Here is a 144179-nt window from a genome sequence, read left to right on the forward strand (position 1 = left end):
TATTGAAATAAAACATCACTTTATTAGAGATCATGTCGCCAAAAGAGACATTGAACTCAGGTACGTTGAATCTAAATCAAATTTAGCTGACATTTTTACCAAACCACTACCAGAATCTGAATTAAGTAATTCACAAAGACAACTAGGAATGTGCACAACAGACTATGACATTTATTATCATGCAAATTTTCAAGAAATATTTCAAATTCTAGGAAAATTATATTTTTCAAAACTCTCCTATTTCTCTAGTATTGCAAAAAATTATTTTAGCCTTAGCCTAGATTAAGCTCATAGAAAGCATGATACTATAGATCTAGATCTAGGTAACGAGCATCTCACAAACACACTAAGTCTACCTTAATTGTGTATTAAAAACATAAAATGGCGTGAGATGCGTAGGCCTCTTGCTTGAAGTTCAGATGCTTATATCAGTGTATCAACATAAGTCTGAACGAAAAATACAACAATACAGTGATCAAGTTAAGTAATCCTCCTTACCAAACAATAAGTTGGATCAAATCTTGCCTAACTTGACTAACCAAGTGAACACTACTATCCTTTGGTAGATAGCCAGTAACTAACGGTTAGGCATGCACTAACGATTCTGGTAATCGAATATTTATTTTTTGAGTTACATTATCAGATTAAGAGGGAGGATTTATTTAAAGTCTAAACATGATCTCACTATATATTTCTTTAAAACTTTTTTTTGCTTTGAATTTTTTTTTTTTTTAAAAAAGTACTTTCAAAATTAGCCTTACATAGTTATAGTTTTCAAAAGTACTTTGGATTTTTGAAAATTCAAAAAAAAATTTGACAAACTTACTTTGAAAAACTTCTCTTTAAAAAATATTTTTAGGATATTTTCAAATATTATTCTGTATAAAAAATTACTCTTAAAATGTTAGAAATTTTAAGAATTTCTTTATTATTTTTTATCTTAAAATTTTTATTTCCAATTACTTTGAAATTACTCTTAGATTTTTTGTTTAAATTGTGGCTTAGAAAATTTTGTTTAACATTGTTTTGCCAGAGTTATTTTGAATTTTTTTTAAAAGAAGGTTTTGCAAAGCTTTACTTCACAATTTTTTTAAAAAAACTCCTTAAAAGTTTGCTTTAAACTTTCCTTAAAAATAATACTGAGAAATTTCTCTTTAAACCCTCTTTTGAAAATCCTACTTAGAGAATTTTCTCTTAACTTTTCTGTCCCAATTCTTTAACCAGTCCTGCTTAGAAAAATTTAATCTTTGGAAATTAATTTGAAAAATAACTTTACAATATTTTTGAAAAGTTAGTACTTTTGAAACCTTACTTGCAAATTTTTTTTTTACTCCTCCCTTAAATAAAGCTAAGTTTTTAAGTTACAACCATCACTTTTCAATTCTTTTAAGTAGTTTCTTGACAAAGTAAGATTGCAAAATGTTGCTGCTCAAATTGTTACTTAGTTATTTATGCCTTATGCGTGTATTTTTTTTTTTGATGTATGCTAAAGGGGGAGGATAGTGGGTTAAGTTGGAAAATTAAACTCACTTTAAACATTTTATGGTTTATTGCTTTATTACATTTTTTTTCTAACTTTAACCAAGGTCGTCATTATATTAAAAAAGGGAAGATTATTGGTATAGGGTTGCACTAATAATCTATGTTTTGATATATGACAAATAGGTTAAAGTTAGATGAGTTGTGTGTCTAACCTTTTCTACCAAGTGTGCAGGAGTTGACTGGTTTGAAGGACCTAACACTAGGCTAAAATTTAGCTAGGTCCACGGGGCCCGATAGCTGGTAGAAAATCTAGTTAGGTTCGCGGGACCTGGTAGTTGGTATGAAGTCCAGATAGGTCGGTGGGGCTAGAATCTGGCAAGAAGTCCGGTTGGGTCCGCGAGACCTGACAATCAGCCGAAGTTTAGTTGGGTCTATGGACCTGACAACTGGCAGGAAAACCTGGTGGGTCAGAGGTAAGTCATGTAATAGAAAATGGTAAGTGAAGGTAAGCAACTAGAGGAGAGTTCCAGTGAGGACACGTTCCCCGTTGGGAACTATAGGCGTCGGTCCAGCTTAGGTTCATTTGAGAAATCTAAGATGAGACCTTGACTAAATCCTGGTATCAGGGAGACAGGATCTAATTACTACTCATAATCTACTATATTGTGCTAACTTGGTTTTGTAGGGTAAAATCTATTTTTTGATTGCCTAGACTAACCTTTTCTTGCAGGTGAAAGCTGTTGAAGAAAAGGGTCTGGTGTAACGCCCAAAAATTCTCAAACTTGCATTAGAATTATTCTATGATTTTTCTGGAATTTTTAGATATTTTTCCGGAATTTTCCGAGTAGCGGAAGTAGCAAAAATAATTAAAAGAATAAAATAGCTTAGGCGAGAATCGAACCCGAGACCTATGGTGTAAGGGATAATGCTAGTAACCGATGAACCCAGCAGGGCCGTGCTGAAAGGAAAGGGAGACGATTTAATTTATATTAGAGTTGGGCCGGAATTACCACTTAATATAAATAGAAGGTTTAAGTGGGGTTTGGGTTATTTCTTATTTTTGGGTTCGGCAACTTCTCAACCCTCACCACCGAAACCTCACCGCCGCCTCTCCCTCTCCTCTTTCTCTCGACGCCCCAGCCCCCAAGGTCCATAGGTTCATCTTCCGGCGACGACTTCAACACGAAAGAGGTTCTTCTCCGCGAGAGGAACGCAAAGACGTGAGCGGATCGTCGAGAAGGTCATCTCCACCGGAATTCGAGCGAATAGAATCGTAAGAAATTATGAACAGGAGGTAAGAAACCCCTCACCTGCAGTATAATAGCTTCCGTTTGAGTTTTTATGCTTTAGTTAGAATGTATGCAGATTTTTATCGATATCTAGGGTGTATTTAACTCTCTTCGAAGATTAGGGATTTAGATGAGCACCTCTAGATGGGCCGGGCATGTTTTCCCTCTTCAGATAGGAGGTTAGACGTTGTCGGGTGCCTAGAGGTGGTCACCCTAATAGGGAGAAGAGTTAGAGCATCCTAGGTGCTCGATTAAAGGTCTAGCTCAGTAATAGACAGTTTAATTAACTTATTAAATGCACTAGAAGCATTTAAAATAGCAAATTAGTTTTATTTCAACTTATGTAGGACTACAGTCCAATGGGTGGGCCCCCACAGTAGCCTCTAGGTTCAGACAACCTAGTTCTAGGTTCAGATAACCTAGATTCAGCAAAATAAGTATATAGCATTCAGTATTTTACTTTCAGCAGTGGCGCTGTACTGGATTAGATATCCACTGGGCTGGACTCCCATAGTCGTCCCTAGGTTTAGCTAACCTAGTAAACCCTACTAGATTCGGAACTTGCAATCTCGGGTTTAGATAAGGATACGCGCACAGCAAGTACAGTTGCCAGGGCCCCACAGCAGCATGTTTAGTATTTTCACTTATTATATGTATAGCTTTTCAAATTCACAACCAGTTATGTGAGATCAGCTTAGTTTCAGTTTCAACTTCAGTTTAGCTCTTCCTTGCTGATACATTGTGATAGCTTATGTTCAGTTCTTGATTGTTATGCTTGTATGATCACATGCCATGCCATGTTTAGCCTAGTCAGTATATTTCAAATAGCATGTTTTAAAAACCATATCTGCATCGTATGCATGTTTTTGTGAGGTAGATGGTTTCTTACTAAGCTTTTTAGCTTACAGATGCTACTTTTCTTATACTGCAGATACAGGTAAAAGAAAAGTGGACTAGTGGAGGCTGGAGGGCAATGCAGATCAAGATGTGTGTGGCAGGAACTGGAATAAAAGACTCCAAGGGATTTTAGCAAGTTTTACTTAAGCATCAGAACTTTACGGTGTTTTGTTATTTGCACTCTAGTTGTTAATCACTATGAATTAGTTAGCTATGCACTCCATTATGCTTAGAACCCTTCTCTTATGATGTGAGAATGTTAGTTTCCATTGTTAGAGTGTTTCCTAGCCTTGTTAGAATTGTTGTGTAGGTTTTGGCACGCCAAAGTGCTGATATCAGAGTTTCTGACACGAAATCAGAAACCTCTGATCGGTCGATAGACCGATCAGGGACCTGGTTTCTGCGAACAGAAACTTTCTGTTCGTATTCTGATCGATCCGTGGATCGATCAGGAGCTGGGGAAGCCTCTGATCGGTCGGTAGACCGATCAGGGAGCTGGTTTCGGCAGTTATAACTCTTTGTTCGCAGCTGGATCGTTCGGCAGATCGGTCCAGCCGCGAACAGAAAGAATCCCGATAGTTGGATCGCGAACAGCACACCACTGATCGGTCAGCTGACCGATCAGTGAGCCACTAGATCGGTCAGTCCGACCGATCAGTGAGGTCCTGGATCGGTCGGCAGACCGATCCAGGTGCGTACAGAAGCTCTAGTGAATCATGGATCGGTCAGTCGACCGATCCAAAGGTTCTCCCCCGTGCCAGTGTCATGGACCGGTCTTTTGGACCGATCAGAAGACTGGTAACAGTGGTAAATACCTTCCCTGGCGTGTGTACAATTATTAGGTACATGTAGAACATTCAGTTTCAGCGTTCCCAGCAATTAGATTAGCAAAATTTTAAATTAGATCAGTTTTCCGCATAGTATAGTTTAGCATTATTGTGACGATCGGCCTTACAGCCAGTACCCAGAAGGTGGGTCGTTACAGAGTGGTATCAGAGCAGTGTTCCATACTTCCTACACACACATCAGCATTGTACCTACAGCTTCCAAGTAAGAATACCTCTACTTTATTTACGCTCCTTGTTTGTTATTACAGTTCATGTTTTTATGCCTACTGCCTGTTGGTATGTGATAGTCTTTTAAACATGATATCATTAATTATATAACTGTGATAGTATTAGTTATACATATGTTCTCTATGTCTTTAGAAATGGCACGAGGACGCCCAGCTAGAAGGGCACTAGCTACTGAGCCCCAGCAAGAGGCAGGCAGTTCAGTGCCTCCTCCAGACCTTACAGCATTAGTGGCTCAGTTACAGCAGCAGCTAGCTGAACAGCAACAGGAAATAGCCACCTTAAAGGCTAATCAGCAGAATACCCCCACAGTCACCCCGGAACCGAATTTGACGACTCCGGTAGTCTTAGAGGTTCCACCAGCTCAGCCTACAGCACCAGCACCAGTACCAGCAGCTGAGCCAAGAAAGGAAGCCTATCTGATCCAGTGGCAGCGAGTCAAGCCAGAGAACTTCTCAGGCACTAGTGAACCATGGGATGCACAAGCCTGGTTCAAAACACTGGAGAGCACGATGGAGCTTCTGGACTGGCCAGAACACGAGAAGGTGAAGTGTGCCTCCTTCTGCCTGACAGGAGACGCACGCATGTGGTGGGAAAGGATCAGAACGAAGCGCCCAGTGAACCAGATGTTATGGGCTGACTTCGAGAAGGAGTTCTTCGAGGAGTTCTTTCACATACGGGTTACAAACCGCCACTACGACGAGTTCACTGAGTTTCGTCAGGGCAACCTTTCAGTTGAGGAAGCCGTGAAGAAATTCAACAGGTTGGCTCGTCTATGTCCAGAGCTAGTCAGCACAGAGAAGGAACGAATCCGGTTGATGCTCAAGATGCTGAGGCCAGAGATAGGCCACAAACCACAGAGGAGTTAGTGAGCAGTGCCTTGACCACAGAGCATTACCAGAACAGCATAAAGCAGCAGAAGCAAGTCTCCTCAGAGTCCAAAGGCCAAGGAAACCCTCACACTCAAAAACAGCAAGGCCACAGCTCTAACTGGAAAGGGAACTCCAACAGCAAGCGCAAATCAGGGAGTGACCCAAAAGGAGGACCATCTAGCAAGCAACCCAGTTATCCAAAGTATGCTACTTGTGGGAAATTCCACCCAGGGGTTTGTCGCAAGGGCACACGAGGATGCTTTGAATGTGGACAAGAAGGGCACATGGCCAAGCAGTGCCCGAACAAGACCGGTCTTCCTCAGCCACAGCAGATTCAGTATGCAGGCCAGCCAGCTCAGTTATATCAGATGCAGGCCGCTCTAGAAGGTCCACTTATCAGCCAGGGCAGGTTAGAAGCCCCTCCAGCTACGGCGAATGCGAGGATCTACTCACTCACCAGAGAGGACGTAACCAATGCCTCGACAGTTGTCACAGGTCAGATTAGCATTTTTCAGTATAGTGCTACTGTTCTATTTGATATTGGGGCAACCCATTCATATATAGCCAGGGTGTTCTCCGAAAAATTAGAAATACCTTCAGAGGTACTCAGCGGTCAGTTTTTGACGGCACTACCTTCAGGAGAGATCATGGCATCCATGCACTGGCTCAGAGCAGTGTCGATCATTATAGCAGACAGGGAACTCTTTTGTGATCTGATCCTGCTGGAAATGACTGACTACGACGTCATCCTTGGAATGGACTTCCTGATCAGATACGGTGCTTCCATAGAGTGCCGTAAACAGAAGGTCGTATTCCAACCCGAAGCAGAAACACAGTTCGAGTACATCGGAGAACCAAAGAGAAAAGCCAGAAAATTTCTCTCAGCTATGAAGGCACAGAAGTTGATGGATTCGGGTTGTACGGGGTACCTAGCACATGTAGTCAATACCAGCCAGGACAAGGACCAACAGCTAGCAGGGGTCCGAGTTGTATGTGACTACCCAGCAGTCTTCCCTGAGGAGTTACCAGGCCTAGCACCAGTCAGGGAGATTGAATTTGAGATAGAGCTCTTCCCCGGCACCAATCCTATTTCCAAAGCGCCATATCGCATGGCTCCAGCAGAGCTGAAGGAACTTCAGGAGCAACTACAGGAGCTGCTCGACAAGGGTTTCATACGCCCTAGTCACTCACCATGGGGAGCGCCTGTGTTGTTCGTGAAGAAGAAGGATGGAAGCATGCGACTGTGCATAGACTACAGATCACTGGACCAAGTCACAATCAAGAACAGGTATCCCCTTCCCAGAATCGATGACCTGTTCGACCAGCTGAAGGGAGCAGCAGTGTTCTCTAAGATAGATCTCAGATCAGGTTATCACCAGGTGAAGGTTAAAGAAGGGGATATACCCAAGATAGCATTCAGAACTAGATACGGGCACTACGAGTTCGTAGTCATGTCCTTTGGCGTGACCAATGCTCCAGCTACATTCATGGATCTCATGAACAGAGTGTTCAAGGAGTACCTAGATAAGTTTGTTATTGTGTTCATCGATGACATCCTTATCTACTCAGGAACTCAGGAAGAACACGCAGAGCACCTGAAACTAGTGTTGCAGACCCTTCAGCAGAACCAGCTATACGCCAAGTTCACGAAATGTGAATTTTGGCTAGATCAGGTGTCCTTCCTGGGTCACATCATCTCCAAGGATGGTATTATGGTAGATCCCAGCAAGATAGAAGCAGTAAGTAACTGGAAGAGACCTAAGAATGCCAGCGAAATCAGGAGCTTTCTAGGATTAGCAGGATACTACATAAAGTTTGTAGAGGACTTCTCCAGGATAGCCTCCCCACTGACAGCTCTTACCAGAAAGAACAGGAAATTTCAGTGGACAGAGGACTGTGAGAACAGCTTCAACGAGCTAAAAGGAAGATTGACCAGTGCTCCCATTTTGGCTCTACCAGACAACACCAGCAGCTTTGACATATATAGTGATGCCTCTAAGTTGGGACTAGGAGCAGTGCTAATGCAAAATGGCAAGGTGATCGCCTATGCCTCCATACAACTCAAAGATTATGAGAAGAATTACCCTACTCATGACCTTGAGCTTGCAGCAATAGTGTTCGCTCTCAAAATTTAGAGACATTACTTATATGGAGCTCAGTGCAGAGTGTATACAGATCATCAGAGTTTGAAGTACTTCTTCACTCAGAAGGATCTGAATATGCGACAGCGCAGATGGCTTGAGCTGGTCAAAGACTACGATATAGACATCCTCTACCATCCAGGGAAAGCCAATAAGGTAGCCGACGCACTTAGCAGAAAATCCAGTGCTACCTTATCTCTTACAGCCATGTCACCGCCCCTACAGAAGGAGATCGCAGATTTCAGTCTCGAACTCATCGTTGGACAGCTCTCTACTATGACCCTAGAGTCTACCTTGCTTGGTGATATTCAGTCAGCTCAGGAGCAGGACCCTGAAATTCAGAAAATCAAGCAAGGGCTAGCAGAATCAGAAAGTAGAGAATTCAGAGTGTCCGATAGCGGGGTGTTATACTTTAGTGACAGACTCTGTGTTCCAGATCAGGAGGAGCTACGGAGACAGATTTTAGATGAGGCTCACAAGACTCCCTATGCGATGCATCCAGGTTCCACTAAAATGTATCAAGACCTGAAGAAACATTTTTGGTGGCCCGGGATGAAGCGAGACATCGCCAGATATGTTAGCACCTGCCTCACCTGTCAGAGGGTCAAGGCAGAACATCAGCGACCAGGGGGAGTTCTGCAGCCTATACAGATTCCAGAGTGGAAGTGGGAGGATATCTCTATGGATTTCATAGTGGGACTGCCCAGAACCACGAATGGTTTTGACGCCATCTGGGTAATAGTCGACAGGTTGACTAAATCAGCCCACTTCTTAGCTATCAAGATATCCTACTCCATGGAGAAGCTAGCTCAGTTGTATCTCCAGGAGATCGTCAGACTACATGGAGTCCCACGAACCATCATTTCAGACAGAGACAGCAGATTCACGGTGTGTACAGTCAGCGTTGGGCACTAAGTTAAAGTTCAGCACAGCATTCCATCCTCAGACAGATGGTCAGACGGAGAGAGTAAACCAGGTACTCGAAGATATGCTCCGAGCGTGTGCCCTAGACTTCAAGGGAAGTTGGTGCAAATATCTGAGCTTAGCAGAATTTGCATACAACAACAGCTATCAGGCCACTATCGGCATGGCACCTTACGAGGCTCTCTATGGGCGGAGGTGTAGATCTCCAATCTGCTGGTATGAGAGTGGTGAACAGAAGGAACTAGAGCTTCAGACAGATCTAGTCGCAGATACCACAGCAGTCATACAGCAGATCCGCCAGAGGATAGAGACAGCTCAGAGCCGCCAGAAGATCTATGCTGATACGCGGCGCAGACCCTTAGAGTTTTCAATTGGGGATTCAGTGTTCCTCAGAGTGGCTCCCATGAAGGGAGTAATGCGTTTTGGGAAAAAGGGCAAGTTAAGTCCCAAATATGTGGGACCATATCTTATTAGCAGAAGAGTGGGCAAGGTAGCATATGAGCTAGAGCTACCCCAGGAAATGTCAGCTGTCCACAACGTATTTCATGTCTCTATACTGAAGAAGCATACCCCAGATGCCACCCAGGTGATTGAGCCCCAGTCGGTACAGATCCGCGAAGACCTCAGCTATGATAGTCGGCCTATTCAGATAATAGACCGAGCAGTTAAGAAATTGCGGAACAAGGAAGTACCATTAGTCAAAGTCATTTGGCACAGTCACACAGCAGAAGAGGCAACTTGGGAGACAGAAGCTAGCATGAGACAGAAGTACCCAGAATTGTTCTAAATTCGAGGATGAACTTTTTATAAGGTATGGGGGATTGTAACGCCCGAAAATTCTCAAACTTGCATTAGAATTATTCTATGATTTTTCTGGAATTTTTAGATATTTTTCCGGAATTTTCCGAGTAGCGGAAGTAGCAAAAATAATTAAAAGAATAAAATAGCTTAGGCGAGAATCGAACTCGAGACCTATGGTGTAAGGGATAATGCTAGTAACCGGTGAACCCAGCAGGGTCGTGCTGAAAGGAAAGGGAGACGATTTAATTTATATTAGAGTTGGGCCGGAATTACCACTTAATATAAATAGAAGGTTTAAGTGGGGTTTGGGTTATTTCTTATTTTTGGGTTCGGCAACTTCTCAACCCTCACCACCGAAACCTCACCGCCGCCTCTCCCTCTCCTCTTTCTCTCGACGCCCCAGCCCCCAAGGTCCATAGGTTCATCTTCCGGCGACGACTTCAACACGAAAGAGGTTCTTCTCCGCGAGAGGAACGCAAAGACGTGAGCGGATCGTCGAGAAGGTCATCTCCACCGGAATTCGAGCGAATAGAATCGTAAGAAATTATGAACAGGAGGTAAGAAACCCCTCACCTGCAGTATAATAGCTTCCGTTTGAGTTTTTATGCTTTAGTTAGAATGTATGCAGATTTTTATCGATATCTAGGGTGTATTTAACTCTCTTCGAAGATTAGGGATTTAGATGAGCACCTCTAGATGGGCCGGGCACGTTTTCCCTCTTCAGATAGGAGGTTAGACGTTGTTGGGTGCCTAGAGGTGGTTACCCTAATAGGGAGAAGAGTTAGAGCATCCTAGGTGCTCGATTAAAGGTCTAGCTCAGTAATAGACAGTTTAATTAACTTATTAAATGCACTAGAAGCATTTAAAACAGCAAATTAGTTTTATTTCAACTTATGTAGGACTACAGTCCAATGGGTGGGCCCCCACAGTAGCCTCTAGGTTCAGACAACATAGTTCTAAGTTCAGATAACCTAGATTCAGCAAAATAAGTATATAGCATTCAGTATTTTACTTTCAGCAGTGGCACTGTACTGGATTAGATATCCACTGGGCTGGACTCCCATAGTCGTCCCTAGGTTTAGCTAACCTAGTAAACCCTACTAGATTCGGAACTTGCAATCCCGGGTTTAGATAGGGATGCGCGCACAGCAAGTACAGTTGTCAGGGCCCCACAGCAGCATGTTTAGTATTTTCACTTATTATATGTATAGCTTTTCAAATTCACAACTAGTTATGTGAGATCAGCTTAGTTTCAGTTTCAGCTTCAGTTTAGCTCTTCCTTGTTGATACATTGTGATAGCTTATGTTCAGTTCTTGATTGCTATGCTTGTATGATCACATGCCATGCCATGTTTAGCCTAGTCAGTATATTTCAAATAGCATGTTTTAAAAACCATATCTGCATCGTATGCATGTTTTTGTGAGGTAGATGGTTTCTTACTAAGCTTTTTAGCTTACAGATGCTACTTTTCTTATACTGCAGATACAGGTAAAAGAAAAGTGGACTAGTGGAGGCTGGAGGGCAATGCAGATCAAGATGTGTGTGGCAGGAACTGGAATAAAAGACTCCAAGGAATTTTAGCAAGTTTTACTTAAGCATCAGAACTTTACGGTGTTTTGTTATTTGCACTCTAGTTGTTAATCACTATGAATTAGTTAGCTATGCACTCCATTATGCTTAGAACCCTTCTCTTATGATGTGAGAATGTTAGTTTCCATTGTTAGAGTGTTTCCTAGCCTTGTTAGAATTGTTGTGTAGGTTTTGGCACGCCAAAGTGCTGATATCAGAGTTTCTGACACGAAATCAGAAACCTCTGATCGGTCGATAGACCGATCAGGGACCTGGTTTCTGCGAACAGAAACTTTCTGTTCGTATTCTGATCGATCCGTGGATCGATCAGGAGCTGGGGAAGCCTCTGATCGGTCGGTAGACCGATCAGGGAGCTGGTTCCGGCAGTCATAACTCTTTGTTCGCAGCTGGATCGTTCGGCAGATCGGTCCAGCCGCGAACAGAAAGAATCCCGATAGTTGGATCGCGAATAGCACACCACTGATCGGTCAGCTGACCGATCAGTGAGCCACTGGATCGGTCAGTCCGACCGATCAGTGAGGTCCTGGATCGGTCGGCAGACCGATCCAGGTGCGTACAGAAGCTCTAGTGAATCATGGATCGGTCAGTCGACCGATCCAAAGGTTCTCCCCCATGCCAGTGTCATGGGCCGGTCCGTGGACCGATCAGAAGACTGGTAACAGTGGTAAATACCTTCCCTGGCGTGTGTACAATTATTAGGTACATGTAGAACATTCAGTTTCAGCGTTCCCAGCAATTAGATTAGCAAAATTTTAAATTAGATCAGTTTTCCGCACGGTATAGTTTAGCATTATTGTGACGATCGGCCTTACAGCCAGTACCCAGAAGGTGGGTCGTTACATATGGGCACCCAGACCAAGCTCGCTCGAGCGGACCACAAGAGCCCAAGCGATCCAGGTGCCTGAACTCGATCCAGGCGCCCGGAACCAAAAACTCATCCACAAGTTTACGTGGAGCGCGCCCATTGACCGAGCCACGTGGTCCAGGCGCCCGGAGGGGTTCCAGGCGCCCGGAATGGACCTATTTCAATGCCTTCGACCCAGAGCTTTAGAACAACAATCATGACAAGTTTTCTTCTTACTCAGTGCTCCAAAAAGGCTCCCGCAATACTACTACACTCCACCGACAACCGGCGACCAAGACTTTTCCATTTTATTGGTGTTGTTGGTAACTTTTATTTCCAGTTCTTGTACTTAACTCCTATAATATTTTGCAAATTGTTAGTAGATTTCCCAACGAAAACACTCGACGAGGGCGGGCCTTGGAGTAGGAGTCGTCAAAGGCTCCGAACCAAGTAAAACTCGGCTTATTAGCATTGGTTCCTTTTTTTCTTCCACTGCATACTTCGATTAATTCACTATCAATTTTCGATGATCACTATTCACCCCCCCCCTCCTCTAGCATTCCTTTCGATCCTACAAAACATAATTTCTTGAATCTTTCCCAATAATCGTAAAGAGTCTCCCCACAACTTGTTGAATTCCGCAAATGCTCTTCCTTATAGTTGTAGTTCTAGATACTGGAAAGTATTTCTGCAAAAATGTCCTCTTCATATCAATCTAACTTGCAATGAATCTGGCTAGAAGATAATATAACCACTCCTTCGTTGCTCCTGACAAGGAAAATGGGAAGGCTCTCAACTTGATATCCTTCTCTGAAATACCTTGAGGTTTCATGGTGGAGCAAACCATATGGAACTAATGCAAATTCCTATTAGGATCGTCTCCTGATAAACCTTGAAACTTAGGAAGTAAATGAATTAAACCTGATCTAAGCTCAAAATCCACTACCAGGTTTGGATAAATAATGCAAGAATACTTGTAGCTCATGTTAGGAGCTATAAGCTCCTTCATAGTCAAGTTGTTCTCTGCCATTGAAGTATCCAAGTCATGAGAACTACTTTCAGAAATTTTTGGTGTCCTCTCCTGAATCCAAAGAGCTCTAAAAGTCATCTCAATCTTTGGATCAAACTCAAATAGTCTTTCACATGAAGACTTGGTTATACACAAATTCAATGATTAGAATACAAGTAAATAGACAATAAGATCAAGAAAATGGAAACAAAGAAAAGATAAACCTATGCACAATCTAAAAAAAATACACAATATTCATTTCTCTGGCAATGACGCCAAAATTTGATAAGTCCAAATTGAGTGTCACGAGTGGACTTCAAATTAAAAATTTTATATTCAATGAACCCCTTAATTACATAATGATATTGTAATAAAGAGCCCAGGGTTGAATCTCTCGAGGAACCAACAATCGAATGTTTGTCTTAGACTTAGAACTATTTTGGGGATTTTCATCATAAAAATAGGGGTTGTTTGGTTTTTCGATTAAAACCTAGCAAATGAATAGCAAAATAAGTATAAAATTTACAATGAAACAAACAACATCTATCTACCCATTAATAGTGATCTTACAATGCATTGTCACTCTACGCTATGATTTCACCCTCAACGGAATTAAACTAAGGAATGAAATAGCAAAGCATTAAATGAAACATAATCTAGTAAATGAAAGACAATGCAAATAAAAGAAAGCTAATTGCAACCAAATAAATTCTGATCTAAAGCAAGAAATTAACCCTAATTGCAACTAAAAACTTAACATGGAACAACTAGCCTAAGCTACTCATTAACAAGAAACATAAGCTAATTGGAACTAAAGTAACAACTAAATTAATTAACAAGAATTGAAATACAACTAAGATTATGAATCAAACTAATCAAATGTAACAAGATCTATTCGGAAATTAATAAGAAATGTAGAATTAAAACTAAACAATCCACACTCAATCTCAACCATTTCACAAACCACACACTCTTGCCGTCACACAAGAGACTTAAATTGAAACCCTCAATTTCTAAAATCAAGGAAGAAGAAGAAGAAGAAGAAGAAGAAAACTTCTGAACTTGGAATCAATCTGAATCTTACAAACTCCACCAAAGAAACCCTCTTTGATGTTGAAATCAGATTTAAACCAAATCTGAAAATGTAGAAATTCTAGAATCTATGAATATGAGCTAATTTGAGAATAGCGGAGCTGCGAATGGTTGGAAGGATGTCGGGAACCACCAAAGAACCCTTTTGATGATCGTTGATGAAAGAAGCAGTGCCACTTTGCTTTCTTCATCGTTTCAAGCAAAATCGACGAAAATGACAGTGGAGCTCAGATTCCCATCAACCTCACTGTCAAGACCTCTCTGGCGAGATTCCAACTACAAAAATGTCGTCCAATAGTTGCCTTAAGCTTCTACAATGACCTCATAGCTTTAGAAGAAGGGAGGAAGGAGAATGGGGGTTGCGGATCGAAAATCTGCACGATGAACAGTAACACGAGCCATGTTCATCATGTAGAATTTTGGTTTTTATATCAAGGTTTGAACTGGAATTCAAAATGGATTTAGGTTGGGTTTTAGGGATTCGGTGAGAGAGTTTGACTTGGATTAAGCTCAAAAAGCAAGCTCATTTTGATGGGTTGGAATCAATTTGAACCTAGTAGGGTTCAAGTGAAGCATCTTCATTTGGTTCAATGAACCAAACTTCCTACAAGATAAAAATTATAATTATTAGATAAAATTACCTAAAATGTAAATAAAATGCATCAAAGTTCTAAATAGATCTTAACTCATAAAATATAGGATAAATCTAGAATTAATCATATGAGGAAATAAAAATAATATTCAATTTGAAAGCTAAAAGTATGCATCAAATGTTAATTATCACATGGTAGTCAAAAGTCAGGAGGAGATGATGGTCATGGTTAAAGACTATATGTCTAGGCAGTCTACTCCTCTAATCCCGTCTGACTTTACGCCGGTCGAACCCCAAGGCTCAGTCACCTCACTTCTCCTACGCATCATCCTAGTCTTACTCCCGACCGGCATCTTAACCGGTCGGACCCCTAGGGGGCAGTCCCCTCATTTCTCCTAGGCATCATCCCAATTTACTCCCGGTCAGTCTCTTAGCCGGTTGGACCCCCGGGACTCAATCCCCTCACTTCTCTTGGACGACATCCCAATCTTACTCATGGTCGGCCTCTTAGCCGATCAGACCCTCAAGGCTCAGGCCCCTCACTTCTCCTAGGCACCATACTCCCGGCCAACCTCTTAGCCGGCCGAACCCCAAGGGCTCAGTCCCCTCACTTCTCGTAGGCACTATCTCGGTCTTACTCCAGGTCGGCCTCTTAGCCGATCGGACCCCTAGGACTCAATTCTCTCACTTCTCTTGGGCACCATCCTAGCCTTACTCCCAGCTGGCCTCTTAGTTGGTCAAACCCTTGGGGGGCAACGCTGTTATAGAATCACAACAACTTGTCATAGAATAACAAAATTTCATCACAGAATATTCCAATACTCTGCTACATACGAACGATAAAACGTTCCTCTACCCAATAGAAGTTCATCACACATCTTCTTTCACCCAACACTTCCTTACATGTGATATTCTCTTATGCCTTATGATTGTAGAGGTTACAAAAGACGGTATAAAAAGGGAGATCTTCTCCGTTGACCAGGTACGTCCTAGACAGTAGTCTTACTTATGCGCACACCTTTATTGTTCTTCATCTTTTTCCACTCGACCTCTATTCTGACTTGAGCATCGGAGGACCTGCGTCAGGGACCTCTTCATTGATTCTCTCTCTAACGCTTCCAGGTGCTTGGTCTATGGTGTTTGTAGGGTCGTGGGTACCATCAGTCATCCTCTCTCCTAGGTCCCAGATCCCTCTCTTCGTCAACATTCTCGTCATCATCATCAGTACCCCCATCTGACCCAACTTCCGGATGGGATTAGTCGTCATCTTAGAGGCTCTTCTAGAATGGTCTCATACTCTCAAGAAGGGAATAAATCATAAGGAATATTAATCTTGGTGCAATGACTCTTTAAATGAAAAGATTAGACCTCTAGTGAGGTATTTTATATTTGTTAAAAATTAATCTCAAGACATTGGAACAACTAACAATGTAACTACGCCAGTAGTCCTTTTGTACTTTCATTTATGCTATTGAAGTCCTTGAACATCACCTATCGATTTTTTCCAAAATTTTTAGGTTGCCATCTAATTCTCGAACAAAACTATCTATTAAGTTGATAGAAGATATTTAGGGATATAAATGAACCAAACGATTCGCGAGCTATTCGGAGCTCGATTCGATAAAAAAATTCGTTCGAGTTCGTTCGTTTATCTTATCGAGCCGAGCTCGATTTCGAGTTCGACAGTTTTATCGAGCCGAGCTCGAGGTTAAGGATATTCGGCTCGTGAGCTCGCGAACATGTTCGTTTATAGACTTGCGAGCCAAAAAAACGAGCCTTGAACAGAGCTAAAAAACGAACTCTTAAACGAGTCAAAAAAATGAACTCTAAAACGAGCCTTAAAATGAGCCAAAAAACTAACTCTAAAATAAGCCAAAAACGAGCTCGAAACGAACCCGAAAACGAGCCCGAGCTCGCTTAACGAATTAGGCTCGTTAACTTTGATAATCGAGCTAATAACAAGCCCAGCTCGAACTGTTCACGAGCTTGATAATTCTAAAACGAACCGAGCTCGAGTCTTGTGATAAAAGTTCGATTCGAGCTTGAGCCGAGCTCGAGCCCGAATATAACTTAAACGAGCCGAGCTCAAGCCTAATACTATTCGACTTGGTTCGACTCATTTACATCCCTAAAGACATTAAATGTGCATGATAGCAGACAACAAAAATATTATTAAGATAATGTTTAATTAGAGGAAGGTGTATAGCCTATTAGTAACGTCTCGTACAGACGTAAGGTTAAAAAAACACTTGTTAGTTTGGGTTGTCCTTATATGTGGATTTATGTCAACAAACTAAGATACAACGAAAAAATATTAATACAGTCTTTTACCATCTACTCTACCACCTTCATTTTTAATTATTTATAAGACCGATAAAATAAATTAAATATTAATGAATAAATTTAATATTCAATTTGATAATAATTTAATTATATTTACTAGTGTGATCGTGCACACGCGTTGCGTGTGTAATATAATAATATATAAATTATTTGGGTCTTTGAAAATCTAAATTGTTTGGATTTTCTAGTGTCACCCTTATGAACCAAGAATTAATTATTTGGGTAAAATTCGTCAGACCCATGCAATAGTGACACTAGAGAATCCCAACAACAAATTACTATAACGGGCTTCCTTATGAAAAAAATTATTTTAATTTAATATTATACTTGTCTTAGTAAAAAACTAAGAAAAATATATTTTTTAACATCGTCGGCCTAAAATATTTATAGAAACTTCTTTGATCACAGTGTTGTCAATTCTAAGATATGAGATTAAAGATACTATATTTTTTTTATATAAAATAATCAGAGAAAATAAATCCAACGCTTCCATCCCTGATTTTCAAATAGCTCAAACCGATTGAAACTATCAAGCCCACTGGCCACTATAAGTATACCTGACAATGGTTTAGAATTGTCGGTTCAATGGTTCATGATAGATCGATCATTAACCTTAACCGCCCAAGATAGTTACGATTCACGATTCAAAACCACCGGTTCATGGTTCAGTTCACGATTCGCCATGATTCAATATTATCATATTAAAAAATTTAAAATTTATTTTTAAAAAGGACGTGTACTTATTTAAGTTGTCTACGTATCCCCCATTAGGGTATAGGAGAATCAAAGCTCACGTAGTTCTTTTACATTTTACCCTTTTATTTTAGGAAGTGTTGTTGTTACTCACTTTTATTTCCTGTTCTAGTTATACTCATTCCTTCTGTATCAAAATCTTCTAACTTCATCATTAGAAATTGGCATTCCTTGGATTCTTTTCTCGGTTATGGTCCAATCATCAAGTAATATTTCAGCTTCTAATGAGTCGAGAGATAAATTTGATCATCGTTCATCTAATATGTGTAGGATCGGAACTGCACCAACAAAATGTTGCCAGGCACTGAACGTTTGCTCCACATCAATAGTTGGCACTAGATAAGTTTAAATTTCTTTAGCGATCACGGAAAATAAGGAAAAGCTTTGAACCTTTTATAACCATCACTTTAGGATATCAAAATTTTCATTTTTTACTTCACTAAAATCCAAAAAAGTCGTAAAATAATTATCATGTTCCTGTGTGGAACTTGAGAATCCTTATGCACTATGTTTTTATAAGTTTTAAATTACTACTAGTAATTTGTTGTGTTTAATATTGGATTGTATTCTATATTTTACATAATATTAATTATAAATATTATATAAATAAATTCTAACATTATATATAATAATAGTTGGATCAGGAGGAAGTAGAATTTTTCATTGGATTAAAATATTATAATATAAAGTTAATATTTCTTATAAAACTTTTAATTTAAATCTAGAATCTAAAGTAAATATAATTAAATAGATTTCAGGAATAATATAAAAATATTTTTCTCATTTAATTTTTATAGCTAATATGTAAAAAAAATAAAGATTCATTATTAAGATGTTTATTTAAAATTTATACTATATTAGAAAATTTTTCTAAAATTAAATGAACAGTGGAATAATAAACACAAGTTATTTGGTTGCATCATTAAATACTTTTAAAATTTCATAAATATTATTATAAATATTCTACTATTGTAAAAATAAATATATACTAGTATTAGTATTCTGTGTAAAAAAATAAACATAATAATTCTTTATTCCATGAGCAGTATGTAATTCATTAAAACTTTACAAGTTAACTATCTTTTTTTTGGAGGTTCCAAGAGTTATCTATCTAATTGCAAGTTACACCCATATATAAATATGTTAACCAATGATCACTCAAAATATTGGAACATAAGGAAACTTTATTATTTAATTTATTAAATTTATCAATTAACTTCTTTTTTCGTTATTTTACTAATTTTTTAATTATACGAGTAAGTGTAGTCCTAGTAATATGTTTAGCACATTAATTAAGAGATTCTTTACAAAATCTTCAAATGTACATTTAGATCCACAATAAATTTAGCTAATGATTTTCTTATTTATTAGAATATAAAAATAAATCGGAATCCTTACTACCGTTAGTTGAAGGAAATCTAGATAATTGTGTTTGAGAACGATCGAGTACATATTCCATCGGGTGCTTCATTGCTTGGAATTTATAGGAAGCATTGCAGTGTTTACATTTTACACGCAATTCCTGATAGAAGAGTGACATTAAAATGTTTAATACAAATAAAAGATTTTAGAGTAGGAATTTGCTGACCTTAAAAGTAATTGTATCAATACTTCCTTATATTTTAAGTGTCAGAATCGAAAGGTGATCGGTCTCCTCATCGGTTGATTGAATGTTGAGGTCCTCGTACAGATTCACTATTTCCATTTCCCTTCGAGATGGAGATGATGAACTTCCACAACCTCCTTCCATTGTAGTTAAAAATTGGAAACGAAAGTGCGTAAAAATGCAGACTTGAAGTTGAAAACGTGTAGAGAATGCGAAATTGAAAATGAGAGTAGAGAATGTGTATGAGAATAACGAAATGAACTTTTTTATTTATAGAGTTTAGATACTAACAATCACTAAATCATAGTCATTAATAAAAAAAGTCAAATGATTTTAACGGTTGAAAAAAGTATCCAAAAAATATCTCCACCCCCTTCAATGGTTAGGAACCGACAATTCTAACAGCTAAAAATCGACGACTCCAACTGTCACAAAAAAAAAATGAAACCGATGGACCGAACCGACAGTTAACCGAAGGTCCGCCGATTTCATATCCGGGCCCGTAACTAGGTCAACAGACTGATTGCCCATTGACCCGGGTCGCTAGGCCGAACCCGAGCCAGACCCGAGGTCAGGTCTAACTGCAAGCAAACTTTCAAATATTCAATTGTGGATCAATTTATCAATCGATTACAATATTATTCAAATAAAAAAATATTATATTTTCAAATAAAAAGTTTATTGTTAACTTAGCAGAGGTTTTTTTAATCAAAGGCAATTATTTTCTTTTTTATACATTTATTTTTGCAATACATCATACAACTAGTACGATAAATTCTTCCCTAAGATTTTACATGGATGTATACCGGATTATCTTTTATATATTCACATTCCAATTTTAGTTTGATTACATGCAACAACCCTATAAGAAGATTGATGAACCGTCTTTGGAACATGATGGAACAATTACGCAAACGTCTAAAATTTAAATTACAACCGGCACATTACAAAGATTTTCCTCTAATAAAAGTGCTTTTCAATTTAATTTATCCTTACCACCGATAAAAAAATTTTATAAAATCAAACTAATCATAATTAATCAATTTGAAAAGTTAAATACTGAAGACTGATCAACTAATGATCAACAGTGATGAGTGCTCTCAATAATTATTTGATCTAAATAATAAACGAATTAGATTCCACTCATATGTGCGGATTCAAATCCATGACAATGAATTACTAAGACGACGACGGCATGAAAGCATGGTTCAACACTGGGAACCAACTATAGATTCATAGAGATCAAACTCAAACTAAAATAACATCAGCTTTTAAGCTAAATTAAAATTTTACCTATCCAAATCCTAAACATTAATTTGGTCCTTCAAACAAAGCCAATTGGCGAACTATAGAGATGGTTAGATTTCTCTTCAAGGCCTGAAGACTGTGATGAACTATTGAGGATTCTCACCTGTTCAGTAGATGTCTCCAACTTCATTTTGTGATCAAGATTCTGCAAGAACAAGATTTGAGCTGGAGAACAGACTGGTGCATGGTCTGATGGAAGCACCATTAGTTCATCTCAAGTGGAAGGCAATGACTAGTCCAACAAGATTTGGCAAATGGGGTTAGTAATATAGCAAATCAATCTAAACAAATTCTTAATCTAACTTCTCCAACTTAAGGCTCAATGAAGACTATTTGAACTAAAAATTATCCACCAAATTAATAATTCACCTCTAGAAACACCTCAACCGCATGCATCTTTTTTACAAGATAATTTTGCCAGCTCCAAAAGGTTATTAAATACTTCAGGACTGTCATTGGTTTGAGATAAATAGAAAATATTCCAGCTAGTCTACTCGAATAGGTCGACTCAGGTCTTCCAGCTAGTCTAGTCTTATCTCTTAGAATCAAACAATGTAAATTCATTTTAAAAATCAAATAGAACCATTTATTCCAGCAGAATTACGATGAATCGATATCCTGTGAATCAAATGAACCATAACAGAATTTACTAGAAAAGTATGAAGAAATCAAATTTGATTTCCCTGTAAGTGGACGGCATACTTTAAAGATCATATTGTTTTCACCATTTGCTACAATGATTGTTTCATCAATAAATCATTTACCACTAAACTAGGATTAAAAGAAACAAAATAATAAGTAGCAAGACAAGAACAAGAAAACCAACAAATAGGCATTTGTTCGGAGCAGATGCATATCCTAGAGCAGAACAACAGCAAGTTGCTATTTGATTTATGTTCAAGGGTCTTCTCAGAAACAAAAATCAAGCATTCACTAAAATATAAAAACTCAGGTTACCAGTCTAATATAACAACCAAATCTTATCCCCTACTATATGGATCCTTCTATGTCATTAGATTCTATTCTCTACTATATCATCATTTATATTTAAATAAATTTTATCTTATTTTATGATTGCTAACAAAATCTTTTTGGTCTTTTTTTTCTCGTTTGATATGTACATTTATTTTTGACATCACATAATTAGAGCATTTATTGATCGTTTAAGTATATGTCTGTACCATTATAAACGTATCTAATGTGATCCCAACTTTTTCTCTAATATTTTCATTTCTTATCTTAACCATCTTTCTAAGTCCGTACATCTACTTTAACATCTTCATTTCTACAACTTTCATCTTCCGCTCATATACTTGAATTATAACCTAACATTCAGATCCATATAACATAACATGTCTAACCGCCGTTTTATGAAAAAAAAAAATTAAGTCTTAGATGTACTTTACAATTACCAAGCGCATCTGACACTCTCCTCTATTTAAACCATACCACTTGTATTCTATATAAAACATCTCTCAATCTCCATCCTTTTGCAAAAATAATCTTAAATACATAAACTACAACTCATTATCTCCTATATTACTAAATTTAAATTTCATATATTCCGTCTTTCCTGTACTAAGTCTAAAACTCTCACTTTTAGCATTTACCGCCAAGATTCAAATTTAACATTTACTCATTCACATGTATCATCTACCAAAACAATATCATTTGTAAACAACATGCACCACAGTACTGTATCTTAGATATGCCTAGTAAATTCATCCATGATTGTAAAAAGATAAGACTTAGAACCTTATCTTTATAGGAAATGATTCAGTTAATCTGCCTAAAGTCTTCATTTTTGTCAATACATGCTCATACATATTCTTAATTAGTTCAATATATATTATGCTAATATTTGTTTCCTAGAATTCTCCATATAAATTTCCTTGAGATTATCATAAATTTTATCTAAATCGACGAATGCTATATGTAAGTCTTGCTTCTGTTCCTAATATTTTTCAATTAGTTGTCTAAGAAAATATATAACTTTTTATTATCGACCTTCCCGGCATAAATCCAAATTAATTTTTGATCACCGCAAGCCTCCTTTATTAGTCTTTTTTTATTACTCTTTCCAAAAAAATCTCTGATATAAGTTATCATTAATTTAATACCCAATACAATTTTACACATCTCCTTTATAATTATATAAGGGAACTAGAAATAACTAGAAATAACTGTAAGGCATTCAATATCTTATTTTTCTATGCACTTTCATACCTCCATCAGAATATCATCTGTTCCAACTATTTTTTATTTTACATCCCATTTAAAATTTGTTCTACTTCAAAATTTTAAATTCTATTGTAAAAATTTAAATTTCTAATGACAAATGAAAAATGTTTGTACCTACTGGGTATCACTGCTGTTACTTGTCATTGTTAAAGTCAATGTACCAGTATTACTTTGACTGTCTGGTTGTAAAACAACCCTAATCTGATAGAAACAGTACATGCAAGTGTCTAATGGGTGAATATAAACAACTGCACTCAGAAGATAGTCTGGCACAGGGAATCTTACAGATTATGCCATATCGAAAAAAACAAAATAGTTCGAAATGATAAACAGATATATACTGCATTAAAATTTTCATACTATAAAGCAAAACAAATTATTTCAAACACGTCCATTGCTAAATTGATGCATAAACGAGTTGGCACTTTGTTCAAAATGAACATGGAAATCAGAATTTTGAAAGAAAAAAAATGAAGATATTCACCTTAAGATAAATCTGACAATATATATATATATATATATATATATATAGTAAAATAAAGGACAAATGGAGATGTCTCACTGTGTATCAAACATTTTTAGCAAGCCTAATATTGCAAACACCAGATTCACAGCAAACCTACATCAACTCAATAGCGGTTTGCATGGCACAGCGAGTACCAGAAGTGTTAAGATAAAAGCTATTCAGACAAAGAAAGAAGGCCCGACACTATAGATCTAAATGATTAGGGAGAGGATTAGAAGTTCCAGATCCAAACAACAAAAAGATTACTTTTGGCAAGGATCCAATTAAAAAAGATAGTCACTCAAGATGTTAGAGTACCCAGAGGAGAAAAGGGATTTCAAATGGAAGGGTTTATGAGTAGACCAAAAAAATAAAGAACTTCCTGCCAGTTCAATACATTTTCAGCTGCATTAGAAAAAACAAGTTGACAAATTCCAGAATAAGGTGACACCATTGCCAAAGGAAAATGACAAATGAAAAAAAAAAAATATTGAATACAAACTCCAAGTTGTTCTACTCGCGCCTTTTCAAAGTCAAACATTCATTTCGCCTCTGTATATGCATGTATAGAGACATCCAATAAAACAACACTAGGCTTCTTAAATGAATGCCACAACTAATTCACTCCTAATATTAATCAACTCAAACAGCAAAACAGATGATGTATATAATCATTCTTTGTTTTATCAAATTCCATTCCAAATAACTTGCTATGAAGACTTAAGGGCTATGTATGTTATTAAGGAAAAGTCAAACAGCAATCGCTACAAGTGCAGCTGGTATTTCTCAGAGGGTCTGGAGCGTCGATGAAGTCACTGATGGAGATAGGGATTCTGATGAAGGTATCGTTCTGTGCTAATAGTATACCTGTCACATAGTCAATGGATCTAGCAGACAGATGACGTCTAAGCTGAAGGTGGAAGATATATATAGAGTCAAGCAGAGATGGCTAAAAATCCAAGAAATAAAAGTGCAGCATCAAAGAATATGGCTTTAGTAGGATAAGAGCAAAGCAACAATGAATCACAACACCAAAGCCTTTTTGAGTACCTAAGTAGATGGCAAAGCTCAGTTAGTGGATCTAAACTAAAGTTTGCTGTCTAGGTTCAAGAGCATTAAGGTAGCTCAATCGAGTGAAAATGCTTGACTGAGAAAACAAGCAATTTACTTAGGATAAAGCATGAAACCATTCAGAGAATTGTACTAAAAACATAACATGATTGTTTTTTAGAACCACATCTCCACAATATTTTATCTCCATGTTACTTGAGCTTCAGTTCAAATATCTCTACGTGTGTATCTAAGCAAGGTATAGACGAGACCAAACACCAAAGTTTTTTTTGGCAATACTAATACAAAGCATCATAGTATGCACGATATCAAGTGATAGTTCAACTAATGCAATTGGGGCACCAATATGCTGAAAATTGTAGCGAGAGCTGATTCAGCGGATAATTCCTTGTTAGCACAAAATGAGTACAAGCAGAGTGCAGCACTCAAGAACATTGCAAGTAAAATTTTGATAGGTATAGAAAATTTTGCTTTATTTCAAATTTTAAAAAAAATCAAAAAATGAATGTTCAAAGACGCAAACAAGCCTTATTGTAACCATATTTGTGTCATATGAGCATAGTCATCAATGAGAATAATTTAAAAAAAAAAACTAAAAACCACCATTGCTAGAGACAAGATTCCATTCCCAAATATCAGTGAATTAGAGCAAAGATAGGTATGCTCATGAGTATAAGAAGGAAAAAATACACAATAATGATCGCCAATTTCATATGTTTCACACCAATCATGGTTAGAGAAAGCAAAAGATTGAAAAACTCCTTTAGTTTAGACCATAGTTGTGAAAAGTATGTGCCTGGCTGTGCCTAGGCGCAAGGCGCAGCCAAGCGCGCCATTTGCACCCGGGTCACCAGGCGCAATACTTGAAAGAAGTGCACGCCTTTTGAGGGGTAAGGCGTGCTTATTTTCCTCACCTTATTGAAGTGAAAAAAAAAAATTAAAGCCCAACTCATACCTTTAATAACCTTTTAAATTAATTAGATGAGACACATTTTTCTAGCATGACTCTTCCTCTCTCCTAAAAAATGAACATCAACCTTTAATTAGGTTGCATGCATACTACATATTTAACCCTTCCTCTCCCCTAGAAAATAAACATTAACCTTTAATTAGGTTGCATGCATGCGACAAATTTTTCTTGCATGACTCTTACTCTCCCCTAAAAAATAAACATCAACCTCCCTTGCAAACTTAGTTCTCTTTGCATGACTCTTCAATATTTGAAGTTTATTTTTTCTTTAATTTGAAATTTGATTTTGATTACGAAGACAAACCATTTCAATATTTGAATGTCTGTAAAGTTTATATTTACATTATGGTTTAATAGTTTATGGATTATAACTTTGTTAATGAAATATGTTAGCAGAAATTTCCTATATATGTTTGAATTATATAAATTTATACCCAAAACACCTTACTTCTTCGTAAGGCGTGCGCCTCACCTTCCTCCTAGCGCCTCAGGCCCCATAGAACCTATGCGCTTTTGGATGCCTCACGCCTTAAATAACTATGGTTTAGACAATGAATATGTTTGCGACCACAACCACATCTCCATATCAATAAACTAATCCAGTAGCAAGAGGCAACTGGACTGAATTGGGGTTGGGTAGGCTATAGTTCCAGAAACACTCAAGTGAAGGAATTCAATATAGGTGATATTGTAGCATCACAAGTATGATCAAATGATATTGTGCTAATCATCAAAGCTTGGAAAAAGTTCAGCTGTTTCAACACTGTTTTGAGTAGAACTCTAGATCCAAGCAGATAGAAGATATAGCAAGTTCATTCCACTTGAGATAAACCATCAAGTTGTATAATAAAAATATCTAGATACATAATATATGCAAGAAAAAATGGCTCATAAAAATACATCTGCCACAAAGCATCTCATATCTCCTATAAGGTAGAGCGGAATGTTAGTAAAGTTGCTATAGTAGGTTCATATTGTTGATATGTCATGTATTCAGAAAATTTTTCCATTCTTCTGTTCAGATGTGGAGACACAAGATGGATATCCTTCTGATGAACCAATAGTAGCCTCGAATGCCCAAGCTTAGAGGAGATAATTGGAACTGTTTTGTTAAATATTGGTTCCAATGGCACAATAGATTTAAGATCATCAGTAGAGGAGAATACCTAAAGGATGCAAAATAAACAAAAAAGATTCAACCGTCCATGGTTTAGATGTGTATAGGGAACAAGAAGACAACCAGGAAGAAGAACAAAGGACTGACGCGATAATGTTCAGGATCAATGTTTTTTTTTAAATATGCTAATAAATATTATAATAAAGAGGATTTAATCTCAAACAAGGGAACAATCATACAATTGACTGGGAAGTTATTCCAGATCAATAGTATGTGAGAAATGGTCTCCTGGTTTTTGTTATTTAACATCTCAGCAAGGGGGCTAAGGTGATATCCAGGGAGAACCATTCTTATGGAGAGGTTCCTCATAACCAGAAACTTACAATAGATTACCAAGATCGGCGAATACAATACATCATGGTTCAAAATATCCTTCTGTGCGCGAAGTCCAGGCCCCAGCAAGAACGGCACAATTTTTGCACCAATTTGTGCCGACACTTGGAACACTTCTGCATGTATCATACCAAGCTAAAATGAATTTAGATGGTTTTTAAGCCTTTAATGCTCTTTCACTTAGTTTATTTACTTCTACATAAAACTAAAATAATTAGATAATCATCTTAATAAAACTAAATTAAAATTTGATTGTACCATACCAGTAGAACAGGTTTCAGCTACGTGTTGATTTTAATTCAAATGTTTAACTCATTGTGTTTTTATTTTTTAATAAGCGTATATCTTAGATAGTTAAATATTAAAAAACTCCTTTTTACTTCTGTGTATTTCAATCTTTAGTTTTCTCCACCTGTTTATTTGTTAAAAAATAATATTATAACGATTAGATAACTAATTAAATTAGAATTTTGAAGAAGCTATAAAAAGACAAACATAATTTGAATCCATCTTGACAAGTGTTGAACATGTCAATAAGTGTAGTGTGTTTGCACAGTAAGATGCTCATCAACACAAATAACATAGGGAGTGTTTGGGAGAGTTTTTGCTTATTTAAAAGTGATTCTTATAGAGATTATTTTGAAGTTAGTGAGAAGCTAAAGTATGAAGTGTTTGGAAATAGAAGCCAAAAGCTAACAGAAGGTAAAGTTGGAGTGTTCGATGAATAATTGCATTCAAGCTTAATTTTTAGTTAAATGACAACAATATCCTTAAACTATATAAATTAATCTCTTTTAATTATCTAAATATAATTTTGATACACTATTTGTTTATATAATTGTTATTATATTTTAAATACGATATCAAGATTATTATTGTTTATAATTAAAAAATATATAAAAATAATAAAAATAAAAAAATGATAAAATTTATATAAATACACAAAAAATATGTATAAAAATCTAGAAATACAAATTATATAAAAATATAAAATATTATTTAAAAATAAATATCGTAGAAGTGTGGTGGTAATTATGTCAAATAATAAATTTATTAAGGTCAGTAATGTTGTGGTAATTATGTAAAATGATAAATTTATTAAGGGCATAAATGTCAACTTTTAATTTTAGATCATAAAAAAAAGCAAGAAAAAGCATCAAATTCTTGCTTCCAGCTTTTGAGTAAAAGTTACAGAAGTTGACATTCACAAACACTCAAAAGTGCTTCCATGTAGCTAAAATCTAAGAAGCACTTAGTAGAAGCTCTACCAAACACTCCCATAGTCTCTCATTATCCCTAAAATGACTGAAGCTGCCTATGGCTGGCTAATTTAATTTTGAAGAAACAGGTGATGCAAATTAATACTACTGAATACTGATGTTTTCTAGCCATGCAAAATGCAAAGGCTAAGACAAGATAACACAAATACAAAGGGTGTTTAATCGATTATTAGGAAAAGAAGCCAACAAAAGGCAAAGCTTAAGGTGGAATTGTGTGACAAAAGCTACATAAATTAATGAGTTCCCATAACTATTCATCTATACATGAACAATAATGAGAAACCAATAACCAACAACCTGATTTAAATAAAGGGAGCTCAGACAACTGCTTCAACAAAGATTATGATAATAACACGTTTGGCAATTAAATTAAGAAAACTAGCATTTCAAATATCAATTCTTTAAGCTTTAATTGTATAGATACTACATTTTCTACTTAGCGGCAAGTGATTATGACTTTGGGTAGCATTTCTAAAATTCATGTTAGGTAGTAGATGTAAAACACCTTTCAATGGATTGATTAATTAAGTTCTTTTACAACCAATTAAATTCAAGGTTTGATAAGATAAAACAATTAACTATTTTTATGTAAATATCACATATGTTATATGTACCAGCATGTTCACTTGCAAAATGTAAATGTACTAAATGATAACCTAGCTGCATATTATGCTTTCTAAAACATTGGTACTTGCTAAATATATATTTTAGTGAACACAAACTAAGATCCATTAATCATTGAAAAAAGGATAAAGCGTATATATGCACACTCAAAATTTAAGGTATAAAATATCAGATTATAAACGACATAAAGGGCAATGACAATATCATGTAATTACCATAGTTTAGAACACAATTAAAAAACTATAAATTAAAATATTTCATATGTTGAAGGAACTACTTCAGCCAATTTTGAGTTATGACCCAACAAATTAGGATCAAATTTGCAAGCAAATCCAATTTCTATACCATATCAATTCCCACAATGAATCAGACACAATTTAATAATGGAAATTTTTAGACATAGATCATTTGAACTACACCAATACATGACAAGGAACATCACAAAAACAGTAGAAAAATAACTGGCATTTGTCAATACATTCCCATAATAGCTTAATCTCAAGAAGAAGCAAGTGAATAAAAAAATTATATGTAGTAGGTGAAAGGACCATCTTAGGGTGCATTGTCTCCACAAAAAGTTACAAGCTTTGCTGATGATATAACCTGAGTGTCTAAGCCCCATAAGCCATGTTAAGAGTAATAATACAAAAAACACACTCAAGTTATATCAATGATCCCCACAGGACACAGATTAATCTACATTAGAGAAGCAATGATCCATTGCAAAGGCGAAGATTCATAAGCCTAGCCAACAAAATTTTTACCTGATAGTCACAAACTTGTTAGTACCATGCTTCGCCCAGAAGGTCTTCAAGTCAATTGGGTTAGATAGATTATAACCTTCTCCAGCTAGCTTCTCCAGCACCTTCTTAAATGCACCCTGGCTCATTTTTCTACCAGCAATGCGCGCCCCTCTCCTCTTAGTGCTCATTGGAAGGGGATACATAGAAATACTGGTAGTGCAGCATGCTGATTGCCATCCTCCAATACCCCACTTGTAGCACGGTTGTTGCTTTCCAGTACAAGAACACACTGGAGTTGGAATTCTTGAGATATCAAAATCAATCCCATTAATAATCATGCTAGTGCTCTTCTTCCCAGTCTTTCCATGTGAAATGGAGCCATTAGCAACCCCATCTCTTGGTGCTGCGGCTTTCTTAGGCTTCTTTGGCTTTGGTGATTTCTGTGGACGACCCCTAGACCTCTTCTTCAAAGGAGGCTCATTTCCGTCAACTGGCTCCTCTTTCAACAAAGGCTTGTCCTCCTTGGGCTGTGGTTCCAAGTGCTGAAACATCTGGACATTGTTCACTATGGTGGGATCAGGGAGGACATTATAACTGGTATGCTGCTGATGGTTTGTAGTCAAAATGGGGAAGCTCTTGCTATTGTCATTGCTATAGTGTATCCATCCTTCCCTCACATAATCATTCTTTACATTGTCATTACTATGGTGAAACCATCCATCCCTCACAAAGTCCATTGGAAGTGATGGCTCTGGAAGACTGCAAAGCCTGTGAATAAATCCACCACTTGATACAACTGGCTTCACATCCCGTTCCACCAAAGAAGGCATGAGCCGCAATCCAAGATTTTCCTTCGATGGTGGGTCATAGTAGCCCCAATTCCGGATACCCAATCCACCATCGTCATCCATGGAAGCCTATGTTCTAAAAAAGCAATCAGTGTAAAGATCGCAACTTTTCTGCTGATATCGACCAACACTCAGACACATTGCTTCATCTCACCAATGCTCAATGCCATCAAGCCCCTTTCATTAAAACAAAAAAGAACAAGTGCATGAGGGATGCAGACAAAAACAGCAAAATAATGTTTTTTTAAACAAAAAAAAAACTCCAGAAAACAAGCATAAGAAACCCTCGGGACAGAGCCGATCGCCCGAGCAAAAAATAGTCTAAAAGCAGAATGAAATCCCAAAATAAACAAATCCCGGCAGCCCGCATTCGCAGCAAGGCCTGAACTTGCACGGTTTCAAGACGAGATCTTTACGACGCATGTGCTAAAAACAATATCCAAATCTCGCACCAAGGAAAAAACTTGCACTGCTGCTACAAAGAAAAAGAAGGGAAAAAAAAAGGAAAGAAAGAAAGTTTCCTCACTCGCCAAGCAGGGGGAGAGGACACCGAGATTTACCTTAGAGCTGAGAAGATGCAGAAAAGCGGAGCGAGTCTAGGGTTCACCGGCGCGTGAGGTGAAAAGGGGGCAAAATACACTTTCGATAAATGCAGCGAGCACAAATGTTTTCATCTGACAAGAAATGTTTGCTTGCTAATAAATGCAAGACTTTTATTTTGCATCCATAAAGAAAAATATATATATATATATATATATATATATATATATATATATATATATATATATATAATTACATCTCTGCTAGTCTGTTTTGACAAACCAGCTTTCTCTCGTCCTTATCCCTCTTTTGACTGTGTGCGATTTTTTTTTAATTATTAAAATTAATATCAAGGAAAATTTGTTATTGATCATCCAGATAAATCAAAAACATGTATATGATTATATGAATCCTGTTTTGTTTTCTAACTCCTCAGATTCAAAAACATGTATATGAATCCTGTTTTGTTTTTCTAACTCCTCAGATTTAACGTGTCTTAGTTGTGATTTAAATCTTAAGTAGGTCTCATTTTTTACCATTTCACATTACTCTCGAGAGGAATATCAAGGTAAAATATTACAATTCAACATAATTGTTAGACACATCAATATGACGGAGCAGACCAATCCATCGAAAATTCGTCATCAGATGGACCAAGATGAAAATTCGAGTTAGAAAATCTCTAATTCAATTCAACCAAAATGAATTGTGGATTAGACCGGTTAAGTTCATAAAAAAAATTAATATATATATATATATATATATATATATATATATATATATATATATATATAAAATTAAAAATTAAAAAATAAAAATTTAGATTTTAAATTAGACAAACAATATATATAGAAAAATTAAAAATTTTAAATTTAAATTAGACAGATTAACCCACAAAACTTCGGGCCGACCTAACTAGACTCGCAACTCACACCAATTGGTCTGTTTAAATCCACCAACATATTTAAATTGTTTAACAAGATAGATTAACCTAACAACCCAATCCAAATTAATAGCCCTATGTATATGTTAAAATTTTATTACAATATTACTTTAAAAAGAACCAGTTTAATTTCCCACACGTTTAAATTTTTTCATTCAAAATAAAACTGAACCAAAAATATTCAAATTTAATTTAAAATCAAAAATTAAAATTATATATATATATACACACACATACAAACGTTCCGCCCACTGCGGACCTGCCATCGTGGCAGGCTCGCGTCAATTTTTTTTACATATTATAATTTTTTCCTCCAGCCCTAATTTCTCTCGCCGATATTTCTCACCGCGACAACTCTCCTCGAAACCTTCCCTCGTCGTGCCCCTCGTGATTCTTCGTCGTCGCGCCTGAAGCTAGGGTTTTCACCCCTTCCTCCTTCGTCGCGACGCACCCACCGAAGAGGATACCTTCCTCCTTCCTCCTTCGTCGCGACGCACCCGCCGCGAGGAAAATCCACAGGCGCCTTCCCTCATCGTGCCCCTCGTGATTCTTCATCGTCGCGCCTGAAGCTAGGGTTTCTGCCCCTTCCTCCTTCGTCGCAACACACTCGTCGAAGAGGATAACCCACAAGCGCCTTCCTCCTACGTCGCGCCAAAGCTAGGGTTTCCTATCTGTTGTTACTTGATCGGTAAGCTTAAGCTAGGGTTTTTCCGCACCTCACTCCCCTTCATTTGTTCTCCTTGATGGTACACTCTATTGCTTTAGTACAGTACAATATCTGGTTATTTATACCTTTTGTAATGTACAATATCTTGAATATATGTTAGTTTGATATTGATTATACCTAATTTGATTTCTCATAGTTGAAAAACGAGAATTTTTCAACACTGCATGAAAAACCTCAAGCGGTGTGTTTAACTTAGAGGGCATCATATCTTTAGGGACTTACTAGTTTTTCAATGCAACAGAGATAGAGGTTATTTATTTCTTCTTATTCAATTTAGGAGTTTTCTCTATCAAATTGTTTGCAATTTTGACTTTATAAAAAATAAGCTATAGTTTTTATTTATTTAGCTACTTATCTATTGTCAAATGTAATGCGAGGACCCTCAGAAATGGAAGAAAATACAGTTGATGATCAAGAATTCATTCCCCAAGTTGCAGATGATAGAAAGCCAAAAATTGGAATGGAATTCTCATCACTAGAGGAGGCATATTCGTTCTATAATCAATATGCACGAGAAGCTGGATTTAGTTCAAGGATAAACACAAGCAAGAAAAATAAGATAAGAAATGAAGTGACGTAGAAACAAATTATTTGCTTTAAAGAGGGTCATACAGATCTAATGCGATGGAATAAACATGCAAAAGTTGATCATGTATCAAGGGAAAGAGCATGCGACGCAGTTAGAACGGACTGTAAGTCGAATATTGCAATTGTCAAGAAACAGGTCGGACCTAATTGGGTTGTCAGTAACTTTATAGAAACTCATAATCATCGACTCTTGACTTCATCAAAGATGCATTTGCTACGCTCACATCGTAATGCTTCAACAGCAAAGGAAACATTGATAAAATAGTTTTCAGATGTCAATGTACCAACTTGTCAACAAATGTGAATATTGAAGATAGAGTATAGAGGGCATGAGGGAGTCGATTGCACAGAAAGAGATATTATAAATTTTGAGAAAAATCTAAGAGATAAACAAAAGGTTATTGATGCTGAAACACTGATAGAATTTTTTACATCTAAGCAAGAGAAAAATTCAACTTTTTTCTTTGAGTATAAGATTGATTCAGATAATAGATTTAGTATGTATTTTTGGGTTGATCATGTATCAAGGAGGACATACAGTGTATTTGGTGATATAGTTGTATTTGATACGACATATAACACCAACAAATATAGCTTGATTTTGGCACCATTTGGAGAGGTTAATCATCATCATCAGACAATTCTTTTTGGTTGTGGGTTTCTTAGTTATGAGCAAACTGAATCTTTTGTTTGGTTGCTTTCAAAGTTCTCAGAAGTCATGCCTAAAGGTGCACTAAACATTATCATCACTGATTAGGATTCTGCTATGACAACAACAATTGCACAAGTTTTCCCTCAAACAGTACATCGATTTTATTTGTGGCACATATTGAAGAAATTTCCAGATAAATTAGACCCTTTAACTTTTCGAAACCACTATCACAGCATAAAGAACGTCATTGTAAATTCTACAACACCTGATGATTTTGAGAAGTCATGGGAAGAGACTATCAAGGATGTTAACTTAGAGAAAATTGATTGGTTATCTTTGATGTATGAATTGAGACACAGATGGGTGACGACATATTTTAGTCATGTATTTTTTGCAAGAATGTCAAGTAGCCAAAGATCTGAAGGCTCACATGCATTCTTCAAGAAATATGTCTTGAATAAGAACTCAATAATGGATTTTATCACATGTTTTAATAGAGCTTTGAGACATCAAAGACACAATGAGTTAGTTGCGGATCATATTGATATCAATGAGCATCTCAGGGTTAATACAACCTGGCTAATGGAACCTCAAATGGTTAAGTTGTACACAAAAAAGAAATGACTGGAGTTTCAAAGTGAAATGACCGAGAATCATAGTTATTATGTGCAACAGACATTTACAGGAGTTGCCTCAGCGATTTACCACGTGATGAAATTTCAAAGTTCTTCTACCTCAAAATCAAAAGTGCTCGCGCATGACAAATAAAGGGATTACATATTGTGTAGCTGCACAAAATTTGAATTTGAGGGCATTCCATGCAGACATATGTTAACTTTTTTTCGTATCAACCAAGTGTTTCATTTACCTAATATGTATATACTCAAACAATGGACAAAAAATGCAAAAGTTGCAGTAATATATATGCTTTAGGGGAGCAAAATGTCATTGATGATCTAGATTCAGAAAGGTATTTGATGTCGAGGCATTTGAGGTTATCCTATAAAGCTTCTGTGTTAGTTGATGATGCATCTTTGAGTAATGAAAGGACAACCTTCTTGGATGAACAATTCGATTGTATCTACAATAAAATTCAAGAGATCTCCATTAGTACAACATGTAGTGATAGAAGTCAAAGAAAAAAATTTATTGATGAGATCCTTGGTATTATTAATCCTTCTGTAGTAAGAACTAAGGGATGTGGGAAGAGATTAAAATCATCAAAGGAGAAATCTACATCAAATTCTAGGCTTTATCGTGGATGCGGACATCGAGGAGTATCACATGACAAGCGTACCTGTCCCAATTTGTAACAAGGGTTTATGTCGATATTTTTTTTCATTTTTATTATATTTGTTCATGCAAATAAATTTATTTTTATTATATTTTATATATGACAATGTGTAAATTATCAGATCAATTGAAGATAATAATCATATCAGTCTTGACGACACATATGAACTTGATTTAGGATCTATAGCGAGTACTATCAAAGTTTTAATTTGTTAAATTATAGTGGTTTATTGTTTATTGAGAAAATGAGATTAAAAAATTATTTTTATTGTTATAGGTTCTAGTAACATACGCTAGGATGTTGTAATTATCTATGGTTAGTATTCATCTATTTCCTTTATTTGTAAGTTTGATTGGTTTAATGCTTTTTTTTTTGTATTGAATGCATACTTCTAAAGAATCTGGTATAGAATGCATACTTCTAATGCATACTTTTTCAGAATGCATACTTTTTCAGGCTCTCTTTCGGAAGATTGTGGCTGCCTTGCTCGGGGTGGAAAACCTTGTTGGGACCGATATGCTCGCTAGAGGGGGTGAATAGCGTTTCGTCGCACTTGCGTCGGTTTGCTTCGTCTTGTTGTTGTGTAACGAAATACTCGAATACAAACACTCACAATGCTAACACCTAGGATTTACTTGGTATCCACTTCAAGAAGAGGTGACTAATCCAAGGATCCACACACGACATGCTCCTCCACTAATGAAAACCTCCTTCTCGGTCGCAGCCGGAGGTGGAGAAGCCTCGTACAAACTCACACACAACACAAACACAAATACAAGAAAAAACTCTAAGAATACAAGTGAAAACACCTTTCTTCTTACTACTTGTTGTTGCTTCTTGAACCTTGAAGATGCTCCTCAAGTGTCTTGAAGAACTAGCGTGAGTGCTGGAGAAATCGCTGTGAAAATCGCTGTAAGCTCGCAGGAGGAGATCGCAAAGATCTGGCGAAGAAAACGCTCCGCCCAGGCTATATACAGTACCTCCAATTGATTGAAATCAACTCCAATCGATTGTCACGTCAGCACCGCTTCATCGCAGTCGTCCATCACCTACATCATGCGCAACGGTCGAATCCCAATCGATCGGCCAATCGATTGGAACAGTCTGAATCGATCCACCAATCGATTCAGATGCTTTCTGTGTTCTCGCGATCGCGCGAGAACTCCCAGCTCTAATCGATCGACTGATCGATTGGAGATTCCCAATCGATAGCTCGATCGATTGGGAAGGCCTCTATGCTCATGACTCATGCTCCCAATCGATCGACCAATCGATTGGGTCATTTCTTCCTTCACAGCACACTCCAATCGATCGACTGATCGATTGGACCCTGGTTCAATCGATTTCCCAATCGATTGACCATCCTGGACTTGACTCAATCTCAAGTCCAAAGTCTCCAACCCACTCCCAGTCAACCGTGACATGTTGGGTCTCCATGCCTAGCATTTGGCCACACCCGACCAACCTTGAACTAGCCTTCTAGCCTCCTCCATCAGCCTCGCGCCCCTCGGATATCTCCTCATCCTTCATGCCTTACCTTCAGGAGCTTCCTTCGGCCTCATCCTAGTTGTCGGGTTTTCCTTGCCAAGTTACACTAGGACTTATCTTGCCAAGACCACATACTTGGACTTACACCCTTTTTCAAGATCGCACTTGGACTTTCCAATTGCCTGGCTCCTCACCAGGACTTTCTCCTTTGCCAAGATCACACTTGGACTTCCCAATTACCTGACTCCTCACCAGGACTTTTCCTTTGCCAAGATCACACTTGGACTTTCTCATGCCTAGCTCCACACTAGGACTTTCCCGTTGCCTGACTCTTCACCAGGACTTTCTCCTGTCTAGCTCCACACTAAGACTTTCCCGTTGCCTGGCTCCTCACCAGAACTTTCTCCTGCCTAGCTCCTCACTAGGACTTTCCCGTTGCCTAGCTCCTCACCAGGACTTTCCAAATACCTAACCTCCAGTTAAGACTTTCCCAGTCAAGTCTTCTGTCAACCTTGACCTACTTGACTTGTATTCTCATCAACCTGGTCAATCCTTTGACCATCTCCACAACCAGACGATTGCTTCAGCAATCTCCTTATATTGTCAAACATCAAAACTCAAATCCTGACTCAAGCTTGACTAAACTCAAGCTTAGTCAAACTGGTCAAACTTGACCTAGGGAAATTGTCCCAACAAACCTTTCTTCAGAAAAGCAAGATGACATTATCGATGTTAATTTAAGAGTAACCAATGCACACTCGTATCAAATCAATCACAATCTGGAGGCATTGTAACTATTTTGTTGTACCTTATTGCATTAATCAATTGAAGAAGCCATGGTTCTTGAGGAAAGGGTCATTTTTCTCTCAACAAGGCCAGATTATTTCTGGTTGTAGAAATCTATTATGCATCTTATTCAATTCCCATCTGTTGCTGGCATTAATTGATAACATGTATTTTATTTAGATGTAATTGAGTTATTTTATTTATTGAGATAATTGTTAGTACAATATCATGGTTATTAATTTTAGTGCTTGTGAGAGAGTTTATTCTGTGCAAGGTGGCATAGTGCTTGTGAGAGAGTTTATTATGTTTCCACATCTTCAGAAGAATATATGTTTAAATTGTCCGATCACTTATTGGATTGATGGTATCTTAATTTGGTCATAAGTGAAAATGGACATGCCAACGAATAAGGGCACTGTAACTGTTTTGTTATAGCATAAAAATTCAACGCCTTTTGCATTATATATTGACAGCATGTGCTGGAGCATGGAAAGCCTGATAAGCGTTCTGTGATTATTAAGCAATTAACTGGACAAATAGTACAGATGAGTCGGCAGAAATTTGCTTTAAATGTCATTGAAAAATGGTTGACTTTCGGTAGTCTTGAAGCACGACAACTTTTGGTGAGCGAGAAGTTGGGTTCGACTGATGAAAATGAGCCTCTCTAGGTTTGCTTCATCCATGCATTTCATCAAACTATCGTAATTGGATATATTGCCTTTGGTCTATTGTGTTTCCCTCTGAGCTTTTCTAATGATGCAGTTTAGCTGACACCCTCTTGAATTTAGAGTTTGGACTTTGGTTCATGCATTTAAATTCTGAGTGTTTATCTATTTAAGGTTTATCGTCTCGTTGAGAAAGGGAACCCAAGGATTGTTTCAAGAAATACTATCGTCTTGTCGTGAATTAACTCAGTTTCGTCAAATTAAATTCATTGCCACGACATTCTGGAATTGCTAGGACAGTGATACAGTTCGCATCACTGAAACCTGTTTGAATGTTTTCCCTATCTGCTCAATGGCAGGCCATGATGAAAGATCAATTTGGTAACTACGTTGTACAGAATGAAAACTTCATTCTCGATTCTACGAGAATTTTTATGAAAGCATTTCATTTGCTTCTCTTCCATGGAAGTTTCATTTTCCCAAAATGTATCCTAAATTTTGGCCTAATTCTTCTTCTGATGATCGATTCAACATCTGATCAAAAGGATATACCTTGGTTCTATTTCATCTCTTCAACAAGTTTAGTAATAAGCATAACACAAAACTAATATCCATCCATAAATTAAAAAAATATCGACATCATCCATAATTACATTTCTTTATCACATTACAACACTAGTACTACTTAACTAGGCCAACCAACAAACAAAACAAGTATATAGCCAAAAGAATTAAGTTTGCTATCACTAATATCCAGACCATAAGCGTTATATTCCAATTTCCCATATTATGTCCAGAATAAGCAATGTGTTCACTTCACACCCTTGACTCCACTCTTGCCAACATCCTAAAATGTATATCATTAGTGTCTTCATTTAGTCCAGTATCAAACCTCACCCACTTTAACCATCCATGATGCTTACATCTATAATATAGTCTTCCTGGGTTCTTGATCGATCTAGAGACTAGCACTAATGCTCTTAGTCCGCAGTCCCTGCATCACACAGTTTCATATTTGGTATGGTTGATGTTGTTGTTACTTGATGATGTCATTCATGCACAACCTAAAAAGTAAAATTTGACCAAATTAAGCTAAACAATAGCAATTTGCTTAAGGAATGAAAAATTACACAATTTTATGAAAAATTTGACCAATTTGCATTAAAATATCTAAATTTTATGACACACCATATTTTGTAATACCTAAATATCAATATTTGCAGTGAGACAAAATTAATCCAATTTACAAGAAATTAGATTAGATTACAGTGTTTAGAATATCTTTAATGAATCATATATCACTTAGGGTTTAATCAATATCTCACTAATAAATATTCAAGATATTGTACATTACAAAATGTATAAATTACCAGATGAAGGGTAGAAATCTTTGTAAGTCACAAATGATTGGAGAAAAGAAAACCAAGACAAGATGAAAGGCACAAATCTCTATAGGTCACAAATGATTGGAGAAAAGAAAACCAAGTAATAGAGTGTAACGTCGAGAAGAACAAATGAAGGGGAGTGAGGTGCGGAAAAACCCTAGCTTCAGCTTGTCGATCAAGTAACAACAGATAGGAACCCCTAGCTTTGGCGCAACGAAGGAGAAAGGCGCCTGTGGGTTATCCTCTTTGACGGGTGCGTCGCGACGAAGGAGGAAGGGGCGGAAACCCTAGCTTCAGGTGCGACGACGAAGAATCGCGAGGGGCACGACGAGGGAAGGCGCCTGTGGATTTTTCTCACGACGGGTGCGTCGCGATGAAGGAGGAAGGTATCCTCTTCGACGAGTGTGTCGCGACAAAGGAGGAAGGGGCGGAAACCCTAACTTCGAGCGCGACGACGAAGAATCGCGAGGGGCACGACTAGGGAAGGTTTTGAGGAGAGTCGTCGCGGCGAGAAACATCGACGAGAGAAATTAGGGCTGGGAAAAAAACTATAATATGTAAAAAAAAATTTGACACGGACTTGCCACGAGGGCAGGTCCGCACGAAACATTCCGCAACGGAATATTTCTATATGTGTGTATATATATATATATGATTTGATTCAATTCGAAATTGTTAACCACAAACCATAATCATAGTCAATTAAAATTAGTTCTAGTTACTTTCCCAAATGGTTTAAATTACTTCCAAAATTCAATATGAAAACCATATAAACATTGTAACATTAACATGTTCTTAATTCTTTTTTAAATTTCAATTAATTATATATTTTGTTCAATTATATATTGTATCATCATAGTTCTTTTCAAAATGAAGAGTGATACACTATTATCGAATTTACAAAACAATTTTGAGATATAAATTATCAAACAACAAACTAATTTACACAGTTTATAGGATATGATAGCAAAAGGAGCGAAGCACAAAAGGTCAATTACAACATAAACATCCAAATAAGACAAAGAAAGTTCGATATCCAAACGAGATACAATCACAATGGATCATTTGATACCATTAATTTACACATCGATCAACTGCAAAACCTAACCAAACCTTCCGATCGGTTAAGAATATGATTAGTCTTTGTGAACTCAGACTGCTGGATCATCAACTGCTGCTGTTGTTAGATTGTTTATTTTCGGATAAGCAGCCTTCTCATCCAGCTGATTCTGTGCCCATATCAGCATTTTCAGCAAGCTAGGAAGCTTTGGATCTGCCAAAAAAATGGAGTCTTGTTCACATCCAAGTCAAAATATGGTCGATCGTGGAGTCAAAATCCAAGTTAAATTTTCTAGGACTGAGAGACACGATATTGGTTCTCAGACAATGACAATGAATAAAGGAGTCCAAATTCTCATTTTAGAGATTCAACCATAGAATTGCCAGATACCAACATTCACACCATTTAGCCACAGGAGTACCTCAAGGAAATATAATGTTAATAGAATGGGTACACTAATCAGTAATACAGATGAAGTCGCAATTAATGCAAAAATTGCTAATTGGTAAGCAATAGTCATGTTTGTAATCCTCCAAGCTACCAACAAATTCACTATACCATTTAATCCCTCGCTTAGTCTATAATATGAAGAGCATACATCATGTGGGGGTTGGGCCATGAATTAATTGATCCTTTAGAACTTATTACCACTTGCTTTTATTCGGACATGGAGTTGAGGGTATCCTAATAGGCTCAACCATTATGGAGAGGGAGTGATGTATTGACTTCACAAGTAGAAATATTGGATCATGCATATACGAAAGTATAAATATATCATCGAAATATAGAGAAATATCTGGGGTCTTTCGTAGGATATTTAAGTGTATCACCTCATATAGTCATATGACATTTGTAGGAAGAAAATTGAAATGAACTCTGGGAGAGATGGCTGAGTTGTTAAAAATTTCCAATCTACACTTTCAATGCCTTCTGTTAAAAATAATCCTAATTAGATATTTCCAGGTTGAATTAGCATCTTTCTCAGATCATTCTGAACATTTTTTCTGCAGCTAAAATAAGTAGATCTAGACATTCTATCATACAGTTTACTTTTTGGGCTCTTAAATTGGACTTAGTTGTTAGTATATTGGGATATACCATTATTTCATAGGATAGCAGTTGGAAAACTGGAAATCAGAGTAAATACCACCAACCTTTATCATGACTTTGGCTAGTTAGTATGGCAGCATTAAGCTCACTTGCAGTTTTCAAGCGTTGTGAGGTGTCTAGAAGTTCTCCATAAGGACAATTTTTTACATCTTCAAACGCCAAGAGGGCAACTGTCTTCTCCAACTCCTCTAGAAAACTTTGCTGTGAAAACCAAAATACAGTTTACTTGAACATTTTTTGTTCCTAAGTAATTGCAACCAGTAAATAACAGGAAACAAAAAATCAGTCAAGATTTTACATAGGAAGCATAAAAATAAACAAGGGAAAAGTAAAGCAACTTCAGTAAGGTTCTGAGGAATGTATTCACATGAATTTTCCAATGAGAAGGCCAAATGAAAAACAGAAGAACAAGCTAATTTCCTCAGAGTTTCAGTATGAGTAGGTCAAGTGTAAAGACAATAAATTATATTTTACTAGAGGTGGCAATAAGAACAAGAGGATCTTTAATGAGGATAGATTTCTATATAAGAATGAAAGGAGCATACATTTTCTTCTCCTCTTGGAGCCAGCTCCTCCTGAGCAAACTCTAGAGCCTCTTCTACCTTTCCACTACGAATCAACTCAATCAATCTCTGTTGCTGTAGATGGAAATACAGTTGAGGATTGGTATCTAGAATCTGCAAAATGAAATATGCCAAGTTACGAAATAGTCATACATTACTGATAAAACAAGGTACAAAGAAAAACCATTTATCCTTTCCTAGTTGTCTATTTAAATTATGATATAAATACACAAATATGAACTAGTTTTGACTTTATCTCCAGATTGAGAGGACCACAGCATCACAATGATGAGTAGACAACAAAAATTCGTGCTAATCTTAAAGTACCGAAAACTCATAACTATAGTAATCCTGCTCCCAGAGAGCTTACTATTATCTTTAATGATCTTAAGTAAAATAAGAAAATTAAAGTTATGAAATTGATATCAGCTCAGCTACGCATCTCGGTGACAAGCAGTATTTTATAGAGTAATTATTCATAATGCAAAAATGAATAGCAAGTCTTGGTTCTCCTTGCACAGAAAGGTCTTAAAAATATAACATTAACAAGTCATGAGACCCAACTACTTGAAGTCGATTACACAGGATCTTTTTCTACTACCGAACTTTATGCGAGACTATATTACTAGTAATATCTTGATCCTTTAAATCACTTTTGTGTTTACCTGGATGAAAATAAGAGAAAAGAATAGGAATGGAATAAAATGATTCATTTGTCTTGTTTGATTGGAAGGAAATAGAGAAGTAGAAGGAATTCAATTTTATTCATTATTTTATTTTGAGAAGAAATAAAATTTTCACATCTCATAGGAATGTAAACACGAATATTTCTTCTCTCTAAATTCTAAGTAAAAAAGATAAATGAAATAAAGTGGAAATCAAATAATACAATTCGTTTTTTTTTCCTTTTTTCACTTAAACTATTGCATTTCCTGTCTATTTCCTCTCCTCCAAGTAAACACTATTAATAATGTCGAATAGAATCTTTTTTCGGTCTGTTTATCCTTACACGTCCCATGGTAATCAATTCAACCTACTTGATTGTAGAATATTAGTCACCTTGAACACATCAACATGGTCTTAATCTTGGTCTTATAGTAAAATTATCAAACGAGAAAATGATTTCAAGCGCTGAGCAATGTTAAGGACTAGAAACCCAAGTTTTCATTGAGTAGATTGCAAAAACTATCCAAAGATGTTGGTCTGAGTCACACTTAATTGATATATCCACCCAGAACAAGAAATCGCATCAGAGGAAAATAAATATTCAGCACTCCATAAGAATCGAAAGGAATGTGATTCCCACTAATTTGCACAATACTGTTTTTTTTGGATATTTAGCAAAGTGCACCATATATTATCAAGGGTGACACTCCTAAGATATAGATTAGGGCTACGCAAAGCTGATTTTTCAGTACATATCTAGTATACAACAGCTGTCTGACCAAATAACAAAAAACTAAATGCAAACTATCAGTTTCACATTTGTCCACTTTCTCTCTTTTAAGCATAAATAGACGCTAAAAAACACCTAAACGAAACGCAGTGACAAATTTTTGTCTTACCGTAGGGTTCAAATCATTAACTTTCTCGATAGCATCCTCGACGTTGCCAGATTGCAAGGCCTGCTTCACAGCCATGCGATCAGTTATTGTGGCGAGGTCAACGTCGGCTAATCGCTCATAAGGAAAAACAACCACACGATTGGCAATTACGATCAGAACAATGGAAAGCACAGAACAAACACAAAACGAAACGAGGAAAATAAAACAACTTTTTGAAGTAAAAGTGACAGGATACGCTCGGTGCCGGATTCAATGCGGAACTTCTCGGCGGCATCCACATAGCCTTCCGTTACGAGAAAGTTCATGACGAGCTTATTCATGTCCTCCTTCCTGATCTTCACATCCTTGAGCTTCCTCTCCCATTCCTCCCTCGTAATCACCTTCTTCGACATCGGCTGCGAGCGAACAGCACGGATTTAGTCACGGGTGGAAGGCGAGAAGAAACCCTAATCCGCTTCTGGGAGCGAGAAGAGTAAGAGAAAGGGGTAGACTACTGGGGCTTCGTTAGGTTAAAGCGGTAGGGAAGGCAGTAGAACTGATGGGACATCAGATCACCGGCTTACGGCGGCGCAGCTGACCCTATCGGCGGCGAGGAGGCGGATGCGGTGGCTGGCTAGACGAAAGTGGGCCCTCTTAGTTTGATTCCTTGTTCAATTATAGAATCTGACTTCCCTAGGCAATGAGAGTCGGTTAAACCCTGACATTATATCTAGCCACTTACTGTAGGTCCGAGCCCGAGCTCCAGGGCCAAAAACAAAAAAAAATACAATTAAACAATTAAATTTTATATCATTATATATTTAAATTTTTTTATAATAATAATAAACTTTTAAAAAATAAAGCATTGCACATAAAGATAGTGAATCAATCCACTAATTATCGAAACAATAAAATTGCATGAATTAGACAATATAAAATATCTCGAACCCTTGTCTCATAATTTGGAAGATCAACTACAAAAGCAAAACCTAAACTCATCCATTTGTTACTCCATATCCATTTGTAACTCCATAAATCATATGCACAATTATTGATAATCAAGTTAACTCTTTGAACCAATTAAGATTTGACCGATTTGATCTTAAAAAAAAAAATTCACCAATCACTAAATACTACGGACATATGATATGTCCTGCGAGAAATTGAAACCCTCGTTGCATGAAAACTTGTCCTACCTCTTACCATCGCACCATGTCTCGAGTAGGAAGTAATGTCTTTTTTTATAAAAAAAATCTAGGTATCTAACTTTTGGAACCAATTAATCTTCAAGATGACTAATTTAATCTTATAAAAATTTTCTACCGACTATCAAAATAAACCCAGAAGCACAGACAATTCATGACATGATGCACTAGTATCACAAATATTTTGAGAACCACGGATATAAAATGCCCAATATATAAATGGAACCCTCATGGCATGGAAAAATGTTCTCTTACCACCGAACCTAAGTAATATCTTTGTTGAATATAGAAACAGTTGAAATATCATAATCAAGAATATCAAGAGATCAACTATTGTGCTAATTCTTTTTTAATTCATTAAGAGTAGAAACATGGATATGTGTTCTTAGTTCTTACCGATACAAGTAGCCTTGCTACTTTGCGGCGAACAAATCACTTTAGTAGAGATAATAGTGAGTTCAATCGTTCATATGCCCCTCAACTTGGGAAGATCACATTAAATTCTAAGGCAAACTAAACACATCCTCGTAGTAATGGCAAACCATTGCAAAAAGATCGAAGGAACAAAGAAATGACAGACAAATCTATCCAACACTAAAATATTATGTTTTTGGAGAGGCCGCATTAAATTCTGAAGGTAAATCATATACACATCAAATACCTGTTAATGTCGACATATCCTACTACACCCACTATAGAAATAGCCAAGTGAACAAGATATAAACGATATGAACATTGAGATAAACAGGAGCATAATATTCACCATGTATCAACATCCATAAGAACATCTAAAAAAAAAAAAGAAGATAGTAACATGCATCAAGAATTGGTAAGACTAACTATTGTTTGAACAATAAAATAGAAGAGGAGCCATTATTCCTAGAATAGAATAAAACATTAATAAGAAAATGATTAAGGAAACATTGCTCAATGAAAATCACTTTTCTAATTTTATTTTTTAACCGAACATAGAAACATTTCCTAAGAATTCAAAAAGAATGGAGTAATTATTCCTATGAACCAAACAAACCAATGCTCATTGAATCTTATCATAAAATGGAAAAGGAATACACCAATTTAATACAAGGGCCAATAATGAAATTATTGATATACCTATAGAATGAGCGCACTTTCTGTTTGTCAAATGTTATATTACAACAACACTATTCTCCTATTATTACAACTGAATCAAGAATTTGGAAGGTGCATGTAGAAAATTGTAATTGGCACCGTACTAATCTTGTCAATTTGATAGCTACATAGAATCATCAACGGAACCATCCTGTATTTATCTAATCTAAGCCAAAATACCAAACATCTGGATAACTCTGAAATGGTGACTGACCTCCCTTGTTCTGTTTGTTGCCCAGTGCCAGCTTCTATTCTATTGCATGCAAGATTCAATTCTATCTTTCCCACTGTTCGTAGTATGTTAAGTTGATGCTATTAAAAGTCAGAATGATACAAGCAAACTAAGCTTGAGTGAGTAATCGAAGTGCGACAGAGAGGGCATTCAAGCTTTTCATTGCACCATTCCATTATGCAATTCCTACAATTGATATAGAACAATGTGAACCACCTGCTTATCAACCATCAAAATGTATAATTTTAGAGTAAATGAAGATTTAATTCTACATGAAGCTAACGGTGGAGACTGACAATTGATCATTGAAGACAGCCATGAAACATGACCGAACTAGTAAAAAAGTGATGTTCTTTCATCGGAGATGATATAAGTTTGCAAACAAGAAAACTAAGATCAACTTATCAAGGAATCATGTTCTCATGCAGTACACAGAAAAACTAAATGCTCATAAGAATTTTGGAAGGCCTTCCAAGAATGAGGCCATTAGACACCAAAAAGAAAGGGGGTGTGCAGGGTATAAAACAACAAAAGAAGGGTTAATTAAAAGTTTTGCTGAACATAGCAATCTATCTCCATCTGGTTCAAATGCTGTCCCAGAAGAAAACTACCATTAGGAAGTTTGAATCAGCTATGCCCTGTCATAGAAATCAGAACCAGAAAAAAAAATAGAGCAATACCAGCAGAAGACATGACCACAGGGTGTCGCTGTAGGATGTTGGCGTGAACCGAGGCAAAGGGTGCATTTACTTATGCCACCTGATGATTGAGGCTGAAAAAAGGAAACAAAGAACATTAATATCTGTTATTTCCATTACTTCCAAGGTGCAACCAGTGTGCACAAATGTTGTTAACCATAAAAATCTTATGACTCTTTTTTTTTACTAATTCAATTACATTGTATTTGACAAAAATACCTCTGAATGAGAAAAGGAATCAGTGATAACAAAAATACCTCTGAATGAGAAAAGGAATCAGTGATAGAACTTCCTTTACTAGCATCAATATCAGGGATCAGATTGCCATCTTCATTCAGAACAGGTAAATCTCTACCTGAAATCATCAATCCATAAATTAAACGGTGATACACAGTTGGACAGATGAATAGTTAAGAAGTTTAGCCCAATTGAACTACAAAACTAGCCTATCTAATCAATTAGTTGCGAGAGAAGATATTCCATAATGCACTAGCAGAATAACCCAGTAAGAAGCTGAAATAATGACAACAATTGCAAGAGAACAAAAGGAAAAAAATTGGACAAAAGTCAAAAAGGCACCCCTTTTTTTACTGAATCGTCCAAGGGACGCCCTATATTGATTTTTTATCAAAAGGACGCTCCACCCGGTAAAATGACACAATTGTCGTCCCTCATTATTATCCTATCTTCCACCTAAATCGGGAGCATTGTAGCAACTACAAAATTGTAATTGTAGTAGCTACGATTTTGTAGCTACTACAACATGGAATTTTTTTTTTAAGACTAAAATTAGTCGAAGGAATTTAAACAACATTTATTTTAGCCTGAAACCAAACTGTTACGAGTGGAAGTTGTAGATCTAGCTTCAATTTGATATATTATACGTCCCATGTTTTAACCCGAGTCAAAAGTTATGACATATGAAAGTTTAGGATTTAATATTCACGTTGTAGCAACTATGAAACCGTAGCTGCTACAACATGAATGTTAAACCCTAAACTTTGAGAAACCATAACTTTTGACTCAAGCTAAACCACAAAACACATAATATATCAAATCGAAGCTCGTTTAGAGATCTACAACTAATTACGGGGTGAAACCTGAAACGGCCCAGTTTCAAGCTAAAAAAACGTCATTTAGAACCTTTTTGAAAACTCCTAACAATTTTAATCTTAAATTATTGTTTTCAATGTTGTAGCAACTATGGAACCATAGCTGCTATAACCATGTAGCAGCTACGAAACCATAGCTGCTACAACGTGCCAATTTAGGTGGGAAAAAGTGCCAATTTAGGTGGGAAAAAATAGGAGAAATATAATAATGAGAATAAGTTACTATGTAGTAGAGGGTAGTGGGGTAATTGTACATGGGGTGGGGTGTCAAATTAAAATAGAACGACATCTTGATGATTCCAAAAAAAAAGGCGCCCTTTTGACTTTGCCCAAAAAAATTAACACCTTAGAAGTGTGATAGTTCGTCAGTATAAAGTTTTTTTTTTTTTTGATGAATCTAAACATTTTTTTTTTGGCCACGATGGTTTAGTTAACTACTCTAATATTGATTAAACTATTTCATCAAAATAGAATTACAACAAGCATCTATCATGTTTTAATATTTTAAAACATTACTCTCCTAGCTTACATTTGTGTCTTGTTAGTTAGGTTTGCAGAGGCCTTTTATGCCTAATATAAATGCTATTTCTTAAGTTTGTTATTGGTAGGCAGAAAATCTTTGTACAAAAAGATCCGTTAAAAAGATAAATATGAATCTCAAAAATCTTTTTGATCACATGATAGAACTAAATGGCAATTCAATATGCAGAATAAATTTCAATAGGTAAACATTCAACATTGTGTTCACGTGCACAATGAAAGTAGTTATGTGATTCCTGTAGAGATTTTCTGATAATAAATGCTCATGCATTCATAGTAGTCCCTTTCAACACACTACATTCATGATCAAAGCAGGTGTATGACCTTATCCAAGTTCCATTTTCTTCCTATATTTGTACTGATTTGTCCAATCATTGGCAATTTCCATTTGGAATTTGGAAACTAAGCTTTACAGATTTTGTTGATTCTATAATCCAATCAAGAGGAATGAGACCTACAGCTTATTGAACCTAGAAGATGTTGAATATGTTAAAAACAGAAGAATCACTTCCTCAGATTCCCCTGAACTTTTAACTCCATGGAGTTCAGGCATAAAATATGATACATTAACCTTTTTTCCCTCCTGTCAATTGAACCCTTTATGATTCTACACTGTTACAGACAATGCCATACCTTGCAAGAATAAAAAAATCAAAACAAGAAACACACAAGAACAAACAAAAAGAGAGAAGGGTAAAGCCAAGATGGTCTTGACCAGATGACTTTTCAGACAAACTAATCTGAAGTTTACCTGAAAATGATCCATGGGTTCTTGGTGATGGATGATGAACTGAACTTGTTATTGAAGATAAATTACTTCTCCGTAGTCCTTCAGCTCCAAGAATGCATAACTGGATTAGAAGGAATACACCCAAAATTTGATACCTGTAGAGGGCAGTAAAGTATAGTAGGTCCAAATAAAAAACTACAATTACACAGAAGGCCAACTACATATCAAAGAGAACAAAACACAGAAGAAAAAAATAGAAAAGTACTGAGCTATGATCAAATGTTATAATTAATGGTTCCATACCCGGGCCTTTGGTTTGATGGCTTCCCAATAAATACATAGCGGATACCTGATGCTCGTTTTGACACATGATAATACAAACCTGAAGAAAAAAATTGCAAAAACAAATAAGCCCTAGAAACAAAGGAAAATGATCCACAACTAAATTAGCAAATAACTATATCATGTCACATATATCGAGATAAAAGAATGATATTAAGATCTAATCAGTTTATAGTATAAAATTACCTTCAAAATAAAAGAACATTAGGTTGGTTCGAAGAGCCAACTGTAAAATCTCATGGGCAAGAGGAAGCACCTAAGAGCAAGATGTACAATTAATATGATTTTTTTTTTTTAATTAAGAGCTGAATCCTTCAACCAATAAGAACCAAAGCAGCATAAAATGCAATATTTTAGAAAATTTTGCTTCTGAAAGAACAGAAATCAATAAAGATACAGCAGATTCTTAGGAGAAATTATTGATATACCAGCGGCCATTTCTGAAGCACCCATAACCATAGGCCATGGATATTTTGTCTCAACTTTGATAAAATGGATGCATGTGTACTTGTTAAAGAAGAACTCCTGGGCACATCAAAACCATAAGCTTGGGTTGGATTGTTGTTCCCAAAAAACTCATTCGAGTTCAATTCTGCCAAAATAATACCACGAGCAGTCATCCTTGAGCTGTAGGATAGTTTTTCATCAGTGACATAAGTAGCCGACAAGACTAATAAGCAAATGCAATGGAAGAGAATTTCAAGACACCTGATTCTTTCTGCAAGATAAGGAATTGCAGTCTGGTAGATTACAAAAAGCATCCTTCTAGCTGGTGTAGGAGGCAAACCATAAGAACTTGCAACCTTGTCATTTGAAAAAAGCAAGTTTAGGAAAACATCCATTGTAATGCTACTACATGGCATTTCTATACGAACCAGTCATGCCCAATCCCAAGCCTGGATAAAAGAGGAGGATTGCGTTAAGTTATCGACCAACGTTAAAACTATGATAAATGTTCAATGAATAGATCTATTAAACTATTATGTTAATGCTAGGTTGTTCCCAGGAAGGAGCGCGTTGCAGGGTCCGACTATAACGTCTCAAAAAGAACCGCTACATCTCCAGAACTCAAGTGTAGTGCTAAATATGCAAGAATTTGTGTTACAGGATCCAACTGTAACGTATCGGCAAGAACCGTTACATCTTCATAAGAACTTGGGTATAGTGTTAAATAAGAACAAACATGATAGAAAAACTAATAGTCTAAGATTTGAAACATGGAATATAGGAACTCTCACTAGTAAATCAATGGAGGTAATAGATACGATGATTAGGAGAAGAATTAGTATTTTGTGTGTATAAGAGACAAAATGGATAGGTGAGAAATAGCGAACTCGGGTTTTAAGTTATGGTACACAGGAACAAGTAAAGCAAGAAATGGAGTAGGTGTTGTTGTAGATAGTTCGTTAAAGGATAAAGTTGTAGGAGTAATTAGAAAAGGGGATAAAATTATATCCCTTAAGATAATACTGGCAAAAGAAACTATAAACATAATTAGCGTATATGCACCGCAAGTAGGATTATATGAAGCTATTAAGTCAAAGTTTTCGGACGATTTAGATGAAGTATTACAAAATATTCCGTTAAATGAAATGATTTTAATAGGAGGTGATCTAAATGGACATGTCGGAATGAAAAATGAGGAATATAAGAAGGTACATGGAAGATATAGGTTTGGAACAAGAAATGAAGAAGGAAAATTTTCATTAGATTTTGCGATAGCATATGACCTTATATTAGCTAATACGTTTTTTAAGAAAAGAGAAAAGCACTTAGTCACATTCAAAAATGGGAATAATAAATCGCAAATTGACTTTCTTATGGTTAGGCAAAAGAATAGAAAGATTTGTAATGATTGCAAAGTCATCCTAGGAGAAAGCTTAACTACCCAACATAAATTAGTAGAGTTGGATATACGTCTCAAGCATAGTATCAATAGAAAGAAAATATATACGACTCATATAATTAAGTAGTGGAAGTTAAAAGATGGGAAGCAAAATATATTTAAGGAGAAGGTAGGAGTACAAGCATTAAGTTAAATATACGGTGACTCTAATACGACATGGGATAAGATGGTATCAACGTTGAAAATAGTAGCAAAGAGTGTACTCTGTGAGTTAAAAGGACATGCACTACTAAGTAAGGAATCTTGGTGGTGGAATGAGAAAGTACACGAGAAAGTGAAGGAAAAACGAACTTAAAAGGAATTATATATTTGTAAGAATAAGGAAAACTTAAAAAATATACAATAGCCAAGAAAGATACTAAGAAAGTAGCGAATGAAGTAAAGAATGAAACTTTTGAACAATTATATCAAAAATTGGATGCAAAAGAAGGGAAAGAGACATTTATAGAATAGCTAAAGTGAGAGAAAGGAAGGCAAGAGATCTTATCCAAATAAAATGTATTAAAAATTAATATAATAGGGTACTAGTAAACGATGGAGAAATAAAAGAGTGGTGGAAGAGGTATTTCATCAACTTTTTAATGAAGGTTTAAATGACCAACTTAACTTAGGTAATTTAAATAAGTCAAATGAGAGTAGAAATTTAAATTTTTATCGTAGAATTCAAACTTTAAAAGTAGAACAAGCTTTAAATGGGATGCATAATAAAAAAGTTGTTAAACCAAATGATATTCCGATAAAAGTATAAAAGTGCATAGGGAAACTAGATATTGAATGACTTATAAAATTATTTAACATAATATTGAAAATGAAAAAAATGTCTGATCAATAGAGGATAAGTACTCTAGCTTTCTTATATAAGAAGGAGAAAGGCGTATAAAATTATGTAAACTATAGGGGTATTAAATTAATAAGTCATACTATGAAACTTTGGGAAAAAAATAATAGAAAAAAACTAAGGAGACCACGGTGATTGAAAATCAATTTGGGTTATTGCTTGAAAGATCAACAATAGAAGCTATACATCTTCTTAAACAACTAATTGAAAAATATCAAAAGTAAAAACAAGATTTACACATGGTATTCATTGACTTAGAAAAAGCTTATGATAGAGCCCAAAGAGAAACTATATGGAGAATTCTAGAAAAGAGAAGTGTTAGCGTAATATATATTTAACTAATTAAGGATACATACGAGGATATAACGACCAGAGTAAAGATTTCAGGTGGAGTAACTGAAACATTTCCAATAAAGATAGGTTACATCGAGGATCAGCTCCAAGTCCTTATCTTTTTATACTAATTGTGGATGAACTCACTGCACACATTCAAAACATAGTACTGTGGTGCATGTTGTATGCAAATGATATTATTTTGATAGATGAAACACGTGAAAGAGTAAATGCTAAACTAGAATCTTGGCGGGAAAAATACTAGAAGGGAAATATTTTAGCCTTAGTAGAATAAAAACAGAATATATAGAATTTAAGTTTAATAATATTAGACGCAATGAAACAATTGTTACATAGAAGATGACGAGTTATCCGGAACCAAGAGGTTTAAATATTTATGATCATTTTTGTAAAACAATGAAGGAATTGAGAGAGATGGCTTAGAGAAGAGCATCAAGTGTTTCATGTGATCGTAAAATAGCTCTAAAACTTAAAGGAAAGTTCTACAAAACTGCAGTTAGACCTGCTATATTATATGGAGCTGAATGATGGGCTATGACTCGAACACATGAGCAGAAGATACGAGTTGTAAAGATGAGAATGTTAAGGTGGATGTGTGGACATACGAGGATCAGAGAGAAAATCGGAGTTGCATCTATTAAGGAAAAATTCCGAAAGACACGTTTAAGATGATACAAGCATGTACTTAGACGACTAATAAATGCTCCAGTTAGACGATGTGAAACTTTGACAAACACATATATAAACAAGAAAGAGGAAAACCAAAAAAGACTTGATTAGCAACAATAAAACAAGATAAAATTTATTTAAGTATAGATAATAATATATTAAAAGATAGAGTGTGTAAAAGGATCTATATAGCCGACCCCACCTAGTGGGATAAAGCTTGGTTATTGTTGTTGTAGTAGTATTTGAATGTCAAGTTGTTAGAGCTCAAGAGGGAGCGCAATCCAATCCAAATGCTAGGCACTTAGGTAGGGGTCCACCAGAATTAACCCAAACTATAAGAATTCTTATTCATAGACATGGGATTGATGTTAGAGTTTATCCTCTCATTCTAACTTTCTACTCTCTTTAGCATGCCCCCTCAAGCCTAACATCATTAGAAGTGATGAACTAACTCTGATACAATGTTAAAGTCCAAGAGTGATCTCAATCAAACAACAAATAATAAAGCACTTAGGTGAGGCCCTCCGTAGTATTTAAGGATATTATGAGAATCCTTGGTTGGAGATGTAGGATTGAGGGGTGGAGTTTTTTCTCTCCTTCTCACCTTCTACTCTCTTTAACACGAGAAATGACTGATAAGTGTATGCAAGGTCACCAACAAGGACCACAAGGAAATCAGCCAAGTAATGATATAAATATCAACAATGTACTAAACAATCCAAAAGAAAATAACATCTAATGTATCAAAGAAATTATTAACCTGGCAAATATCACAGTATTCTTCTCCCAAAGTCTGCTGTCCAGAACCAGTTGTCAATACGTAGTAAAGTGTCTGCCCTAATAGCTTTATCTGTAGAATATTGAGCAAATACAAGCAACTGAATATTTAACATAAACAAATGTACGTGGCACAAAAGAGCAGTGTTAAATAATGTAAAAAAACGAAAAGGATACAATGTTATCTTCCAAAGAAACACTTAATCATGTAGTTCAATGACTGATTCAAGCCTCGTGTCAGTATCCTGAGAATAAGAAAGAGGGGTTTGTTGCCCTATACAATCATATGTTGATCACTGATACTATTTCTTCAACACTAGAACCAACTCAATAATAATATCACACTTCTAGTTGGCTTGAGCATTTAAGGTGTTTAGCAGACTGCACGATTGTAAAATGATCAGATGCATTTTGGTAGCACTTATTTTTCTCTAAAAATGACACAATCGTATACAATAGAGGAAGTGAAGTTGAATCATATTAAAATCATTCACTCGATTCACACTACTCAAAGGGCATTGCTCACTGCCTGTTAGGAATCAAATGACTAATAGAGACATAACCACATCAAGCTTAGGAGAAGAACAAAAGAACTATCTTTTAGTAACGAGGCCTACCTCGCTTTGATATGCAACAGCAACCCTCGTGCCTAAACAGAAACAACCACACAAATGAGCATCGATAGGCTATATAATGAGCAAAATCGAACCATAATGAGAGGGGAGGAGAAATATGACCGAAGAGATGTCGGAAGGCGTCCCGGCAGGCATCATGGACGTACGCGGCGTAGTTGTCGTCCTTCTCGGCAGCGCGCATGATCTCCGGCTGCGCCGCTGGAGGGAACCGCCTTTCCCGCAACCCTTCCGTCGCCGGCCGGAAGCTCGGGCCGGCCTCTCCGCCGCCGCTCCTCTCCCCTCCCATGCCGCGCTTGCTCCTTGACCTTATGCTTGGCTTCAGATCGGCAAGAACAAACTAAAATGATAAGGGACTTCGATCAAATATAATTGATCGGACTGTCAAACACACTGTCAAACACATAGTTGTATAAATTAAACCGAACCGGATCATGAACCACTAGGTCGATTAATGGAACCGCATGCATAGTCGTACAACTAGAATGTGACCGGACCATATCTGATAACACCACGGGTAAACCGAGATGATAAGTGAGGGTATATTTATTATATGAGATCGAGGGATCAAATTATAAGAATATCGGAGTTTAAATTTTCGGACCCTATATAACTCATCCCATAATCATTTATCCTCTCGATTATCATGACCCTATATAACTTATCCCATAATCATTTATCCTCTCGATTATCATGATTTATTTTTCTCGTGATAATCTAGAATCGGGTGCGATAGAGATGCTGAGGGAGAGCGATTTACCACGTAACACCGCTATATAAATCTGCACCAATCTATGAGGGTAAAATGGACCTGCAAGATTAGTAGTACAACTTAAAGTGGACCGGATTTAAGCTCAATTAGTTGAACTTCACGCTCATAAATTAAGCTGGACCGGATCGTTGGTTCAGTAGTCTAATAGATTAATTAGTCGAACCTCATACTCATAGTTAAAATGATATGTTTATATAACCTTAAACTAGATATAACTAATCTAATTTTAGTTAAACTAATGATTGTACGGTTAAAATGCCATTTATACGATGTTAAATTTCAAATAATTGTTAAATGCATGATGCCCTTTATACTCGTAATAAACATATTCCATCATGTCACAACTGGCGTCATCAAACTCATCGCTACCGTTCATCAGACCGAAGTCGGACGGTTCCAATTAACGGAACTCATGACGCAGCCAGACCTTGTCATGAGCACATTAGTGAGAGACATAAATTTCCAGTGATCCACCATCATCATTCATGGAAAACTCCATGACCTTCAAGAAAAAGATCTAAATTTTCAATCAAAACGATGTAAAGTTGTCAAAACCTCAGAAATGTTATGATCCTGGAACAAAGGATTTTAAACTTGTCTGATCGTTGAAACTAATTCATTAAGAACGCTGTGCCAAAAGTTTAAAACAAGGAATCTGAAACTGAGTCATGCTGTGAAACTGAGTTTCTATCAATCGCGTTCGCTGATTGCTGTTAGATGTTCCTCGATCTCCTCTGTCGATAACACTCTAAATGTTGGATCTTCTGTCCTCACAACTCCCACCTAATATATAAGCATTTATAATCACAGAAATTTTAAAGGATAGATAACTATTAATTGTGACTACATACGTTCTCAAATCTTATGAGAAAATCCAGTCTCAAGACTAAAATAAGTGATTACCTCTATCTCTGTAGCTTTGAAATCCTCTTGCAGAACTGACTGCAAAGCAGATATTGCAGTCTAGACAAAAACAAGTCAAGAAAACATCACTTCACAAATATTTTAGCTAACGATAACCAATCATTGAATGAGAAAAGGGTGTAAAGGGTACTAATTAACTAGAGTACTATGCTTGTCAAAAATTATGAGAGAATAGGGTAGGATTATTAAAACAAACAAATTATTTTTATTCTAATAATATATAAGCAACAATTTCGGAAGAATAGACTTGCTAACTAGTTCTAAGCCACTAAACATGATTTGGATATCGCAGTGTGCTAAAACTTGTTAAGTGAGAAAGTAACTTGTTAAGCAAGAGAGTATTCGTGCAATCCTACATAAAAGGAGAATGTGAGTTATTTGAACCAAGTGTCATACGATACTAACAACAATATATCTTATGGGCATACCTGCACTGTTTCCTCGTATGAGAATACAGGATCATTCTTCATTTTCTTTTCCAAGAAGTTGATCGCTTCTTGTTCTTTCAGGCCAGCACTTGTTGCCTGGAATTAAAATCGTGGAAGAGTATAAAAATCAGTAAGCTGCAACTGCATTTACAAAAAAAGCATACTCTAGTTATACAACAATGTATCGCAATAATAGATGGAACTAAAAGATATGAGAGGTATAAAAACTTAATACACTTTTCCTTTAAGATAAACGCTCCATTAGGTGTGTACGAGTTATTTCACATTGGACAAGATATACCATATCAAGCTGAGCAAATGTTTTGACAAGGAGACTTCCCCTTATACTGCATATAGAGTCATTGTATATTGGAGTAACAAGACCCACCTAGATGAGAGAACCGACTAAGTAACTTTAGACTAAATCACTGGTCCAAAATACAAGCTCAATTAAAAAACACATGAGCTCAAGCAAAGATAATAATTCCCTCATTTAGGCCTATAAACCTCTTCCATTGGCTCACAACTGTTTGTGTGAAACTAATTAGGAATAGCCAAATTAAGGATTTTGTCTACATCAAAACCTATACTCCAACACATACTTTATATTTGTTCATAATTGACGGTGTCCAGGACCAGATGATGCTCTGTCATCACAAAGGCAATGTTTTCCGGGCACCTCACCGTGCTTAGAATTTAATCTTTTTTTAAGAATTAGCCTATTATTGATAAGTCCAACTAGCAGCCTGCCCAAAGTGATTAACCCAAGGTTACAACACTCAACCTATGAACTTCATAACTTGCAACTTCCCATATTATTCAACTCCATAATTTAAGGAATCATTATCATGATAGTTTGAAAAGGGATAATAACAATAACACCTATTATTAACAATTATGTTGATGGCAACTCAATAGTTAGTGCCTCAAGAGTCAGCAAAAGGAACATAGAACTAGCTGTAAAATTAAACAGTTAACAGTTGACTGAAGAACGTATGTCAATCATCAATAAGAACATAAATTGGAATGCAGGGCATACATACTCATTGTATAGACTTAAATGGATAACCTAATTAGCAAGTGCACCGGTTTATTTTTATCTTCCCTAGTAATTGAGGTTGAGTTATATGCTTTGCTTTTCTAACTACTCATTAAAAGAAACCTAAAAGTAGCAACAGATATCATTAAAGAAAACTAGAACTAGCCATATTCATCTTAGTAACAATCGTTTATACAGCTCAATTGGATTCTTCAGTAATAGCATGGTTCCATTTATTATCTTCCGGATTATGTTTCATATACTACAATTGTGATTATTTTTCAGAAAGAATCCACTCAAGAGTGGCATAATACCAGAGATTACTAAGACATAAAAGCAAGTAAAACAAATGTATTTCAGATTTTGCATACCTTGTGCCCAAAGAAATGGCCAGCTGGATCACATTTGAAGAGTTGGGCTCCCTTCTCCTCATCAATACCCAAGATCATTGCAACTTCAACGAAACAACATAGTATGAGAGACAGAGAGAGGCAGTTTAAATCTAGAAGAAGGCTCCACCTATTTCCATTCTTCTAGGAATTTCGCAATCTTAAAGATATCAACAAGAATCTAACCTATTCCAAGAGGCCTCATATAGGCATGCTGGGTATATATCTGCGATTTATCTGCTACCCTGGACATTCATGTCAGACAGAATATTAAGTTACTAAAAGAGACGAAAAATGTGTATTCGAAATGCAAAGGTAGTTATCTATAAAATGCTTAATGAACATGCTATTGACCTGCTACACACCAGAAATTTAAATAGTTGGAGTATGATCCATATAGCTCAGGTAAGTCACAAGATCAAATTCCAAATGTAAGGTCTCTTGAAATCTAAATCCAGTAGAAGTCAAAATGGACAGCCATTTCTTAACTAGAAAAGGAGATCTACATAACATGGTTGATCAAATATCAATGTCTTGATAGTAAATTTCACTATGGGGCAAGAATAGAAAGCCAATTTGCCCCCACAGGCTGACACGGTTGGTACTTGCATGTGGTGTTGTTGCAATAGGTCATGGGGTTTATTCCCGGTGTGTGCGAAATGCATCACAAGTCACCTGACTCCCATGCAAAGGGCCACTGTGCTAGGCGAAGCCCTCGTGATTTACCTCCTTCCAGATCGCATGGGGCAGTCCTGGAGGGCCCCGGGGTGAAGGTTAACACCTTTTGTTGCAATAAGAATTGAAAGCCAATTTTCCTAATCTTGAGAGTTGCATAAAACTAGCGCATTTAATTCTCCATAGAAATTGAGCATTAACCTATGCCATAAAATATTGAAACAACAAATATTGGCATCGTGCAAGAAAAAGAACTAGCAATCACTATATCCTAACAGCAATATTTCAAAAACTGAGTGTTACAACCTTCAAATTGATACAAGTTTGGAATTGGGTGTCTAGAGATTAGACGAAATGGAAAAATCTAATATAGTCTTTAAACAAGTTTAATTGGACAAAATTAGTGCAGTTGTTTACATGCATAAACCAATAATGTACAATGATTAACACCATACAAGTCTACAAGTAGGGAGAGCGTGTTTGTACCATTTGGACAATACATCTACAGGCATCTCATATCCCCATTTGAAACGAAATTCTGCTGCTTCATTCCTCGCTTGTTGGACCAAGGATCTTGCATCAGCTACAAAAGAAGTGGTAAAAGACAAAAAGTTAATCATGTTGAATATATATATCATATATGCATTCCAATATTCAACACAAAAAATATGGTTTAACATTTCTTATGACGTTTGGGTATTCTATCACAAATCAAAAGACGCATCTGTCCTAATATGCAATATTGTATCCAAGATAATTCTACACAAAATTGTCCAAAAAAAACACTTTCAAGAAAACTATGAACAAGGATAGTAGTAATACATTGCATAGGCAATATGGTTGATGAATAAATACATCTACGTGTGCTATTGATTTGACATGAGGCAGAAAACAAAGATGTTCCATGAGGTTAAGCTCGCATAATTTTAAAAATATCAACCAGCTTACTATCCACGGTGATTGAGAGCATAAAAAAGTCAAAACTGTTAAGGCCATAATTCTAGGAGGAATACAGATGAACAACCTGTCATCCCCGTGGTTAAGAGTCCAAGGCACTTTGTAATGGGAAAGAGATGTGTGACACTAGTCTGGTCCAAGAGCTTGTCCTGCATCAATATTTCCACCAGAAATACTAGGTTACACAATCAACATGAAAAGCATTCCACACCACCAAAGAAAAATAAAATAAAACAGAAAAATGAAAAGCTAGAGCGCGTCTTAGAATGATATTAAAGTAGCATGTAGGAGTTATACTCACAGGAACCTTCTTCTGGGTGACAACGCACACCGAATCCTTTCCACGTACTCCAATTGACGTGATCCCGGACGCCTTGACGGCCTTAAACGCATATTCTGCCCGAATCAAAGAAAACGCCACTTACAGCTAAAATCAAACCTAGATCGGACGTTTCCTTGCGGACATCAATGCCTCGAGCATGATCCACACTGGGGATACCTAAAGATCAAATCTTTCAGTGTGTAGGAATCAAGGAGCCTAAGGCTTACCGACTTGGTAGAGACGGCCTTCCGGGGAGAAGATAGTAATGTGGCGATCGTAGCCGGCTCCAGTTCCGCGACTCATTGCGTTCTCTCGATCTCGTATCGATTCCTAGTGTTCCTCTGCGAGCGCGTTGGAGATGGGAGTACTAGGTTTTCATGGGAGAGGGAAGAGAGTACGCAGCCCGTCCTGCAAGAAATATGCTCTTTTGCAATTAGATCCTTCTCGATTTATTCTTTTGCAAATAAAGCCCTTTTCTACTCACAAGCTGAAAATATATGGTATAAAAGTCATTTCGCTCGCACTCCCGTCAACCCATCATAAACTAACACGAAGAAGATAAATTACTGTAGCTATTAACTATTAGTACAGATAGCTAAGATATAAAAAAGAGACATATTCAAATACGTTAAATTTCGATATAAACTTACTGTAATTAATAATGTTCGAGTCTCCGACAATCAAAAAATGAAAGTCAACCCAAATTAGTTTGTACTCCACCAAGGTATCCAAATACTAACATTTCCATGAATATTTTGGCATCAAATTCATAAGTGTCAAAAAAAAAAAAACACTAGAAGGTTTGATTTTTTTTTCTGAAATAAAAGTACATTTTGTTGGATCTGGTGGTGATGGTATAATCTGAACATAGATAGAATAATGGTATAATACTACTTTGGTGAAATTGAGATTAGAGTTTGGCTCTATCTTTTTAAGATGAATTTACCCCACATACAGTGCTCATAGAATACGATAATCATCTTCCAAGATATAATGACTTTATCTTACAATAGCAGCTGATATGGGGTGTTAAATGAGAACTTCGGACTAACGTGGAAGGTGAAGTCAAGGTGAGCTAGAGGTCTAAGTCAAGGAAATTAAGGTGACGATCACAGGGTCATCCTTGGGTAGAACTCAGCCTCTTATCCAGTACTAAGGCCCCTAATTCAAGGACGGCGGATCCTACCTGAGGAACAAGCGTCCTAGTTCCAGGTACAGTTAATGACCCGACTAGATATGAACAGCTCGAGATATTACTTCAGTGATTAGGGACCAGTGCCCAGTAATGAAGACACCCAACTGAAAGGCTGGTCGGGTCCCTGGGAACTTAGTTCTCCATTCTCTAGAAGATGAGCAGCCCTATATACAGTAGGACAACCATAAAGTTGTCCAAGCTCAAATGGCTCTCTCATATGATTTCACTCAGATCTCCAGATCATTTCCAGCATATATTTGAGCAGTCCTAATAATTGAACGGTATTTTACTCAAATCTCTAGACTCCTAGCATATATTCAAGCGATCCTAATAACCGGATGGTATTTCACTCAGACCTCCAGACTCCCAGCATATATTTGAGCGACCCTAAAGGATAGGATGGTATCTCACTCAGCTCTCCAAACTCGCATCATATATTCGAGTGACCGTAAGGATAGAGCGGTATCTCACTCAGATCTCCAGACTCTCAGCATAGATTTGAGCGACCCTAATAATCGAACGGTGTTTCACTCAAGTCTATGGCATTACCACACGTGTATATAGCAACGAAGTGCAGAGTACAGGCCAGCCTTATAAAACTCAAAGTTCCATTTATTATTCGCCCGAGCAGGTCAATGCTCGGCCGAGATATGCCCAGGGAACAATATTGTCAGAGAATCCTAGCAACTTACCAGAGAATAACAACCGTTTGTTAGACAATACTCTTCTAAGATGATGCAGGTTTAGGGAACCTTCCTCGGAGGTGATTATGCTTCACCTTAGTCGATACTTTATGACCACATATTCCTTCAACTGCTTCATTAATGATGTTAGTTACAAAAAGGGTACATATGGGTAGCAGAAGATTCCTCGGACTGGCTACACATATTTCAGGACACATATATTCCGTTGCTTAACAACTTCTGACATTCTCTATCATCTCATGATCGGGGAGGTTATAGAGGTGATAAATAAACAGGGGGTCCTCTCCGATAGCAAGGTACACACACTTTATTACACTAAGCGTGCATCCTGTTGTTCATTACTACTGTTCTACTTCCCGCCTAGGTAATATATTGACTTGAGCGTCAGAGGACTTTGTCAGGGACCCCTTCCCTAGTTTTTGGTGTTGACGTTCTGTTGGCTCATTTAAATGTGTGTAAAGAGCTCAACACATCAGTCAAGAGTCTTCGATCTAATCTAGAGGTTTTCATCCGGTCAAAGAAGTAGCCACCTACCCAACGCGTCATCTTCAACTTTGAGACAGGATCAGTAGCATTACAAATCGAAGAAGTTTTTCAAACTCTCCAAATGCAAGTATATAATACAATGCTTGCTTTAGTTTGAAATGGAATGAATGAATGAGAATACAAGAGATCTTATTTATACCAAATGAGAGGGTAGAATAACTTATTTGATCAATTAGATCTCATCTATTCAACTTGAATTGAGTGATCTAGATTCCTTCCCTTCCCAAGAGACACGATGCATTTTCATTTAGATGCCTTTCTTTTTTAAATTAATGGTTGAGATTGAGCAATTCAAAGGAGCACTTATACATTATCATTTGGATGATTCTAATTTGTCCATCTTAAACCGACGATTAAGCCATGTTAGCAATCCATGTGATTTCTTATTCACATACTAATTGGTTCAAAACCAATTTTCCAACAAGTTTTATCATATATATCAATAGCCTTCATTATTCGAGTTAGGTAGACTTATCCTCTATTTGGATGGGATGAGGAGAGGCCCATTAATGAAAAGGGAAGAGAAGGGAAGAGAGGATAACTTCCTTGCAACTCAAATCGAGGTGTAAAGAAATAGACTATTTAAGAGATAAGGGAGGGTAAAAGTTCTAGTTCCCTTCCCTTATCTTCTTCCTAAATAAAATTAAAAGTTATCTTCCCTTTACTTATCTTACCCTCACGTCCTCCCAGACAGAACGTTAATCATGAAGAAAACTTGTTCGAAGATTATGATTAAGAGTACTCTCAACTCAAACCTTGATTCCGTGCATGTGTTGGAACACTTCATCACTTTGTTTTGTTGTCAAAGAAATGAGACAAGTGTATGTGTAAGAATATTCTTGAACACTGAAAAAAGAATTGAGAAGCAACAAAAGCTTCTATATGCAAAGATGCCTTCCTTTCCTTTCCTCTATAGAAAGGGATGAGAACGCATGAACCACCTTTTTCTTACGCTTGTGTTGTTCATGCAATTAAATTCTTTTTCTTTTATTTTCAACTACAATTGATTTGATCGTGATTAAAAATAAATTAAGAAGATTTTTTTTATAGAGGTGACTACTTACAGGTGCAAGGGAGATATAGAATTCATAGAGGTCATGATTGCGATATCAAAAATATAAAAATAAAAATTGTTATGATTGTTTTATTCATTAATTTTCCCTTGATAATCCCATTTAGCTGATTTGTCATTACTGATCTAGAGATGACAATTATGTAGCGATCGTTGCTAGAATCACAAGGCATATCATTATGAGGTTGTTGTGATACAAAGAACTTAGAAAGTCTAGAGTTATATGTAGAATTTAAGAGGTTGAATTGTATCTAGCTTGAGCTCAAGAGACCATACTGTAGAGATGGGAGTAAGTTGTGTACAGAGCTTTGGAGGCTGAGTTATGTGTAAGAAATTTGATAAACTTAATTGAGCTTACCTTGGCATGATTAGAAATTTGGGCAAAATTCTAAAGGGTGCTCATTTTTTATTAGACTTATTATATATATCAAAAGAATATCTCATTCCGCCTTTGTACAATTTTACTTTAATTTCGAAATTAGATGAGCCACATTGTATGAGAATGATCCCCGATACTCAGACGTAAAAATATGTTTGAACAGTTATCTCAATGCTTAAACTTAGCCTCAATTATTTGATGGCTAAACATATTGAGATGAATTAAGATCCGCCTTTAGATGAAGATAGGTCGATTAACATTTTATGATTGATTGACAAATTTCCTCTTTCAAAAAAATTAGTTGGCCTACCTTAATTATTCAGGGATCAAATATAATAATATTCGAGTCTCCAATGATCAAAAAATGAAGCTTAGTTAATCCAAATTAGTTTTCCATTTATATCGATAGCATTCATGTAAGGTGGAGTTAGCTGGACTTGACCGTATATGCAATAATCATAGCCAAATCTTTGAAGGTCATAAACTTGTTCAAAAATTAATTATAGGTAAAAATTAAAAGGGTGCTCCTTATTTTTAGAATAATTAAGATGATGTCTTATTTTGATATTTTATCAAGAGGCACTGATTCTCATCGATAATTACCTAACTATCTTTTACTGTACTATTCATATTATTATCTTTTGCTTATATATTGCTTGTCTGAATCATTGTGGTAAAAGACGAATACGCTCGCCCCCAGCGCCCCCGTCAACCCGTCCCAAGGCCAACACGGAGGAGGTAAATCACGGGCGGCTACTAGCCTTTGGAATAATAACTAGCACATAAGGGAGGTATTTACCTTGATTTTGTCGAGATTCGAACCTCAGACCTCATTGTGGTAACACTTCATGCGCTTGCCTGAATCATGAACTAGGGGGAAGAGTGTTGTAGCATTTATGAAATTATAGCTTCTATAACTATGCAACACTTACAATTTAGTAGCTACTACAACTGAGCTGTTATATAGTTATAGCAGCTACGATTTGGTAGCTGCTACACAATTATAGCAGCTACGATTTGGTAGCTACTACATAATTATAGCAACGTAAATGTTAAATGAGTTTTGAGATGTCATAATTTTTTTTTGGATTGAACCACGGGATACACAATATATCAAATTGAAGCTCATTTATGTAAATATCCCGGGTAAATTTTGATATGATCAACATGATTAAGTTAGGTCCTATTGTGTTTGATGTCTTATGTCTAAGTGTGCATGAGCTTAGTAATACAAGAAGTCGAGCGGAAAACACAAATAGCAAGAAGCATGACACGGGAAGGGAGCCGACGAGCTCGATGCATCCGAGAGACGAGGTACTGCGGAAAAGTACATCGGCGGACGAGAAGAATGTGCACAACATTTGAGGGACAAGAAGACCGGAGTTGGTTCAGGTGAGCTCAACTCTGGAAGGTCGGAGTATTATCCAAACAACTAGAGACGAAGCCAGCAACCAAAGAAGACGTCGAATGGTCAACACGAGACTAACCAATAAGGGCACCCAGACAAGATGGTCTGGGCGCCCAGACTACTTTGGTGCCGAAAGGGCGCCTAGTCACTGAAGATCACGTTTGGGTCCACGTTAGCACCAGTCTGGGTGCCCGGACATGGTCAAAGCCCCCGGAGATGAAAAGTCTATCTTCCAAATGTTGCGCAAAACCATTGCGTGGAGACAAAATTTGTTATCCTAGGGGTGTCCGGAGAGGGTCCAGGCGCCCAGACCATGCCACGTCAACAATAGATAAAATTCACCAGAGCACTATAAATAAAGCTCTGATTCAGTCAGTTTAATACAACACTTTCTTTATACTCGAATTCTTTCCTGTTCTTTACTGTTCATGAGCTATCAACGTTTTGTACGAGACTTCTCCACCTTTGACTTATGTCGAAGAAGAAGTCGACATATAGAGCTTCATTTATCTTGGATTAGCAATCTCCCCAGTTACAAATAAAGTAAATCATTTGTGTCTCGTCAAGAACGGATTTAGGATTTAGAAATGTACTCAGCTGATCTTGAGTTAATTGAGTAGGCTAAGAATTTCATAGAAAGGTTAGAATTTATTTCGCACGATTATGATATCATCTCGTTGCAGAAGAAAATTTCATTATTGAACCTGAAGTGAGAATGCTGCGGTTAAAATCTAAATCTATTAGGTAGGCGGAGATAAAAATTATATTATTTAAATCAGAGTTTTTTTAAAATTTTATTTAATTAAATTATAATCAAACTGAATATATAGATTGATTCGGGGATCTAAAATGACTTAGCTATGTTTATCGAATATTTTTTTCTCTTCTTTCTCCACACAGTAGCTACTGCTACTCTCATCGCCAGACTTATGTTTTTTTACCTTTCTTTCTTTCTTCTTCTCTCTCCTCTGCTCTATTTTTCCTCTCTATTCGTCATCGACGATAGCAGCAACCTCGTTTTTTTCCTTTCTTCCAGCCATCGAACTGCATCCTTTCCCTCTCCAGCTCTCCTCTTCTCAACGGTAGCAGCCCTATATTGTATTTCCTCCTCGAACAGTCGTTTCTCAACAACAAAAGTAGCACCTTGATGCCCTCTTTCAACCATAACAGCAGCCATCTTCCGACCGGCCGGCCAACAGCTCAACAAGTTTCTTCCAAGTTTCCTTTACCCAAGTAACTGGTTTCAATTGTCATTTTGTTTAGCAAGAGAAACAATAATGTTCTTCTCTTCTTTCATTTAGTTTCTTTTATTTTTCTCCCAATTCACAGCAATTTAGCTCTAATTCTTCTCTCCTTTTTTTTTCCTGGGTGAGTACATCAGCTATATCCACCACTGCTGAATATTGTTGAAGCTGACTGAGGCTCCACTCGTTTCTCTGTTCACTTTTGTTTGCTTGCCATGAGCTGAAGGAGAAGAAACACTAACCTCTTTTTCCTTTTTCTAAACATTTACTTGCGTGAGGAATCAATTTCCCTTGACGTTGTACTTAAGCAGGGTTGGGTTATAGCCCAGGATAGCCCCTGGTTAGCTCTGTCCCTGTGCCTCGTACTTGTTTTATGTATTTTAATTTTTTTTTATTAAAATATTTGTTTTAACCAAAGTCATAAGTTTCGAGAAAGGTATACTTATTTTTTCAGAGCAATTCATCCTTTTTTTGCCGGCTACACGGGACCTACAATTTAGAGATCTATATTTATTATTAGGTGTAACCCATCGTAATCTAGTCTTATGCTTAAAAAATATCATTTAGAATTTTTCAAAAACTCCAAAAAAATTTAATCCTCTTTACTGCTACAATTATAAATAATAATTATTATAATTGTAACAACTATGAGTTCCGTAAATGTTATAATATATATAACAACTATGGTTTTAATTTCATAACTATTATAATACGATGATCGATCGATTCAAAATTTAAATGAAAAATATAAATGAGATAATAATGAAAATAATATTAGAGAATAATTATATCATTTTAAATGGGACGAGAACCCTTTTGATATATATAAAACAAAAACATGGGATGCCCCTTTAATATAAAAGAAAACAAAGGCTTCTTCTTGACTACTCGTAACTCACACCTAGACTCTGCTCTTTGATGCATGTGATGGAACGCTTCGTCACTTTGTTTTGTTGTCAAATAAATGAGATAAGTGTGTGAGAATATTCTTGAACATTGGAAAAAAAAACATGAGAAGCAACAAAAAAAAAAAACTTCTATATATGCAAAGATCTGGCTTGATTTCCTCTGTAGAAAGGGATGAGAACGCATGAACCACCTTTTTCTTACGCTTGTGTTGTTCATGGAATTAAACTCTTTTGTTTGTTTTTTCAAGTACAATTGATTTTAACTTGGAAAATTAATGTCCAGTAGGGTCGGAATTATCCTGCAAATTAAGCTCGGACGCATAAGTGAATACAATTCTCATGAGATAACAAAAGTAAATTAAAACAAAAATTAAGATGAAAAAAATAATTTATATGTGGTGCATATGCATCTATGTGGCACTTAAACTTTTTTAATCATGTAATTTTAGCCCTTCAAATTTTTTTAAAAAATAAATCAGTCATACAATGTTTTTTTACTGATCACTTGTACTCGTCAAATTTTACTAGAAAGATTAATAAATACTACCGCAGAAGGTCATTGTCCCTACCACCGCTACCTCATCTTTAGCGCTCATCAGTGATGATAACCTCCCTAATAGTGAATCGATCGTATTTGTTTCCGGTTGTAGTAGCCCAACCGAGTCTAGTAATGACGCGGCGACATAATGCAACTACGATGCGCCAGCATCTCTTTGGCAAAGATCTCTCTGGGAAGCCACACCTTGAAAACTGTGAAGATGGCCATGGGATTTTGGTTGAACATCGTGTGGGTGATGGACGCCTTTGTACCCCTCTAAAAGGTACGTAGGAGGCATATTTTGTAGTTTTTGTCAATCTTTTCAGAAAAATTTGCCAGAGGGGGTCACAAGTGACCAATTAAAAAAGTTGAATAACTAATTTATTAAAAAAAAATTAGAGGGTCAAAAGTAGACGATCAGAAAAGTTTTAGGATCACGGAGGTAATTTGTCCTACATAATATAATCAGGGGCGGATCCAGCGCGGGGGGGGGGGGGGGACGACATCGACGGTCGCCCCCCCTGCCGATAGTGGAACCTTTAGTATTATGGGATCCTACCGATGGAGATAGAAGATACCACCCCTTGTTCATCGTGATCGCCCCTTCATACTTGAATTCCTGGATCCGCCACTGAATATAATACAATACTTATTGTCATGGATGTACTACACAATTATTCCTATTATAATCTGTCAACTCGTCCTTAGACCAACATAGAGAAGGTAAATCACGGGTAACTATTAATTATTAGTGCAGGTGGTAAGGTATGGAGGAAGGTATGCTCACACACATTGAGTTTTGACTCTAAAATCTTATGTGATAATATATCATTTTAACCGCTACATTACCCCGAGCGAATATCATCTATATTATAACCGTTATGATTTGTAATTGCTATATATATATATATATATATTTTGTAATCAATGTTTATGAGAAATGAAATATTAATATTACAAAAGCAAAATTATAATTACTATCATATAAATATATTCTATTATTATAATACAATTTATTGATATTGATAGCTATGTATATACTATATCAACTATAAATTTATAATTATTACAACATATTTATTTATCTTGATTAGAGTTGAAGTGTTAGTATGGTAATAGATATAAACTCTTAGGGTGCGTTTGGTTCAAGTCATCATGTATAACCTTGGTTATGTGATTACTTGGTTATAGGAAATAAAACATAACCAAATGTTGTTTGGTTCAACTTAGGTAATACAACAAAAACTTGTTTGTTTGAAGGTTTTAATGAATACTCTACTTTAATATTTTACCGTATTACCCTCAGTTACAAAACTAACTATACATATTATTATTATTATTATTATTATTATTTATTAATATTTTTTTACTTTTCTTTTTCTTGTATATTTTTTTACTTTTTTTATGTGTTTTTTTTTATTTTTTTTGTTTTTATATTTTTATATTATTTATATTTATATTTTTTTACATTTTTTTAATTTTAATTTTTATTTATTTATTTTATTTTTAAAATTTTTTTATTTTTTAAAATTTTTTTAAAAAAAATTAAATTTTTAAATTTTTTAAAAAAAATTTAAAATTTTTTTTAAAAAATTTTTAAAATTTTTATTTTAAAAATTTTTTAAACATTTTTTAATTTTTTAATTTTTATTTTTTTAAAAATTATTTATTTTTTTTTAAAAAATAAATTTTATTTTATTTTTTTACATTTTTTAATATTTTTTCTTTTTTTTTTATGTTTTTTCTTATCGGAGGGTATTTTTGGTAAAAAAAATTCGTTAACCCCGGAATCAAGAAAAACTTTAGTTTTCTGAGGTTTTCTGATTCCGGGTTGCATGACCCTTTTGCTGACGTGTCGGGCATGGAACATTACTTGGGAATCATCAAATACCTAAACCAAACAAGGTTTTTGTTGATAACCTTAGATGGATAACCAAGATTATCAAAAATAACCCCGAACCAAACGCACCCTTAGTTGCTACACTAACACTAAAATAATAAAAACAAATAAGAGTAATTAAAAAAAAAAATTATGGTGACAAAAAAAGAAAATCATGCATTGGCACTAGAGCGTTTTAATAAATAAAAAAAAGATATGATTCTAATAAATAAATAAATAAATAAATAAATATGTCCTATTTTTTATCAAGAAATTTTATATAAATCTTTGTAAATATTACTTCATCATCATATAGGCATGCTGATCTAAGCAGAGAAATTAATATGCAATACATTATACTCAAAATATTATACATATAGGTCAGCTACCGACGTCCCATTGCGTTTTCAATTTTTATTTATTTTATATTTTTTTAATCACGAATATATTATTTAAAATTTAGAAATCAATTGTGATGCCGCCCACTGCGACCTGCGCGCAGCATATCAGATTTTTTTTATTATTTTTTTAATATTTCGAATTAAAAAAATTAATATTTTTTTATATAATTCTTTAATACATAAATATATCCTCTAAATATATTATAATACTTCATAAATTTTTAAATTTATTTTATTTTTATTTTTTCTTTTTATTAAATATTATAATTCAATTGAAAAATCTGAACTCTAAAAATAAAATCTTAAAAAAATAACTTAAAAATTATAACTTAATTGAGAAATATCAATCCTAAAATAAAATCTTACAAAAATATTTTAATTAATTTTTTTAATTCAAAATTTTTAAAAAATAATAATAAAAAATAACAGACGATATTATTATTTTTAGATTTTAAATTTTAAAAAATTAATATTTCTATATATAAATCCTTAATATATGAATATATACTTTAAATATATTATAATACATATTTAAAGTTATTTTATTTTTAATTTTTTTAAAAAGAGAAATAATTAAAAAGAAAAAAAATAAAGCTGATATACGTACTGTGCGCATCGCGCATATTCGTTAGGTTGTAATAATAAATATAATAAAAATTTTAAATTAAAAATATGTGTAATGTAATATATATTTCTGTTTGTATATATATTAAAAAAATCGCTTTACGTAGCCTAACCATTAAATAATTTTTTTTAAAAAAAAATAGATGCTAATAGGACGCTTACGTGTGAGCGAGTAATATTTTATTATATTACAAAAGTGGACAGTATTTTTTTTATAAAAAATAAAGTATATATCCTTTTTTAATCAAGAAACTTTATATAAATCTTTGTAAATATTAACTTCATCACCTTGTAGGCATGCTGATCTAAGCAGAGAATTAATATGCAATACATTATATTCAATTAAAATATTATATATACAAAGTTAAGCTACGGACGTCCCATGAGGACTTCGTCCGCCTAACAGCGTGTTTTCAATTTTTATTTTTTGTTTTTTAGTTTTTTGTTTATCTTTGTTTTTACTCACAGATATATTATTTAAGATTTTATAAGTTGAATTATAATGTCTAAGTACACACACAAAAAAATTCAAATAGAATTTTTTTTAGATGTGTTACGTAAGATATGTAAGATATATTTCTCTCTATATATATTTTTAAAAAATCATTTTATGTAAGCTAGATACTAAATCTTAAACTCATTTTTTTTAACATTAGATACTAATGGGATGTGAGCAAGATAATATTTTATATATTATACCACCTTAAGCTATTATCCATTTTTTATGAAGCATAAGCTATATCAATCAATCCATACCAATATATATACGAACCCCTATCAAACTATTCAGCACGGTAGATTCGAGCAAGTCGGTGTGTCCCGGTCCGGTATGACTAACAGCTGAACCATGCCCCGACGGCATTGAGAAGGAGCTGCAATTTAGATTTATGGTCGAAAAATAAAAAAAACATGAAAGAAAGAGGAAGAATGTCCAAGATGACGACATCAACATTGGCGATCATGATCTACAGCTCGAGATTAGTCGTTTGGACTTTGGACTCCACCATTTAGTACAACGCTCAAGTGGTAGCTAGCAAATCACAAAGAATATTTTCATTATCTTTAATTTTCTTAGCTTTCATATATATATATATATATATATATATATATATATATATATATATATATATATTTGTATGTGAGAGGTATTCACACACACGTCATCCAAGTTAACAAAAACCTATTATATATATATATATATATGTGTGAGATTTTTTTTTTAACTAGGTGACGGCATTGATGGGCAATGCGCATGGACACCTCTCACATACGAAGTCGTTTCCGTATGTGAGAGGCGCCCACACGTGTCAGCTCACTAGAAATGGCGTAGCCAAGATTTTAAATTTGGAGGGGCGATTTTTAAAAATTTAGTATAGGTCGATTTTCATCATCTAAAATATAAATCTCGAATGTAAGAAGCTAAAAATGAACTTAAATTTGAAATTTTCGATATTAGTCATAAGTTCTAGTTAAAACAATGATCTGTCGATCCCCAGAGTTTATTGATGAAAAATCATTTGTTAATTATATCGCTTTCTTATAATATTTAGCATTCCTATATCGACGATGACATATGACGCAGTAGAGGCTGCAGTGTGTGTAGGGAGAAAACTCAGAAAAGAATGAAAGAGAAAATTTTCTCAAAATTACCATAATTTGTTTTAAACTAATCAAAAATCTTAAATTTGGTTCAATCATAACTTGACCAAATCAATCCCATTTTAAACTAATGTAATCATTATCTCTGCGTCTACCCGTTGGATTTAGTTCAAATCCGCTCCAATTTTAATTTAGCGCTCCCACTTCGTATTCTACATTTAATTTATCCATTTATTATGATATATCTTATTTTTAAAATTCAATATTTAACATTGCAAGCCGCAATATTTTTTTCCGTAAAAGTGGTACCAATGGATAGCTTAGGTTAAGGGTTTTCCAAATATGTGATTAATTTTAGTTTCCGATGACAAACAGCGGTGAATCAATAGGTCAAAATAGCAGTGAGGACTTTTCAAATATATACTATTAATCTTTTTTTTTTTAATTTCGGAGGGGGTGTTCTCATTCGCTCCTCACAATCACCGGCATCACTCAGGCTATCAAAGCCTTGCTTTATATATATATATATATATATATATATGATATACTGCCCGATGCTTCGTGCATGACCGTGAGTGACGCGCATAAGTAGCATTGCCAGCTCAATTTTTTTACAAAAAAATATTTCTTTTATTCTCTCTCCCCTTCCTCCTATTATTCAAAATGGTGACAAAGGAATTTTCCCAAATGTAAATTTCCCTCGCTCTCGATTCTTCCTTCGTCGTAGTCTTCTGTTGCAGCTCGCCGCTTCCAGGCACATAGCTGACAGCTGAACTTGTTCTCGAGCTGGCTAAAGCTGCCCAAATTGCGCGTCAAACACATAGTTGACGCTGGTTTTGAAGGCACCACTCTCCATTCTCAATCATAAGCCTTTCTACTCCACTGTCTGTTTTTCAGCTCTTAACAATATTTTTTAGCTCTGATATATCCTAATGCATAAGTCCTAGCTACTTTCTTACCAATTTTTGCTTATATAATTTACAAGGAACTTGCCAAACATTAATTCACACATTTCATAACCAATGATAATTTGTTTCATTTTAAGTTATAATTTCCAACCGTGATCATAATATATAATAGAAGGATTTATGCTACAACGTACAAGGGCGACGCCTACTACAATGCCTACAACCACTTGGGCAGTTAGTTGTTATACGTTGTAGCAGCTACTTCGATGGTTAGCTGTTACACATTGTAGTAGCTAAATGTTTAAATAGCTGCTACAACGTGTAGCAGTTACTTAGTAAGTCATTTTTTTAAAGTTGTAATTCCATCTATTCTTAATATATACGGTTTATACGTGATTCTAAATGATCTATTAAATTAATATAGAGGAAAATATATGTTATCTTTATTGGACGTCCTGGGTGTTAAACTGTTAATTAATATAGCTATTACAACGTTGTATCAGCTACTTGGAATGTTAGCTGCTACAATGTTATAACAACTATTTGGAATGTTGGCTACTACAACATTGTAGCAGCTACTTCGATAGGTGATTGCTACAACGTTATAGCAGCTAATTCAATGGTAGCTGCTACAACATTATAGTAGCTAATTCTATAGCCATCTTCTACAATGTGGTAGCAGCTATTTCCATAGTTAGCTAGTACAACGTTGTAGCAGCTACTTTGACACTTCAAACAACATTTTCTTACCTTTTTTTTTTGCTATATAATTTGTAGGAAACTTGTCAATGTAGTAGTTTCCTGATTGATAGATGATACACATTGTAGCAGTTACAACTTGTAGTAGCTATTCGACAGTAGCTGTTAAGGGTGATCACGAATCGGGTTGGTTCGATTATTGGGGCAAAAATTATCCTGCCCTATTAGATTAGATAATGCAATATCAGGACCCTACATCTGACCCCATATCTGGCGATTCTTATGCATCAGATATCCGACGAATTATCAGTTATTTAGATATCCAACCCTATATCCAATGAAATATAAAATATAAATACAACAAAAAAGTAAAATATTTTAAAATGGTAATAGATATTACTCATTACACGTTGTAGCAGCTAATCGGCAGTAGCTACTACAACGTGTAGCAGCTTATCGACAATAGCTGCTATAAGTAGGGGTGATCGCAGATCGGGTTGGTTTGATTATTGGGGTAAAAAACTATTCAGCCCTACTAGATCAGATAATGCAATATCAGAACCTTACATCCGACCCTATATCCGACGGAGTTTTTTTTTCAGTTCGATTTGGGTCGGTATGAGCGGATTGGTTGGTTTGGCGGGTTGACTGCTCACCCCTAGTAGCTGCCACACAATATAGCAGCTACTCTATAATAGCTGCTCCACGTTATAACAGCTATCCTATATTAGCTGTTACACATTGTAGCAGCTATTTTGACACTCCAAACAACCTTTGCTTACCAATTTTTTATTATATAGTTTGTAGGAAACTTTACAAACATTATTTCCCACAAACCATTCGATGGTAAGTCTTTTCAATATAAGTTGTAATTTTCTCTAATCCTAATATATATTATCATGCACGTCCGGAGAAAGTGAAAATATATTGTGTAATTACTATTTTATCCTCATCGACCAAAGTTTTAACCTATAAACTGGGTGTGCGATAAATATTTTGAAAGAATTTCATTGAAAGTAGATCGGTGCCCCATAGTGTCTTTGTCAATTAATCTCATCGCGACGACTTGTTTCTCCTCCGAAGCTTTGCCTCCATCGTAAGTATCTCGTTAGGCTTGAATGTTTTGATTCTTCTCCTGTTGTTTAGGGCTTTGATTTTTTAGGATTTTGATTCTTCTCCTAGCTGCTACAATGGTGTTTAATGATTATAGGTCCTTGGATTTAAAATTTACTTTTAGGGAATAGAGGTTTTGAAAAAAATTTGTAACATTGTAGCAGCTACTTGACAGTAGTTATTACAACGTAATTAAACCCTAATGACCGATACAACATGGTTATACCCTACAATCCTTATTAGATTCTCATTATTGTAGTAATTACTTTACCGTAACTACTACAACGTGATTGGTAGCCATGTTGTAGCAGCTACTAATCACATTATAGTAGCTAGGAGAAAATATAGACATTGTAATATATTATATCATGATTAAAAAAATAACAGTGTAATAATGTATCATATTATGGTTGAAAACTTACAACATTGTAATGAATCTAAATGATTATCACTAAGATTTAATGTATTTATTTGACATAATTAAATGGCGAATCAGAAAATTTCTACTTCCCATGCATATTGTAAGAAAGTATATTGGAAAAGTAATTACCCTCACTTAAAGACTTAAAGGCTTTTTTATCATCATTAGACATAAATGACTTGGGTCGTAGTCATGCTTGAAATTGTAAATATCCAAAGCCTTATATAAAATATGTTTGACAATTGGGACATTTGTAGGATAGGTGGCGCCGATAAAGGGGGCGTTGAATATCAGCTCGGCACTTTTCGCTTCGATTTCGTTGTTCTTTCTATCAAAGTGTTAGTTGTAGAGGAATATAATAAAAACTTAAAGAAAAGAATACTCACAAAATTTACTTAATTCCCAACTCCCCAGGGTCAGAACATTTAAGGCCTAATCACGGGAGGCGCCCATCCACTAGTGGTCTCATTTCCGAAACTCTGGAGGTGGAGAAACCCGTCTTATTATTTGCGATACAAGAACAAATAATAATAAATTAAGTACAACTTGTAATAAACAAACGAAACAAAAGATAACGGCCGATTTGGAAGTCTTGAGAGCGGCACACCCCCTGGAGCTTCCCCAGTTGCAGAGCTTCGCAGCGTAGCTTTCTGAGCACAGAGATGGAGAGTAGATTAAAGAAGTTATCTTGAATGTAGAGACTTTGTCTCCTTTTATAGAGTTTGATCATATATATCCTTATCTGGATGAACTTATATCTAGATGAAGTCATATCTGGATCAAGCCTTATCCACATCATCTTGCTTATCCTTATCCTCATCCAAATTATAAAGATGAATAAGATCTTTTATCACATTATCTTCTATGTCAACATTTCACAACTCAATAATTTGGACCGAACCTAGTTGGTTTACTAAACCATTGGTTCGATCTACTGAATCAGTTTGGGTCCGGTTTGACTCGAGTCAAGTCTAGTTCACCTATTTGCTTTTGTTTGCTCTCTGTTTTGCTTCCAATTCTAGGTTCTTGCAAAACAACTATACAAACACAAACAAACAACCTAGCTTATATTTGTAAGTTTACCTGATCTATTAGACTTACATTTTACTTAGAGGTCCCTTCTCCATGTCTACCACCTAAGGGTCAATCCCTTAGGATCAAATTGCACTCCTGTATGTCTACCCGACCTACTAAGCTTTATGCTTAAACTATATCCAAGACTTTATGATTACTTAGGGTTATCTTTCCCTAGGATTTCCACTGCCTAGGTTCACTCACCAAGACTTCCACCACCTAGGGTTACCTCCCCCTAAGATTTCTACTATCTAGCTTCACTTATCAGTGTTAGAGTGTATACTAAAAGTCTAGATTTTTGTATAAACATATAAGAATCATATTGGTCAAATGCCTACATGTATGCTAAGTGTAGTTGTCTATTTAATTTATATTGTAGATAATATGGTGTGAGGAGACACACAGAAGATGATGTTATCAGATCTTTATAAATTATAAACAGTTGCTCACAACCAAGATGAAATGAGACAAACAATTGGAGTGATTGTAGTGTGTTTAGGTATTAGTTTATCTTGATTAATAAATTACACTAGTACACTATGAGTGTATTGAGCAGGACCAATTGAGGTAGTATCTTTTTATACTGACTATATAAAAGAACAATACCTCTGTTATTATGGAAGTGTGTACTCTTAATCATGATATAATAACAAGTACATATACTTAGTATTCATTTCTTTGATTTATCAAAGGGTGCGATTTAGCTCGTTAAATCAATAGGCCCGATAAGTTGGGAAATGATATTATTTATATGGTGTGTTGTTGATTATAGAATGAAACTGTGTCTTAGTAATCTAGATTGATGATGCCCCCTTGAGGAGCTCATAAGGATTGTCATATAAACCCTGCAGGTGGACTTAGTCTGACATGACGATGAAGTTGAGTGGTACTACTTTTGGAGCTAGATATTAATTACATGAGTTGTCAGTAACTCATTTAATTAGTTGACATTCTATATCTTAAACACAGGGAGATTAACACACTCATGATAAGAAGGAGCCCATATAGTAATATGAGATTGGTGCGGTCGTGCAATAATAACTCTTTAGTAGAATGAGATATTATTGATGAACTCAAGTTGGGTGTTCGGGGTGAACATGGGAAGCTTAAGTTCATCGAGAGACCAAAACCAATTCCTCCTATCGATCCCTGTCGTAGTCTCTTATTTATAAAATCTATATTTACCCAAATCCAACTTCTTACCCACCTTAAGGTGGCCGGCCAAGCCAAGCTTGGAGCCCAAGCTAGGGCCGGCCAAACCAAGGTTAGAAGGGTTCAAGTTATGGCCGACCCTAGCTTGGAGCCCAAGCAAGGGTGGCCGACCACATGGAATTCAAAAGGAAGTTTTATTTTGTAAAATCTTTCCTTTTATAGAGATCCATTAAAAAGATTTAAAAGGATAATTTTAATATAAAATTTTCCTTTTTTTAGATTGGTCATAAAAGGAAATAAAAGGAAGTTTTTATTTTGTTGAAAACTTTCCTTTTATGTTGATTTTAAAAGAGAGTTTTAAATTTTAAAATCTTTCTTTTTATAGCTTTCTACAAAGGAATAAAAGAGATATTTGAAATCTTTTCTTATTTGTAGTTATCTATAATGTGAAAGAAAGATTTTAATTTTTTGATAAAATTTTCCTTTCTTGAAACCATATTTTATTTTAAATCTTATCTTTTATAGATATCCATAAAAAGATTTAAAAGAGAGATATTTTAATTTACAAAACATTCCTTTTAGAACTATCCACAAAAGGGATTTTTAAAAGAGAGATTTTAATTTTTGTTTAAAATCTTTCCTTCCTTGGAGAACAAACATGTGGCCGGCCATGACAAGAAGAAAAGGAAGTTTTAATTTTTTGTTTTAAAACTTTCCTTTTTAGTCATTAGCAAGGAATATAATGAAGTTTTAATTATATTTAAAACTTTCCTTATTTGCCAAGACCAAAGAATATAAAAGAGAGGGTAGAGGTGCCTCACCTCATAAGAATACATCTTCTATTCCTCTCCACTCTTCCTTGGTGATAGTCGGCCCTTACTCTTTCTCTCTTCTCCTTTGTTTTCCCTCTTGGTGGCCGGCGACATACTGGTGTGGAGATCCATTGATGGCCGGTTGCTTGAAGGAGAAGAAGAAGAGAAGGAGGTTCTCTTGTCTAGCATCCCTTGGAGGAAAGTTGGTGGCCGAACTTCATCATCTCTTGGAGAAAGTTGGTGGCCGAAACTTGAAAGGAAGAAGAAGGCTTGGGTGGATTCTCATATTGGTAGATCGTTGCCCACACGACGTCCGAGATAAGAAGAGGAATACAATAGAAGATCAAGAGGTCTGTAAGTTATAAGAGGTATAACTAGTTATTAGTTTATGCATCATAACTAGTTCATCTTTTGTATAGATCTTGAAAAACCAAACACAAGAGGTTATCGATTTTAATTATCATTTTTGTTAATGATTTTCATTTCGATTTCATGTTTCGATAATGTGTTTCTATTGAGGTCTCTATTGTTAAACCTTGTTTACTGTGAGAAGTTTAAATATTCGATTTCTTTGAAAGACTTTGTTTAGGAAGTGGTGGATGATCACATACCCAAGAAGGCCTAGTGCCTCGCCACGTTTGACCTGAAAGCCGATCTTTGAAATAGATATTTGATTAACTTCTGTAATATGATTTAACTTAGGAAGATCACATCGGTTGAACTTGAAGTAAGAATGTTAAGTTTCATTCCCAATTCAAGTTTAACTTCTAAAGGGAAAATTTGGATTAATAATGTTAAGCATCGTTTGCAATCTAAATTTAACTTTAGTAGAATACATGGGTAGCTAAGATAGTTCTATGCTTGTACAAATTTTTGTACAAGGGAACTAGGACAATATTCCGAGTAGCAACCAACAATCAGGACTTCTACCATCTAAGGTTACCTCTCTCTAGGATTTTCATTGCCTAGTTTCACTTACTAGAACTTCCACCACCTAAGATTACCTCCCCCTAGGATTTCCATTGTCTAGCTTCACTCACTAGGACTTTGATGATGCAATTGTTCGCTTTCTGCAAGTGTACGAAAATGTCGCAAGTAATATAAAAGATTATCGTATCCACAGGGACTGGAATAAGCACTAGAAATGTTTCAACACGAGTTAGCTAAACAACTAATCAATTGGTTTCCAAAAGCTAAATGTAACTAATGAAAAGTAAACATAAGAATGAAAGATCAACAAACAAGATTATGGGCTATGATAAAGGAATGTTCTAGGAGTTTTGGTTTCTTTGTAAGATTCCTCAATGTAAATGATTTACCAAATCCTATTTCTCAATTGTCCAACATTTATAGAAGGTTATCGGTTCTCTCTTGCAATAGACAACCGACATAGGACTGAAATCTATACCTAAATGTCATCAAGTAGATATGAACTTATGTTGTCCTTACACGGGCTTGTTCCTGTCACGAAGATCCCTCGGATGATCAACACAAGATCGTGCTCCTCAACCCATAAGATATAAAGATTAATCCCTAAATCTATCCTACCCTCTTGAATTATCCTCCTTTTCCCTAAATCTTATCCCTCAAGCGTCCTTACACGGGCTTGCACCTTTCGCGTGCTTTCCTCGGAAAATCGAGTGGGGGATAGTCTTTATAAGATTCATAGGACATTCAAACAATCAATCAAGAATATGAATTAGGTCCATATCACAACAATACATTCAAGATCGAATTGATACAAACAAGACAATATCATAGAAACAAGGAAATGACAAATCCACAAGAGTTTACATCAATTCATCATGCAAATACTCCCTCATCCTAAAACAAGAGATCTACTCCATGAATCGAAGAGAGAAATCCGAAAATATAGAGATTACAAGCATTTTTTGATCCCCCAATCCAAGAAGAGGAGAGAAAGAAAACTTATCTAAGATGAAGCTTGGTCTTCGGATCCAATCCACGCTCCCGGAGTCGATTCCGTTGAAGATCCACCTTTAGATCGCCAAGAAATCCTCCCAAGATGGGAAGGAAAGCCCCAAATCTCGCTCTCTCCGAAGGGGGAGAAGATCCCCTTTCAAATATTGAAGAAGGGTTTAAATAGAGGTGAGGTTTGGGCGCCACACGGCCCCGTGGCACGGCCGTGTGAGGTTCACACGGCCCTGCCCATTCTCCTCTCTGCCAGCCTTGCACGGCCGTGTGTGAGACACGGCTGTGGCAAACATCTCCAATATCCCCTTTACACGGCCGTGTAGATCTACACGGCTTGAACTGTCTTAGCCTCTGGAAATCTGGCATGACCGTGTGATATACACGGCCTGCCTCCTTCCTTGCCACTGAGAACCCCACACGGTCATGTGAGACACACGACCGAGGCTTCTCCTTTCTCTGGAAAACTCACATGGTCGTGTGGTGCACACGGCCTAGGCTCCTTCTCAATCTGGGTTCTTTGGATCCTTGCACGGCCGTGTGAGGTTCACACGACCATGACCTCTTTGTTTCATGCTGCAGCTTTCTAGCCCGTGATCTCCACACGGCCTGGGCAACCCCCAGAGCAGGGCAGTGTGTGGTTCAAGTAGGGCACCTTCTTCCCTTTGCTTTGCTCACAGATTTGGCTTCAAACACGAAATTTTCATCAATTTCGACTCCTGTGTACAGAAAATGCACAAAAGCAGATCTTCGAACAAAGAGAGTAAATATGCTAAAAAGGAAAGCTGAAAGTACGAAAATACATAGATCAAGCATGCGCAAAGTATGTGAATGTGCATCAAAACATGCCAATAAATGTATACAATCTACGCACATCAACAATCGACCTAGGATTGATTGGGGTTTGATCATTATTTTGATGTATATGTTAAAGAGTTTAAGTTAGGTTTCCTATTGGCTTGATATGTGTTTGAGTCATGCAAGACTTGGTGAAACACACATGAGGAGCTTGGTGCGGTTAAGCTTTGGGAAGCTCATCCTATGGCTTGGGTCAATAAGATCGGTGAAGGATGGTGCATCCGAGGGACCGCGGATGAGGAGCAACGGAGTGAAGCTGAAGGAAGCAGACTTCAAGACAATGTGAAGGATGGCACAGAGAGGAGCCGCGGGCTCGGGTGCATTTGAGGGATGAAGGCAGAGGAAGAGGGCTTTAAGGGCGACTCCGGAGAGAATGAGTGTGAGTGTGTAACCGAGACCAGTCAACTGCTGGAAGTAACAGTCGACTGGTCTAGTTGACTAGACTGAGAGCGAATAGAAGTATTCTGTTCACTCAACCAACAATGACTAGTCGACTGGTACTTTTACCAGCCGACCGGTAAGTAGCCGTTGGCACTGCGAAGTAGCCGTTGGCTACCTCCAATGGTAGCACCAGTCGACTGATGGAAGCGCCAGTTGATTGGTATCGAGATAAGTTGATATGATGATCAACTCTCTCCTCTTATTTATAGGAAGATTTAGGACATGAAGGAGGTTATTGATACTTGTTGAAGAACTCCTTAGTCATTGCTCAAAGTTTCCAAAGCCTACTCTCTTCCTCCCAAGCCTAAACTTCATCTTGTAAAAAGGTAGAGATCTTTTGTGAGAGGTTTGCTCCACCAAGAAGGAGAAAGCTCTAGTCGGAGGTTATCGGGGACTGATCCACTAAAGGATCAAGGGTTCGTCCATCTCAAGGACACACCGTGGAGTAGGGGCAAGCAATCTCTGAACCACGTAAAGGAATCGTGTTAGCGTTTATATTCTTGTTTGTCTTCATTGCTTTAGTTTTTGTATTTCCGTTTGTGCACTAACGTTTTGTAGAGAAGCAATCGAATTGGGGGTGACCTAACTATTTAACCCCCCTTCTATCTGACCATCGATCTCCTACAGACTTATCCTTGCCTAACTAAGTTAGGACTTTTTTCTTATTAGTCATCTAGTCCTGACTAGACTTCTCTCTTCCAAACATCAAGTCTTTAGATCAACCTGTGGTCAAACTGACCAGACTTACGTACATTGTCAAACATTAAAACCTTGAATGCTGATTGTACTAACAAAAATAAGATATTTTATCTTTCATAATAAGGAGGTTAGCTTCACAAGAAAAGAAGTTTCACTAATCCTAGGACTCCCAGACTAAGGCAACAAAGTAAATTTATAGCAACATGCAGTCGCCACCCCACTGTATCTTCAACACTTCAGTAATGTGGAATGTACACAGAAGGAACTAGAGAATAAAATTATCAATCTGAGCAAACAATCTTTATCTGCTGAATTTGATATTCTCTTTTACTAATTTTTAATATTATATTTCTTTGTTTGTATTTTATTTACTACTACTAGCAGTATATCTAAATTACCAGTACAATCACTAATTGATTATGTAATGATTTTAAGAATTTAGATATGTATAATTAGTGTAAGGCTGTATACGACTATATGAGCCCATAACTGGGGGGTCATTGGTGTGATGCTTTCATAGAGTTCGAAGTCAGAGGGTCTTGAGGGAATATGTTGGACCCCATGGCTGTTTTGATATGATCAACCAAGTTAGGTTAGGTCATGTTTGATTTTGATCTCTGTGTCTAAGTGTGCAGGAGCTTAGGAGCACAGGAAGTCGAGTGAAAGACGCAGCTGGCGGGAAGGACAGCACGGGAAGGGAGCCAACAAGCTCGGTGTGTCCGAGGGATGAAAGAGCTACGGAAGAGTACACCGGTGGACGAGAAGAACGTACATGACGTTCGAGGGACGAGAAGCCGGAGTGGAAACTTGCTCGAGGAGAAGGCCGAAAATTGAGTTCGGGTGAGCCCCATTTCGGTTGGTTGCAATCACTCAAGCGAATGGAGCAATGGAAGATCCAAAGGAAAGCTGGAGCTATTTATACACTGCAGCATTGAGGGCGCCTTCCATAGTGCTGAGGGTGCCCTCAAACCAGTCAAAGTGACCGTTTCGCATTTGGATAAAACTTTATCCAAATGTCATGCTGGAGGCGCCCTCCATGCTTATGAGAGGCGCCCTCAAGCCAAAAATAGAGTTTCCAGACCCTATAAAAAGGATCCTGGAGCTAGGGAATTAATCATTAACTCTTGTACTAACTTCCTAGCAACTACTTAAGCTTTTATTGTGTAAAAGGATTCTCCGCCTTCAGAGAAGGAGATTCTAACTGAGCTTTTCAATTGTCTTGGATTAATAACCACCTAGGTTGAACCAAGTCAATCCCTGTGTATCTTCTTTAATTTTGCTATTTTATTTTTATTTATTATTGTTGCACCTTAAGAGTTGAAAGAACGAGGAGGATTTTTTTTTTGTTTCAGGCAATTCCCGGCTCGCTGCACCAACAATTAGTATTAGAGCTCAACTGCCTCAGAAGGATTAACCGCTGACTGAAGCATCAAGATCAAGACGATGGCCGATGCAAGCATTCACCCTCCAAAATTTGACGGAGACTTCAGACAATGGAAATGCCGGATGGAAGTATTTTTCAAAATAGATTTTAAAATTCTGTTAATAATGAAATACGACTTTGTAGTTTCAAAAGATAAAGAAGAATACCAATAGATGAAGAAGGAGCAAGCCGACTTTGTGGCGAACGGTAAAAAAGAGTTCCATCTGCTTAGTGTTCTTCCACCCCAGGAGGTCAATCGAATTGGCAGCTACGACTCCGCCAAACATCTCTGGGAGAAGTTCCTAGAACTCTACGAAGGCACCTTAGAAGCAAAGTTAACAAGGCGAGACATTCTCCGAACCTAGCTAAAGAACCTGAGGATAAACAATGGAGAAAAGGTAGCGCAACTCCAAGCACGAATCAAGGAACTGATTACTCAACTAAATAATCTTGGAGAATCGGTAACAAACCGAGACTCAATTTGGTATGCGCTCAACGCCTTCCTGAGAACTTCAGAATGTGCTTCCTTAGTAGATGCTTACTGCATCTCTAAGGATTTTGAGGTAAGTACGCTAGAAAATTTATTTTCTACTTTTGAACTTCATGAATCTCGAATTGCAGAACCTAAAGAAATAGAAAAGTAAATCTCAATATTACCCTAAAAGTCAAGATGGATAATCTGATTCCGAAGCATTGATCGACGAAAATGAAGTGACTCTACTGGTAAGAAATTTCAATAAATTTATTAAAACTAATAAATTTAAATCACAGTTGAGAAAGCAGTATCGAAATAAAAAGACGGTCTATTTCTACAACTGTAATGAAGAAGGGCATATCAAAGATGATTGCCCAAAATTGAAGAGCAAAGATAAGGAAAAGAATAAGAAACCAGCTCGACTTAAACATAACCTCCAAGCCACGTGGGATGATTCATCGTCCTCTAAATATGAAGTCGAAGCCTACACCAGACTTGCCCTAACAGCAAATCACCAAGTGGAAGATGAGACAAGCTCGGAGATGAACATCGATGTAGGGGGAGGATCAGAAGAAGAAAGCTGCGATGAAGGGGGAGTATCAGAAATTGAGGTAAGTGAGGTACGTGCTCTATCTCTTAAGTAGTCTTTTAAGTATATCAAGGTTCTTACAAAAGATTTAGTGAATTCAGAAGAAGAGATTGCTGATTTAAAAAGACAACTAGATAATTTAAATTTTGAAAATGATAAATTAAAACTGCAAATTGAAAGTTTGAAAACAAATGCATGCTTAAAACCAAATAACTCTAAAAAATCAAAACTTAGAATTTATGAAAAGTTAAAATAGTACATTAGAAAACATCAAGGACAACTTAAAAGAATACCTAGAGGATATGTACCCCTAGATATTTAACCAACAAAGTAGGAAGGAACCTATATTGGGTTCTGAAATCATACTTAGTTTATTTTTTTTTAATTTAAAGCTGTCAGAAAAATTAAATATTTAAATTCCTTAAAAGACTTTGTTTAGAAGTGGTTGATGATCCAATAACTAAGAAGGCTTAGTGTCTCGCCACAGCCTAGAAGCGGATTATCGAATTGAATATTTAATTGACAAATTGATTAAGATAATGCTTTTAAATCCTTGTCAATTATTTTAAAATTTCATAACTCATAATTTTTTTTGAAACTTATTTTATTTGTATCATATTTTTTTTATGTGATCAAAGGGGGAGAAATAGATACAGGTTTAGGGGGAGTTAAAATTATATATTTTTTTCTAAAATCAATTTTGTTGCAATTTCTTTTATTGCAAACTATATACTTAAATTTTTTTTTTACTACTTGTCTGTTATTACCCTAACTTAAACTTGGGTTGATGCACATCAAAAAGGGAGAGATTGTTGGACCCCGTAGTTGTTTTGATGTGATCAACCAAGTTAGGTTAGGTCCTATTTGATTTTAATCCCTGTGTCTAAGTGTGTAGGAGCTTAGGAGCACCGGAAATCGAGCGGAAGACGCAGTTGGCGAGAAAGACGACACGGGAAGGGAGTCGACGGGCTCGGTGCGCCCGAAGGATGAAAGAGCTGCGGAAGAGTACACCGGTGGATGAGAAGAACATATGCGACATTCGAGGGACGAGAAACCGGAACGGAAGCCTGCTCGAGGAGAAGGTCAGAAATTGGGTTCGAGTGAGCCCCATTTCGGTTAGCCGCAATCACCCAAGTGAACGGAGCAATGGAAGATCTAAAGGAAAGCTGGAGCTATTTATACGCGCAGCATTGAGGGCGCCCTCCACATTGAGGGCGCCCTCCATAGCGTTGAGGGTGCCCTCAAACCAGTCAAAGTAACTGTTTCGCAATTGGATAAAACTTTATCCAAATGCCACGCTGGAGGCGCCCTCTATGCTTATGGGAGGCACCCTCAAGCCAAAGATAGAGTTTCCAGGCCCTATGAAAAAGGCTCTAGAGCTAGGGAATTAATTATCAACTCTTGTACTAATTTCTTAGCAACTACTTAAGCTTTTATTATGTAAAAGGGTTCTCCTCCTTCAGAGAAGGAGATTCTGACTGAGATTTTCAATCACCTTGGATTAACAACCACCTAGGTTGTAACTAAGTTAATCCCTGAATCTCTTCTTTAATTCTGTTATTTTATTTTTATTTATTATTATTGCACCTTACGAGTTGAAAGAACGAGGAGGGTATTTTTTTTGTTTCAGACAATTCACCTCTCCCCTCTTGTCGGCCCGCTGCACCAACAAAATCAAGCTCCCATGCTTAAAGGGTTTGCACATCTCCTCATTGTTAGTTCTTAAATTTAATAATAGATTCATATATTTTATGCATAAAATTTGATATTTAACCATTTTTATTGTATTGTAGGTGTGGATGTGTGAACATATCAGAATAATGGATCCTTACAAACAACATGCCCTTCCAAGACTCTGCAGATGGAATTGGTTAGACTCTTATGCGGAGACAATAAAGTCTAGGATTGCAAAACTACGTACTGCCACAATAATTGTTAATTTAAGTCCATCAGATTTAGAGACACATCTGCTTTCAAATGATTTCCTATAAGATGTTGTAGAACATATAGATCAATAAATTACTGAGGGGTTTATACAATTAGTTTCTGAGAAAATTCTTGAATAAGTTCCTAAGCAATTTCTTGAACAGGCAGCTGAAACTCAGGAATATACTACAGAATGTGTTCAGGAGAAAGAGTCTTGTACATTTTGCTAAGGGAGGGCAAAATTGTTCATTTAGAGTCTTTGATTGAAGGCAATGTCCAGCTCATTGCAAAGATGAAGACCAAAATTAGTGAGTCAATTGATGTGATTAAAATATGTGCTAGTGATTCAGAAACTACAATAGCTGCTAAGGACAAAATAATTAATGAGAAGGACAGAATTATAACTGTAAAAGATAAAATTATAGCAGAACAAGAGAGAAAAATCAAAGATCTTCAAAGTCAGTTGTTTGTCAAGGATATAGAGACATTATCTACTAATCGACCAATAATAAGGGCAAAGAGGACTGCTACAAGAGAATCACACCCCCACCTATAAAAGAGATTAAGGGAGTGTTCATGGTTAAAAGAATTAAAAAAGTCTACTTCTAAGATGAGCATGAGACATAGATGACCAAGGGCAAAAGAGAGAAAATTATTAAGCATCATATTAAAGTTCAAAAAGCTCCTGTCTCATCTACAGATCTAGGTGTTACATCTTCATCATCTAAACTCTTGTATACGCTTGTCAAACACAAATCTAAAATCATAAAGGTATGATTTAGGTTGGTTAAATATTTTTTCTTTTATTCCTATATTACATATAATTACTCATGGAGAAAACTTTTGTCTATGTATTTATTTAGCAAACGAAGTCATATTTTAAGAAAAATAAAAATGATTTAGTGACAGAGACATTATTGAAACCGAGTCAGTTAAAATGAGTCAAATATTTATTGAGTTATACACTTATTATAATATAAATATATGATGAATTATATTAATACTGGATAAATTATATTAAAATTATTTTCTTAATATATTATCAAACAAATATTTCTATATATATATATATATATATATATATATATTCTAGAATCTCTATAGATGTATATATATATATATATATTCTAGAATCTCTATAGCGTTTTACATCGGCTTAAATTGATCCTCACGTAAGCACCGTTCTCATGTTTTTCTTTTCTTTCCATTTTTTTTAAAATTTATTTCTTTGCCACGTTTTATAACGTGATTCCGTTCCATTCCCACGTTTTATATGCTTTCCATTCCCAAACAAAACGGCCTGTTTTTTCCCTTTGTTTTATACGCCAGGGTCACATCGCTTCGTACGAGACCGAATCGGTCCCATCACGTTACAAACATGGATCATTAAAAAAATGTATATTTCAATATTTATTTTATTTCGCCCTTGGTCGAGTGGACTAAGTCCACCTAACTTTCATGCGCCAATTAAATTTTTCTATGCGGATCTCATAATCTCAGGCCGAGGATATATATTCTTCCTCGAATAAATAATGAACCTGATAAAATGGATCATCTGGATATGGACAGACGACTATAAATAATCCTCAAAATTAATTAGTTCAAAAAAATAAATAAATATACGATATCAATTAAAAAAATAATAATAATTATATATATATATATATATATATATTATTTTTAAAAATTATTTAATAAATAAGTTCAACATATGGATATTTTACATTTTAATATGATATAAAGATATTTTCTATTTGAAAAGAGAGAATATTTTTCAACTTAGTACTTTATACTGCGATGTCTGATATTTTTTAAAAAATATTTTTCATATTTATTTTCTTTATTTTTTTATAACCTATATGTTTAACTATATCCGAATTATCAGAATAAATTAGAAAACGTGATCATGAACAAATATTTTTATAGTTGTCATATTCCACAATAAAGATTAGCATTAAATACCTGATTAACTTACACTAGACAAATTTATTTGTATCTTTTATTTCATTGGTTGTGTTTATATATAAAAAAATATAAAATACAGTAGAATTATAAACAATAAATAAACAACACAAGCCTAATAAATTCAGTTTTACATAATTCAATTTTAGACTTCTACTCCACGGTTTAACATTCTAACATTCTATAGATATAGATAGCATAATTATCTTTTCAGAAGTAAATATAAATAAAATACAAAGATAAAAAATATAATATAATATAAATAATAATTTACATAAGTATTTTTTTTTACTTTATTCATTTGATTGTTATGAATTGGTATAGAGCCTCTTCTCAATTTCTCAAGTAAACTTAGGTAAATTAATGGATAAATTTTTTTAATAGATGATTAATTTAAAAATATTAAGTTAATGGATCTTTTTAATTTTTTTTGATAATGAAAAATTTTTATAGGATGAATAGATGTCCCAAAATTAATATATCATGTTGATATATATATAGAAAAAACGCTTTCCCTTTCCAATGCCCTTATTTATTTGAGTTTTTATTCCTGTCGGCGTAATTTTATTTGTGGGATTTCATGGACGAAATTGAAAATATCTCAGAGTATTGATGAATTGAATTTGCCATTTAATTGAAAGCGAACTTGGTCATCACGTGTCCGAAATGGAAAGCCGGGTCTATAAATTAGAGAAGGCGAAGGCGGTGGGAAGCAACCGAGTCCACAATTATTCGCCGGTGTATTCTCGTGCTCGCTTTTCAAACATTAAGCGATCGAGAGATGGCGGAGGCGGGGCGGAAGCAAGGCCGCACCAATTTCTCCGTCGCCTGTAGTCTCCTAAGCCAGTACATCAAGGAGAAGGGCAGCGTTGCCGACTTAGGGCTCGGGATCGCCGACGACGCCGCTAAAGGTGCGCATTTTTGGTTGTGCATTTGAGTTTTCGGTTGGATTTGTGCGTCTGATCATACAGCTCTGTGATGCTTGTTGGTGTGTTGGGATTCAAATTCATGGAGTCTTTTTGTACAAGGAATGCCTTCGATTGACGTTTCTAGTATTTCCCTTTTACAAAATTTTACTTTAGTTCCGTTCTACTGTTCGAAGATTTTCCTAATATAAGGGTTTTTTTTTCCCTGTTTGTTTTTTTTTTAAAATTTTGTTTCCGTCTGCATGAATTTGTCCTGTCAATTGTTGATCATTCCCGTCTATTCTTCCAGGCAACTCCTCCCAGTCGTTTCGGCCGCCGCCGACCACTATTTGCTTGTTGCCAGGAGCGGACATCTCCAGCGGAGAGGACTGCGATAGGGAAAACGGAAGGGAAGTAGTTTCCCACGATAACCCCATGAAGTTCTTTCCCCAACGTGCCGCCGGCTTCGTCCCCTCTACGTCGGAGGATCCAAGGTCTCACCTTTCTTTCCTTTTTTCATCCCACTCTTCAACCACAGAACAAGAAAGGAATAAAAGCTCTATATCACGGAGCAAGAAAGGAAGCTGGTAACAACGTAACCCTAGACGTGATCTAAGTATTTCTCTGGCTGCTTATTTGCAGGGGGGCAGAAAAATCCCAACTTACAATTTTCTACGGAGGAAAGGTGCTGGTGTTTAACAGTTTCCCAGCCGAGAAGGCCAAGGATCTGATTCGGATGGCAAGCGAGGGGAATTCCACTGCTCAAAACTTTAGCTATGCTCCAACTGTGGCAAGCTCAACATCCCTCTCTCGTCAAAATTCAACCTTAGTCAATCTCTCAGGTAATAAATTAAGAAGAAAAATTCATACTTTGTTCGAACCACTTGAACGAACAAGATATGAATTGGACACTGTTTTGCTGAGCTGCAGATCTTCCTATTGCTAGAAAAGGTTCGCTGCAGCGATTCCTGGAGAAGAGAAAGGATCGGTAGGTAATTCTTTTCTTGCGCTGAAGAGCAGCATGTGTTGATTGTTTCAGCTGGTCTAATCGATTGGACTCCAAAATTTCAGGATCGATGCAAGAGCACCATACCAAGTGCCCCCTCCTCCTCAAATGGTCACTTCTTCTAAGAACCAAGAGAACAGGAAATCGTGGTTTGGGTTGGGTCCTAACTTCTCCCCTCCTGGTCTCAGTCTGAGCTCTGAGTAATGGCAGATGGGATTGCTTGAGTTGAATCCATTTTCACACGCTCCTCATCTTGAAGCATATCGTCCCAAATACTTAGATTGCTATTTTTTGTTTGTTTTTGAGGAAGTTGTCTTCCTTTTCTAACAAGCTGCATCAATGCCATCACTGGCGATTTAGATTGCAGTGTGTGTGTTTTTGCTTTTGAAGTTGCAGCTCATGCTGCATATTGGAAATGTAGTAAAGAAACATGAAATATATGTGATCAGTTTCTGTTTGAAAACGATTTTTTCTTCTATTATGATGTGTAATATTGATGGTAAAGTTATTGTCGTATTATCTTATAGTCATACTGAATCTTTTTTACGTAATTAAATTTGAATCTTGATCCCCTATTATATTTTGATATAATCAAAGTAAAATAAACTAATACAAATTTTTTTTTCCAACTAAACTACTACACTTGACTCCTTGTTTTGCCTAAGTTCCAGTTCTATTTCTTTGTTTCAATATTTGGTTTTGTGGTCTTACAAACAATTAAAATTTGGTAAGTTAAACTGAAAAAAGAAAATATTATTTTATTTCCATCGTAATTAATTAATACCAGTTGCTCAAGGCATATTTAGAATTAGCTGAACATGAAATTCATATTGACTAATCATTTCAACAAACACTTGCAAATATCCAAATCAATCTTCTGAACAAACTCATATTAATAATATGTTCTGACAGCAATGCTCTTCCATTGTCTGAAAAACATCCCTCTTTTTTGTGACTGTTGCCACAGTCTTACTGATGACCAACCTTAGTAAACTTTCAAGCACCCACCCAAAAAATTTGATTTTTTATTTTAAAGATTGAACTCTGCTTCCTAATGGCTTTTCCTAAGACTCAACAACCATGCTTGACAATGACTTTAAACCTTCCCCTTTGACTCGAACCATGAGCATCACAACACTGCAGCAGAGTCAACCAATTTGTACAACACCTCCAGAAACCTCCTCCATGTGTTTAAAGACCTCATGAATTTAGCTGTCTTTGAATTTTTTTTATATTAGTGCTTCACCTCTGGCCAATTCGGGTCAAAGTTTGGTGGTGTGCTGTGTTTCCACTGAATGGTTTTTTGGGTAAAATAACTCTCAGAAAGTCGAGTATGCTGAAAAAGGGGGAAATTTTCTGCAAATCTTCCGCAAAAACACGGAAGGCATTAATATCTGTGATATAAAAAGATGTAGGTTGTGACTACGCTTCTCGTGCTACGTTGAATTTTCGGTTGGCATTCATATCTGTGATATAAAACGATGTAGGTGCCTATCCTTCTTATCCTACGTTGACGTTTTATTAAAAATGGAAAAATTTGAGCACAGTCTTCATTGCTAAGTAAAATTTTTGATCATACAATTTAAAATTTTTTATTTTCACTTTCTAATTAAATATATTTATATAATTATCTTTGATATTTTTAATATAAAAATTTAAAAATGAATATAATTCCTCTTAAATTTAATACATTAAATTATAATCTAATATATTTTTTATCAAAGCACGATTCTTTTTCCAACTTAATTAATTAGATGGAAAATATACTAGATTTTCTTTAAATGATACTCAATTGGATGGAAAATATATTAGGTTTTCTTTGAACGGTGCTAAATTTAGAAGGAATTATATTAAGTAGGAAAAAAGTCGTACTCAGTTTAATAGAAAATATACTCAATTCTAATTTAAAGTGCTGAATTTAATAGGAGTTATACCCGTTTTTAGACTATTTGTATCTAAAAATATAAGGGACAATTTTGATAGAAAATATACTTTATTATAGTATAAAGTGCTGACTTTAAGAGGAATTATATTCATTTTAGTATATTTTCTATCAAATTGAGCACGATTCATTTTTCACCTCAATTGGATGGAAAATATACTAGATTTTCATTAAATACTAGATTTTTTTTAAATGATGTTGAATTTAGGAGGAATTATATTAAGTAGGAAAAAATCGTGCTTAATTTAATAGAAAATATACTCGATTCTAGTGTAAAGTGCTGAATTTAATAGGAATTATACTCGTTTTTAGACTTTTTGTACCTAAAAAAATATGAGGGATAATTTTGATAAAAAATATACTCGATTCTAGTACAAAGTATTGACTTTAAGAGGAATTATACTCATTTTTAGACCTTTTGTACTAAAAAATCTCAAGGGCAATTAGGTAACAATATTTGCATAAGAGAGTTGAAGCAAATAAAACTTTACATGTAGGGAGTGAAAACACAGTTTTTTGTGATTGGGGACTACATGCAAAGTTAAAATTGTGATTGAATATTTTTCTCTAATTTACCGTTTAAAAATCATGTTAATTATTTTTTTGGAAATCGAGAGTTGTCCGAATTAAAATTATAAATTAAATCAGACTTATTTGAATGAATTTAAGAGGATAATTTTAAGTTGACAAGTAGGGAAGAAAGGGTTGTTTGGCATAGTTGAGTTAAATGGAAAATTGAGTTACCTTATATGTCAGAGTGTAGACTCCCAAGTGTAGAGTTCAAGTGTAGACTCCAAAGTGTAGAGTCCAAGTGCAAACTCTCGACTTGAGAGTCCCGACTGCAAATCTTGACTTCCTGAGTACAGACTCCAGACTAGAGAGTCTGAGTTGCAAAAGAGTGCAGAGTACAAGTGGAAAACTCCGCAGACTCCCGATTGGAGAGTCTGAATTATAGAAGATTGTAGAGTTTGAGCTGCAAAAGACTATAGACTCTTGAGTGTTGATTCCCGACTACAGACTCCCGACTGTAGAAAAGGAGATACCGAGATCTACTTTCAAGCAGTTTCCTTAAAACAGATTCGTCCTCCTCCGGCTATACTTCAAAGTTATGATAGATGTCTGTTTCTCAAAATACAATGGTAGAACCATACATACAACCAAACACTGGTTGTTCATGGTGAATTGAGAAAGTACCCGATTATGATCACGGGCAAATCATCGAACGAAAATGCTCGGCGGAGAGAGGATTTAGGGGAACGAAGGTAGATGAAAATCTTTGCTATTAGCTCTCTTCTTGCTCTTGATCACAACCACCTTATATAGGAGCTTAGACCCTTGTACTATTTAATGGCTGAATTAAAGCCATTTACTGCCTATTAACCCATCCAGCTCAAACAGTTGGAGGTTACAGATTCTTCATTAATCATCAATTAATACGCCTGTTACATTTGAGCAATAAGCAGAATATGCAGGTGGCAAAATGTTGGTTCATTCGCTTGGCCAAATTTACCCTGACCGGTTCGGCATTCGATGCGCGTAGGTCGTGCTTGCACATGGGTCAACTTGGTTCGTGCTCTATGCCCAACCAATTGTTGATTGACTATTGCACTGTATGCAAATTGTCGACATCAGTTTTGATCATCTCGGAATATCTTCTAAGAATTGTCATAGTCATTCAACTTCTTAATTCACCATATTTGTCAAGAGCTACAAACTCAGATTCTATCATGGATATAGTTATTACGGTTTGCTAAAAACATTTCCTTAAAATGATTGCACTTCCCAAAGAGAATACATATCCACTAGTAGACTTCGAGTCTTTCATATCAGATATCCAATTCACATCGCTGTATCCTTCAATCACAATAGAATATCTCATATAGTACAGTTCATATTCACGAGTATACCTCAAGTACCTTAGTACTCTTGTTATTCTTTTCCAGTGCTCAACATTGGGATTACTCGTGTATCTACTCAGTTTACTTGCTACGTAGGCTAAATTTAGTCGTGTATAGTTCATCAAGTACATTAGACTTCCAATTACTCGAGAGTACTCTATCTTAGAAATATTTTCTCCTTGATTCTTAGATAGATGTTGCCAAGTATCTATCCGCATTCGTGCCAATATAGTATTACTCTTGGTAATCTCTCAAGAATCTTGTCCATATAATGAGGCTGACTAAGAACAGGTTCTTCCATTATTCTAAGAATTTTGATTCCTAGAATCACATCAGCTAGGTTCATGTCCTTCATGTCAAGTCTTGAGTTTAACATGTCTTTAGTGGATTTGATTATCTCTTATCATTACTTTTAATGATAAGTATATCATCTACATATAGGCACAAGATGACATAGTCATTCTCTATGGCTTTCATGTAGACACATTTATCACATTCATTGATTTTGAATCCACATTCTTTTATGACATCATAAAATTTTTTATACCATTGCTTTGGTGTCTATTTCAAGTCATACAACGACTTCACTAATCATACAAACCCTATTTTTCTGCCCTGCCATAGAAAACCCTTTAGATTCCTCTATGTAGATTTTATCTTTTAAATTCCCATTTAGAAAGGCTGTCTTTACATCTATCTGATGTATTTTTAGATTTCATAGAGCAACGATAGCCAACAATGTTCTAATGGAAGTTATGCTCGACACCAGAGAATATGTATCAAAGTAATCAAGGTCTTCTTATTGTCAATATCCTTTTATTGCCAATCTAGCCTTGTATTTATCAATCGTGCCATTTGATTTCATTTTCTTCTTGAAAATCCACTTGTAACCTAGTGGTTTTCTTCCCTAAGGGAGATCCATAAGTTTCCAAGTGTGATTTTGCAAGATAGAGTTTATTGCAGATGCAATTGTCTCCTTCCAATGAGGACTATTAGAAGAGCATACTATTTTTGAGTAACTATGGAACTCACTTTCCAGCATGAAAGTGATAAAATCCGTTCCATAAGATTTTTCTGCACGAGCTCTTTTACTTTATTTGAGTTCAACCTTAATTGGTTCATCATCATCATCTTCTTGTAAATATGTCTATTTTGAGGAGCAAGCTTTCTCTCATATTTGATATGGAAACACATGCTTGAAGAATGAGTCATTTCTCGATTCTATTATCGAGTCCTTGTGTATATTCGATACTTGTGACTTATACATAAAAAATTGATACGTAGTGCTGTTATGTGCATATCCAATAAATATGTAATCACCAATTTTTGGTCCTATCTTAATCCTTTTCAGATTAGGAACCAAAAATTTAGCAAGACACCCTAACATTCACAAATATTTATAGGGCGATTGTCTTCCATTCCACAATTCATAAGAGCTCTTATTTATTTTCTTTTGGGGTACCTTATTTAAAAGGTAAGTAGTTGTTAATATAACTCCTCCAGATGAACTCTAGTAGTCCAGAGCTCAATAGGAGAACATTCATCATCTCCTTTAGAGTTTAATTCTTCACTCAACAACTCCATTTTACCGAGGAGTATAAGGAGCTATTGTTTTATGTCTGATTTCATGTTCAATATACAACTCAACGAATGGTGAGGCATACTCACCATCTTGGTCATTTTGAATCACCTTAATCTTCTTATTAAATTGGTTTTCAACCTCATTCTTATAGAAAATGAATTTCTCTATAGCTTCATCCTTACTTTGAGAAGATACACATAATAATATTTTGTATTATCATCTATAAAAGTGATAAAACATTTATTTCTACCACAGGTCGGTGTAACTTTGAGGTTGCACACGTCGGTGAGAATTAAGCCGAGTGGTTCGTTGCTTCTTTCAACATGTTGAAAGAATGACCTTGTCATTTTTGCTTCTAACATAAATTTTCAATTTGTGTTTTGAATCAAGATGAAATGTTGGTATACTTTGCATGTTAATTAATCAACACAATACATCGTAGTTAACATTTCATAGTCTACCATGCCACAAACATAAATACTCAAACATATAAATTGAAGAGTTTGTAGTTTTATTAACCTTAGACATAATCACCATTACACTGTGCTTAAATAGTCCATTAATTACATAACTCTTTCTTAAAAACATTCTATTTTTTTTGGATAAAACAACTCTGTTTGACTCAAAAATAATGCGAAAGCCATGCTTGCTTAGAAGTGATCCAGACACTAGATTCTTCCGAATCTCCGGAACATACAACACATTGTTGAGTGTCAACTCCTTGCCCAAAGTCAGCTTCAACACCACTTTTCCTTGGCACATGATGTTTGAGGTTGTTGAGTTTCTCATGAATAATTTGTCTCCAATGACTTCTTCAAAGTTATGGAGCAGCTCCTTATTGTAGCACACATGTCTGGTGGCACCGATATCAATCCACCATTACCGTGGGTTTAAACCAACCAGGTTCAGTTCAGAGACCATGCCGTAGAGGTCATCTATTTCTGGTCCTTTGTTCAGGTTGACCTCTTGCTTCTTCTTCAATTTTTTGCACTATGAAGATTTGTGACCGACTCATCCACAGTTGAAGCACTTCCTAAAAAATTTCTTGCTTATGCCTCCTTTAGGTCCCATCTTGGTAGTCTTGGGGTTCTTCTGTTTCGAGATTTGACCATGATCGACCACATTGGCTGTCATAGTATCCTGAGAGAATAGTTTCCTCTCTGAATTCTTGTTGTCTTCTTTAATTCAAAGTCTAACAATGAGTTCTTCCACATTTATCTCCTTGAGCTCGTGCTTCATGTAGTTCTTGAAGTCCTTCCATCCAAGAGGTAACTTCTCAATAATAGCAGTCACCTAAAAGGTTTCACTCAAAACCATACCTTCCAAGTGGATCTAGTGCAAGATCACTTGAAGTTCCTTGACTTGGCTTATCACCGTCTTGGAGTCAACCATCTTGTAGTCTATGAATTGACCCACAATGAATTTATTGGCCACCGCATCCTTCATCTTGTACTTCTTATCCAAGGACTATTATAGCTTCTTAGTCATTCTCTTTGTACTATACACAATGTACAACTAGTCGACAATGAAGTTGAGGATGTAGTTTCGACAAAGGAACTCAGAATGAGTTCATGCCTCTACTGCACTGATGGTGTGAATGTCAACATCCTTAGTATTCTTGGGAGGGTCCTTGGTTAAGAATCAGACCAGATTGAGCGTGGTCAAGTAGAAGAACATCTTCTACCATCACCTCTTTAAGTTCAACCCAATGAACTTCTCTAGTCTTTCCCCATGGTTGATTGAAACATTCCTAATTGGGGCAGAGGGGACCTTTACATGATAAGTCTGTTGCACCTCAATACTTTTTATGACCATCTCAACAAAATAGAATATGTTTTAAGATTGTTGACAATCTTACCAGAGATAGATGAGTAGTCCAAATTGAAATTACAAATCAAATTAGACTTATCTATTGAATTAACCTGAGTAGATAATCTTAGGTTGCCAAGCAAAGAAGGAAGAGCTACTTGGGATGACTGAGTTGGCTGGAAAACTGAGCTGCCTTGTATGCCAGAGTGAAGACTCCCAAGTGCAGAGTCTAAGTGAAGAGTCCAAGTGTAGACTCCCAACTTGAGAGTCCCAACTGCATATCCAAACTTCCCGAGTACAGACTCTTGATTGGAGAATCCGAGTTGCAGAAGAGTGCAAAGTTTGAGTAGCAGACTCTTGACTAGAGAGTTTGAGTTGTAGAAGATTGTAGACTCCTGAGTGTTGACTCCTGACTGTAGAATCCTAACTGGAGAGTCCCAACTATAGAATCCCGATTGTAGACTCGCGACTGCAAACTCCCGACTGTAGAAAAGAAAATGCCAAGGCCGGCTTTCAATTAATTTCCTTAAAATAGATTCTTCCTTCTCTAGCTGTGCTTTGAGATATGATGGACGTATATTTGCTAGGATACATGGCAGAAGCACGTACACAACCAAGCACTATTCATGGTGAACTGAGAAAGTACCTGATTGCTATCACAGGCAAATCACCGAGTGGAAATGCTCAGTAGAGAGAGGATTTAGAGGAATGAAGGTGAAGAAAAATCTTTACTATTAGCTCTCTTATTGCTCTTGGTCACAACCTCCTTATATAGGAGTTTACACTCTTGCAGTATTCAATGGCCGAATTAAAGTTATTTACTGCCTATAACCCGTCCAACTCAAACAGCTAGAGGTTACATATTCTTCATTAATCATCAATTAATGCATTTGTTATATTTGAACAATAAGCAAAATATTCAGGTGGAAAATCATTGGTTTATTCACTTGAGTAAATTTTATCTTGATCGGTCCGACATTCGATCCACACAGGTTATACTTAAAGTACCCCAGGTTAGTTTTAATATGATCAACCGGGTTAAGTTAGGGCATGCAGTTTTGATGCCTTGTGTATGAGTGTGTAGGAACTTAGGAGTACAAGAAGTTGAGTGGAAGACGCATCTAGCAAGAAGGATGGCATGGGAAGGGAGTCGATGGGGTCGGTGCATCCGAAAGATGAGGTGTTGTGGAAGAGTAAACCAACGGATGAGAAAGACATGCACGACGTTCGAGGGATGAGAATTTAGGGAGGAAGCTACTCGAGGAGAAGGTCAAAGTTGGGTTCAGGTGAGCTCAACTCTGGACTGTAGGAGAATCACCTAAAGAAGAGCGAGGAAGAGTTAACTACTTTTGAGGGTTAATTGCTCGAGTTGCCTGGTGGAAGGCGCCTCCAATAGGGTTGGAGGTGCCCTCGTGCCTCTAATGGAGGTGCCTTGAGTTGCCGGTTATTGTTAGGTAATCAATTTCTATACTCTTTACTGAGCTATCAACGATTATAAGAGGCTTCTTAGCCTTCAACAAAAGATATTCTTATTGAGCTTTCACTTACCTTAGATTAACAACCACCTAAGTTGTAACCAAATAAATCCTATCTCTTTTCTTTTATGTTGTTGATTAATTTATTTATAATTATTTAACTATTTATCCTTCCTAGTTCAAAAAGTAAGGGAAATTTCTAACTCTATTTTCAGGGCTATTCACCTCCTCTAGCAGGCCTCACCGGGACCTATAATTGGTATCAGAGCGTGGACACCTTAGGAGGACTAGACGCTGACTAAAGCAATGAGAGATGGCCAGAGCTAGCACCTATCCATCAGTGTTCGAGGGGGGAGTTTGCATTTTGAAGTGACGTATAGAGCTATTTTTCAAAACCGACTTCAATATTTTATTAACAATTAAATTTGGTTTTAAAGTGCCCAAAAGTTAAGATGGAAAAGAACTTGAGAAACATTATTGGACTAACAAGCAACACGAAGAATTTATGGCAAACGGTAAGGTCGAGTTCCATTTTCTGAGTGTGCTACCTGCACAAGAATTTGAAAGAATCGACACTTATAAATGTGCATAAGAACTTTGGGAAAAGTTGTTGGAACTCCACAAAGAATCAAGAAAAGAAGAATCTGACTCTTTGATGGACATCGCTTCATCATCTGACTATTCGATGGACATCACTTTTTCATCAGAGGAATCCAAGACCGAGGAGATCACCGACACAACACTAATAGCTACCTACCCGAAGACGAAGCCACTTCGGAGGAGAGCATTGATGAAAGGGGTAAGCTTCCTCCAGATCAACTGTATGAGTATATTAAAATGCTAAATAGATCTTTATGTAAAACTATATCTAAATATCTAAAATCAAAGGAAGATTAGGAAGACCTAGTTGAAAATTTTAACAAATTCAAGGATGAAAATGAAAATTAAAAGATCAATTAGAACAACTGAAAAAGAACACGACATGTTCAAGTTTGAATATTTCTCATGGTAAATACAATGGAGGTTAAATTGATATTTTAGATTTCACAAGGAATAAATTAGAAAAATTTCTAGAAATTATATACCATAAAAACTTATGATAAATTCAGTGGGTAGGAACTTATTTTGGGTTCCGAAATCATGTTTAACTTGATTTAAATTAATTTTTTACAAGCTTTAATTTTAAATATCGATTACAAAAATTAATTAGTTCATATACCTATTATTAATGTTTTTCATGAAATTTTTTTATGTGATAATGAAGTATATTTTATGTTAGAATAACTTTTTTCAGAATTTTTTGATGACTATATAATTTGTTATGAATTCTTGATTAAAAAGGGAATATTAAATTTAAATTTATTTCAAAAATTAATTTTAAAAATTTTGATTTTTCTTAAGATTATCGTTGTATTTTAAAAATTGAGAAAAATAAGCATGATTTTTTGAGTTAAAAATATATTTTTAAATATTTAAATTAAAAAAGAATTATTTTTAAAAATAAGTATTATGGTCAAAATATAAATAATTTTTCATGATTTTTTTTTCTTATCCTACTTTTTCTATTTGACTATGACAAATTTTTTTAGTATTTTATAAATTTAAAAATAATTATTTTTTTTTTTTGCCAAAACCGAGGTTTAATTGAAAAAATTATTACTTTTGAAAATTAATTTTAATAAAAAACTATATCCCTGAAACCTCTATTTTAACCCCTAGAAAAATTTTCAAAATTTTTCTATAAGTTTTTCATATTTTTCTCTTATTTTTTTATGTGATCAACGAGGGAGAAAAGGTAGGGATTAAATTAAGGGGAATATATTGAATATATATATATATATATATATATTTGCATATTATGCTTGCATTATTTCAATTTTTTTAAAGCAATCTTTTGTCTTTATTTAATTGCAAAATTATTTTTTGTACTTATTTCCAAATTTATTTTCTTAAATAGTTTGTGTTCGTTTAACCTAACTTAACTTGGGTTGATACACATAAAAAAAAGAGAGATTGTAAGTACCTCAGGTTAGTTTTGATGTTGTCAACTGAGTTAAGTTAGATCATATGATTTTGATATCTTATGTTTGAGTGTACAAGAACTTAGGAGTACAAGAAGTTGAGCGGAAGACATAGCTAGCGAGAAGAATGACACTGGAAGGAGTTCAAAAACTAGATATATATACGAGAATATAATGGAGGTTCTGAGGATCAAGGATGACATAGATTGGATGATAAGTAGAGCGGGTTGGGACGAATTGATTGGTATTCAATGCCCCACCTATGCTAGGCTTACACTTGAGTTTCTTAGTTTTCTAGAGGTGGAAGTCTTGATAGGAAAAAATTGTGCATAGGGTCACATAGGGATTTCATTGTTTAGTCTATTTAACAATGAGTATAGTTGGACTCTAAAACAATTCAATTTTAGATTCAAATTTTCCCTAGGAGGAGATAGGTGGTCACATAGGGATTTCATCCCCTATGTTTTTTTAGGGAGAATTAATAGGGCAAGGGCCCTATGATTCCTCAGTTTCAAAAGTCTCAAATATCCAAAATCCTGTAGTTTGATACATGCACAAATAATGGTGAATAGTATTTTTGGTAGGGGAGATAGCGAGGGAGTTGTGAGATTGGATGAGTTATTGTGCCTTTGGTCGATGCTATATGAGGGGGATATTAATTGTGTATCTCATTTGGCCAGGCACATGGCTAAGATAGGGAAGGTCACTTCGGGGACTATTATAATCGGTGGCTACATCTCCCACATTGGTTAAGGTTTAGGGTATGATTTAAGTGGGTTAAAAGCTATTAAGGGAAGCTCACACATTGATATGAGGTTATGTTTAGCCTCTAGAATGATTGTTTCAAAGGGGCATTCATATGCATTTGTGCTTAAGGGTCAAGAACCATTTAAATTGCTAAATCCTAGCTACACCACCATGATCAACCCCGCGAATTGGAGGTCAACACAAGTTCCACCAGTACCTTAGTTTGGTGAGTCATCTGTGTTGGACCCCATGGTTATTTTGATGTGATCAACCAAGTTAGGTTAGGTCCTGTTTGATTTTGATCCATGTGTCTAAGTATGCAGGAGCTTATGAGCATAGGAAGTCGAGCGGAAGACGCAGCTAGCGAGAAGGATGTCACAAAAGATAGCGAGGGAGTTGTGAGATTGGATGAGTTATTGTGCCTTTGGTCGATGCTATATGAGGGGGATATTAATTGTGTATCTCATTTGGCCAGGCACATGGCTAAGATAGGGAAGGTCACTTCGGGGACTATTATAATCGGTGGCTACATCTCCCACATTGGTTAAGGTTTAGGGTATGATTTAAGTGGGTTAAAAGCTATTAAGGGAAGCTCACACATTGATATGAGGTTATGTTTAGCCTCTAGAATGATTGTTTCAAAGGGGCATTCATATGCATTTGTGCTTAAGGGTCAAGAACCATTTAAATTGCTAAATCCTAGCTACACCACCATGATCAACCCCGCGAATTGGAGGTCAACACAAGTTCCACCAGTACCTTAGTTTGGTGAGTCATCTGTGTTGGACCCCATGGTTATTTTGATGTGATCAACCAAGTTAGGTTAGGTCCTGTTTGATTTTGATCCATGTGTCTAAGTATGCAGGAGCTTATGAGCATAGGAAGTCGAGCGGAAGACGCAGCTAGCGAGAAGGATGTCACGGGAAGGGAGCCGACATGTTCGGTGCATCCGAGGGACAAAAGAGCTACGGAAGAGTACACCGGTGGACGAAAGAGATACAAAAGAGTACACCGGTGGATGAGAAGAATGTAGGTGACGTTCGAGGGATGAGAAGTTAGAGCGGAAACCTGCTCGAGGAGAAGGCCAGAAATTAGGTTTGGGTGAGCCCTATTCCGGTGGCCGAGATCACCCAGGAGATCGCAGCAGCAAAGGAGCAAGTTGGAGCTGCAAGAGGAGCCTTCAAAGGCCGTTGAAGGCACCTCCGCGCCTTCTGTGGAAGGCGCCTTCCATGGCTGGAAGGCGCCTTCGATGAACAGTGCGAAGGTGCCTTCCAACGCGCCTTCGGCCAATCAAACTAGCCATTTTGTAGTGGATAAAACTTTATCTACTGCGCCACACTAGAGGCGCCCTCCAAGCCCTTTGGAGGCACCCTCAAGCTGCGGATGAGATTTCCCAGGGGCTATAAAAAGACCCTTGGACCTAGGAAAATATATAACAACTCTTGTATTAACTTCCTAGCAACTATTTGAACTTTCATTGTATAAAAGGCTTCTCCGCCTTCAGAGAAGGAGATTCTTAGTGGACTTTACAACCGCTTTGGATTAACAACCACCTAGGTTATAACCAAGTCAATCCTGAGACTCATCCTTATTCTTGTTACTTTTATTTTATTATTATTGTTGCATTTTAAGTAAGAGTTGAAAGCATGAGGAGGGTATTATTTTTCTATTTTATGCAATTCACCCCTCCCCTCTTGCTAGCCCTACTGTGCTAACAAGTGGTATCAGAGCCCAACCACCTCAGAATGACTAATCGCCAACTGAAGCACCAAAATCAAGATGATGGCTTGACCAACGATCTATCCACCCCCGGAAGTAAATCAGATTGGAGATTACGACTCAGCTAAGGAGCTTTGGGAAAAGTTCTTGGATTTGCACGAAGGAACTTCCAAAACAAAGCTCGCAAGACGGGACGTGCTCTGGAATCAACTGACAAACCTCCAGATGGAAGAATGAGAGTCAGTAGCACAACTACACAGAAGAATCAAGGAGCTGATCACCATACTAACAAATCTCAGAGAAACGGTAACGAATCGGGACGCACAAAGGTATGCTTTAAATGCGTTCCCAAGAACACCTGAATGGATATCTATAGTAGACTCCTACTATATATCCAAGGATCTCGAGGTAAGTACTTTAGAAAATCTTTTCTCTACTTCTGAATTACATGAATCTCAGTGTGCACTGATGTGAGCCAAGAAGAGGCATTGAAGGGAATTGGGGGACCCATGACAAGGTCCAAGATTAAGAGAATGAAGCAAGCTTTGAAAGGCTTAATAATGAGGCTCAAGGAAAAGGAGGATCAATGCTCAATGGAGGCAACAACTAAGTGGATCACATTCCTTCAATTTGAAAGTGAAATTGGACCAACATGAGGACCATTTTCGTGTGCATGCATGGGGGTTTTCTAAAGTGACTTTTGATGTCCTTTGTGGGTTTTTAATGCATTTTTGAAAGTTCCTAAGCTAGTATAACAAATACCATGCATGCATGGTTGCATTAAGCTAGTATTAGGGATTAGTGGTTGCATTAGTGGATAATAAAACCCATGCATGCAAGCATGATATTTATTGCATAATTAGTGCATAGGGGATCTTAAGGGATGTTAAATAGGAGAACTCTTGTATGACAAATCGTGTAAGTTTGAATGAAAATTTGAGTTTATCTTTTGTGAGAGCTTCCTTCTTGTTCTTAGGCAAAGAACTAATTTCGATCTTATCAAGGCAACTTGTGGTGATCAAAACTCCATGACTTATCACTCACCTTCTCATCTTGCTTGAGTGTGGCGTCAATACCCTTCCCCAAGCTGAATTTCAAGGCGATCCATTTACAAGGTTTCTTTATCATTTGGTATCAGAGCCTTGGCTCCTTGATTTTCAGGTTTGTGTCTTGTTTTCATCTTTGTTCTTGTCCATCTTTGTTGATCTCTTCGTCCCTATCTATCATAAATTTCTATTCGCTATTTGGGTCCTCAACTCAAAAAAAAAAAAGAAGGAAAATTTGAAAAAAAAAAAGAAAAAAAAAGAATCATTAGAGTCATTGATTTCTGATTGGAAAAAAAAAGAAGAAAAAAAAAGGAGGAGGATTTGTGAATTTAAAGGACTCAATATTCTTTCTTTGTGAAATCTGAATTCAAAGATATATTCCTTCCATTGCTCTTGGTCATTGCTGAATTTCTCATTTTATCCGTTTATTTCTCTTGTTCTACTCATATTTCTCTTGTTGGTTTCTTATTCACTTGATTGTCTACTTGTTGTCTTGAGAAAGATATTAATAAGGTTCTTTCCTTAAGAGCTTATAAAGGAAGCTGAGTGGATAAATTTGAGTGCAACCACGTGAGTAGAGTGGTGAGGTCCGTCTAACATTTCTTTTGTAATTTTCCTTGTCATCTTCTATTTTTTTTTTTGCAAGCATGAGTGGGGAAAATCACCTCATTCCCCTAGGCGAGATCATAATAGGCTTCAAATGGAGGCACTTACTCAACAATTTGAGAGAATACTTCAAAGACAACTTGAAGAAATACACGAAAGGATGGACCGACTTGAAGGAGAAAAAGTTTCGAACCGTGGGGGCAATTCTAATCATGAAGAATTTCATCAAAGTGAACCATTTTATGATTCACCAAGAGAAAGAAGGAGGCATGAAGGGGGAAGAAGACATGAAAGAGGAGGTAGAGACCATAGACGAGAAGATGATCTAGGAGGTGTGAAAGTCTAGATACCTTCCTTCCAAGGGAGGAATGATCTTGAAACATATCTTGCATGGGAGATGAAAATAGAACAAATTTTCTCATGCCACAATTACAATGATGCAAGGAAAGTAAAGGTGGCTGCCCTTGAGTTCACCGATTATGCCTTAATTTGGTGGGATCAATTGCAAAAGGAGAGAAGAAGGTATGGAGAGCATCCTATCAACACTTGGGACGAAATGAAGACTTTGATGAGAAGGAGATTTGTGCCTTCCCACTACCATAGGGAATTGCACAACAAATTGCAAAGACTCACCCAAGGGAGTAGGAGTGTGGATGATTACTACAAGGAGATGGAGGTGGCTTTGATTAGGGCCAATATTGTGGAGGATAGGGAAGCTACCATGGCTCGGTTTCTCCATGGCCTAAACCGAGACATTGGAGACATTGTGGAGTTACAACATTATGTGGAGCTTGACGACTTAGTGCATCAAGCAATGAAAATAGAGCAACAATTAAAGAGAAAGGGCGTTATGAAGAAATCATCTTCTCCAAACTACTCTTCAAGTTGGAAGGACAAGCCAAAGAAGGAGGGTTCTTCTTCAAATTCTAAGGAGGCAGCAAGCACTAAGAAGCCTATTCCTACTACCTCTTCTTCCACTTCTAAGAGTAGGGATATCAAGTGTTTTAGGTGTTTGGGAAAATGTCATATTGCATCCGAATGCTCGAATAAGAAGACTATGGTGGTGAGAGATAATGGGAGTATCTCTAGTGAAGAAATTACTTCTCATTCCTCTTCCTCAAGCGATGAGGAAAATGATGGAGCAGCCTATGCGCAAGATGGAGATCTCTTGGTGGTTAGGAGATTATTGGGAAGCCAAGCCAAGGAGCATGAGGAGGACCAAAGAGAAAATATTTTTCATATCCGCCGCTGCCTTATTCAAGGTAAAACATGCTCTATATATGATCATTGATGGTGGAAGTTGTACCAATGTGGCAAGTACTAGGATGGTCACCAAACTCAACCTCAAGACTACACCACATGCAAGACCATATAAACTCCAATGGCTTAGTAATAGTGGTGAATTGGTAGTGAACCAGCAAGTGTTGATTAATTTCTCCATTGGCAAATATGAAGATCAAGTTCTATGTGATATTGTGCCTATGGAGGCAAGCCACATTCTTCTTGGAAGACCTTGGCAGTTTGATAGGCGAGCTCACCATGATGGATTCTCCAACAAGTTCTCTTTTGTCCACAATTCTCGCAAAGTCACACTTGTACCGTTATCGCCAAGGGAGGTTTGTGAGGATCAAATAAAAATGAGAGAGAAAAGAGAAAAAAAAGAGCGAGAGCTTAAGAAAAAGAAAGAGTGTGTGAAAAAGAAAATACTTGATTTTGAGGACAAAATTCAAAAGAAAAGAGAGAATGAGGAAAAGAAAGAGAGAAAAATAGAAAATTTGTTTACAAGAGGAAGTGAGGTGAAGAAAGCTTATTTGACAAGGCAGCCTATATTTCTTATTTTGAGTAAGGAAACTTGCTTGGAATCTAACCCTAACTCCTTGCCTAGTGATGTTGTTGTTATTTTACAGGATTTTGAGGATGTGTTTCCCAAGGAAGTACCTCATAGTTTGCCACCAATGAGGGGGATTGAACACCAAATAGACCTTATTCCTGGCGCTTCTCTGCCCAATAGGCCAGCTTATAGGAGCAATCCTCAAGAAACAAAGGAGATACAAAATCAAGTAGAGGAGTTATTGCAAAAAGGATGGGTTAGAGAAAGTTTAAGTCCTTGTGCTGTACCCGTAATTTTGGTGCCTAAAAAGGATGGATCATGGAGGATGTGCACTGACTGTAGAGCAATCAACAACATCATAATTCGGTATAGACATCCTATCCCTAGACTTGATGATTTGCTTGATGAATTGCATGGTGCTTGCTTCTTTTCTAAAATTGATTTGAAAAGTGGGTACCATCAAATTAGGATAAGGGAAGGGGATGAATGGAAAACAGCTTTCAAAACCAAATATGGATTGTATGAATGGTTGGTAATGCCTTTTGGGTTAACTAATGCACCAAGTACTTTTATGAGGCTTATGAACCATGTCTTACGAGAATTTCTTGGAAAATTTGTGGTAGTATACTTTGATGATATTTTGGTATATTCCAAGAGTTTTGTTGAGCATCTTGCACATCTCCAATCTGTCTTGCATGTCCTTAGAAAGGAAAAACTATATGCTAACTTGGAAAAATGTTCTTTTTGCACTACTCATGTGGTTTTTCTTGGTTTTGTCATAAGTTCTAAAGGAGTGCAGGTTGATGAAGGGAAAGTTAAGGCCATTAGAGATTGGCCAACTCCTAAAACTGTGAGTGAGGTTAGGAGATTCCATGGGTTGGCAAGTTTCTATTGGAGGTTTGTGAAGGACTTCAGCACAGTGGCAGCACCTCTAAATGAAATTGTTAAGAAAAACATGGGTTTTAGATGGGGAGAGAATCAAGAAAAGGCATTTCAAACACTTAAGGATAAACTCACACATGCACCCATTCTTGCTTTACCTGATTTTTCCAAATCTTTTAAAATTGAATGTGATACATCTCATGTGGGTATTGGGGCTATTTTACTTCAAGATTGTCATCCCATTGCATATTTTAGTGAGAAACTAAGTGGCGCCACTCTCAACTATTCCACTTATGATATAGAATTGTATGCACTTGTTAGAGCATTACAAACATGACAACATTATCTTTTGTCTAAAGAATTTGTCATTCATAGTGATCATGAATCTTTGAAGTATTTGAAAGGGCAAGGGAAGCTCAACAAAAGGCATGCCAAATGGGTCGAATTTCTTGAACAATTTCCTTATGTTATTAAGCATAAGCAAGGAAAGGTAAACGTTGTAGCAGATGCACTTTCAAGAAGGTATAACTTGTTAGCTACACTTGAAACTAAATTGCTTGGCTTTGAACATATTAAGGAATTGTATATACATGATAATGAGTTTTCCCAATTATATGCTGCGTGTGAAAAGAAATCACAAAATGGGTTTGCTAGGCATGACAACTACTTGTTTAAGAATAACAGACTTTGTGTGCCTAGAGGATCCATGCGTAAATTGCTAGTTAGGGAAGCACATGAGGGGGGTTTAATGGGACACTTTGGGGTTCAAAAGACCTTAGAAATGCTGCTTGAACATTTTTATTGGCCACACATGAAACACGATGTGCAGAAATTTTGTGCACAATGCATTGTGTGTAGAAAAGCAAAATCTAAGACATTACCTCATGGACTTTACACGCCTTTGCCTATTCCTAATTTTCCTTGGACTGACTTATCTATGGATTTTGTTTTAGGGCTACCACGTACTCAAAAAGGTAAGGACTCCATTTTTGTGGTAGTTGATAGATTCTCCAAGATGCCACACTTTATACCTTGCCATAAAGTGGATGATGCAACTCATGTGGCAGATTTGTTTTTCAAAGAGGTGGTAAGACTTCATGGCATGCCTAGGAGCATTGTTTCAGATCGTGACACCAAATTTTTAAGCCATTTTTGGAGGACCTTATAGAACAAGCTGGGAACAAAGCTTCTTTTCTCCACCACATGCCACCCACAAACTGACGGCCAGACTGAGGTGGTAAATAGGACACTTTCTACTCTTCTTAGAGCAATTATTAAGAAGAACATTAAATCTTGGGAAGAATGTTTACCTCATGTTGAATTTGCTTATAATAGGGCGGTCCCTTCTACTACTCAATTTTCTCCTTTTGAGATTGTTTATGGGTTCAATCCACTAACACCTCTTGATTTGCTTCCTTTACCTAACACTTCTTCATTAGTTCACAAGGATGGCAAAACAAAGGCAGAATATGTGAAGAAGCTTCATGAGCAAGTTAAAGCTCAAATTGAGAAGAAAATGGAGCAATATGCAAATCGAGCCAATAAAGGGAGAAAAAGAGTGGTCCTTGAACCCGGTGATTGGGTGTGGGTTCATATGAGGAAGGAACGGTTTCCTACCCAAAGGAAATCAAAGCTTCAACCAAGAGGAGATGGACCGTTCCAAGTGTTGGAAAGAATTAATGACAATGCTTACAAAATTGATTTGCCCGGTGAGTATGGTGTTAGTGCAACATTTAATGTGGCTGATTTGAGTCCTTTTGATGTAGGAGATGAAGACCTAAATTCGAGGACGAATTCACCTAAAGAAGGAGGGAATGATGTGAGCCAAGAAGAGGCATTGAAGGGAATTGGGGGACCCATGACAAGGTCCAAGACTAAGAGAATGAAGCAAGCTTTGGAAGGCTTAATAATGAGGCTCAAGGAAAAGGAGGATCAATGCTCAATGGAGGCAACAACTAAGTGGATCACATTCCTTCAATTTGAAAGTGAAATTGGACTAACATGAGGACCATTTTCGTGTGCATGCATGGGGGGGGGGGTTTCTAAAGTGACTTTTGATGTCCTTTGTGGGTTTTTAATGTATTTTTGAAAGTTCCTAAGCTAGTATAACAAATACCATGCATGCATGGTTGCATTAAGCTAGTATTAGGGATTAGTGGTTGCATTAGTGGATAATAAAACCCATGCATGCAAGCATGATATTTATTGCATAATTAGTGCATAGGGGATCTTAAGGGATGTTAAATAGGAGAACTCTTGTATGACAAATCATGTAAGTTTGAATGAAAATTTGAGTTTATCTTTTGTGAGAGCTTCCTTCTTGTTCTTAGGCAAAGAACTAATTTCGATCTTATCAAAGCAACTTGTGGCGATCAAAACTCCATGACTTATCACTCACCTTCTCATCTTGCTTGAGTGTGGCGTCAATACCCTTCCCCAAGCTGAATTTCAAGGCGATCCATTTACAAGGTTTCTTTATCATGCACGACAAAGAAAAGGACCGAATTAGAACGTTACCATGAAGACAAGAACAAACGATTCAGATTCCGATGAATCAATTAATGAAAATGAAGCAACCCTTTTGATAAGAAAATTTAATAAATTTATTCAGTCTAATAAGTTTAAATCACAGACAAAGAGGGATTATTGAAATAAAAGAAAGGTCCGATGCTACAACTACAATGAAGAAGGGCACATCAAGGATGACTGCCTAAAATTGAAGAAAAGGGGCAAAGAGAAATAAAAGTCCCAAAGACCAACATCCTCCAAACGCAAGAGTCTGAAGGCCACATGGGATGAATCATCGTCCTCCGAATATGAAGTTGAAGCCTATGTCAGGCTTGCTCTAACAGCAATCCACTAAGAAGAAGATGAGACTAGCTCAAAAATGAGCATAGATGAAGGGGGAGGATCATCAGAAGAAAGCCGTGATGAATGGGGAGTATCAAAACTTAAGGTAAGTGAGGTACGTACTTTATCTCCCAAGCACTCCTTTCAGTTTATTAAGATTCTTTCTAAAGATTTAGTCATATTAGAAAAAGAAAATGCTGAGTTGAAATTAAACTTGGCAAAGACAAGTACCTTAGAGTTATTTAACAATTTAAAAGTAAAAAATGATAATTTAAAAATGGAAATCAAGAATTTGAAAAAAGATGCATGCTTGAAACCAAATAACTTTCAAAAATCAAAATTTAGAATTTATGAAAAGTTAATCTGGTACATTAGAAAACATCAGGGACAAATTAGAAAAATTTTCAAAGGATATGTACCCCCTAAATTCTTAGTTAACCTAGTAGGAAGGAACCTATATTGGGTTCCAAAGTCTTTCTTAGTTTAAATATTTTTTTTGGATTGAAGGTTGCCATAAAAATTAAATGTTTAAATTCTCTAAAAGGTTTTGTCTAGAACTGGTTGATGATCCAATAACCAAGAAGACCTAGTACCTCGCCACAGCCTGGAAGTTGATTATTGAATTGAATATTTAATTGACAAACTGATAAGCTTATGAAATTAATTAAAATATTTTTAATGTTTGTCAATTATCTATAACTTAGAAAATATTTTAAATTTCAAACTTAATTTCAAACTTTCCATATGTTTACCCTACTTTTTTGATGTGATCAAAGGGGGAGGAAAAAGTACAAGCTTAAGGGGAGTACGGGGAGTTTGGATTTTTTCAAAATTCTTAATATTCTAAAGTTTTGCTAACTCTATTTTATAAGTCTGAATTTTGATAAATCAATTTATTTCATACTTAGTTTTGCAATTTCTTTTATTTGCAACTTTATACTTAAAATGTTTTATTGTGCAATTACTACTTGTTTGTTTTTTTACCCTAACTTGAACTTGGGTTTATGCATATCAAAAAGGGAGAGATTATTGGATCATGTGGTTATTTTGATGTGATCAACCAAGTTAGGTTAGGTCCTTTTTAGTTTTGATCCCTGTGTCTAAGTGTGTAGGAGCTTAGGAGCACAAGAAGTCGAGCGGAAGATGCTGTTAGTGAGAAGGATGAAACGGGAAGGGAGCCGACGGGTTCAGTGCATTCGAGGGATGAAAGAGCTGCGGAAGAGTACACCGGTAGGCGAGAAGAATGTACACGACCTTCGAGGGATAAGAAGTCGGAGCGGAAGCCTGCTCGAGGAGAAGGCCAGAAATTGGATTCGGGTGAGTCCTATTCTGGTGGCCGAGATCACCCAAGAGATCGCAATAGCAAAGGAGCAAGTTAAAGTTACAAGAGAAGCCATCAAAGGCTGTTGAAGGCACCTTTCATGACTGGAAGACACCTTCGATGAATAGTGCAAATGCGCCTTCCAAGGCTATGGAAGGCGCCTTCGGCCAGTCAACCTAGTCATTTTGTAGTGGATAAAACTTTACCCACTGTGCCACGCTGGAGGTGCCCTCAAGCTGCGGATGAGATTTCCAGAGGCTATAAAAAGACCCTTGGACCTAGGAAAAGATATAACAACTCTTGTACTAACTTCCGAGCAACTGTTTGAGCTTTCATTGTGTGTAAAAGGCTTCTTCACCTTCAGAGAAGGAGATTCTTAATAGGCTTTGCAACTGTTTTGGATTAACAACCACCTAGATTGTAACCAAGTCAATTCTGAGTCTCTTCCTTATTCTTGTTACTTTTATTTTATTGTTACTATTACATTTTAAGTAAAAGTTGAAAGCACGAGGAGGGTATTATTTTTCTATTTCAGGTAATTCACTCCTCCCTTCTTGTCGGCCCTGCTATGCCAATAATCTGCGCCCCTTTGCCAAGGATCACACACCCCTACGATACACCCAGACAAGGAGGGTTCACCCATGGAGAGAGATTTAGATACTAAGCCACACAAGTCTTCTTTTCCTCACTCTGAGCACATTCTAGAGCCTCCTGTATATGATTTTTTTTTTTTAAAATTTTGGTTCTAGTCTTGATGTTATTCATGTAGAGTAGGTCACCAAGAGGTAGTTCTTCGAGTAGCAAAGTGGGACATAGACTAGTGGATTTGGAAGCTTAGAGGGACATTTCCAGTGAACAAATGCACATTTACAGGAGGCTCACTCATATTTTGGTGCTGAAGCAAAGAGGAAAAAAAATATAGTGGGAGGAGCAAAGAAAATTCTGCTTGAGATGCGATAGTTCATGGGGGACCGGGGAGAGCAATGGGAACAAGGCCACTATGAAAGAGAGGAAATTGCAACTGCTCAAACCAAGAGTATGTACCTTTGGCAGTGACCACACAATTTCACAGGCTCAAGCATAGATGGAGGGGAATCTAATCCACCTTTTCCTCCTTCGGATGATGAGCATTGAGACATGGTATGCTCTTTTATACATATTGTTTAGAGGCTCCTGCAGTTAGGGGTTTTACTTTTTCATTTGGTAGTATGTTTGAGATTTTAGTTATTGAGTGAGAATTGCTTATGTTACTATTCTTTATATTGATCTTGAAGCATGAATAGCATGAAGTGTCCTTTAAAAACATAATTTATATGATAGAGTTTTGTTGGTCCCATGTGGACTTATTCTTTTATTTTGGTGATTCATATCTTCCCATCTCTTGGTAGAATCTTGATAAAGTGTGCTTGAGTTGGTTTGCCTTCACTATAGCGTATTTGATAGTTTGATATTTCACTACACTAACGGTTTGTTTCCTAAGGGATGAGTTAGTACAAGGTAGTCATTATTCATTTAATTGGATTAGTACCATGGTAACTATAGGTGACATTTTTCCCAATATTTTAGTTACTAGACTATGCTCGATTTCTGAAATCTCATTTGAAAAAAATCAAAATCCTATGTGAAAAAAAGGGAAATGTTTGAGATACAATAAAACACTTGAGTGACAAGAAAGGAAAATGGAAAAGAAAATAGTGGAAATAAAGGGATAAAAAAATAATTGTCATGGGTGGAAATAATAAAATACCCCTTTGAGACCGAGTTAGGTTACTAGAGAAACATTTGTTTATTTCTCTCATCACTGAGTATGCCTTTGAGACTTTGTGTAGGGAAAAAGGGATGAACCTCACATATGGCAGGTAAGTACCTAACGTCGAAAATCTTAGGAACACAATTAAATGATAACTTGACTAGGAAGGAATTCGAAACCTAGGAAACAAATCATGCAGTGTGCACTTAACTATCTTATAAGCTTGGTGAAAATAATTGAGTCTTAAGTTGATACCATTTGATAGGACTAGATGGATTCACTGAAATTGGGGATAATATTCACATGTTCTTTTTAGATTCATATTTGCTTGGGGACAAGTAAGGGTATGGTCTTAGGGAATTTGATAAGTGTAAAGTATATAAGGTTTCATCATATTTTCGCACTACATTCGACCCACTTTTGCATGCATAATTCAGGATAATTTGATTCTATACTTTATTTTCATGTGTTATTATTCCTAGACATTGTTCTCGTTTATTGTGGATGACAAGAGTAAAGATTTGAGCGAAACTTAGAGCTAAAAGACCAAGACAAGGAGCTTTGCCCTACTACGGGACGTCGTGGCCAGCGCCATGCCCCATGGCAGGCTCTGTTGCCCTGCCACGAGCGGTCGTGGCAGGCTTGGTCACTGCACCATAGGTAGCCATGACTAGTGCCATTGTAAAATACCGGAAAAATGGCAAATAAAGATAAGGGAATTTTTTGGAATTTTTGGAAATTTTTCAGAAATTTTTCGGAGCTCGTATGGACGAGTTAACGGGGATAAAAACGGGGCTCGGAAAAGCCTGTTTAGGTTACCCCGTTTTAAGCGAGGAAAAGTTGGATTTATTTTTCTTTTTCTATTTTCTTTTCCTTATTTTTATTTTCCCCCGCTGTTTCCTTCCCTCGACGCCGAACCTGTGCCCGACTTCTCCTCCTTCCCCCGCGCACCCGACGCCCTCCTCTGAGCCCTAACCGCCGAGCGGTTTCCTCCTCTTTCTCTTCTCTACTTCTCCCTCGCCGAACCCAATTCTCCTTCCCTTCCTGCGACGCCGACGCCACTTTCTCTCTTTCTTCCGATGCCGAGCAGTGTCGAGCCCTAGGTGCCGACGCCCTCTCCGACCCCCTTTGTGCCGCTACCGAGACTCCTCGGCCGAGACCCCCTTCTCTTCCTCCTCGCCGAGCGAAGGCGCCGATCGCCAGACACTCCTCACCTTGCCTTAGATCGGCTTCTGCACAGCACTGCCGACATCACAGCCGAGGTCCTTTCTTCTTCTTCCCTGTCTCACCGTGGAGATCCCAGTGTCGCCGCTCTTCCTCTCTTCTGATCTGCACGCCGAGGCCGACCACCGTGCCCTAGATTTTGGACCACAGTCGTCCGATATTCCCCTCTTCCTCTGGAAAGTGTAGCCGCCACACGGGACCAGTGCTGGCCATCTCCACAAGGTGCCCTAATTGCGATCTTGAAGATTTAGGTCACTGGATTGAAGAAAAAGAGTGAGGTTCTATTCTGTGGATCTGAAATTCTGTTATGTAAGGTTCCTTGACTCCGGCAGTAATACCATCCAGTGGCTAGCCTTGTTCCAGCTGCAATTACGGCTGTGAATTGAGGTAAGGTTCAGGTATCAGATGTTTTCTTGCTGTAATTTAGTTGTTTGGACTGATTCAAAGAGGAACGTATGTTTTGTTGTTGTTTAGGTAGAATTCGACAGAAGCTTTAGGGCGGTGAGGTGAATTTCCAGCAGGCCACATTGTTTATAGCTGTGAGTTTGAGGTATGTTGTGGGAATTGGACTATGTGTTGTAGTGGATAATGGATTGATTTAGGTATGATTTAATTTCATGATTATGTGTAGGTTTGAATTGGAGGTTGTAATTAGTTGTCGAATGTGGATTAGGTTTATGTTATTGTTGATTAGGGTTTTGCCCTAATTTAGTGTAAGAGATTTTATTTAGCTATTTATGAGAATTATAGCTAAATAAAATATATTTAAATTGGTAACACAGGACTGTGACGCGAGACGATTATCTCGACGTCAGATTTGGATCAGATTGGACTTTCTTATTGGAGGCGGGTACTTCTGACTTTATGTCGTTTGATATGCATAGTAGTGAATTTAACAAATTGCAATAATTATGTTTCTTATCTGTTTCGGTTAATCACTACCCGATACTTGTTACATGCTTGGTTGATACTTGTTTTGCATCTCATGTTATTTCTTACCTGCTTATACATGTTTATAGGGGGTAGTGATATACCATGCTTCACCATGTTCAGGACCTAGGTTTTATACCTTATCTTATTTGTGTACCTTTGATTTGACTCATTGACCTAAGGTGCACCTTCTATATACATATGGTTTAGCTTAGGATATTTCCATGGTTAGTGTCATGCACCATTCGCATGATTGCATGCTGTGCGATAGTCCGCTCTATTATTGTTGAGTACATCGCCAATTACATGGATCTGCACACACCACCACTCATGGGTTAGTGGTCGATTCAGGCAGAGTGTGTTGCAGCAGGGACTTTGTTTGGCTCCGTTGGTCCGCTCATGGGTAGTGTGACGCAGCATGGTGGCCGGCAGAGATTCCTCCCCGTCATCGTGTACCGAGAGATGAGAGCATTGCGCTCCCCCATTTATGATTTGGGGTAGGAGGATAGGTGTACTCTGACAGCATCCCGTCCACTCGGTCACTCATCAGGAGCAGTGACGATAGAGTGCACGGTTGTCACAACCCTACTCACTCGGTCTCACCATTGTGTGTGAGATGGTTGACTGGCGTCAGGGGTGACCAGGACACATCATTGGCATCATACGCATTGATGCATTTATTTCTTGTGATTGTGTTTGCTGCATTTATTTGCTGCATATTGGTTGGATGCCATGCTTGACATGCATACAGGATTTCTATACCTCTCGGACTGTTTATCCTTGTACCAGGTCCTGGTTAGTACAATATTGTCCAGTTTATTTCAGTTTGCATTTACCTTTATTACGTCAGGAGACTGTACGCATGATTAGTGCTAGATGTTATTTCCTTACTATGTATATCAGTTATTACCCGCTGAGGAGTTGACTCACCCCGTGAATATTTACTATTTTCATGTTGATGCTGTCAGAAGAGAGTTCCAGTCGCTAGTCCCCTGCAGTCCACGAGGACGAGCGTTGATCTTGTGGTTTTCTTTATTTGACTGTATTTAGACTTGTTACGTTTTGATACTTGGATCTTGTGTAGGGATTTGTTTTTACTTATCAATGAGTTTGGATTTGGATTTGTTCTACTACATGCCTGCCTAGATGGCAAAAGAGGTAAGTGGATTTTATCGTCGGATTTGAGCTTTATGAGTGTAGTGGAGTAGGATATCGGTTTTGAGCTTTATGAGTGTAGTTGAGTAGGGTGGATTTTGAGTCTTATTATCATTTCTTATTAAACTGCGTGGATGTCTATATGTTGTGGTTTGTTTATTATTGTTATTTATTCCAGCCACATGTGGCTGAGGTATATGGTGATGTAGTAAAGTTTCAGATTGTCCGTCGTACAGAGGAGATGCTGTCGAAATTTCTTCGGACAGGGACTCCTCCGGGGCGTGACAGCCATGGCCCGTGGTAAGCTCGATCGCCATGCCACGGGCACCAATGGCCAGCGCCACGGCCCGTGGCAGCGAGATTTGAGAATGCACGCCTCGCCATGGGCAGTTGTGCCTAAAGGCATGACCGGTGGCAAGCATCCAACCCCAGCGGCTATAAAAGGTAATTCATTCATCAAAGCTAGGGATGTCACGCCCCAGGTAGTCCCTGTCCGAAGAAATTTCGGCAGCATCTCCCCTGTACGGGTGACAATATGAAGCTCAGTATACATATATCTATACCTCGGCCACACTCGGCCGGAACAATACATACAAATAGTAAACAATCCACGTAGTTATATTCAACATTTCTACACAGATATAATATGAACAATCCACGCAGTTATATAAAGAAAAGATGATATAGAAATCAACGAAGATATACGTACACATCCTACTCCACTACAACGAAGAAACGAAATCCACGAAGTAATGAAATATTCGCAGCGGAAAACAAAAGTAGTAAACCCAATGTGCGTCATAAAGTCCACAATACAAACCCACATCACAAGTATACGTATAAAAGCGAATACAGAAAACGATATCTAGAAATCCTCACGACCAAGGGGCTAGCGACTAGAATCTCTCCTGACGGCCTCAGCCTGAAAAGTAGTAACAACGGGGTGAGTTCAAAGAACTCAGCAGGTAATCCAATAGATATGTACAGCAACATATAACTACTAGCAATATCCTAAGGTACAGTCTCCTAAACCATAGGATCTATAGTACAGTTTCCTAACAGTACAATCTATGGTACAGTCTCCTAACAGTATAACAGATATGCATAGCTAAAATAAACTGTAATAACCAGCAATAGGCATAAAGTACAGTCTATAGCAAGAATAATAAGAAAATGCATAACTGAAATAAACTGTACTCACCTGCGAGGCTTGGGCAACTGACTGTCTACATACAGAGATAAAAATAGTCAGAGCAAAAGCATGTATCCTGTATGCATGTCAATCATATGCAATCACCAAAATGCATCAATCATAACGAATGCAATCCGTGCATATGATGCAATATGACATGGTCACCCCTGTCAACCAGTCAGCCATCTCACACACAATGGTGAGACCGAGTGGGTAGGGCTGTGACACCGTGCACTTTGCCGTCACTACCCCTGATGAGTGACCGAGTGGACGGGATGTTGTCGGAGTACACCTATCCTCCTACCTCAAACATAGTGAGGGAGCGCAATACTCTCAACTCCCGGTACGCGATGACGGGGAGGGATCCCTGTCTGCTACCACGCTGCAGTCACACTACCCATGAGCGTACCAGCGGAGCACTACAGAGCTACTGCCATACACACCCTACTGTGCTGTGCCACTACCCATGCAGTGAAACACGTTGTGTGCAGGCCTATGTAGCCGGCCGACGAGCTCAACAATAATGGAGTCGTCAATCGCCCAGCATGCAATCATGCAGGATGGTGCATGATGCTTCAGTATGTCATACCTGAACATAGCCTCCTCCATATATGTGTGTGCCCAAAAGGTAAACGCATATATATAACCATGATATAAACAGCATAAATCCAAAGACATCATATATAACAAGGATGTAAGTATCATGAATCGAAGAGCATGTATCACACATGTAAAGCAACTAATCCAGTAGAGTAGAGCACTATAGATATGCATCTCTATGAACATATATACACATGGCAAGAGATAAAATATCCATTCCTGAAGTAAAGCAACTAGCAGATGAAGCATGTGATAGGTATCAACTAGCTAAGACCAAGAGAAAGAATAATCTACTATCTACCACTAGTAAGTATATATAAGCTACACATATCATAAGACATTATCAAAAGATAAGTCAAAGGGTACCCGCCTCAAATAGAAGGTACAGTATCACGCCAAATCCAACGTCGAGACGTCTGTCTCGAATCAAAGTCCTGTGTCAAACAATATATATATTTTATTTAGCTAAATCCAAATGAATAGCTAAATAAAAATCCCTAAAAATAAATTAGGGCAAAACCCTAATCAACCCAATCACATCCTACCTGAATAAATCTAACAGTCAATTAGGGTTAGTTACATAATCCCTAATCACCAATTAGATTAGAAATTCCATCTTAGATTAAATCCAATAGTTGACTAAGGTTAATTGTCTTAACCCTAATCATTCCATTAATTTAATCTAAGCAATTAAATCTAATCATAATCAACATAACCCTAATTCAAATCTACACATCATGTATCAACTAATCATGGATTAATCCAATGTATTCCTAATCCAAAACATGAATCTAATTCATCAACACATGAAACAATTACCCTACACCTTACCTCGAACTCAGTCACTGTTGATTGCTGGAACCAAAACAACTCCACAGATAAGATCCTCACTGCTGAATTAGGTGCCTGCCGAAACTAAAGACACCACAGCAAGAACTGGAATTCCTCCTCACTGAACCGGATTAAGACCTCATCAACAGGAAGATCACTGATCCAATCAAGAACAGAGATCAAGATTGGAGATCACGGATCAAACAATGCCTCACCTTCAAGCCTCTGCTTGACAACTCAATTGATCCCATCATCTTCAACCGAGACCCCGACACAGCCGCAAGTAGAGGAGGACCAAGCTTTGATCAGGGAAGAACAACAATAGAATGATCCGAGATTTTTCCCTAAACCTTCGAAGCCCTAACTGCCTCTCCACACCGGCGATCGGTGGATCTTGCTCGATCCAGTGGCATTAGTGATCGGCGCAAGGAGACACGAGTGTTTACAGTCCAGAGATGGAAGACATCAACCGGATCTGAGCTCAATCCAACGGTGTCGGAACAATAACTAGGGCTCGACAAGCAAGCGTGAGAAGACGAGATGCTGTGATGCGGCCCGGAGAGGGAAACGCCAGCCGGCCTAAGCTCAATCGGAGACGATGCTGGCAGAGAAAGATCGCCGGAGTTGGAGCATCATTCACGTCGGCGTCGCTTATCCACGGGAGAGAACAGAGAAGGAAGAGAGGGGAAGAAGGAGATTGGGAAGGAGGAGAAGTCGGGTCTGGTGGAGAGGAGGAAACGGCGATTTGGGAAAAGAAGGAAATAAAAGAAAATGAGTTTATATATTAAACATTTCCTCACTTAAACGGGTATCCCAAATAGGCTTTATCCGAACCCGCCGATCGATCCCCTCAAAACTCCCCGTACGAGCTCCGAAAAATTCTCAGAAAATTTCTAGAATTCCGGAAAAATTTTATAAGGCTATTTCTCAAATAACCCTATTTATTTAAATTTTCCGTGATCTCACAAGGGATCTCAATTTGGGATCATCCAAGGACCCCAAGGCGGCGGAGAAGGAGTGTTTGAAGCCATTCTTATGTCATCCAAGTACCAAGGAGACATCGGGAGCATATAGGAGGAGGATTTTCAAGCAATCTAAGCATTTTCTTTCTCTTCTCTACTTTCTCTGATTTCAAAACTATTTGATTGCTATTATTAATCATGTTTGCTGGATGTAACACCTTGGTTATGGGGTAATTTACTAGATTATAGGGTTAGGGAATAATTTCCATGTGATGTAAACACTTTGCTTTGATCTATACATATTTTCTATCTTGTTGCTATGATATGTTGGATTGTGATATGGATCTACTGTTTTAACATGATCTCGATGCCAAAAGCATAAGATTCATATCCCATGAGGGTTTGAGGATGAACTGAAAGGAGAACTCGATCCTTCGACCTGTAGATGATCGAGACACGGCGAGTCAGATACGAAAGTGTAACCTGACTTGCTGTAAGGAACCCTAGGCAAGCATATAACTTAATGAATCATACCTAATACATTCCATGATTAGGCTTAGTACGCCATCGTAGAAGCAAAAGTTCACATCAAATATCTTAGGATTGTCTCCCTACATGAGCCAATATTGAGGACAAGAATTAAGACATAGATCAAGTGTTTGCTAGGATGTAAGTGAAACCTAAACCCTAGGATCATTCTCTCTGACTGTCTTTCCTCTATCTACTTGTCCTGATCACATTCTAACTTGCTTTTGTGATCTCTCTGGATTCTCTCTCTCTCTCACCCTCTCACTTCTCTTTCACATTTAGATTTTGATTTGGATTTGTATCAAACCAATACTTTTGATTTAGTGTAGACTGTTAAGTTTGATTGGTAAGCTAGTACTCGATCCCCAATCCCTATGCATTTGATCTTATTATTACTTGACGATACTTCCATGCACTTACGGATTTACCCACACATCACTAATCTAGTTTGAACTCTTAGATCTGAATCACTTAGTATTTGGTTAACTGGATAGTTTGAACTAACTCTTGTTATTCTTAAGTCAATTTTTTCTTGTTGATTTTCTTGTAGTTGTTTTTGCTCATCTTCTTGTTCTTCTATGAGGTTTAGATTTTCACTAACTCCCCCTTAATCAATGCAAGCCCTAACAAAATCAATTGGTTGATATTGAGTTTGACTTAAGTTGGGTTCCTTAAAGTTTAAGTTTTCATCAAATTTTATATTTGTTATTTTTTCAATTCTTAGTATACTTTTATTCTAAACTCTATAACATCTACTATTTAGGGAGTATCTTATAAAATTTCATTTTCAACTTTTGAAGTAAACTTTTCTAAGTGTTTTCTTGTATTTAATATATAAACTAAACACCCAAATACTTTAAAATATTTAACATTAGATATTTTATTATAGTAGATTTCAAATTGGATTTTATTATATTTTTATTTATATTTGTTCTATTTTGTACGTAGTGGACTATACTAACAACTTATACCTAAAAATATTTAGGCAGTTGGTATTCATTAAGTATTGTTCTAGTGGCTTCTTATAGAATTTTGTTTTTTTCTTTTTACTATTCCATTTTGTTGAGGTGTTTTAGGACATGAAAAATTTATAGTGATAACCATTTTCTAAGTAGAATTTGTTAAATCTATAGTTTTTAAATTCACCACCATTAGCACTCTTAATTCTTTTATTTTTGATCTTTTTCATTTTCTATTTGTTTATAAAAATTACTAAAAATTTTAAATATTTCATCTTTATTTCTTAAGAATTTTATCCAGGTGAATCTTGTTGGGTGATCGGTGGCCGGCTTGAAGGGGGGTTGGATAGACGGCGCCTCCAAATCACTCGCTTCCTACACTAGTTAGCTTGCACAGCGGAAATACAAACTACTACAAACAAGCTAAACTAAATACAAGACAAGAAATGAAATGCAAACCGCTGACACGTTGTTTAACGTGGTTTGGAGATAAAGCTCCTACTCCACGGCTATCCGTAAGGTGGACGATCCCGATCCGTCGGTGGATGATTCCCCGACAAACTCCGGCTAGCTCAAACCTCCTTGTGGGTGGAGAAACCTCACCACAACCCCCACTAGAGCTCCTTTGACGCTAGGGCACAGGTAGACTACTAATAGAGATTAACCACCTCTATTTCGTCAACCTCAACCAAGCTTCTAAGGCTTGGTTATATAGGCCACGGGTTGGAAAACCCCGCCTACCAGTCGACTGCTAAAACATGCAGTCGACTGCCCTCTGTGGAAATTCGACCGTTACATCCCAACGGCTCGATTCCACACTAACCGAGCGAACAGATACATTCTGCTCGCTGCAAGTCGACTGCCCCAGTCGACTGCACCAGTCGACTGCTAAAATATGCAGTCGACTGCTACAGTATTGCTACAGTAGCGCTACAGTATTGCTACAGTAGCACTACATTACTGCTACAGTGAAACCCTAAAACTAGGATTTTACTTCGAGTACAATCTCTCATGCACTCGTACCCTCACCCTTATGACTCATTTGACGCTTCATTTGCAGCTTTGACCTCTTGCCTTCAAGCCTACTTCCTTTGGCTCTCGTCCCTCGGATGCATTCAAGCCTGCGGCTCGTCCCCAATGCCATCCTTCGCGTATGCCTCGAAGTCGCTTTTCTCGACCCTTGTCCTCGCTGCCTTGTCCACGGTCCCTCGGATGCTCCATCCTTCACCGGACCCAAAGCCATCAACCTGAGTCACATGTGTATCCTGCAAACCTGCACAACTCAAATACACATATCAAATACAAGGGTGAACCTAACTTAAACCCTTTGCCCAAACACCAAAACACATGGTCCCGCGGACCATCGGGATTGCTCCAACAAATCTTGAATAATCATTGATTATTACTAAACAATATAAGCTTCCACTAATTGATTTAACTCTATGTGAGTCAAATAAGTCTAAGTATAATAATTGAAGTATTCAGTTGGTCTGAGTTTGATTAGTTGGTTTATTGGTTGATTTGGTATGCTTTTCTTGTTGACAAGTGATCCTGTCTGGAAGCTAAGAAGACGAACCTGCCGGTGTGACGTGTCTGGAAGGTTGACCGCATCCCCATGACCCGGTTGATGATCTGTCCGCTGCGTTGACCAAGTCGTCTGAAGTCCTCCTCCGGTCAACTATACCTGTATCCAGCGACCGGGTTCCCCCGGTCTCTGGTACCTCGGTGCTCGAGGCGAAATCCCACAAATGTATGAGCAATCGAATACTAACGACAAAATAATTAACTAAATGCAGAAAAGGTACGAGAACGTACCCTGGCCCAGGGGGGCGCCCTCGGATGGGTGGATGAGCTGACTGCGTCGTCACGACCCCGAATAATAGATAAATGTCCACTAGGCGAATAGCTGGCCATGATGACTTGAAGCCGGGCGCGATATAGGTCCGCAAGGCAACACGCGGTCCGACTATAACCTAGGCTCGCAAGCCGACATACAACAGCGGCACGAAGGCCGAATACACTCTCGGCTCGCAGGCCGACATATAGACATAGTACGATACCTGAGCCCTCGGCAGGCGACTGCTCGGAGGGTGACGGTGCTGCCCGGAGTTGTCGGTGGCTGTGACAGGGGCTGCCGCAGGTGACGGCGCTGTCCGCCGGAGGCACTGTGGCGCTGCTGGAAGAAATGTCGCTGTCCGCTGGGGGCCTCGGCAGTGGCATCCATAGCCGCCGGAAGCGGCGTGAGGCAGCGGCAGTGGCTGCGGGAGAAGGTGGCAGCGGGCGGGAAAGGAGGCGGCGACGACCGCAGGAGGAGGCGAACTGCCGGAGGCGGTGTACACTAAGGGCGGCGCTGGTTGTGCTCCGAGGCGCTGTCGGCGTGGAGAAGAGAGACGGGGATGAGGAGAACCTGAGGTTCGGCTGCTGGACGTCGCAAGGGCGGCGGTCTGTTCGTGGAGGCTTGCCGACGAGGAAGGAGAGGAGGGAGGAAGAGGTGGCTCGTCGGCAGCCATCCTCGAAGGAGGCGGCCCTGGATGATGAAGAACCGGCTGCTCCTTTCCATGGCGGTGGAGGCCATCCTGCTACCGCAGGTGGTGGCGGCGGAAAAGCACGAAGAAAACCCTCCTCTTCTTTTCTCACACGAACCGACTACCCAATACCGCCAAAACCCTCCACCTCCGAAATGACGCATATGCCCCCTCTCTTCTCCCTAATCCCTTCTATGCCATCACCTATGATCCGGATCACAAGCCTCCCCTTCAAGTCTAGTCGAAGGAGGCGTGAGTCCGACTGACTGGACAGTCTATTGCAAAGAATTGAACCACTCTCGATGTCAAAGCCAAATCGCTGAACCAATAATATAATGTCGCTCGAGCGGTCGCTATAATAGTGGTGTCGTAGGAGATGGTAACGATACCGAGCGGACCAAGTCTGTAATCGAACCAATGCCGAGTGCGCATCCGCGAAGATACCGACCGGACGATCAAAGTGCTATCGATCGGATGGATAGATGCTAGACGAACGCTGTCGTGCGAGCGATCGAAATGATGCCGATCGGATGGATAGATGCTAGACGAACGCTGCCGTGCGAGCGATCGAAATGATGCCGATCGGATGGATAGATGCTAGACGAACGCTGTCGTGCGAGCGATCGAAATGATGCCGATCGGTCGGATAAATGTCGGGCGGACGATACAGCGCGTGCGACCGGAATGATGTCGATCGGTCGGATAAATGCTGGGCGGACGATACTGCGCGTGCGACCGAAATGATGTCGATCGGTCGGATAAATGCCGGGCGGACGATGCCGCGCGATACCGGTCGGACGGCTATGAAAGTGCTGACTGCGCAGCCCATAGGATATAGAAAGAACGATCGTGAAATGTCGACCTGGCAATCGCGTGGTACTGAATAGGACGATGCCGAGTGGATAGAATATCTGAAGCTGGTCCTCGACCAGTGCCGACTTCTCGACCCCGAACGGGGGAGATAAAATAACTGATGCGCTCAACCCCGAACGGGGGAGATAGAATATCTGATAAACTCGTCCATGTAGCGGTCTTCAAGCCGGGGTTTTATAGTCGCCGGTTCGACTCTCGATATTTAACGTCGGAGCTCGACGGTCTTCAAGCCGGGGTTTTTATAGTCGCCGCTTCGACTCTACGGTTTAACGTCTGGGCTAGACGGTCTTCAAGCCGGGGTTTTTATAGTCGCCGGTTCGACTCTACGGTTTAACGTCTGGGCTAGACGGCCCTAAGGGCTAATTCAAACCCGGCCGATCGGCTCAGGGGTCTTCACCATCGAGCCTGTGGCTCGTATATAATCCGCTCGGCCGATCGACTCGGGGGTCTTCTCCATGGAGCCCCTGGCTCGTATATAATCCTCCCGGCTGCTCGGCTCGGGGGTCTTCGCCATCGAGCCCCTGGCTCGTATATAATCCTCCCGGCTGCTCGGCTCGGGGGTCTTCGCCATCGAGCCCGTAGCAGCTACGGGCTCGTATATAATCCTCCCGGCCGAATGGCTCGGGGGTCTTCGCCATCGAGCCCCTGGCTCGTATATAATCCTCCCGGCTGCTCGGCTCGGGGGTCTTCGCCATCGAGCCCGTAGCAGCTATGGGCTCGTATATAAACCTCCCGGCCGAACGGCTCGGGGGCCTTCGTCTTCGAGCCTGTGGCTCGGATATAAAACTCCCGGCCGAACGGCTCGGGGGCCTTCGTCTTCGAGCCTGTGGCTCGGATATAAACCTCCCGGCTGATCGGCTCGGGGGCCTTCGGCTTCGAGCCCTTGGCTCGGATATAAACCTCCCGGCCGATCGGCTCGGGGTCCTTCGGCTTCGAGCCCCTGGCTCGGATATAAACCTCCCGGTCGATCGGCTCGGGGGCCTTCGTGTTCGAGCCCTTGGCTCGGATATAAACCTCCCGGCCGATCGGCTCGGGGGCCTTCGGTATCGAGCCTACAGCTCGGATATAAACCTCCCGGCCGATCGGCTCGGGGGCCTTCGGCATCGAGCCTACAACTCGGATATAAACCTCCCGGCCGATCGGCTCGGGGGCCTTCGGTATTGAGCCTACAGTTCGGATATAAACCTCCCGGCCGATCGGCTCGGGGCCTTCGGCTTCGAGCCCTTGGCTCGGATATAAACCTCCCGGCCGATCGGCTCGGGGGCCTTCGGGTTCGAGCCCTTGGCTCGGATATAAACCTCCCGGCCGATCGGCTCGGGGGCCTTTGGTATCGAGCCTACAGCTCGGATATAAACTTCCCGGCCGATCGGCTCGGGGGCCTTCGGCTTAGAGCCCCTGGCTCGGATATAAACCTCCCGGCCGATCGGCTCGGGGGCCTTCGGTATCGAGCCTACAGCTCGGATATAAACCTCCCGGCCGATCGGCTCGGGGGCCTTCGGTATCGAGCCTACAGCTTGGATATAAACCTCCCGGGCGATCGGCTCGGGGGCCTTCGGCTTCGAGCCCTTGGCTCGGATATAAACCTCCCGGCCGATCGGCTCGGGGGCCTTCGGTACTAGTACAGATCATATAACTGACAGAACAAATAACAGAAAAACTGACCGTGGTTATGAGGATGGCAGAACTATCCGGCGTCGTTCATCTTCACGTTCCAGATCAGGCGCGTTCCCACAGACGGCGCCAATTTGATCCTGTCTGGAAGCTAAGAAGGCGAACCTGCCGGTGTGACGTGTCTGGAAGGTTGACCGCATCCCCATGACCCGGTTGATGATCTGTCCGCTGCGTTGACCAAGTCGTCTGAAGTCCTCCTCCGGTCAACTATACCTGTATCCAGCGACCGGGTTCCCCCGGTCTCTGGTACCTCGGTGCTCGAGGCGAAATCCCACAAATGTATGAGCAATCGAATACTAACGACAAAATAATTAACTAAATGCAGAAAATGTATGAGAACGTACCCTGGCCCAGGGGGGCGCCCTCGGATGGGTGGATGAGCTGACTACGTCGTCACGACCCCGAATAATAGATAAATGTCCACTAGGCGAATAGCTGGCCATGATGACTTGAAGCCGGGCGCGATATAGGTCCGCAAGGCAACACGCGGTCCGACTATAACCTAGGCTCGCAAGCCGACATACAACAGCGGCACGAAGGCCGAATACACTCTCGGCTCGCAGGCCGGCATATAGACATAGTACGATACCTGAGCCCTCGGCAGGCGACTGCTCGGAGGGTGACGGTGCTGCCCGGAGTTGTCGGTGGCTACGACAGGGGCTGCCGGAGGTGACGGCGCAGGACGCCGGAGGCGCTGTCCGCCGGAGGCGCTGTCCGCCTGAGGCGCTGTGGCGCTGCTGGAAGAAATGTCGCTATCCGCTGGGGGCCTCGGCAGTGGCATCCGTAGCCGCCGGAAGCGGCGTGAGGCAGCGGTGATGGCCGCTGGGGGCGGCAGCACCCGCCGGAGGTAGTAGCGCCTGCCGGAGGCAGCGGCAGTGGCTGCGGGAGAAGGTGGCAGCGGGCGGGAAAGGAGGCGGCGATGACCGCAGGAGGAGGCGAACTGCCGGAGGCGGTGTCCACTAAGGGCGGCGCTGGTTGTGCTCCGAGGTGCTGTCGGCGTGGAGAAGAGAGACGGGGACGAGGAGAACCTGAGGTTCGGCTGCTGGACGTCGCAAGGGCGGCGGTCTTTTCGTGGAGGCTTGCTGACGAGGAAGGAGAGGAGGGAGGAAGAGGTGGCTCGTCGGCAGCCATCCTTGAAGGAGGCGGCCCTGGATGATGAAGAACCGACTGCTCCTTTCCATGGCGGTGGAGGCCATCCTGCTACCGCAGGTGGCGGCGGTGGAAAAGCACGAAGAAAACCCTCCTCTTCTTTTCTCACACGAACCGACTACCCAATACCCCCAAAACCCTCCACCTCCGAAATGACGCATATGCCCCCTCTCTTCTCCCTAATCCCTTTTATGCCATCACCTGTGATCCGGATCAACAAGCATTATAATTATTGAGTCTCAGTTAGGTAATTTTAGTAATCCTCTAACTAGGTCTTTTAGTTTAGTGAGATTTCTAAAGTGAGTGTGAGATAGTCTTCTATGTCATAGCCATGTTTCTTCTTTTTTGTGTCAAGTGACACTTAAGTGAGGAGCTAGTTAAGTTAATTGCATATATATTATTCTTTCTAAACCCTTTAAATCTTATGTTAGGGTTATCTGTGTGCTTAATGAGACATTCAGAGGATACAAATTAGGGGTGTAAAAAATGAACCCGACCCGACAACCCAACCCGAGTCGACCCGAAAAAAATCAAATTCAGGTTGGACATTTTCATATTTGGGTAGGGTTCGGGTTGGAGGGTTGGAGAGTAAAAAAATTTTGGGTTGGATCGGGTCGAGTTCGGGTTGACTTAAATATAGGGTTTTGTACTTTTATGGATTTTTTTGGGGTTAAATCAAATTTTATTTTAAAAATTTAGATGTTTTTATGTATATTAATATCATGTTTGTATGATAATGATGGAGTATTGAGATAAAAGTGAAGAATTATAAGGAAAATAGCCCAAAAAAATCATTTTGAATAAGATTTTCGAGTTATATGGGTTGAGTTCGGGTTGATCGGGTTGGTCGGGTTCGGGTTCGGGTTGAGGTGTTTTGGATTGAACTCGGGTTCGGGTTCGGGTTGGGTTAAAAAAAAAAAACTCAATCCGACCTAACCCGACCCACCCGTATTGACATCCCTAAATTACAAATTTAACCTTATAACTAGAATCACAAAGTTGACTAATGCTAAGTAAATTGAACTTAAACTTGTCAACAAGTAATATTTTTCGAATAACAAAATCAAATTTGAGTTCAATATTACATATCCCAATTACCTTAAGTTTGTCATTGTTTCCAAAGGCAATAGTTCCTAAGCTCTTGTGTGTTAGTATGATGAATTTGATGTGATCTCCAGTCATATGTCTGTAACAACCACTATCCAATATCAACTTGGATTCCTATAAAAAGTATGAGTCGTTATTAATTTTGATGACATGATTAAGCTTAAGTTAGGTTTAATTAAATTTTAAAATTAAGTTTAACTTTTATTGTTAATTTTAATTTACATTTAAATTTTAGTTTAATTATAATTTAATTTAAATTTAAATTTAATTTATTTTTTTAATTTTTAATTGTTAATATTAATTTTAATTCAATTTAATTTTAAATTTAATTTTTCTTAATTATTTCACTCGGTCTAATTTTTCAACCAAGGTATTCCTATAGTTTTATAAGATGAGTTAGTTATATTTTGAAGATGGTTTGACGTTGTGTTGAATTTAGGTTTGATTGTTAGTTAATTAAATATATATTTTAAAAATTAACTTCCAGGCTGTGGTGAGGCACAGGGGTTTTCTTGGGTATTGTAACAACGACTATTTCTAGACAAAGCCTTTTTAAAAATTGGACATTTAATCTTCCTATTGATAAATCTTGGTCTAATTAGTTTTGGATGTGGCGAAATAGCTTCGGTTAGTTCCACTCAGCCAAGTAGACCACATAGGGTACGCCTTACCCTACATGACTCCCTAGACCAAAGTTTCCTAACATACTATCATCTCGCCCTACCCTGCTACTATGTTGGACAAGAATCAAACTATCTTTTTTAATCTAGTCCTAAATACCCAAATGGGTATGTTAAGTTTTTGAGGTGTCAAATAATTTAGTGTCTCCTCCTAAATTATTGAACTCGTGTTTTGTGTTAAGTTTTTGATTAGGTTTATATTAATTTATTTTATAGTTGTAATATACTTGATTATGGCTTTGCTCATGGGATCTAAGCATTTTATTTGAGTTGGACTTGTAGCTCGAGTCTGGATTAATTGAGTTTTTCCTTGGTTAGTCTGCGTTGTAGGGTGTTCAATGCCTTTAAGTCAGTTTGTGCCTTTTTCATTTCTAGGTTCCAATTTTTTGGGTCAAGTGGTACTTTTATTGCTTCATCTATTGGCACCGTGTATTCTCGTCGAATGGAAAGCCACTAGTTGATGTCAGTCTTCAGGTATACCTCTATTCTCTTCTTCCAGTAAGAGAAATCATCCCCGCTGAAGAGTGGTGGGTGGGTGATGTTGTAACCTTCATTTTGGGCCATTTGATTCTGAAATAGAAAATACTCACAAAGATTCCAAGACTATGTCTTGGATAAGTAGTATAAGAGATAAAGAAAAAAAATAAGGCTTGAGTGATGTTGCACCAATTTTGAGTAATTCGAAGAATTCACAATGAAAAGTTGGCTCGAGCTTAGAGTCATTTTGGACGTCTAAATTGAAACCAATTCAGCGTAGAACCTTACGCTGATACCACATGTTGGATCAAGATGCACATGAAAGGGGGTGAATCACATGATTTTTTAAACTTTTCTTTTACTTTTAAAAAATAAAGTAAATGCAGTGGAAACAAGAATAGGAAATAGAAAAGTAAAATGCGCGCTGATTGGGTAGACTAAGGTCACGGTCCAGGCGTCCGGAAGGGATCCAGGCGCTTAGAACTACTTATATAATGCTGCCTTCCACCAAGAGCCAGATAACAACTTTCTTCTATGATTTCTCTCTTGCGCGTTACTCTAAAGATGCTCCTATGACGTTGCGAAGCTTCTCCGATAACCTGCGACTCAGTTTTGTTTTTTTTATTGTCGGTAACTTTTATAGTTCTTGTACTTATCGTGTAATACTTTTCCGAACTATTAGTGAATTGTCCACCGAAAGTACTCTCACGTGTGGGACATGAGTAGGAGTCGATGAAGGCTCCGAACTAAGTAAAACTTAGTGTGTTAGCGTTGCTTCAAATTTTCTCTTCAGCTGCATACTCGATTTCTTTTTCGATTTTCGATGAACGCTATTCACCCCTTCTAGCGTTTCTTTACGATCCAACAGGAAGAACTTGCTTTGTGGCTGGTCGAACAGTGCTTTTATAGAGTGTTGAGGGTGCCTCCAACCTCATTTGAGGCACCTCTAACCTCAAACTTGATATCTAAATTTTTAGCCTCTATCATCTCTGAATCTTGCGGTTTCTCATGTGAGGGCGCCTCCAAGCACTCCAAGGTGTCTCTAATGTATTATGAGGCTCCTCCAATGCATTCCAGGGTGCCTTCTCGCAGAAACCTTTTATCCTCAAAGTTTATTTACGCAAGGGTGCCTCCTTTAGGTCTACGACACCTCCACGCAGCTCCGAGGTGCCTCTGCGCACCTCCAAGGTGCCTCAAACACTGTTCATCCGAGCCTTATTTATGAATTTTAACCATGTAAAATGTGTTAGTTCAACAAAGTATTGTTAGAATTTGAGGGATGTCCTAAGGCAATCACCTTACAATTTTTTCTATTTATTTGATAAGTATAGATTCACTATTTGAATGCATATTATATGCTTTATTGTTTTAAACTCATTTACTAAATGTCTGTAATATAATTCATAGCATGAGAGAATTTGTGATTGGATCGCAACTAGTGATTATCTCTACATGTGTAATTATGAATATATTGAAAATTTTCTAGTCATCAAATTGATGTATTTGGACACTATCAATTCTGTAAGACTAGCACGGGTCAACTATAATTTTTCAACTAATTGGGGATCATGATGTACTAGGTGCCACTCATGATCGTTCTATAATTAAGTAGTTAATTATGGATGACCAAGATAAATTGGGAACCTATTGGGTCACACGCACTGACGAGTCTCTAAAAGATGTAAAATAAGTTAAAAAATATGATTCTTAGATTAAGAGATAAATTTTTGGTTAGACCATACATAAGATAAATATAGAAATATTTGTCGCAATGAAAGCATCGATGAGCTACATCTCTTATGGAAGAGTTGGATCATATTTGGTTTAATCATCAATTAGTCATGAACCAACTTGGTTTAGTTATGAATCAAACCAAAGAGTTAATGTGCTAATTTTTAGTTAAGGGATAATGAGTTGGATTTGAGCTTTCTAATCTAACTCATTAACAAAGGCTATATATTGATATGGTTGAAAGAAAATTATACATATGAGATCATTAATTGACTTGTAAGATTTTTTGAAAACTTTAACCCAATTTCTCTTCTCTTCTCCCTCTCCCCTCTCTCTTTCCCACCGCCAACAAGAGGGGCTCCCTCTTGTTGCCGTGACCACCACAAGGAAGAAATCTCTTTCTTGTGTACTTCTCTTCCTCTTCCTCTTGATCCCTTTTCTTCGCTCGTGGCTAGTAACTTCCGAATGAGAGACTTGTACTCAAGGAGTTGTCTTAAGGAGCTCGACGTGGATACGAATAGAGGCGAGGTTCGACAATGTTGCTACGGTTGATGCCCTTCTCGTTACAGGTCATCCGTAAGGTACACCTAGTTTAAATTTACTTTCCGTAAAAATTTAATTATGTGATCATGTTTGGCATGTTGTATTGTTGTATGCGTGTAGTATGTGTAATGTAATAATTTAGAAATTATTATTGTTTTATTTTCTGTTGTGCATGTTTACAAAACGTGTTTTAGCACACACCGCATCTGGCATATCCCAACAATTATAACCTGAGAAACAGAGTTAGCACAATATAAAATAGGATTATTTATTAGATCATATCTTACCAAGACCAGGATATAGTCATGGTTTCAATTTAGACATCCAAAATGACTCTAAGCTAAACCAGCACCTACAATTCAATTAGGACTCGTCTTTACTGGATGACTTTCCTCCAGTGACTTACATCCACTTACCAATCACAGACATCCTTGATGTTAGGTCTCTTGGCCCACTAGGACTTCCTATAAGATCTCAATTAATCTAGACTTCAGCTAGTTGTCAACCCAACTAAACTTCCTTCTACTAGATCTCAACCAATCTAGACTTCATGTTAGCTATTAACCTAGTTGGACTTCAGCTTGGTGTTTTGGTCCTCTAGACCCATCTATTGGTACAAGTTTCACTAAAGGTCTAACTTAGTTTTTGATGAATGACAAGTGAGTAAAGTTAGTTATTATCATAATCTAATCTTATTACCGAGTGTATAGAGTTGACTAATTTGACAGGTCAAGAAGACTTGATACCAAGCAGGAAGTCAGTTAGGATGTGCAATTCTCGAGTGGAGAGAAGTCCGAATGTGCGATTTCGACAAGAGATCGGGATGTGTGATTCTTGAGTGGCGAAGTCCGGATGTGTGATTCTGACTGGAAGACCTAGTGGGTCAGATTGACATCAATAAGGTAACTTGACACATGGTAAGTGAAGGTAAGTCATTGAAAGAGAGTGACTAAGTGAGGATGCATTCCGGTCGAGGGGGCAGTAGGCGTCAGTCTAATTTAGGTCTATTTTGAAAACATAAATTGTAACCCTAACTAGATCCTAATTTGGAGGGCAGGGTCTAAGTAATAAATTAATCTTATTATTATTATACTAACTTTATTTTGCAGGTTAGATATTGTCGTATTGGACTAACCTAACTTGCAAGGCAAAAGAGCAAAAATGCCTTGATAAACAATACCCGAGGCGCCTTCAAAAGTTGGAAAGCACCTTTAGTACTATTCATGCAAGGCACCTTTAGTACTATGGAAGGCGTCTTCCAATGGATACAATTTAGACCTTATCGTAGATAAGGAGCAGCGATTTTGGGATAAGATTTTTCCTATAGAAGATGCCTTCCACCCTCCCTAAAAGGGGATCCCAACCAAGCATTCAACATCAACTTCTGTACGAGCTTCTACGTGTCTGATTGATTTTTTGACTGCTCTGTCTTCCTGTTGTTGCCCTATTACGACTCTGCTATGCCCGACTATCACCGAGTAATTATCCAAACACCAAGCTCGAGCCAACTGTCTAAAAAAAGTGTTTGGTAATGAAGTGTTAATTTCTGTACTTAATTACTTTAAACGGAAAGTGTAGCTTGTTACACTCTTTTGATGTCACACCCGAAAATTTTCAAAGTAATTTTAGAAATATTCTATGATTTTTCTAGAATTTTAAAATATTTTTATAGAATTTTTAGAGTAGTGGAAGTAGCAAAAAAATAAATAAATAAAAACGTAAAGTAGCTTAAGCGGGAATCAAACCCGAGACCTAGCGAACCCTACGACTTATAGAGAGTTTAAGTAACCAGGTGGCCCCATCAGGGGTGTGCTGAAAGAAGAGAGGAACAATAATATTTATGATTGAGTTGGGGTGAAATTTAATCACTTAATATAAATAGGAGATTTAAGTGGGGATTGATTATTTTGATCGATAATTTTCTCTCCCTCAAACCCTCACCCGCCGACCCCTCTTTCTTCCTCACCTCTCGGCGCCCAAGTCCAAGGAAGAACCTAGGGTTCCATCCCTAGGCCCATAGGAGTATCTTCCAGCAACATCAAAGGTACGAGGACACTCATCTCCGCGAGAAGAACGCATAGACACGAGAAGATCGTCGAAGAGATCCCTTCTCCGGAAAACTTAGCGATTGGATTGTAAGAAAAACTAGCGCAGGAGGTAAGAAACCCCTCACCTGCAGTATAAGTAGCTCTTTTCACGATTTTATGCTTTAGTTTAGTTATATACAGATTTCCAGCACCTAGAGTGTGAATTAGTGCACACCAAATGTTTGATAAAATGTTTAGCTCAGTTAAATGCAACATAGGCATTTTGAATAGCTTAGATAAATGCAATAGGAGCATTTTATAGCATACTTAGCCTTGCTTCAGCTTATATGGGACTATGGTCCAATGGGTGGGCTCCCACAGTCGCCTCTAGGTTCAGATAACCTAGTTCTAGGTTCAGATAACCTAGTAAGAGCAAGGTAAGGTATATTAGCTACAAATCAGTATTTTACTTTTCAGTGGCATTGTACTGGACTTCAGTTGTCCTTGGGTTGGGCTCCCACAGTTGTCCCTAGGTTTAGATAACCTAGTAAACCCTACTAGAATCGGGATTTGCAACCCCGAGTTTAGTTAGGGATGCGCACATAGCAAGTACAGTTGTCGGGCCCAACAGCAGCATGAATAGTATTTTCATCTATTTATGATAATAGTTTTTCAAAGCTTCACAATTTAGTTATGTGACTACAGTTCAGAATTTGTATCAGCTTAGCATTAGTTTAGTCAGTTATTGTATCAGTTTAGTTCTATCTTGTTGATACTAGAAGATATTGCCATGATCAGCTTTTGATTTCTACGTTTTGTATGATAGTATGCCATGCCATGTCTAACATGTTCAGTATATATTTCAAATAGCATGTTTTAAAAGCATAAATTGCATCGTATGCATGTTTTGTGAGGTAGATGGTTTCTTACTAAGCTCCCAAGCTTACAGATACTTCTTTTCCTTATACTGCAGATAAAGGTAAAGGAAAGATGGATTAGCGGAGGCTGGAGGACAATGCAATGAAGATGTGTGTGGAAGAGGAACATGGAATAAAGATCCTTGGAGAGACTAACAACTGTTAAACCTTAGCATTTACTTATGTCATCACTTTTCTGCACCTTTAGCATATCAAATGTCAAGAGTTATAAATTGTGTGCACTAAGTTATGTTTAGATTTCTAGTTACCTTGATGATAGTTGGTAAGTTATGATTCATGACCTGTCAATAAGAGTTAGTGTTTTATTAGTTGATACATCTATATGGAACACCAGATTCTGAAACGCAGCAGAAATCAGAGCTCCAATAGATCCACTGATCGATTGGAGGGTTCCCAATCGATCAGCTGATCGATTGGGAGATGACCTGCCACGTACAGAGAGCTGGTGAGTCGATTAGCTAATCGATCAGCCATGGATCGATCAGCCGATTGATCGGGAATTTAATTTCCATGAACAGAGAGCCTCTGGATCGATCACTGGATCGATTGGCCAAGCTGGATCGATCGGTAGATCGATCGGGAAATCACTCTTGCGAATAGAGAGCTTCTGAATCGATCATCGGATCGATTAGTCAAGCTGGATCGATCAGCCGATCGATCCATAAATTCATCCGTGCACAGTAGCACGCTGAATCGATCAACCGATCGATCAGACAACTCCAATCGATCAACCGATCGATTGGGATGCCTGATTCTAGCCAGAAGTGTTTAATTTCAGTTTCTGATCAAGTAGGGAGTCTTGGTCTCCTTCCCTAGCTTATGTACGACAAGGAAAAGGTCTTGAAACTAAGTTATAGACTGTAACAGTCATTAGTAGAAAGTTTACTTAATACAGCTTTTCCGCACCTTATAGTTTAGCACAGCATAATGTGACGGTCCGGCCTCGCAGCCTAGTATCAGTAGGAGGCGGGTCGTTACATTTGATTCTTTTTTTACTAGATCCCCTCTTCCGACGATTCTGGAAAAGGGTTTTAGTGGATTATCCGTCGATAGGTCCACGGGACTTGGTCTTGGAGTAGGAGTCTCAAAAGGCTCTGAATCAAGTAAAACCGAATTGTGTCTTTTACTTTTCTATTTTCTATTCATGTTTCCACTGCATTTACTTTATTTTTTAAAAGTAAAAGAAAAGTTTAAAAAATCATGTGATTCACCCCCCTTTCATGTGCATCTTGATCCAACATGTGGTATCAGCGTAAGGTTCTACGCTGAATTGGTGCAACTACCAATTAAGCCAGGGGAACCATTTTTTTTTATTTTGTTTTTCATGCCTTGTTTGAATTAGTAAAATTTACCTCTTTGGATAATTAATTTTCATTCAGTTTTTACTCGAAATTAGTGCAACACCACTCGAGTCATCGACTTATTTTTCCTCAAGCACTACTAATCTAAAACCAAGTCTTGGTACCTTTTTCTAGTTATATATTTTCTGTGATCAATGGCCCAACTTGAGGGATTCAGCACCGCTCGTCCTCCTCTCTGTTGGATTAAGTCGCACGTGAGAGGGAGGGAGGGGGGGGGGGGGGGGGGGAATCACGTGGTTTTTAAAACTTATATTTTCTTTACAAATTTAAAAGCAAGTTATGCAACGGAGAAAGGAAGTTAGAAAGTGAAGTAAAAGAACAAGTAAACAAATACACAAACTCAGTCGGTTTACTTGGTTCGGAGTCTTTGATGACTCCTACTCTACGACTCAGGTCTCATGGACCTATCGATGGGTAATTCACTAAAATACCTTTTTTGGTACCACCGAAAAAGGGAATCGAGTACATAGAAAGATGGAACAAGTGTAACACACTGCACTTGTCCTTTTTGCAAATAACTAAGTACACAAATTACAAGTTTATTACCCAACACCTTCAAAGATTGTCAGCTTAGGCTTGGTGTCGGTTGGCTCCTTGGCAGTAGTCAAGTGCAACATCATCGTAGCAGAGTCACAGTAGGAAGCTGGAGCAATTGGAACCTCAAATGGATGCGTAGAAGCTTGCATGGAAGTTGTTGTAGAAGCTTAGGTTGAGAAACCCTTATAAAGGCTGTGAAAGGCACCTTCAAATGCCTTGAAGGCGCCTCCAACCCGACAAATTTGATCTTGAACAAACTGGCCCTTATCTACGATAAGATCTGATTCTTATCCTGAGGAAGGTGCCTTCCATATATTGAAGGCGCCGTCTATGAACAGTGCCAAGGCGCCTTCCATCCCCTGGAAAGCACCTCCCATCCCCTAGAAGGTGCCTCGAGTACTGTTCACCCAAGAGTTTTTGTGCTCTTCTTGCCCTACAAAACATATTAGTATAATACACTAAATAATAACCTGCAAGACAAGTGTTAGAATAATGATACCGAGTAGTAATTAAACCTTGTCTCTCCTGAGACCAGGATCTAGTCAAGGTCTCAGTTTATGAATCCAAAATGGATCTAAACTAGACCAACACCTACTATCCCGTACTCGGGACGCGTCCTCACCGAGTCACTCTCCTCCAGTGACTTACCTTCACTTATTAATTTACAGTTAGTTGACTAGCCTCACGACCCACCATGTCTTCATGTCAGTTATCAGGTCCATAGACCCAACTGGACTTCTGCCGGTTGTCCACTGGACTTCTTGCCAGATATCAAGTTGGCCCATTGACATATCTGAACTTCACACTAGCTATCTGGTCCTGCGATCTTAGCTGGATTTTAGCATGGTGTTTGGTCCTCTAGACTCGTCGATTCCTGTACGCTTGGTAAAGTACTTAGATCATAAAAGCACCTAACTTAACTCACTTGTCATTCATTAAAATCTGAGTTAGACCATTAGTGCAAATTACACTAATAATTTCCCCCTTTTTGGTACAATGCCAACATGAGTTAAAGTTAGGAAAATATATGCAGAAATGAAATAAGATGGCATGACTCAAGAGAATAAAAGTGTTGAGTAATTGTAATTTCTATTTTCTCTTGGTTATTTTAGGATTAATATTTTCAAGATTAGTCTACCTTTTGCTTATACTTATAACTCTTACCCATAAAAAAAAATATGCAGAGGAATTAATAAAAAATGTAGAGTAAGCATGGGAGGTAGGTATGAAAAAAATTGACAAGGAATGTAGTATATTTTAGACGAGAAATAAAAAGTACTAAGTCAAAAGATTGTAAGTCAAAAATATTTTTCTAATAATTTTTTGAGTAAAGGTAAGTTTGAAATTTTCAAAATAGTAGGTTACAAAGTACTTTTTAAAGTAATTTCCAAAAAAAAAAAATCTTTAAAGAGACTACTAAGTAAAAAAAATTCCAAGAATAAGAAGAAAATTTCCAAAGTAATTTTCAAAGTAATAAAATAATATTCAAAGTATTTTGCAAAATGGTTTTTCAAGACATTTTCAAATAAACCACCAAAGAAGTTGTTTTTAGAGTAATTATAAAAAAATTTACAAATGGTTTTAAATGTTTGAGGATGAAATTGTGCAAAAATATTTAAGTTAATTCTTAAGTGTTGCAAAATAGTTTCAAGGTTTCATTTTCAGTGCAACTTTTGAAAGTAAATTTTTCAAAACAACTTGTAAAAAAAATTTCAAACCATTTAAGTAAATTCATTTTGAAAATAGAATATCGTTTTCCAAAAATATCAAGAAGAGGAAAAATTTAAGATGAGAATTTTTTTTTGAAAATATTCTCCCCTGAACCTGATATTATTTAAAGAAAGTATTCATCTAGAAATTATCCTTAAATGTCTAATCATTAGTTACTAACTAATTATCAGAGGATAGAAACATTCACTTGGTTAGTCAAGTTAAGTACATATATATAGTTAGTATTTGACTAAGATGGATTACTTAACTCGATCATTGTAATTTGGTATTTTTCGTCCAGATTTGTGTTGATGGACGGATATAAACATCTTAAGTCCAGGCAATGGACCTACACATCTCACACCATTCTAAGTTTATGAATACACTATCAAGGTAAACCTAATATGTTTATGAGATACTCAAGTCCTAGATCTATAGGTGCATGTTTTCTACATATGTGATCTGGACTAAGACTAAAGTTAATTTTAAAAGTCTAAGGAAATAGAAATTTTAGTTAATAGATGTAAATATTTTTCTTTAGATTTTGCGAACCTTTTTGAACAGTAGCAGCCCTAATTTATGAAACACATTCCTAAATTAATCAAGCAATAGAGGAAAATAGTATATATCAAAACATACATATAATCTAAATATATATTGTATAATCAAACAAAGTCAGTACTGATTATCATTAGATGGAGATGATGGGGGCTGCTCAAGCACTCACACAGCCTAAAGAATCTGCTGAACATCAGTGGTCATCTCCTCCCAGAGAGAGGAGAATTCGGTAGTCATCTCTCCCTGAATGGTGTGGAATCCGTCCGAGACTGACTGCCGGAGCTGTGCGGAAGACTCCTCGAGTCGAGCTAGTCGATCCTCGATGGATAGTGAGGTTGAGGGTTGAGTCGAGGTCTAGGGCTGGGTTAGATTTAGAGGGTATCCATAAAGCTCCTCAACCGTAAATACTGGCATCTCCTCTCCCTTGCTAGGAATGATGGGTGGAAAATCGTCCTCGGCCTCGCCTGGTATTTCTGGCTGTGGTTTTGCTCTTCTAGCTAGTCCCCCCTGAGTAATGATGTCTATATGCACTAATACAAACTAACACTGACCAATCTTGTTATATGCGGTAAGGGGAGTGGTTGTACCCTGTATCATATCTACCCCTATGGACAAGAATATATATGTCAAAATATAATAATATGGTATATGAACCAGTAGCCTAGTGATGCGACTGGATGCATGAATGACATTGTGGAATATGTGTAATACAATATCGATGTCAAGGCGATGACATAGTGCATACATGAAAAATGAATGAGATGGTCGCATCATCGCAACATCACGAGATGTGATCAGCAGAATACAGGTGGATAGGACTAGATATAGGATATAGTCCTGGACCCTAAGAGAGAGTGACCTAAAGTTAGTCACTGTAGGTAGTCTCTCCTCCCTAAAAAAATACATGTAGATAGTATCTAATGTAATATAAGAGTAGGCTTCGCCAGATAACAAATTCTTACTAGGGTAGCACATCTCCTAAGTCCTAAGCTATCATACAATAGAGTAGGGAAAAAAATTAAAATCCTTCCTACCAACTCTAGTGGAATAGGTGAGGTCATCAATCTTAACTAGATTGTTATAAAATTGGGTACACAAATCTAAGTTCACTAAATGACTACAGTAAACTAATTTATCTAACTGATAATAGTCTATAATTTTAGTACTGGATAAAGAAAGTCTTACTCAAGAATCTAGATTTTAATGTAACATATGTATGCTTCAGAAAATCTAACCTAAGCCGCTCAGAGGGAAACCTAGCATCAGTAGATGGGACATTGCTAGGGCTAGGGTTAATATGTCATTGTTTCCTAAAATTTTAAACATGCAAGCATGGATTTGACAAAGGAAACACATAAGTATCCAAATATTAACTAAATAGATTGAGTTAGAGTATACCTAGGAGGCATTATTAACGGTTGGTGGTGAAAAACTTGAGAAACCTTGAAAACTAATCGTTGGAAGGTGCCTTGTCGTGAGTTGATTCGTGAACAGAGTTGCCCTCTATTCGTTAGAAAAAAAATTTGATTGAAATCCCCTTCAACTTGACGGAAGGCGCCTTCCATGTACTATGGAGGGCGCCTTCAACCGACTGAAGATGCCTTCAGTTGATTAGGGCGGGATTTTTTCTCACCTTTCCGAGGGCGCCTCCGATTATCACAGAGGCATCTTCGGTAGTTTTTTTAATTTAAGTTTAATTTAATTTACTTTAATTTTAATTTGTTTTAATTTTTAATTTAATTTTAATTTCTAATTTAAATTTGATATTAATTTAAATTTAAGATTCTTAATCATCTCACTCGATCTATATATTCAATTAGAGAATCCTATAATTTTGTGAGATGAGTTAAGTTGCATTTCAGGGTTTGGTTTAACTTTGTCTTAGATTCAAGTTTAGTTTGGGTTCAATAAATATGTATTCTTTTGATAAACTTTTAAGCTGTGGTGAGTCACCAGGACATCATTAGAGTAACCACACCTTCAAATAGTCTTATCCACTAAACTTAATATAAAACTTTGGTCTAACCAGTTAGGATTCATAATGGGTAGCTTCAGTTAGTTCCACTAAATCAGATGCACCAAGTCGAAGCCATATCTTCCTAGATATGCATCGACATAATTTTCCTAACCTACTATCATCCAAAATTTCACCAGTACTATTTATCAAGTTAAACTTTTGTCTCTGTTTAGACTAGTCCTAATTACCCACCAGGGTAAGTTATTGATTTTGGAGGTGCCAGCTAGTTTGGAGCCTCCCTCTGAATTGTTGGACTTTAGGTTTAGGTTTTATGTTTATGTTGATTTGTTTTATAATTATAATAGACTTGGTTATAGCTTGGGTTTTGATTAATTTTGTTTTTATTTAATTTAGGTTTGGTTATTAGTTTGTTTGATTTTATTGAATTTAGTTTAGTGGGTTTAACTTTTGAGATTGAGTTACCTGTTTTATTTGGTTTTAGATAGTATATCTTATTTTTAGGTACATAGTATTGATTGATTCCTACTTATGTGGTTAGGCACGCTTTTGGAACCCAGGCCTTGGTTTGAGTTTTATTTTGATTGACTAGAGTTAAAAAGGTTTTGTTAGTTGAGCTAGACTTGTATTCGAGTCCAGACTTATTGTACACAACTCTTTGTGATTCAAGTATTATATCAAGTTACTTGGATCTAGTTGTAAATTTTTCTAGTAGTTCTTTTAGTTCAATTATTTTACTTTTCAATATGGAATTATCCTCATCAAGTTTTGCAATTTGAATCGGAATTTTAGGTTGAATAGGCTTGGTCATTGAGATAGATTTTAGTTGATCGTTAAGTATTTTATTTTCCATAATTAGTTCATTTATTTTATTTTTATACATAGTTAATTTTTTTATCTAAACATGCAATGTTTTAAAAAAAATTCTTGCTAAGAGTAGATTGTACCTCATCGGAACCTTCGAAAATGAGTGCGAACTCGTGGCTTGATTCAGGTTCGGACTCGTCTTCTGATTCACTTTCCGATTCTGGTCCATAAGCCATCGGTGCAAGATAGTTGGTGTGCTTTGGTTCATCACCATCTAATTCCTCCGTGGATGATTAGTCCCAAGTCACCTTACGGGCTTTCTTCTTCTTGAG

At 37.4% G+C, this 144179-nt stretch overlaps 5 protein-coding genes across 7 annotated transcripts; 1 reads left to right on the forward strand and 4 right to left on the reverse strand.

Moving 5' to 3' along the window:
* Positions 1–29331: 29331 nt before the first annotated feature.
* Positions 29332–31107, reverse strand: LOC121975179 (protein Barley B recombinant-like). The gene is made up of 2 exons (XM_042526640.1): positions 30970–31107; positions 29332–30586 (listed from the first exon to the last, which is right to left on the reverse strand). The coding sequence occupies exon 2, from the start codon at positions 30470–30472 to the stop codon at positions 29579–29581; it is 894 nt and encodes a 297-aa protein (XP_042382574.1). The 5' UTR covers positions 30473–30586; positions 30970–31107; the 3' UTR covers positions 29332–29578.
* A 9266-nt stretch (positions 31108–40373) lies between these two features.
* LOC121975180 (protein GID8 homolog) lies at positions 40374–44461 on the reverse strand. 3 transcript variants are annotated; one of them, XM_042526641.1, is made up of 6 exons: positions 44270–44461; positions 44011–44170; positions 43776–43882; positions 42193–42324; positions 41692–41848; positions 40374–40750 (listed from the first exon to the last, which is right to left on the reverse strand). In XM_042526641.1, the coding sequence occupies exons 2-6, from the start codon at positions 44165–44167 to the stop codon at positions 40629–40631; spliced, it is 675 nt and encodes a 224-aa protein (XP_042382575.1). In that variant the 5' UTR covers positions 44168–44170; positions 44270–44461; the 3' UTR covers positions 40374–40628. The 3 variants fall into 3 exon arrangements, with proteins under 3 accessions (XP_042382575.1, XP_042382576.1, XP_042382577.1); XM_042526642.1 differs by having other exon boundaries at positions 44331–44449; XM_042526643.1 differs by having other exon boundaries at positions 44339–44436.
* Positions 44462–45995: 1534 nt separating this feature from the next.
* On the reverse strand, positions 45996–55295 carry LOC121975181 (peroxisome biogenesis factor 10-like). Its single transcript, XM_042526644.1, has 11 exons — positions 55026–55295; positions 54906–54937; positions 54272–54361; positions 50453–50547; positions 50173–50371; positions 49931–50000; positions 49706–49784; positions 49424–49557; positions 47278–47375; positions 47003–47094; positions 45996–46508 (listed from the first exon to the last, which is right to left on the reverse strand). Exons 1-11 carry the CDS (start codon positions 55207–55209, stop codon positions 46406–46408), a joined length of 1176 nt encoding a protein of 391 aa, XP_042382578.1. The 5' UTR covers positions 55210–55295; the 3' UTR covers positions 45996–46405.
* A 900-nt stretch (positions 55296–56195) lies between these two features.
* LOC121975182 (proteasome subunit alpha type-6-like) lies at positions 56196–60826 on the reverse strand. Its single transcript, XM_042526646.1, has 9 exons — positions 60654–60826; positions 60406–60500; positions 60172–60253; positions 59634–59730; positions 58659–58717; positions 58455–58537; positions 57045–57140; positions 56596–56655; positions 56196–56475 (listed from the first exon to the last, which is right to left on the reverse strand). Exons 1-9 carry the CDS (start codon positions 60727–60729, stop codon positions 56383–56385), a joined length of 741 nt encoding a protein of 246 aa, XP_042382580.1. The 5' UTR covers positions 60730–60826; the 3' UTR covers positions 56196–56382.
* Positions 60827–90109: 29283 nt separating this feature from the next.
* LOC121975183 (protein TIFY 10a-like) lies at positions 90110–91781 on the forward strand. Its single transcript, XM_042526647.1, has 5 exons — positions 90110–90318; positions 90623–90806; positions 90955–91154; positions 91243–91300; positions 91384–91781. Exons 1-5 carry the CDS (start codon positions 90189–90191, stop codon positions 91520–91522), a joined length of 711 nt encoding a protein of 236 aa, XP_042382581.1. The 5' UTR covers positions 90110–90188; the 3' UTR covers positions 91523–91781.
* The last annotated feature ends 52398 nt before the right edge of the window (positions 91782–144179 follow it).

The sequence above is a fragment of the Zingiber officinale genome, chromosome 4B, assembly GCF_018446385.1.
Source record: "Zingiber officinale cultivar Zhangliang chromosome 4B, Zo_v1.1, whole genome shotgun sequence".
In the NCBI taxonomy this organism is placed as follows: Eukaryota; Viridiplantae; Streptophyta; class Magnoliopsida; order Zingiberales; family Zingiberaceae; genus Zingiber; species Zingiber officinale.

What these genes read in the sequence shown, in the direction of transcription:
- LOC121975179 (XM_042526640.1), bottom strand. Translation starts at nt 30,472, where the DNA reads ATGGATGACGATGGTGGATTGGGTATCCGGAATTGGGGCTACTATGAC.
- LOC121975180 (XM_042526641.1), bottom strand. Translation starts at nt 44,167, where the DNA reads ATGTCGAAGAAGGTGATTACGAGGGAGGAATGGGAGAGGAAGCTCAAG. An exon ending in TTAATGATTTGAACCCTACG is followed by an intron (nt 42,325 to 43,775) that starts GTAAGACAAAAA and finishes TTCATTTTGCAG; the next exon opens with ATTCTAGATACCAATCCTCA. An exon ending in TAGCCAAAGTCATGATAAAG is followed by an intron (nt 40,751 to 41,691) that starts GTTGGTGGTATT and finishes TTTTTTTGGCAG; the next exon opens with ATCCAAAGCTTCCTAGCTTG.
- LOC121975181 (XM_042526644.1), bottom strand. Translation starts at nt 55,209, where the DNA reads ATGGGAGGGGAGAGGAGCGGCGGCGGAGAGGCCGGCCCGAGCTTCCGG. An exon ending in AATGTTCTTTTATTTTGAAG is followed by an intron (nt 49,785 to 49,930) that starts GTAATTTTATAC and finishes TTTTTTCTTCAG; the next exon opens with GTTTGTATTATCATGTGTCA. An exon ending in TGTGGTCATGTCTTCTGCTG is followed by an intron (nt 46,509 to 47,002) that starts GTATTGCTCTAT and finishes TATCAATTGTAG; the next exon opens with GAATTGCATAATGGAATGGT.
- LOC121975182 (XM_042526646.1), bottom strand. Translation starts at nt 60,729, where the DNA reads ATGAGTCGCGGAACTGGAGCCGGCTACGATCGCCACATTACTATCTTC. An exon ending in TATGAGGCCTCTTGGAATAG is followed by an intron (nt 58,538 to 58,658) that starts GTTAGATTCTTG and finishes GTTTCGTTGAAG; the next exon opens with TTGCAATGATCTTGGGTATT. An exon ending in GCCATTTCTTTGGGCACAAG is followed by an intron (nt 57,141 to 58,454) that starts GTATGCAAAATC and finishes TTTTAATTCCAG; the next exon opens with GCAACAAGTGCTGGCCTGAA.
- LOC121975183 (XM_042526647.1), top strand. Translation starts at nt 90,189, where the DNA reads ATGGCGGAGGCGGGGCGGAAGCAAGGCCGCACCAATTTCTCCGTCGCC. An exon ending in TCTACGTCGGAGGATCCAAG is followed by an intron (nt 90,807 to 90,954) that starts GTCTCACCTTTC and finishes GCTTATTTGCAG; the next exon opens with GGGGGCAGAAAAATCCCAAC. An exon ending in CTGGAGAAGAGAAAGGATCG is followed by an intron (nt 91,301 to 91,383) that starts GTAGGTAATTCT and finishes CCAAAATTTCAG; the next exon opens with GATCGATGCAAGAGCACCAT.